The 121,249-nt window shown below is 44.9% G+C and overlaps 1 protein-coding gene across 1 annotated transcript; it reads right to left on the reverse strand.

Moving 5' to 3' along the window:
• Positions 1-4,236: 4,236 nt before the first annotated feature.
• On the reverse strand, positions 4,237-63,838 carry plekhh1 (pleckstrin homology domain containing, family H (with MyTH4 domain) member 1). The gene is given in 32 exon segments (XM_041848152.2): positions 4,237-6,317; positions 9,466-9,612; positions 10,936-11,019; positions 13,189-13,318; positions 13,533-13,726; positions 13,803-13,944; positions 14,117-14,214; positions 14,732-14,887; positions 15,061-15,238; positions 15,377-15,474; positions 15,699-15,875; positions 17,321-17,433; positions 17,809-17,920; positions 18,586-18,765; positions 20,558-20,638; positions 21,600-21,761; positions 26,974-27,060; positions 27,204-27,314; positions 27,430-27,569; positions 28,936-29,083; positions 29,204-29,295; positions 29,490-29,568; positions 30,479-30,694; positions 30,854-30,988; positions 36,939-36,968; positions 36,971-37,542; positions 37,923-38,004; positions 38,727-38,810; positions 39,040-39,189; positions 39,526-39,588; positions 53,464-53,684; positions 63,503-63,838. Coding segments are annotated over 31 exon segments (4,404 nt in total). The 5' UTR covers positions 53,617-53,684; positions 63,503-63,838; the 3' UTR covers positions 4,237-6,107.
• Positions 63,839-121,249: the final 57,411 nt, after the last annotated feature.

Genomic DNA, 121,249 nt, shown 5'->3' on the forward strand with positions numbered 1-121,249 from the left:
CAAAATGACTCCAACATCCAAAAGTGGATAATGAAACAATATTTATACTTCAAAGAATGTGGGAAATGGTCAGTGGGGACTTAAAGAACAATCATGTCAAATTCGTTACTATGTTGTGATGTCATTAAAGATGGTGGAACAACATAACTGTATCTCTGGGGGTGTACACTTCACAGTTATGAGGTTTGCATCTAATTGTTGTATAAAACGAATTATTAAGTATAATAATACTTTTGTGAAGATAACAATGTGATTTTAGCATTCTAGATGAGATGATTGTTTTCCATATTGACTTGTTCTCAGTCAGTGGCCACGCCCAGATGAGCACAAACATGATGAAACGCCCCCTTTTCTACTTTTGTATAAAACCCCTCGTGACGAAATTCACATAAGACCCACCGAAGTACAGCGCGAGCTGACTATGGCAAAATGGTTTAAAACTACAACTCCATTACCAAAGGAAAAGACCAAGCAGACTACGGTATAACTACGATATTGCAAATGGTTGAATTTCTACCAGACCAGGAAACGTGAAGCTGAAGCTACACGGCTTAAAATGGTGAGACCAGAAAGACCAGAAAACGTGAGACGTTAGTCCATGCGTTTGAAATGGTGAGAAACTTTGAAACTCTCAATCTCTACACAAGAAGAAGAAACTCACTAGACTGTAGCATTACCAGTCTGCAGCTGGCATGTATAGTCGTCTAGAGAACTTTCACTAAAGACAAGAGTTGGGAAGGACAATCCCTCTCAGACAACCGTTGGTACATCTGAAGTATCTATTCTAACAGATCAATTCTACAAACTACAGGGTACGCTGAAGTAGCCATTCTAACCACCACTACGACCAGAAACTCTACCAAGGACATTGGGATCTCCGGTGGGCAACCCAGTCCTACATCATCAACTCAACTATCGAGGACAGCTACACGTAAATACATGTTGCATTTCCAATCCGAATGAGCGGTTATTAGGGTTCTAAGCATTTGTATTTCCGTAAGCGTAGTTTCCAAAGTAACAACGAAAGTTTGAATCTCTGTCGCTCCCTTCCACTCTGACCCCTCCTTCTAACCAAGCATTCATGCTATTGTTAGTCCAGTCCACTAGGGACCTGTTTCCATTGTATTACGTTAGTAATCAATAACCTATGTGTGTGTGTGTGTGTGTTTGTATTCTGTGTTATTATTTAGTTAGTTAGTAAATAAATAATTATGCCAATTTGTGCATCGCTGATTCATCAATAAGGTTAGGGTTCTTGCAGGTTCAAGGATTATGCGACGTTCAGAATGAGACTGATAAGAGGTAATTATTTAATAAGTGACTGTTATCGATATATAACATATATCTTCTAAGAGTTTAATTCGGGAGATGGTAACTCGTTAAACAACTTCTTCCGTGGTGCCCCAAATTCCTAATGAGTTAATTGTTACATGATTAATTTAATTGAGTGACAATTAAACATAGTTAGTTGATTCGATAAATAACAGTCGCCCTATTAATGAAAGTAACGTCATGACACCCCCGTACCTTGTCACAACACAACTGATTGGCTCAAACGCATTAAGAAGGACAATGCAAATAGACTATTTTTGTTTTTTGTTTTTTTCATACCCCCCGTGGGAATCAAACCCACAACCCTGGCGTTGCAAACGCCATGCTCTACCAACTGAGCTACATCCCTGCCGGCCATTCCCTCCCCTACCCTGGACCAATTGTGCGCCGCCCCATGGGTCTCCCGGTCACGGCCGGCTACGACAGAGCCTGGATTCGAACCAGGATCTCTTAGACCACTGCGCCACTCGGGAGAGTTTATGTTGAGCAGGTCGAGAGCCTCAAGTTCCTCAGTGTCCAAATCACCAAGGACCTATCATGGTCCAAACACACCAACACAGTCGTGAATAGGACACGACAATGCCTCTTCCCCCTCAGGAGGCTGAAAAGATTTGGCATGGGTCCTCAGATCCTTCAAAAGTTCTACAGCTGCACCATTGAGAGCATCTTGACTGGCTGCATCACCGCTTGATATGGCAACTGCTCGGCATCCGACCGCAAGGCGCTGCAGAGGGTAGTGTGTACGGCCCAATAGATCACTGGGGCCGAACTCCCTGCCATCTAGGACCTCTATACCAGGCAGTGTCAGAGGAAGACCCTAAATATTGTCAGACTCCAGCCACCCTAGTCATAGACTGTTCTCTCTGCTACCGCACGGCAAGCGGTACCGGAGCGCCAAGTCTAGGTCCAAAAGGCTTCTTAACAGCTTCTACCACCAAGCCATAAGACTCCTGAACAGCTAATCATGACTACCCAGACTATTTGGTTTTTACAAATAACCATTCAAATAAAAGTACTTGTTTTAGGCTGTGTATTAAATACACATGTATTTGAACCCAGGTCTGCCACCGTCACAAGGCTCATCGTCACAGACCATATGTAGGCCTACTATATTTCTGTAGGCTTGTTCTAGTCCTCTCTCTCAACATCCAAGATTTCTGCTACAAAATAAGCTTACACTTGTTGACCTACTGAATTTACTCAAAATTACCAAAGAGCTGTTAAACAGATACAGTGCCTTCAGAGAGTATTCATACTCCTTCACTTTTTCCAAATGTCGTTGTGTTACAGCCTGAATTCAAAATGGGTTACATTGTTTTTTTCTCTCTCACCCATCTACACACGATACTCCAAAATGACAAAGTGAAAACGTGTTTGTAGAAATGTTTACAAATTGATTGAAAATTAAATACAGAAATATCTCATTTATATAAGGATTCACACCCATGAGTCAATACTTTGTAGAATCACCTTTGGCAGTGATTACAGCTGTTAGTCTTTCTGGGTAAGTCTCTAAGAGCTTTCCACATCTGGATTGTGCAACATTTTATCATTATTCTTTTCAAAATTATTCAAGCTCTGTCAAATTGGTTGTTGATCGTTGCTAGACAACCATTTTCAGGTCTTGCCACAGATTTTCAAATAGATTTAAGTCAAAACTGTTACTCGGCCACTCAGGAACATTCACTGTCTTCTTAGTAAGCAATTCCAGTGTAGATTTGGCCTTGTGTTTTAAGTTATTGTCCTGCTGAAAGGTGAATTCATCCCCAAGTGTCTACTGAAGCTGGTTTTCCTCTAGGATTTTGCCTGTGCTCAGCTCTATTCTGTTTGTTTTTTTTTCCTGAAAAACTCTCCAGTCCTTAACGATTACAAAAATACCCATAACATGATGTGGTCCTCTATAGCTCAGCTGGTAGAGCATGGCGATTGTAACGTCAAGGTAGTGGGTTCGATCCCCGGGACCACACATACACAAAAATGTATGCACGCATGACTGTAAGTCGCTTTGGATAAAAGCGTCTGCTAAATGGCATATTATTATTATGATCCAGCCACCACTATGCTTGAAGATATTTAAGGAAACAGGAAAAGTCGGGGCATATGATTAAAACATTCTACAAAGGTTACATTTGGCGCGTCTCTTTGCCTAGTCATCCAATTAGGCTTGCGTCTCCAAATTGAATCCTTGCAAGTTATAAGGCCATACAATAACAATTCTACATAATGGCACAGCATTTTATACTTCACTGTGGGAAACTGGCATGAATAAGTGTACCTTGCGTGTACCTTGCTGGCACTGGCATTTCCCCCATGCTTAGGTTCAAGGTCAGAAACGCATAGAGAAAAAAGGGAATAAAAAGGGAAAAAGTTCAATTTACACATGCTAAAATAGAGATCAACACATAAGCAATGTTAAGGAATGGCCAAACCTCCAACAAGTTATGCTTCCATTCTCTTCAACAGAGAGCAAAAACAAAGAAAAACGATTCTCTTTATCGTAAGTTAGCAGTGTCCAGTAATTGGTATTTTTGTTCATATTAGAGTAACTACAAAAACATGAGGTTTTGAGAAATCATTAAATATAGAGATAAGGATTTATAGCAATGCTGTTGGCAGGAAAACATCATTACCACTTTGACCTATTTGGATGAAGCAAGTCAGAGCAACTACCATCCTAGCTACCAAGCCCCACCTACATCAACATATGCACAATGCATAGCCTACGGTACATCACACTGGCACATTTGCCAATGTATGGCGATAGTTTGTGTGTAAGAAACTAGATAAGAACAAGGATATCTAACATATTTTCCAATTAGGCTATAAATGTATGATTATTTTCACATTGAGATAGAATAATGTGGCTCAATGTCCCTTGAATTGAAAATGTATCACACAAAACAGTTGTGTAGATTGTAGTTTATTTGATTTTAAACACAGAATTTCATAACAGCTAAGCACATTGTCTATAATCTGTTTCATTGACCTAACATCCCTAATTCACAAATCATACAGCATTCATACAGTGTAAAACTGTCAAGTTAAATTATTCAGCTACTTTAGACAAACAAAGTCATTGTCAGTTTCAAATATTTCAGTTGAAAACCTAAAAGTTCTGCCAAACATAATTTACAGCATACAAAAAAGCCACAAAATGCTGGAAATAAAATATATATATATATATATTTTAAATGACTAAGACAGTGGTTTGATCCAAAACAATTCAAGTCACTAATAACATTTGAATCTCTAATCGTACCAGTACACTCTTACGTGGCTGGACCTCTCCATGTAATTCGTCCTACCTGGCTGAGTTCCCATTACCTTCCATTGTATTATATAGTCGTATTGTTCTTTAGTCGTAGCGTTCTTAGTTTAAATTTGTGTTGCTGTTCCTGTCCATTAGTGTTCTGTATTTTGTCATGTTCTATGTTTTGTGTGGACTCCAGGAAGAATAGCTGCTGCTTCTTCAGTAGGAACATGTCACCCAATGAGTTTATACATCTGACAGACACATCACACATTGTATTCCATCTCTATTTCTATTCTTCACTATAATCTTTCAAAAATATTGATACTCTGTACTTCACAATAAAAGTATGTGGTCAAAATGGTTATAAAAACATTGCTTGGTCACAATGGTACCATCATCACTTGTATTATACGTTATAGAGCTTTGATGGTTCCTCCTCAGGCCCTGGCCTGGTGTTTTCTATAAAAGTCAGACATTTTGTGCAATTGTTTGATGAAAGAATCAAGTACAATTTGATGTCTCAAATGTTATAATTATTTTGTACTGGTTTAATGTTAAATAACATCAGTCCAATTCATATTAGGTACCAAAGAGACAGAAGAAATCAACAGTATTTTCCTCTTTTTTTAAACAAGATTTTTTCCTTTAATGAAAAGACAGTGGATGCATTGCAAAGGGCACCCTATTCCCTATGTAGTGCACTATAAATGGAATAGGGTGCTATTTGGCATACACTGTCTGGAACAGAAATGGGTGAGGGGTGTGGGAGAGTTGAGGCTTAAATGAGGAGGGAGAAGCTGCCAGCTACTAAGGTTATTTCTCATTGTATATATAATGGCCAGACTACCAAGGTCAAGAAGTTGTGTGTGTGTGTTGGTCCTTTATGCTGATCCCACACTGTAAAGCTCATTTTTCAAGGCTCAATTGTTTTTCAAATAGTCCCCAAACATGAGCATATTTTTCTAAATTAAGCAGAGATGAACACTCTTTTGTTACAGGAATAAATACAACAATGTAATGATTAAAACACAAACATTTGAAGAGCGACATCTTCATATGAACCACAAATTATATCCTCTCCCATTTCTTCCGCAAATTATTATCACTTTTATCTATTATCTCTTCCACAAATGATTATCTCCCATTCATCATGGTAAAAAAAAAAAAAAATCAGCAGAAATTAAATGTCATGTGTATATACAACAAAATCCACTCCAGGCCAGAGGGAATGAGGGTAAAATAAAACAATGGCCATTTTCAGTTGTAACGTAAATGGAGCAAAATGTCTTCTGTACCACAACCCACAATACCCAGTAGTTTCTCAGTCCTGGATCATGTTCAGTAGGGTACACTGTCGCAAAACCTTTTGAAATGTAAAACTAAAATTAGCATTTCTTATTTGACTAGTCCAGGTATAGATCCTCCTTGTTTCAGTCAGTTTTCTTCCATTTATTGGCTAATGAACATGACCCTGTTGTTCCAAAGATGCACTGGAACAGGGGGTTGATTGTTGTTGCTGTATTCAAAGTAGAGTGGGTCCTTTGGTTGTGTAGGTCATGGAGGGAAAATGTCTGCTATCCACGTCCCACATCTTCCCGGCCTCAGCCCCAGCCCCACGGGGCCCCAGAGGGGAGCAGGGTCCTGGGGACTGGTGCTGGGCCGCAGGGGGGCCAGGGTGGCTGGGGGTCCAGTAGTTAATATAGCTGGCCATTAACAGAGTCAACTCCAGGATCTGGGAGAGGAGAAGAGGGAGAGAGGACAGGAGGAGGAGACCGTGCAGGGGAGAGGAGAAGACAGAGTAAGGAGGCGGAAAATTGTTTAACCATTTTAAATGATTGAATTTCATTTGATCCAAGGGAGCTGGATGCACATATGCTCACATTTAGAAGTTCAGTTTAAAGCCAATGAGAAAACCATAGAAATGACTTGATATTGAGCCACCTGTCATGAATACAGCAGGACCTTATTAGCACGTCCCAGTAGTAATGCTTAGGCCAGGCATCAATCCAACACAGATTAATGAAAGGCGGCTCAAGACAAAATCACCTTTTAAAGTCAATTTCAGTGCACTGGTAATTTATCTGCGTTTCTGTGAATCGCTCCCTTTGGCTCCTCTGAGAATCAACCTGCTTTCTAAATCAGCCCAAGGCAGTGGAGGGTAACCTTGCTATTATATAATGTAATAAGAGATTAGATCCAAAGCGACTTAAGGTACAGTGATGTGATCCCTGTGGGAATTGAACCGTTGAACCTGGTCGCTGCTAGTGGACCGTTTTCTGAGCCACACAGAACTGACAGGTGGACAGCACAACATAGCAGTAGCTCACCTCCTATTTTTCACGCTGGCTTTCTGCACAGTAAGATCCTATTGACTGACTGAAAGTTGGCAGAGCTGTTGTGGTCCATGATGATAATTATCCACTAACCGTTTTCACTGACCACTTGCACTTGGCCAGAGGTAAAGCCAAACCTACTGTAAGTCTTACCTACAGAAATACCTATAGAGCGGTTACCAGATAATTGGAAGTTAATTTCTCTACCATAAGCCGCCTCCAACGTTGTTTTTGAGAATTTGGCAGTATGTCCAACCGGCCTCACAACTGCAGACCACGTGTATGGTGTCGTGTGAGCGAGCGGTTTTCTGATGTCAACGTTGTGAACAGAGTGCCCCATGGTGGCCGTGGGGTTATGCTATGGGCAGGCATAAGCTATTGACAATGAACACAATTGCCTTTTATTCGATGTCAATTTGAATGCACAGAGATACCATGACGAGATCCTGAGGCCTGTTATAGTGCCATTCATCCGTCGCCATCACCTCATGTTTCAGTATGATAATGCACGGCCCCATGTCGCAAGGATCTGCACACAATTCCTGGAAGCTGAACATGTCCCTGTATCAGTAGAGGTGCGTGGGTAAAATCACTGGAGAAGCCAAGCCAGAAAAAAAAGCCATATTACAACCTATGTGTTGTGATAATTGCGTTGTTTGCTCTATAACCTGTTAGTTCATATGCCTTGACACCGTGATATATAGGCCTAAAGGCCGAGACAATAAGAAGACACAGTGGCAGAATAAATTCAACCACACCTTTGTTTCATCACAAAACCGGAGAGCAACCTCTGTCCGGTGAAGTACACAAAGCATATTGCATGTAACAAACAGTTACATGACCTACTGCATGGTCAAGCAAGTTAATCTTTCCGACATTTCGGACCACTAAACAACTATTGATTTAGAACCATGGAGAGTTACCACAAGTCGCAAAGAAAACAGGAGCTGCCTCCACTATTCCAGCACCATTTCAACATCATCAAATCACCTACGCTTAGTCTAATACAGTGACAACTAAAAGATACCAAAAACAATTTAGTCCAATCAACGTAAGCTAAATATGATGTGACTGTCCATCTTTCTGATTTCTGTGTGCGCGTGTGAGCATGTGCATTCGTGCAAGTAGAAAAAACATGTTGACTCACCCTACTTGAAGAGATACGCCAATGCCATTCTCCTATTTTTCATGTTGACGAAACAGTCTCTATCACTCTGTCATACAGTACACGCTTTTATTTTTTGTTGTCTTAGGCTACCTGGCTAAAATGTTTGCTCGCTAGCCAAACTTCCTTTCATGGGCAACATTAGCTAGTTAACATTAGCCTTCTACATCTAGCTAGCTACATATTGAACTTCCATCCTCTCAGGCCAGTGGCACAATGTATGAATTTATGATTGGATCAGAATTACCGTTATAATCATTGGCCAGTATGGAGAATTAAGTAAAAGCACAAGTCCAAATACCTATCTCCATCTATGGCTAATTTAGGAAAGGAACAATTTTAGCTAGCTGGCTAGCTAGCCACGAGATGCAACAGTTCAAGTTGTTTCTGTCAATTACGTATGCGCTCGATGCGATTTGATAGGAGTTACGCCAAATCCAAACTGGCTTGCCTTGACACCTTTCTTTGGTGTGCCAGGACCATTCACAGTTGAGCTTACTCAGTTTAGCTCAACGCTGATTGGCCAAATGCTCACTGGCTTCACTTGCATTCAGTGCTACGAGTGGCAACAATGTCATCCTCTTTTGGACCAGACAGCATAATAATAATAATAATAATATGCCATTTAGCAGACGCTTTTATCCAAAGTGACTTACAGTCATGCACTAGATAGATGGCCTACACATACAGAAACAGAGGGGCGCTGGTTCGCTCGCTTGGATGCTTTCTCCGGTGAGATACATTCAGACTCTTGAGAATTTAAGGAAAATTATGAAACACAGAGAGATGAAAGATAAATTATTATAATATTTATTTTGGGTGGTAAATTTTTTCAGGAAGCCTGGCTTCCCTTGGCATCAATGAATACACGCCACTGCCCAGTTCTTCCATAGCCTGCATACTTACCAGAAATGTCACCCATTGAGCATGTTTGGGATGCTCTGGATCGACAGCATGTTCTAGTTCCCACCAATATCCATAACGTTGCACAGCCATTGAAGAGGAGTGGGACAACATTCCACAGGCCACAATCAACAGCCCGATCAACTCTATGTGAAGGAGATCTGTCGCGCTGCATGAGGCAAAAGTTGGTCACACCAGATACTGACTGGTTTTCTGATTCACGCCCCTACCTTTTCTTAAGGTATCTGTGACCAACAGATGCATATCTGTATTCCCAGTCATGTGAAATCCATAGATTAGGGCCTAATGCATTTATTTCAATTGACTGATTTCCTTATATGAACTGTTACTCACTAAAAATCTTTGAAATTGTTGCATGTTGCTTTTATATTTTTGATCAGTATAGAATGAAATAGAAAATATTCTATTTTTATGGCCTTCCCTTGGGTTAAGACATACTGAAGACTAGGTAACTTTACCTTGGGTTTAGCCATAGCGAAGACCAGTTTCTCCACACTCTTCTTCCCTCCACCCTGCTCTTTGGTCTGGCTCACTACCACCATCAGGTCGTCACGGCAACCGCCAAAGGTGATCACTGATTGGTAGGAGTACATGACCAGAAGGTGCTGTAAAGGAATGGATTATTTATTTCATTTGTTTAAATATGTATGTGAATAGGAAAACACATTTGACCCCTTTTACACTAACTTTGATGGCTTTAATCTTATATTTTCACTTTTGGTTTGTTCGGTTCAGTAGTGTAAAAAGCCCTTAAAGGAAAATACTACTCAAAAATGATCTTTTGGTATTTGTTTAATTAGTCCACTGTTGATACAGTCCCAAAATGATGATGCAAAACACATCATACTGTGACACTTACTGTATTTTGAAAGTTGATTGCTGACATGCAAAACATTTTGGGACTGTATCAACAGTGGACTAATTAAACAAATACCAAAATATAGTTTTTGAGTGGAATTGTCCTTTAAGTTATCTGTCTCTTCTCTCTTCCTGGTACAGGCCTGAGGATTCTTTTTTTGGGAATTGGTTTCTTGTTATTGTTTTCTCAAGAGACAAATTGAGCATGAACCATTGAAGCAGCATGACATCATTTCTATTGCTTTATTGTGAATTTTCCTTATTTTTTCCTTAAGAACTAGTAAATGTATTGGAGCATGAAAGGACACCAAACCAGAAATTACATAGAGGAATAAGGGTAAGATAATTATAGTGTTTTAAGTTTAACATTTGTTTATATCTCAGTCAGCATTTTGATCTCTTGGTAGACCCATATCTGGTGTCATATACTATTTGAAATCTTTCAAATACTTTGTCCTTTTTCTCCAGATGGGTGGGATTTGGTTTTATTAACCCAGGCAAGGTCAATCAAGCCCAGCTTAAGTATTTCAAATGATTTCAAATAGTATTTGAATTGAACCCAGGTCTGGTAAAATTGTAGGCCAGCAGTTTCTGTTTCCCTGTGGGGATCTGGTGTTTCAAACGCTGCAGTAGAAAATCATTCCAGACCAGTAGATCAACAAGCCTCCGCCACTGTGGCCTGGCAACAGCCAGACTGGTAAAGACAGAAGAGAAACCCCAAACCTTAAGTGCTCTGAATCTAAGCTAAGATTGTGCCCGTTTAAAAAAGGAATTACAGCGAATACCAATTCTGAGAGGTTGTTGTCTTTAAAAAAATGTGTAATGTAGGTAATTTATGATGGAAATATGATGTAATTTTCTGTTCAAGAGCTTTCTTCTGATGGTGGTCCTCTGACCACTGGCTATAGGTACTGAATCACTGAAACACGCCCACCTTGTGGCCACTTTTAGTACCAGTAATACCACACGGTTAGATTTTGACCTGCATGCATACTTTTAATATTCACTTATACCATGGTAAATGAGCTAAGGGAGCAGACATATAAACATGTAGATAAACACACACTTACCATGGTATAGTCAAGCACACACAGTCCATCCTCATTGACGGCTAGCCAAACCGGGGACTGCTCCACAGACGAGGGAGGTATAGGCTGCAGACAGAGACGGAGAGGAGAGACACAGATGGTATACAGAGACAGTAGATCAAGTTTCACGTTTTTTACGTCCCGTGCACAAGTACAGTGAAATGCCTTTCTTGCAAGCTCCAAACGCAACAATGCAGTAATCATTATCAATGTAGTGCTAAAAATAACATAAGGTGGAACAAAAACACACGAGAAATAAAAATAACACGAGAAATTAAGAAACTACACTACATTACCAAAAGTATGTGGACACCTGCTCGTCGAACATCTCATTCCAAAATCATGGGCAATAAAATTGAGTTGCTCCCACCCTTTGCTGCTATAACAGCCTCCACTCTTCTGGGAAGGCTTTCCACTAGATGTTAGACCATTGCTGCAGGGACTTGCTTCCATTCAGCCACAAGAGCATTCGTGAGGTCGGGCACTGGTGTTGGGCCATTAGGCCTGGCTCACAGTCGGCGTTCCAAATCCAAAAGTTGGAAGCACAGAATCGTCTAGAATGTCATTGTATGCTGTAGCGTTAAGATTTCCCTTCACTGGAACTAAGGGGCCTAGCCCAAACCATGAAAAACAGCCCCAGACCATTATTCCTCCTCCACCAAACTTTACAGTTGGCACTATGCATTGGAGCAGGTAGCGTTCTCCTGGCATCCTCCAAACCCAGATTCGACTGCCAGATGGTGAAGCCTGATTCATCACTCCAGAGAACGCGTTTCCACTGCTCCAGAGTCCAGTGGCGGCAAGCTATACACCACTTCAGCCGACGCTTGGCATTGCGCATGGTGATCTCAGGTTTGTGTGCGGCTGCTCAGTTTCGCATTTCATGAGGCTCCCGATGAACAGTTGTTGTGCTGACGTTGCTTCCAGAGGCAGTATGGAACTCGGTAGTGAGTGTTGCAACGGAGGACAGACGATTTTTAAGCGCTACGCGCTTCAGCAGTCAGCGGTCCCATTCTGTGAGCTTGTGTGGCCTACCACTTTGCGGCTGAGCAGTTGTTGCTCCTAGACGTTTCCACTTCACAATAACAGCACTTACAGTAGACCGGGGCAGCTCTAGCAGGGCTGAAATTTAACTAACTGACTTGTTGGAAAGGTGGCATCCTATGACGATGCCATGATGAAAGTCACGGAGCTCTTCATCAAGACCATTCTACTGCCAATCTTTGTCTATGGAGATTGCATGGTTGTGTGCTCGTTTTTATATACCTGTCAGCAACGGGTGTGGCTGAAATAGCCGAATCCACTAATTTGAAGGGGTGTCCACATACCTTTGTATATATAGTGTATATACAGGGTCAGTTCCAATACCATATTTACAATGTGCAGGGATCCTGGAGTGATAGAGGTAGATACTAGAGGTAGAGGTTTAATACTAATTGTAATTGTAATTATTTTGCACTATAGCCTATTTATTGCCTTACCTCCATAATTTGCTACATTTGCGCACACTGTATTTTTTGACTTTATGTTTTTTTACCCCATATGTAACTCTGTGTTGTTGTTTTTATCGCACTGCTATGCTTTATCTTGGCCAGGTCGCAGTTGTAAATGAGAACTTGTTCTCAACTGGCTTACCTGGTTAAATAAAGGTTAAATAAAAATAAATAAATAAATACAATACTGTATGTATAGGGGTAAGGTGACTAGGCATCAGGATATATGATAAACAGAGTCACAGCAGCATAAATTATGATTGTATGTGAGTGTGTGTGCATGTGTGTAGAGTCAGTATAAATGTGTGTGCATGTTATGTGTGTGTTGGAGTGTCCGTGTGCATGAGTGTGTAGAGTCCTGTGAGTGTGCATAGAGAAGGGTCAACTCAGATAGTCTGTGTAGCCATTCTGTTAGCTATTTAGCAGATTTATGGCTTGGGAATAGAAGCTGTTCAGGAGCCTGTTGGTGTCAGACTTGATACACCGGTACCGCTACATGTATATCCGTGCTACTCAAGGTTTCAATAGGAATGGGGTACTTGTCTGGGTAAATACTGAAATACTAGGCCTTCCAAAAAGAGGAAAGAGGACAGCAACATCTATTTGATTATAGAGACCTTCCAAGTCACTGGAGACACCGAACACAGATTCAGCAAAAGCTGGAAACATACAGTACAGTACAGATACAATAGACATTCAGGAAAGCGGTAAAGGTTGTTTAGTCTACTTGCATCCTACTTACCTTAGTACTGAAGAGCTTGGCACCGAACAACGGCCACTTCCTAGCGACGGTCAGGTAGATTCTGACACACTCTGAGGCACTGCAGCCACGCAGGACTGACCACTTAGTGGCCAGATGCTCTGATAGGTCTCTGAGGGGAGTTGAAGAAGAGAATTAGTCTGTCTGTCTGTCTGTCTGTATCGGCATCTTTATCTGGGTATAATGTGTGCACGTGGCCAGTATTGCCCGAGTTGACCCATGCTGCAGTCCTGTTAATAGCGTTTGGGGTAGAAGCCTGTGTCTTACATTATCTGTGTGTGAGGGTAATGCATTACCTGAGCTGGTTGTGCGTGTGGGTGTGTTACCTGAATTGGTCCATGGTGCAGTCCTGTTTGTAGCGTTTGGGGTAGAAGCGCTCCAGGGCCTGTATGAGGATCTGTTGAGTTTTGGGCTGAGGAGCGCTGTAACTAGGGGAGATCTGTTGGGCTTTAGGCTGAGGAGAGGAGCTACTGCTGGGGGAGGAGGAGTGGGCCGGACGGTCCAGGTCACCATGCTCTACCTGGGGAGGGACAAACCTGTAGCATGATGTACTTCAGTACCCATAATGCCCCTCTCCTTACCAAAGCACTACCAACCTGAGCCATGAGAGCAGCCACTTCCAGAGCCAACTCCTTGTTGACAGGGAAGTGTCCCTGGTGGACCTCGTCATTCACCTGGTAGGCCAGCAGGAGGCGCTCACGGTCTGTCTCCCCTTTAGCCTGGGCCCGGAAACACAACCTACACAAAAGACATCACAATGGTCAATGCATGATGTGTGTGGTGCTGAGCGATACTTTATTAGTTTTTTCTATTTGAAAAAATGTCCGTTGGTCTGCACCTCGTCATCCATTTTGGATGTCTTCAGCTCAACAATGAGCACATCAAGGAACTAAAACAAGGTAAAGCCTACCTGCTCTTGTATGTCAGACGGACGATGCGTGTCCCCTCATATTTCCCAGGATGCAGTTCTTTCAGGGCCTGTTCCCACTTGGAGATGACATCACAGATCTGTTGGCAGAGGTGAGAGTTAAAAGATCAATGAGTTAATTGTCTTCTACTTTGGAGCCAGGAGTTTTCCTGACCATGCGACCTGACCAGGCAGACCCATAGAGATAGATACAGGACTCATTATGGATAAAACTCGTTTTAACATGGACATTGCCGTTGAGGGTTTCCACCATTTTAAAGTAGTCAGGTGGGTGGGGATTCCTATGAGTTGGGCACAATCAACCAATGAAGACAATTGACTACTTTACAATGGAGATATCCTCGATGGCGCTGCCCATGCTGTCACAGATGCTATAATGGCGCAGTTAAAAAGATGCGTCCTCTATCTATCTCTATGGGCAGACCCTGGTCTCTTGAACATTATTCCCTGTTCCCTGCTGTGATTCCAGTCTACCCCTCTGTTTACTGCCTTATACTTAGTTGCAGGCACTAAAAGGTTAGATTGTGTGGTATTGGAACAATTGCCGCAATGCATGTGCAGGTGTATAATAATAAGAGTATGTTGGTCCACACTGACCTTGACGCTGGGCTGTAGGCAGTGCTCCAGGTCTTTCCCTGAGGGGTCATCAGTGAAGAGGGCAAAGCCAGACAGGTGTGGTTTCCTCATGCCCACCCTCTGGTTCAGGGTGCTCAGGAACTCGTCTACTGTAGTGGAACCATCAAAGCCTACAACCTAGAGGACGGGACAGGACAGGAGAGTGTCACTTATTCAATGATTGGGTGTAACAGAAAGTGTGTTTATTCATAGTCCATTTCCCATTGGTCTGCACTCTCCATCTTCCTGACTTGGTAGGCGTTTGATTGTTAGTGTGCGATTTGGTTGCGTGTCTGTGTTTAGTGTGTTACCTCGTAGGTGTTGTTCATGAAGTGGACAGGGATGCTGAAGGGTAGTGAATGGTGGTAGGGATTCCTCAGTAGGATGGACATGATCTCCATACGTGACGGTTTGGCCTCTCGCTCCCCGTTCTGTAGGGTACGCTCCACAGACCTCTGACAGTACACTGCATACTTCCCCACCTCACTCCTACAAACACACAGATACACACACACACAGGATCATCAACAATGATCATACTATTCTGTAGTTGGATTATCTTTCACCGTGGGTTATCATTAATCGATTGGTGTGTGTGTGTGTGTGTTCGTGCATCCGTGTTTATACCTGGGGTCTGCATGACGCTGCAGATACTGTCTCAGGTACCACAGGAAGTGTTGCTGAGGCAGAAAGAGAGCCACACACACAGACAACAGCTGCCAGCACTGAGGAGAGGAGAACACACTATTTCACTACAACTCATACAACACTTGAGAGTAAAGCAACCAAGAATAACAGGTAACAAGTGACAGGAATATCTGCTGACCGGAACCAAACTGTGCTAACTCTGATATTGTTCTTATCAGATGGTGCTTTTCGACACATAGTGGATGTGTAACCAGGCCAGCCGTGCTGAGTAGTGGGAAATGGGTACCAGTCTCTAATGTACCTGAGTGAGGGAGTAGTTGTGTGGCGTGCGTCGGTTGGTCTGCTTGATCAACTGACAGTACATCTCGTTCTGGAGCTCTGGGTGCGTCAGGCAAACCTGCAATGCATTCTGGGCCAGGGATGTGTGGTAGTCGATGGAGGGAGACTCCACCAGCACGTTGATGAACAGCTGACAGGACTGAAGAAAGGAAGGGTAAAAGAGGGATAAAGAAGGTTTTACTTGCAGTGATCATGATACATGTATGTGTTGAGAAACAATATAGTTTAAAAAAAGATATATGTCATTTAGCAGACGCTCTTATCCAGAGCGACTTACAGTTAGTGAGTGCATACATTTTTTCATACTGGTCCCCCATGGGAATCGAACCCACAACCCTGGCATTGCAAGCGCCATGCTCTACCAACTGAGCTACACGTGACCATAATCAATGTGTTTAAGGGGATCAGTTTAAGCAAGGGGTAGAATCGGTAGACTTGAGCACATAATGAGTCGGTATTTGGGATGTATTTTATGAAGGTTGATTTGTAGATCAGTGGCTCTGTGAAGTCAGACTGCAATATCAATCTAAAACACATGCAATGATACGTTGTGTAATACCACCTTTCTACCAGCAGGTAGAGGCAAATACATACTGTTGTGAGACCACCCAACTCAGGCAGAAAAATTGTAATGAAACATGCAGCAACATGAAGGTGTTTCCTACTTGGAGCCTGATTACAATTCTAGTGAAACCAAGTCAGGATGTAGCCGTCAAACAAGCCGGCCATGTCATGGCTGGAGGGCAACAAGAGAATGTTCACAGTCAGGATCAAGGCACTGTATAAATGAATACTGTGAAAACGATCCCATGAAAGAGCTTTTCACTAACCCAGTCGTGTCAGATCAGGGACTATACTTCAAAGACGGGGGGGGACAGAAGAGAAGGGTGAATGTTCAAAGTATTTGAACAGGAACAGATACTTTAAAGGGTTGTGCATGAGCTCAATTAATCCATTCCTCTATATATGTAACACCAATCAGACAAAGCAACCCAAAATGTGGGGCCGAGGGAAAGCTCAGTGAAGCATAGAGAGAAGGGGAGGGGTGAGGCGGACTGGGAGGCCGAGTTGAAAAGAGAGGAACAGGATACATCAAGATCAAGGTCCATCCTCTTCCAGATCCACTTCATTACCCCCATCCCTGTCCCACTCCCTTCTCCCACTACTTCCTACATTCACTGGGCTGTCTGTCTGTCACACTCCCATCTCCTACTATTACATCTACCTCTCAACAAGCACAAGGACAAGAAGAATGGTTAGCTTCAATCAGATGAGATAATCACCCCCATTACATATTTTCCATACTTCTAATGAGCTAGAGACCCCTACCGTGAGGCTTTGATCTGTGAGCGGCGGTAGGGTAGAGGGGCATGGAGTGGATCCAAGAGAAGAGAAGGGGGATGCCTCTAACAGACAGACAGAAGGGCTGGGGGCCTCAGTCAGAGCAGTAGACATGAATGCAGCCAGGAGAGGAGGAAGAGAGAGGGATTTGAAGAAATACAAAGGAAGAGAAAGTAAAGGGACTAAAAGAAAGGAAGTTCAAGCAAAGGAGAGGATGAGAGAGGGAGAGATGAAGGGACCAACCTTGAAGAGTTTGAGGGCTTCAGTCTGCAGAGCTTCAGAGGGTAGAGTGGTTAGAGGGGAGCGCAGGCCCTCTTTACAGAAACATAGAGCCTCACTCCTCCACAACGCTGAGTCTGAAAGAGAACACAAACACACACACACACACACACACACACACACACACACACATTTTTGGGTTACAAACTCAAGTGGTGCAACAGCTGACCAGGAACAGCCCTGCTAGAGCCCAGTCATAAACACTGTCTGCAGATTGAAGACTGGATCAAGAGGTTTCAGTCAGTCCTCCTGGTTGAAAATAACATTAAAGAGCTCCTGACTAAATCTGGATCCTTGGCATCTGATACAGATCTTTTAAGGTATTCCTAGTCAACTGTTGTTAGTCAGTAGCCTTCTCATGTGTTATATTTGCATTTTATGATGTCAGACATACAGGCTTATTGATTGGATGACTGACTGATTGATTGATTTGGTGACTGTAGATGTCTTACCTGGGTCTCCCTCTACGTCCAGTAGGTTCCCGACCAACTGCTCGTACTCTGTGCCCACCTTGAACCTGGCACTGCTACCCGCCGCCACCACCAGGTGATACAGCCAGGTGTCCTGGACAAGAACAAATGGGAAATAATGGAGATAGGTTTAGTTTTTGTCATTTAGCAGACGCTCTTATCCAGAGCGACTTACAGGAGCAATTAGGGTTAAGTGCCTTGCTCAAGGGCACATCGACAGATTTTTCACCTAGTCGGCTCGGGGATTAAAACCAGCGACCTTTCGGTTACTGGCACAACACTCTTAACCACTAAGCTACCTGCCGCCCATTTTGGTAAGTGCCAAAATGTGGCTGTGTATTATATTTAAACAATAAGGCCAGAGGGGGAGTGGTATATGGCCAAATATTTTCTTACTTTAAAAGAAAAATGCTGCATTGTTGGTTAAGGGCATGTAAGCATTTCACGGTAAGGTCTACACTGTTGTATTCAGCGCATGTGAGAAATACAATTTGATTTGATTTGTCTGTGGATAGCAATTTACATTTGAGTATTGTGTTTCCTGTTTACAAATATTGTTAGTTGTACTGTACTTCTTTACATAATACTGGCACTTATCTATCTCCATAGGAAGAGGTCATAGGTAAGATTTAGGCAATTAGGTTTAAGGTTAGGGTTAGGGTTAGTGTGGAGTTATAAGTACTGTACCTTCTCTTGCTTGGTGCCTATGAGCATGTAGGTGAGGGGGTGTATGGGTAATGTAGTTTTAGAGTGCTTTACCTTCTCTTGCTTGGTGCCTATGAGCAGGTAGGTGGGGCTCTGCTCTCTGGGGTGGACCACTAGGGTACAATGGGACGACAAGAAGCCACGCCCACTGGCCTCGTAGTCCTCGTCCGAGTCACATGACCTGTCCACCTCCTCCACCGCCGCCTCGCGCATCTGCAGCTGGCCTAGGGGGAGCTGAGACGTGAAACACACACACACCAACACACACACACACATTTAGGGAATATATTCACATATGATATAGAGCAGAGCCAACCAAACTGGGGCGACGTCTGATTTGGCCTGCCACGACCACTAGAGGGCCCCTAACCAAAAAATGTATACATTTGGTAGTGCATCAGCAGTGTTCCTCATGTTATGTCAGTCACTGACAGTCAATCAATTAATCCATGTCAGCTAACATTTTATAGATTACTAGGTAAGTTAGTCTAGCCAGCTATCAAAGCCTTGTAGTAATCATGTCCAAATTATTAAATGATTGACCCGGGCACCCAAGGCACGTGCCAAGGGGCCCTGACCTCCAGAGGGCCCCCATTGATTTTGTTAGTCACTCTCACTCAGATATCATTTGAACGTAGCATAAATCATGGCAAAATGTGTAGAAATGCAGGGAATTAGCATTAAAACTGAGAGAGAGAAAAAAACTCCATCCCATGACGAAATATGTGGAATTGCAGGACATTAAAGGTGCTACATGTAACAGTCTTGCTTCCGTCCCTCTCCTCGCCCCTACCTGGGCTTGAACCAGGGACCCTCTGCACACATCGACAACAGTCACCCTCGAAGCACCGTTACCCGTCGCTCCACAAAAGCCGCGGCCCTTGCAGAGCAAGGGAAACAACTATTTCAAAGTCTCAGAGCGAGTGACGTCACCGATTGAAATGCCACTAGCGCGCACCGCTAACTAGCTAGCCATTTCACACCGGTTACATACACATAGGATTGTTTTGAATGTTTGCATTATAATTTCAAAATGGGAAAGCTGTTCTGACTTTGTGGCTGTATTATCTAGTGGAAATCTCTGTCATTTCCTGGTTGCTAAAATTCTAAGCTGTTCGCTCAATTTCAGTTTATGTGAAAATACAAGCACTGAATAATGCAGGGAATCAGTGTACCATCTAAATGGCTGTGAAATATATTTTCAACAACAAAAAATATGTTTTTTTTTCAGCTGTTTGAAGCAGGTGGACCAAAACCGCTTCAAACAGCTGTAAAAACAAATTTTTTTGTTTTTGGAAATATATTTCACAGTGATTTAGATGGTACAATGATTCCCTGCACTATTCAGTGTTTGTTTTCTCACAAACTGAAATTGAGCGAACAGCTTAGAATTTTAGCAACCAGGAAATGACAGAGCGATTTTCACTAGATAACACAGCCACAGAGTCAGAACAGCTTTCCCATTTTGACAACAGATGCCGCTCCCACGGGAGAAATCAATAGGCGAATCACAACACTGGCGAGTAAGTAATACTGTGAAACATTATCATTACACTATTATTGACAGATATATTATGGACATTTTCTGAAATTACATTTTCTGAAATCCTGTGTAACACCTTTAACTTTAAAGCTACAGTTGTTTTTCAAGTTATTAGCTTTATGAACATAGAAACTTGATTGGAGTTTCTATGCTATAATTGTAACAATTTTAATACATCTTTAATACTGGTAATCAGAATGTGTTGTTAGGTGTCAAAATATATGGTTACGATTTGATTAATGTTTGAAGTGTAATTTTATGATTACATTTTAAAAAGCTATTGATTGAAGACCCTAAAAAGCTATTGCTTACCTTTTATTTTTGTAACTAAATATTTAGAAAATATGTATAAATATTTTGCTTCCCTTTATTGTTCGGCCCGCGGCCCACCAAGCCCAAAAGTTTGAGCACCCCTGATATAGAGACTGGCAACAATGGAGGACACATGAAGGTAAGTTTAGGAGGAGAAAAGGAAGGGAGTACCTTGTCATCCTGGTTCCTGTAGTAATAAAACACCTTGCTGACCAGAGAGCACCACACCAGCTTAGAGTGGCCATGCTTCACCTAGAGGAGAGAGAAAGAAAGAGAGAAAGAGAGTGAGAGAGAGATGAGAATGTGTAAGGGTAATACATTCAACACCACTGACTGTATAGTATTTTTCTCATTTGAACACCAGGTGGCACTAGAGAGTGGGTGTGTGCGTGGACTTCTGGCTACACGTCATCATGACTCATAATCCCAGCTGTACATCTCTTCATCAGGGTCAAAGGCCAAATATGCAGCGAGCGAGATAGTGAACCAACAGTACATCACTACAGAGCTCTGAGGTGTATAACGTCATAGTGTAGAGATCAAAGCCTCTGTAAAGGAAGAGTAGGGAGAGGGTTCATCTGTCAGTCAGCCGTAACACACACCCCTCTGATGTTAGAAGGTCACCTAGCCCCCTGTATTAACCATAGACAGATACACCTCAGTGGAGAGAGACAGGAGAGAGCCAGAGGGGGATGGAGTGAAAGGGGGGCTATCACTCAAACATTCCATCATCCCCTGACCAGCAAGGGATCCTGACCATAGCCGTGTCCCAATGGGAATTAGCTTTCCAGGAATCTGCCTGAAGTGAATGCCTTCCGGCAAACTGTGAATTACAATCGAAAAAATTGTTAGTTAAAACTTTCCTGACTGTGTCCTAATATGAAACATATTGTTGATATAATAGGTCTCTCTATATTGGGTGAGAATAGCTGTATTGTTCTGTATTGCCTTTGAAACAAGGGTTGTCCTTCCATTAAAACGGTAAATTAAAAGCTTCCATGAAAACTCTCTGTGTGTTTGAGAGGATCGCCTGAGCAAGTCCAGAATCTGTGATCTACAAATCATCCTGCTTACATCCCAATGAACCACTCATTATGTGATCAAGATAAGCAATTCTGTACCTCGCCTTGCTCAAGCCAATCCCCTTAAACGTGCTGTCTGTTTCTCATCTCTTAGGCCCCGGCTACAGCACAGTGAAGCATTGACCCCTGACCTTAGTGAGCCAGCCCCTCACGGTGGGTTTGGCTGCGGTGGTCTCCATGGCGACAGGGCTGCTGGCCTGGACCTTGAGGATGTTCTGTAGAACTCTGATCCACTCCTCTAAGATGTTGGGAGAGTCAGCCGTCAGGTAGAACGTCTTCTTCTCCGTTATCAACTGATTAGAACAGGAGAATGAGAAAATATGAGAGAAATGCATTAACGAGTGTGAAAGCATGCCTGTGAAAGTGTGCCTGTGAAAGTGTGCCTGTGCAGGCAGGTAGGTAGGCACAGACACATACACGTAAGCAAGCACACACACACACAGGCACACAAATCAAATTTTACATTTGACATTTTAGTCATTTAGCAGACGCTCTTATCCAGAGCGACTTACAGTTAGTGAGTGCATACATTTTCATATTTTCAAATCAAATGTTATTTGTCACATGCTTCATAAACAACAGGTGTGGACTAACAGTGAAATGCATGTTTTTAACTTACGGGCCCTTCCCAGCAATGCAGAGAGAAAGAAAATAGAGAAATAATAAAAAGTAAAACCCGTAATAATAAATACACTATATATATGGGGTACCAGTACCGAGTCGATGTGCAGGGGTACGAGGTAATTGAGGTAAATATGTACATATAACTAGGAATAAAGTGACAGATAGTAAACAGTAGCAGCAGCATATGTGATGAGTCAAAGTTAGTGCAAAAAGGGTCAGTGCAGATAGTCCGGGTAGCTATTTGGTTAACTACACTGCTCAAAAAAATAAAGGGAACACTTAAACAACACAATGTCACTCCAAGTCAATCACACTTCTGTGAAATCAAACTGTCCACTTAGGAAGCAACACTGATTGACAATACATTTCACATGCTGTTGTGCAAATGGAATAGACAACAGGTGGAAATTATAGGCAATTAGCAAGACACCCCCAATAAAGGACTGGTTTTGCAGGTGGTGACCACAGACCACTTCTCAGTTCTTATGCTTCCTGGCTGATGTTTTGGTCACTTTTGAATGCTGGCGGTGCTTTCACTCTAGTGGTAGCATGAGACGGAATCTACAACCCACACAAGTGGCTCAGGTAGTGCAGCTCATCCAGGATGGCACATCAATGCGAGCTGTGGCAAGAAGGTTTGCTGTGTCTGTCAGCATAGTGTCCAGAGCATGGAGGCACTACCAGGAGACAGGCCAGTACATCAGGAGACGTGGAGGAGGCCGTAGGAGGGCAACAACCCAGCAGCAGGACTGCTACCTCCGCCTTTGTGCAAGGAGGAGCAGGAGGAGCACTGCCAGAGCCCTGCAAAATGACCTCCAGCAGGCCACAAATGTGCATGTGTCTGCTCAAACGGTCAGAAACAGACTCCATGAGGGTGGTATGAGGGCCCGACGTCCACAGGTGGGGGGTTGTGCTTACAGCCCAACACCGTGCAGGACGTTTGGCATTTGCCAGAGAACACCAAGATTGGCAAATTCGCCACTGGCGCCCTGTGCTCTTCACAGATGAAAGCTGGTTCACACTGAGCACATGTGACAGACGTGACAGGGTCTGGAGACGCCGTGGAGAACGTTCTGCTGCCTGCAACATCCTCCAGCATGACCGGTTTGGCGGTGGGTCAGTCATGGTGTGGGGTGGCATTTCTTTGGGGGGCCGCACAGCCCTCCATGTGCTCGCCAGAGGTAGCCTGACTGCCATTAGGTACCGAGATGAGATCCTCAGACCCCTTGTGAGACCATATGCTGGTGCGGTTGGCCCTGGGTTCCTCCTAATGCAAGACAATGCTAGACCTCATGTGGCTGGAGTGTGTCAGCAGATCCTGCAAGAGGAAGGCATTGATGCTATGGACTGGCCCACCCGTTCCCCCAGACCTGAATCCAATTGAGCACATCTGGGACATCATGTCTCGCTCCATCCACCAACGCCACGTTGCACCACAGACTGTCCAGGAGTTGGCGGATGCTTTAGTCCAGGTCTGGGAGGAGATCCCTCAGGAGACCATCCGCCACCTCATCAGGAGCATGCCCAGGCGTTGTAGGGAGGTCATACAGGCACGTGGAGGCCACACACACTACTGAGCCTCATTTTGACTTGTTTTAAGGACATTACATCAAAGTTGGATCAGCCTGTAGTGTGGTTTTCCACTTTAATTTTGAGGGTGACTCCAAATCCAGACCTCCATGGGTTGATACATTTGATTTCCATTGATCATTTTTGTGTGATTTTGTTGTCAGCACATTCAACTATGTAAAGAAAAAAGTATTTAATAAGATTATTTCATTCATTCAGATCTAGGATGTGTTATTTTAGTGTTCCCTTTATTTTTTTGAGCAGTGTATTTAACTAAACATTTTGCATTCTTATGGCTTGGGAGTAGAATCTGTTTAGGGTCCTGTTCGTTCCAGAATTGGTGCATCGGTACTGCTTTCCAAGAGAACAGTATATGACTTGGGTGGCTGGAGTCTTTGACCATTTTTAGGGCCTTCCTCTGACACCGCCTGTTATAGAGGTCCTGGATGGCAGGGAGCTTGGCCCCAGTGATGTACTGGGCTGTCCGCACTACCCTCTGTAGCGCCTTGAGGTCGGATGCCAAGCAGTTGCCATACCAAGCGGTGATGAAGCCAGTCAAGATGCTCTCAATGGTGCAGCTGTATAACTTTTTGAGGATCTGAGGGCCCATGCCAAATATTTTCACCCTCCTGAGGGGGAAGAGGCATTGTCGTGCCCTCTTCACAACTGTGTTGGTGTGTTTGGACCATGATAGATCCTTAGTGATGTGGACACCAAGGAACTTGAAGCTCTCAACCCACTCCACTACAGCCCTGTCGATGTGAATGGGGGCGTGCTCGGCCCTCCATTTCCTGTAGTCCACGATCAGCTCATTTGTCTTGCTAAGGGAGAGGTTGTTTCCCTGGCACCACATTGCCAGATCTCTCACCTCCTCCCTATAGGCTGTCTCATTGTAGTTTGTGATCAGGCCTACTACCGTTGTGTCATCTGCAAACTTAATGATGGTGTTGGAGTTGTGCACGGCCACGCAGTCATGGGTGAACAGGGAGTACAGGAGGGGACTAAGCACGCACACCTGAGGGGCCCCCATGTTGAGAGTCAGCGTGGCGGATGGGAAAGGGCAGTATGGAGAGCAATAGAGATTGCATCATCTGTGGATCTGAATTGGAGTGGGTCCAGGGTGTCTAGGATGATGATGTTGATGTGATCCATGATCAGCCTTTCAAAGCATTTCATGGCTGCAGATGTGAGTGCTCCGCAGCGATAGTCATTTAGACAGGTTAACTTGGCATTCTTGGGCACAGGGACTATGATGGTCTGCTTGAAATATGTAGGTATTACAGACTTGGTCAGGGAGAGGTTGAAAATGTGTGTGAAGACACTTGCCAGCTGGTCAGTGCATGCTCTGAGAATGCATCCTTATCCGGCCTTGTGAATGTTAACCTGTTTAAAGGTCTTAATCACATCGGCTGTGGAGAGCGTGATCATACAATCGTCCGGAACAGTTGGTGCTGTCACGCATGATTCATTGTTGCTTGCCTCAAAGCGAACATGGAAGACATTGCGCTCGTCTGGTAGGCTCGCGTCACTGGACAGCTCGCGGCTGGGATTTCCTTTGTAATCTGTGATAGTTTGCGAGCCCTGCCACATCCGACGAGCGTCAGCGCCGGTGTAGTAGGATTCGATCTTAGTCCTTTATTGACACTCTGCCTTTGATGGTTCGTCGGAAGGCATAGTGGGATATCTTAAAAGCGTCCGGGTTAGTGTACGGCTCCTTGAAAGCGGCAGCTCTAGCTTTTAGCTCAGTGCAGATGTTGCCTGTAATCCATGGCTTCTGGTTGGGATATGTACTGTACATATGGTCACTGTGGGGATGACATCATTGATGCACTTATTAATGAAGCCGGTGACTGATGTGGTAAACTCCTCATTTCCATCGAATGAGTCCCGGAACACATTCCAGTCTGTGCTAGCGAAACAGTCCTGTAGCTTAGCATCCGCTTCATCGAACCACTCCGTATTGAATGCGTGACTGGTACTTCCTGTTTGAGATTTGCTTGTAAGCCGGAATCAGGAGGATAGAGTTATGGTCAGATTTGCCAAATGGAGGGCGAGGGAGAGCTTTGTATGCCTCTCTGTGTGTGGAGTAAAGGTGATCTAGAGTTTTTTCACCTCTAATTGCACAGGTGACATGCTGGTAGAAATTAGGTAAGACGGATTTCAGTTTTCCTGCATTAAAATCACCGGCCACTAGGAGCTCCGCCTCTGGATGAGGATTTTCTTGTTTGTTTATGGCCCTATACAGCTTGTTGAGTGCGGTCTTAGAGCCAGCATCAGTTTGTGGTGGTAAATAGACAGCTATGAAAAATATTGGTAAATACTATGGTCTACAGTTTATCATGAGGTATTTTAACTCAGGTGAGCAGAACCTTGAGACTTCCTTAATATTAGAGATTGGGCACCAGCTGTTGTTAACAAAGGGACCCACACCACCCCCTTTGAGCTTACCCAACGCTGCCATTCTGTCCTGCCGATGCATAGTAAAAAACAGCTAGAATATTATCCATGTCCTTGTTCAGCTAAGTTTCCGAGAAACATAGGATATTACAGTTCTTCAGGTCCCGTTGATAGGATAGTCTCGAACGGAGCTCGTCCAGTTTATTCTCCAGTGATTGTACATTTGCCAATAGAACAGATGGTAGAGGGGGTTTATTTACTCTCCGTAGTTTCATCAGTGTGCCCACACATCGGCCTCTATATCACCATCTCTTTCTCTTCCGAGTGTCGGGGATTAGGGCTTGTTCCGTGGTGAGCAGTATGTCCTGCGCCACTGACTCATTGAAGTAGAAATCTTCAGACAAATCTAGGTTAATGATCGCTGTTCTGATGTCCAGAAGCTCTTTTCGGTCATTGGAAATGACGGCGAAAACATTATGTACAAAAACAAGTTAACATCAGTGCAAGAAAACACACAACCTAGCAGAATTGGTCAGGAGCTCGTAAAACGGCCGCTATACATTCCAGCACCATTTTCACACGGATGCACGCCCCGCACACACGCATGCACACACACACACATGCACGCACACACACACAGACCCACAGACACACACACATACACACACACACACACTCTAAGTGGTCAGCGATACAGTAGCATCACCAGGTCAGTAAAGATAAGGATCAGCTTTAGAACACAACATTTCATTCCCTGCAAGGCTATAGCTGATGATGTTAAGCCCGTCTGCGTGCTGCACTTTCTCTTTGACCCAGTTTGGTACTGGTGGTAGGTTAGGGTGTGTGCGTGTGTACAGGTATTCTAGGGAAGCAGAACCAAATGTTGGTTTTCAGTCCCTCTTCACTATCACTCACCTGGAAGGTCTGTGCTCCTTCTCCACGGGCGATCCTGCAGGAAGAGTTCAGCTCCATCTGACCCTGAGGCTTCCGTATAACGTCGCTCTGAAAGACCATGACAAAGACCATAGGAGTTGGCAATACAGCTCAAACAGATCTGGGACCAAGCTAGAGCAATCTTGTAGAACTAATTCTGTCAGAAAAACAGATGGTGATAAAGCAGATAGTGATGACGTGTGGAGACTCACAGGAGACTTGTAGTAGAGTATCTCTCCGTTCCTCAGGATGAACCAGCGTCTCTTCCAGGCCTTCACCTGACTGCCCATCTTCAGCAGGTACCCTGACTTCTCCAGCATCTCCTGTATGGGGACATATAGTATTGTTGTATTGTATCGTTCTGTTCGTGCGGTATGGTATGGTATCATTTTGTTTAATTTTGCACTGTATCGTATCGTACTGTAAATGGTCACTCACAGGCTCTCGCAGGCTCTCACAGGAGTATGATGATGTTCTCTGGACTTTGTGTTCCGGCTCAGAGTAGTCAGAGTCCAGGGAGTAGGCATCAGGTGGGATGGCGTAGTCACTCTCAGAGCTGATGGATGACATGGACACACCTGGAAAGGTCAAAGGTCAGAGGTCAACAAACTGACAGACAGGTGACTCAGGTGACGGACAGCTGATGGACTTATTGTCAAACACTAGACCAGTGTCTCTCAACTGGTCCTCCAGATGTCGCTGTATGGTCCCTTAGATGGTTAGCTAGCCTGGCACTCATTTAGTTAGTTCTCAAGTACTAGTTTACATGTAAGCAGGCCTCCATAGAGAAGAACCACAGCTTGTTGGTCCCTGGTACAGTACAAAAAAGTTCAGAAACACTGATGTAGACCCTGTAACTACACTATATAGACAAAAGATTGTGGACAACCCTTCAAATTAGGGGATTCGGCTATTTCAGCCACACCTGTTGCTGACAGGTGTTTAAAACCGAGCAGACAGCCATGCAATCTCCATAGACAAACATTGGCAGTAAAATGGCTTTACTGAAGCTAAAGTCAACTGTAAGTGCTGTTATTGTGAAGTGGAAACGTCTAGGAGCAACAACAGCTCAGCCGCGAAGTGGTAGGCCACACAAGCTCACAGAATGGGACCGCCGAGTGCTGAAGTGCGTAGCCCGTAAAAATCGTCTGTCCTCGGTTGCAACACTCACTACCAAGTTCCAAACTGCCTCTGAAAGCAACGTCAGCACAAGAACTGTTAGTCGGGAGCTTCATGAAATGGGTTTCCATGGCCGAGCAGCTGCACACAAGCCTAAGATCACCATGCGCAATGCCAAGCGTCGGCTGGAGTGATGTAAAGCTCGCCGCCATTGGACTCTGGAGCAGTGGAAACACATTCTCTGGAGTGATGAATCACGCTTCACCATCTGGCAGTCCGACGGATGAATCTGGATTTGGCGGATGGCAGGAGAGCACTACCTTCCCCAACGCATAGTGCCAACTGTAAAGTTTGGTGGAGGAGGAATAATGGACTGGGGCTGTTTTTCATGGTTCAGACTAGGCCCCTTAGTTCCAGTGAAGGGAAATCTTTAATGCTACAGCATACAATTACATTCTCGACGATCCTGTGCTTCCAACTTTGTGGTAACAGTTTGGGGAAGGCCCTTTCCTGTTTCAGCAAGTCTCCGCAGTAATGTTCCAACATCTAGTGGAAAGCTTTCCCAGAGGAGTGGAGGCTGTTATAGCAGCAAAGGGGGGACCAACTCCATATTAATGCCCATGATTTTGGAATGAGATGTTTGATGAGCCGGTGTCCACATACTTTTGGTCATGTAGTGTATGTTCCTTCTTGTGTCAGGGACCAACAACCTATAGTTATTCCTCGTTGGAAGACCGCTTACATGAAAGTAAGCACCGGAGAACAGACTAAATCAGTGTCAGCTAACTATATGAGGGATAGCAACGCTGAGGTAGCAATGCTCACCCCTCTTGACGGCGCGGGGGCTCCCAGGGGTGCTTCCCTTCCTGTCTGTGCCCAGGGTGGAGGTCCTGAGGCTGGCCAGAGAGCCACTGTCATCCTCCGAACCAGAGTCATCATCAGGCAGGGGCACACTGCTGATCTGAGTGGCTTTCTGCAGACACACACAGGAGAGACTTTTAGATATTCCTCAGCACATACCACAGTCCATAGGGAGTTGATATGTTATTGTCAGTTTGTCACAGTTCGAGCTACTGTAGAGTATGGTACTTACCCCTTTCAGTGTGGTATACACGGGTACACTGATGTTCTTGTAAATCAGGTGAGTGAATGGTCCTGCGGTGGGGTAGTGCGGTAAGCTGGACCCTGCAGAAAACAGGGTTTCTGTCCTTACACATCTCTTTAAAGAGCTCATAAAAGCTTCCCAGATCGCTCCTGCACAGGTGTTACTTAGCCCCCTCAGGTGATAGGATGTTACATCAAAAGGAGCACTGACAGATCCCATACTGTAACCCAAACAGGCACAGAGAGTCTTTTCCAACATCAGCAGGGTAACTCACCTCGCCCAAGACCTCTGGCTCCTGCGGTCGCCTCTGATACTCTCATCCCTGACTTGGCTACAGCATAGATACGGCTCTCCTGTAGAGCACATAGATCAATGTGCAAGCATGAGTGTGTTTGTGTTTTACAGATGCAGTGAAATATATTGGCACTTTACAATGGAGTACTAATTGAGCTCTCTCTCTCTCTCTTTATAAAATGGGTTGAATGACTATTTTTACCCTGAAACTTACCACAGGTGAGATAGATTACTGAAAGAATTATGAAAATGTAAGTCACTCCGGATAAGAGTGTCTGCTAAATGACTAAAATGTAAACATGTTAAATATATATTACATATTACTAGTTACATTTAACAAAAGTAACACATTACTTTACAATATTACTTTGTGTGGAAAGTAACGTGTTATGTTATTATTATATTACTTTGCATTACTTTCATGAAAAAAAGATACGCTACTTTCTAACTCAGGTTTGATCACTAGAGTCTCCTTTCATCTGTGGCGCTGCTTTTCTGTGCTAGTCTACAAGTGCTGCGCTATATTTATGGGCTGCTTAATTAGCCAAATATACTGTAAGCCAAACATCTGTACAGATTTCCTATCTTTTCATTCAAAATCTTTCTCTCGAGCTGCTAGTTCTGGTTATAGACCACACACTTGCCACACAGACACGATCCATGGCAAAGATCAGAGGTGCGTCCTCTATACATTTATATGGACAGCAGCTGTCATTACATTTCTCCGAACAGCCTTTCTCCGCTCGCTCGAGAACTAAATGAGGAAACAAGTCGAGATCGGATCATGGAAACACGCGCCCGGTATAGATATTATTCTAAAAGTAACACACGCGTTGTTTGACAAAGTAACTGTAATAATATGACAAAATTTGAAAAAGTAGCACGTTACTTTACTCTGTTACTCATAAAAGTAATCTGATTACGTAACACGTAACTTTTGTAACGCGTTACCCTCAACACTGGTCTTACCCAGGAGGGAAAGCGGTGCAGAGGAGGGGTGGGGGGTTTCAGGACATCCGGGTCCAGCAGTTCCAGCTCCTCAGCCAACCCAATAAACAACACTTGTTCCTGGGGAGGACCTTCTACCCCGGCCCCCTCTACCACCCCCTCCATACTGTCAGGCAGCCCATCATCTATATCTGTCTCCTCCAGGACATGACTGCAGGTGGAAGGGGACACATAGCTCTACAGGGTGCAGAAGAACAAATACTTCAATTGCAACTACATCAAGTGAGTGAGGTCAGGTCCCCTTTTTTTATTGTTACGTGACAGACTGTTGACTTCATGCACCCTCTCACTGTTTTTGTACAACAGGATAGAGTTGAGCATGCTCCCTCCCTTTACCTGGATGCTGGAGGCAATCATGGTGTTTATGGGGACATTGAGGTGGTGCAGCCGGTCCAGACCTCCAGGCTGGGGCTGGCTGTAGTGTTTCTTCACCAGCTGGATGCTGTCGCGGGGGGTCAGGGGCGTCCGCACCTGTTAGTTCACAAATAAAGATGACATGATTGATTGAAATTTGATTGATTGATTGATGTGGTTCAAGTTCAACGAAGTTTATTAACTGATTACATCCCAGAGTGGCCATCACAAATAGGCACAGTCAAACAGAGCAGGGATTCTTGAAGGTTGGGACAATCCTTTCTTTTTATAGTAAAAAAAAAGATTTTGTTACATCATTTGAGCTTAGAAATTACATTTAGGGCAATTCTATAAGGGGAAAGATTTGTTTTTAGAATTTTCCAAAATATTTTCAAAATGTTTCATTTCCATGTTGGCTCTATGCCTGGAAATGCCCTTGTCCGAAGCAAAGGATCCCAACTCAGCAAAAAAGTGTTTAAAGTTCTAAAAACTGGCATTAATGAATATGAACTGAAAAAAAGGTCTTATGTAGTTTCTTGCAATAGCCCTTTCTAACTTTAAATAATATTTTTCTCAAAAACGTGATTCCAAAAAAAATTGTCAGGAGATTTGATCAACTCCTTCAGATTTGTCTAAAATCCTACATTAATCAGGAATGAGCAGGGTTAGCTACACCATAAGGACCAATTGTTCATGTCCTCAATACATGTCGTGCAACAAGATCACTCATGGTCTGTAAAGATCTCTACTTTTGATAGATTCATACTAAAAATATTGTCAACTCCAGCTCCCTGATAGATTAAGATAAAATGAGAATTTTGGTTCAAATATGTTTCTTTTAATTAGGTTTTAGTCATAAAGCAACTGAGGAAAATCTAAATTGATACTTTGTATACCACTTGAATGAAGAAGAAAAATGAAATTTTTGTTGACTCTGTAAAATATAAACTGTGTCAGGTTTTTGTCTAACCTCAACTGTCAGATTGCGGAAAGATCAGATAGAATGGTTATGTTTTACTGGCGATTTTAAAATGAATAATTTTCTATATTTTACAAATGCTTATATTGAGTATTTGTTGTCAACTCCGTCATTGACTTGTCAACACCCTCACTGATGGCTAACCCCCATAAGATATTTTGTATCACTATTCTGCAACATATGCTTAAACTATTGAAGTATTTGCTTTGCAAGATCTAAGGCAGGGGTGTCAAACTCATTTTAGCTCAGGGGCCACATGGAGGAAAATCTATTCCCAAGTGGGCCGGACCGGAAAAATCATGGTATATATAACTTAAAAACAACAACTTCAGATTGTTTTCTTTGTTTTAATACGATCAACATACAACATAAAGCTGGAGCCTGAGGACAGTGTGTCCAAAATAGTACAAGCACAACATCACTATTAATCATAAAACACCTCAAGTTATTTGAAAGTTCTGAGGACAAAGAACACACAAACACACAATGCCTCAGTGATTCACAGAAGTATATCACAGATCACAGAACTATATCAGGGTGTCATTTCTCAGGCAGAAATGTAGATAAGAATAATGAAATCCTGTTCCCCAAACAAGTGCAAGAACCACAGAATCAAGAATAGGTTAAATATACAAATAAAATAAAATCAATTAAAAACAATAGCACATCAACATAAAAACATATAAACATAAATCTGAAAGCGTTGCTCAAACTCCCGTAACAGTCCAGTTATTTTATCTTTGAACCGCTTCATGTCTGCCACATGTTGGGTCGCGCACACATTTTTCAGACAGGGGAAGTGAGCTGCATCACCACCGGCAAGTTGCGTCTCCCACAATGACAGCTTCAACTTGAAAGAACGTATGCTGTTATAATACTGCGTGACAACTTTGTTGCGCCCTTCCAGCTGTTTGTTCAAGTTATTCAGGTGCTCTGTAACATCCACCATAAATGCAAGGTCCAGCATCCATTCTGCGGAATGACATTCTAACACTGGTTTGCCCTTTTCTTCCATGAACTGTTCAATTTCTTCTCGTAAATCAAAGAAACGCCTCAGCACAGCACCTCGGCTTAACCATCTTACCTCAGTATGGTATGGCAGGCCATAGATGTGGTCTTTCTCTCTGAGAAGGCTGTCAAACTGACGGTGATTCAGGCTTCTGGATCGGATGAAATTAACAGTTTGGATGACCACCTTCATGACGTTATCCATCTTTAATGACTTGCAACACAAAGCCTCCTGGTGCAAAATACAGTGAAAAGTCAAAAAATCACGTCCTCCATTTGCAGATTGCACTTTCTCTCTGAACTTTGTCACAACGCCTGCTTTTTTCCTGATCATTGAGGGCGCACCATCTGTAGCCAGGCTGACAGCGCGGGACCAGTCCACTCCGACCCTGTCCAGCGCGCCGACGAGTGCGGTAAAAATATCAGCTGCTGTCGTTGTATCTGTCATCGGCACCAACTCCACGAACTCCTCGGTGACGGTCAATGTGTCATCAACTCCGCGGATGAAAAAATGGCCAGTTGTGCAACATCTGTAATGTCCGTGCTTTCATCAATTGCAACCGAAAACGCAATAAATGAAAACGCAACCGAAAACGCTTCAACTGGCTGTCCAAATCCACTGAAAGATCGGAAATCCTGTCTGCAACTGTGTTTCTTGTCAGGCTGATATTTGCAAAAGCCTGCCGCTTTTCAGGGCACACAATCTCCGCTGCCTTCATCATGCATGTTTTTACAAATTCACCCTCACTAAATGGTTTTGAAGCCACTGCGATTTCATTAGCAATGAGGTAGCTAGCTTTCACGGCAGCGTCACTGATGTCTCGGCTGTGAGTAAACACAGACTGCTGTTTCTTCAGACCCGCCAACAGTTCATTCACCTTCTCTCATCTCCGCTGTCCTTGAAAGTTGTCATATTTGTCGGCATGAAGACTCACATAGTGGCGACGAAGGTTATATTCTTTCAGCACTGCAACATGCTCTGAACACACCAAACATACAGCTTTCCCATTCAATTCCGTGATTAAATAGGATGACCATTTTTCTTGGAACACTCTGCACTCTGCGTCCACTTTTCTCTTTTTTGACAGAGACATATTGGGGCAATGAGGGTGCCAAAGCACATAATGTTAAAAGTAGAAGCCATAATAAATATTGCGGGCAAAACAAAGTAGCTCATTGGCTGCACGTGCTTGACCTACTTGCTCTGCCCCGGAATAAACAGTTTGCTTGCTTAACACAATTGCTATTGCGCCATCCAGTGGACGCAATTGGAACAGCAGTTTATTTTATTGAAAAATTGCAGCGCATTTTTATACTAAAAAAAAAAATCAAAGATTAAACCTTTTTTTTAATCATCCCGCGGGCCGGACGTTAACACCCCTATCTAAGGGCTAATGTTTGTTTCCCCCCCATCTTTTTATACAACGGGTGGGTCTAATCCTGAATGCTGATTGGTTAAAACTGCATTCCAGCTGGTGTCTATTTCACAAGTTACCACCGGCTAAATCTATGGCGTTGAAATGCCTATTTACTCTGTTCCATCTGACTGCGCAATCCACTGTCTCATCAACCCTGCCAGGAAATGTATAAACTTGATCTCCACTATAAAAAGTATCTAGACATTATCTCCCATTTCTTTTAGAATAGCATTTGGTTTTCAACAGCAGAGATTTGTATAAATCAGACAACTAAAGCCCAACTAATTCCTCGTAAAAACAGATGAGAACGGTCTAAGGTATGTTGTTCATAGCCTGTTTGTGTTATTTCTAAGTTGCACTCGTAATTAGGCTACTGGAAAACAATATTATAACAACGCATTCTCTCTCTCAGATACGCCACTCTCACATATAACGAGGCTACAAAGAATCACCTGGACCCAAGGGAGAGGGGCAGGGAGTTGAAGAGGGATTCATGTTCGAGCATCCAGGGAACCCACTATGCCCGGTGGCATCACTGGAGAAATATCTATCGAATAGCCCGGAGAACGCCCTTGCATTTTATCTCCACCCAAGGAGAGGAGAGTGTATCTGGGACTCGATCTTGTACACGTCAGAGTCGATGGGCGTGAAATATCTGGCAGCACTTCTACCCAAGATCTGCAGGGCAGCGGGAACAACTACATACACACATCACAGCATCAGGACCACGACAGTCCAGAAACTGGCCAATGCTGGTTTAGAAGCTAGGGAGATTATGTCAGTGAGTGGTCATCGGTGCGTAGGTTCGCTCCATAGCTACTGGCGTCCCTCACTGACAGACAGAAAACGCTGGAGCAACATTCTGGCCGAAAACAAAGAGAACACTGCAGCACCATCAACACCCAAAAGGCTGAAGCAAGGCAGCAGAAGTAGTAGCACTGACTCCTCATCCAAGGGAATGTACAGATAAATGTGACATACAATAAGTAGCTTTAGCTATGTCAGCTGTGGTGGATAACAAAGATAATGTATGGTTTCATTTATTAAAATCAGCTCAAATGAATGTCATGGATTGTCTTTCTTTTGTCTGAACAGTGTCCTGACAAGAGAGCACATTTTCTCTGCCAGGCAAAGTCGCGCATCATAAACTGATTGTTATGGATGTATCCAAATAAATGTCACTAGAAAACTGCTTAAACAAATGCAAATGCTGCTACTTTGCTGGCTGTTATTCTGGCTGAACTTTTTGACGTAACTGTAAATTAGCCGTAGTTGGCTAGCTAGCAAGCAAGAACGTTGCCAGCCAGTATGGCAATGGAACATTTAGAACAAACGACTGGATCGCGTCTATATTTACAGAACAAAAAGACTGAACGACTGGGTAGCGTCCATAGATACAGAACAAAAAGAACGAACGACTGGGTCGCGTCTCTAGCAACCCTAGATTTGTGTCGGGACTATATCTTGTGGAAGGATGAAATAGTACGAATAAATTAATCAAAATAACGTTTTTAATGGAAAATATGTCAATCATTATTTGAATATGTTGGTAACCAGTTGTATAAAAGTGATAATGCCCTCGAAGCCGGTGTTTGTTGGATATATTGGTATACATATAACAAACCGGCTTCTCAGGCATTATCACTTTAAAAATGTTGATTCAAGTTCTGAATCTAGAAAAACATACCAAAATGCTAACGAAATTAGCCCTGGAGCGTTATACACTGAGTGTTCAAAACATTAGGAACACCTTCTTAATATCGAGTTGCACCCCCTTTTGCCCTCAGAACAGCCTCAATTTGTCGGGGCATGGACTTTACAAGGTGTCGAAAGCATTCCACAGGGATGCTGCCCCATGTTGACTCCAATGCTTCCCACAGTTGTATCAAGTTGGCTGGATGTCCTTTGGGTGGAGGACCATTCCTGATACACACAGAAAACTGTAGAGCGTGAAAAACCCAGCAGCGTTGCAGTTCTTGACACACTCAAACCGGTGTGCCTGGCACCTATTACCATATCCCATTTGTCTTGCCCATTCACCCTCTGAATGGCACACATACACAATCCATGTCTCAATTGTCTCAAGGCTTAAAAATCCTTCTTTAACCCGTCTGCTCCCCTTTATCTACACTGATTGAAGTGGATTTAACAAGTAACATCAATAAGGGATCGTAGCTTTCACCTGGATTCACCTGGCCAGTCTATGTCATGGAAAGAGCAGGTGTTCCTAATGTTTTGGAAACTCAGTGCATAGTGCTATTAAACAAAACAAAAATAAGTTTAGGGATTTGTATTACATATTAAGTTAGACTTATTTGTATTACATATCATGTTAGAATTAAACAATTAAGGCCTTTAAATACTTGTTGGACAATAAATGTAAAAATGAAATGCCTTTTATGGTGTCTGACGGAGAATTAGGAGGTTGTTCCTTTACATGGTGTGATAGCTAATACTTTGGTCTATCAAAATATATACAGTATTTCAAATGTTGCTAATATTAAGAAACATTTGTGGGGAAAAAGTACAGATTGTCCCGTTTTCCAAGAGTCCCTGAGATACAAGAAATGTACGACACAGGTGCACAAATACAAGCAAGGGAAATAGCACCGTAATGATAGGTGATTAGGGCCACTACTTAGGAATGTAGAATTTAACACACCTTGGGTAGGGTCATGCTGGTCCCAGTTTGGGAGGGTAGGGTCAGGGTCTGGGCGGTGGTCTGAAGGGGTGGGAGTTAGATGGAGAACGGCAGAGGAGAGGGCTTTTAGGGGTGGAGGTGGGGGAAGGGGTGTCAGGGGTACTGGGACCTCCGTGGGTTGTTTCATAGGTGGAGGAAGAGGAGGAGGAGGAAGAGGAGGAGGAGCGGAGACGTTGGGAGCGGAACTTGCTGCTGAGCTCATCCGAGGAGTGGTCTCTGGGAGTAGCGCCACCTAGTGGTTGGTCCTGACCTCCAGTGGTTGGAACAGGACTACCAGGTCCAGCCCCAGTCTCCCTGCCCCTGCTGCCCAGAGAGGGAGTATTTGACAGGGTTACTGTCACAGTGCTGTGGCCTGTTGTGTCTCCTCTGTCCCCTCTGTCACCGCTCCGCTTACAGGGCTGCTCTGCCCTGTCCCCTGGACCTGTCTGTCTTCCCCAGCCTGTCTCCTCCTGGGCAGGCGGGGTCCCAGGACAGCTTGGGGGGTATATGGGGCTGCAGGGTACCTGGTGGGTGTCTGTGGAAGGAGAGGTGGTTGGTCCAGGAGATGAAGGGTTCTCCAGGATAGCTATTGAACAAGAGGGAAAAAGATAGTCAATCTAGAGATACAGCTGCAGCTTTTGGCAATATCACAACATGTACTGTAGAACATAGGCCCACAGCAGGTTACCACTAAGGTGACTAGGCCCTGATACTATCAAAGTAACATAGGGTGTGCTCCAGGGCTCTGTGCTGGGCCCCCTTCTCTTCATAATCTACATACTCCCACTCGGACAGATCCTTCTAGTTATTGCGGTGACAACAGCTTACTAGCAGGTGGCTAGCATCGAAGGCCTCTGGGTGAGGGTGTTTGTCTGTTAAAACAGTGTGGTACTCTCAGAGAGTATTCTGAGTAGATTAACTAAAATTCCCAGGAGTTTTGTACAGTTGTAGTGGAAGGAGGATCACCTTGGAGTTTGTCCTGCAGCATCATAATCTGTTCTGCCTGCTTCAGGTTGGACATCTTCAGCTGCTGGTTCTCAATCTCCATCTGAAAAACAGTACAGAAAGAAGACAACAATAAGTAGAAGTTTTGAGTTAATTGTTCTCATTGTCTTTATCAACTGATCATGAGCTATGTTTGTGTTTCAGTTTAAATAATGCAATCTTTGACCTGGCTGGTCTCTATAGGATATATATGTATTGTACACGATGCCAGTATTGTGATACTACGATACCAGATTTTCCTTGGCAAAAAGAGAAAACACAAAGCAGACTAAACTCTATGGTCCTTTAAAAACCTACTTTATGTAAAATATTGTGTGATATACAGATGTAGGATCTTAATTTGATTACCCTGTTGCAGTACATTTAAAATGTGTAGTGTATTTGAGGTTTAAAAATACTTCTGAAGTTTGTAATTTCCACTTTGAAATTTCATACTTGATTTTCCCTTACGAAAAATGTATCAACCCCAACAAAAATGTATATTAATTATAATCCACATAATCATTCACATTTCCTGTTGCTGGAGGATTATTTTCCTGCTGTAGCAAACTGGCTCAAATAAATGTCCTACATCTGTAGCTTGCAAAATAAACAAATGTGACACTGAGTGACAACATAAGGCAGTTTTTTCCAACATTAGAACTGTTTTCTTCAGGAAATGAAGTCCAATTCATGTTGTTTCCTTTGTTTCCTTGCTTCATAGTATTGTGATACATACTAGTATCGTGACAATCCTACTGCATACTGTATTTGAACTTAGCTTACCTCTCGTAGCTTAAATGTAACCCAGTCTTTGATTTTAGCAGCCTTCTCCTCAATGATCTTAGCCTCCTGGGCTCTGACTAAGATCTATAGGCCAAGAAAACAGGGTTTAGGGTTAGTCAGGGGTTCATCATAACCCACATATTATGAACATAAATTGACATTTATATTCCTTATCTATAGTTGCTTCCCAAATGGCACCATATTCCCTATATAGTGCACTGCTTTTGACCAGGGGCCATAGAGCTCTGGTCAAAAGTAGTGCACTATTTAAGGGATAGGAAACCATTTGTGACTCACACTATAACTTCCATACCTGTTTTTCCAGCCGCACCTCTAATCTCTTTATCACAGCATCTTTCTCCTGCACCTGATTGGTCAGCTCCTGGTACCTTCTGTACAACGAGTTCTCTGATTCGCTGGGTTGTATATTTGCAGATTTCAGCTTCTCTTCCATGACATGGACCTGTAATAGATCATTAACTACAGTATGATTACATGCTCATAGACTCACAAGATAGATGGGAATAAATGGGCTCTTTCTCTGACTATCAGTAGAGGAGGAGACAAAAGCTGAGCCTCGATGGTTATCCAGAGCATAGTGCAGAACTTAAAGGAATGAGAGGGAGACAAAGACAGAGACAGAAAGTGAAAGAGAGAGAATGTTCTGAACATCTCTTTTGACTTTTGTAGTGGAGATGAGCCTGACTGTGGGCACACTGTGCTGCAGCTACTTGAGGCGACTGAAGCTTTTCCAGTAGTTTGAAGTAGCTGAAGCTGTGGTTTCAAAACTCTGCTGTACCTGTTTCTCAGCGCTCTCAGCCCGTTGGTCAGACTCTGTAACCCTCTGCTCCAGCTCCTGCATCTAGGGGACAAAAGGGTTGCCATGGTTACTCCTTCCTATGGTTCAGCTGTGTCAGTACGGGGTTAAGGGGGGTCACGGGAAAATCCTGTGTGTGCGTGTTTGTGTTTGAGAGGTAATTCTGAGCCTCCCCCATCACAATTGCTAGCTCTAGTACTTACACAAACTCAGCAACTCAACTCAGCGACGCTGCCATGCACAGGTTCAGGCAAGACACATCTTGTAATGTAGGCTAGCACACACACACACACACACTCTGTTAACTCTATAGACCACAAACACACACACGTTGGGGGGTAGGGGAGAGAGGGGAGAGAGGGGAGAGGGGGTAGAGGAGGGAGGAACCTTGGTTTGACAACCTTGTGAGAGCCATTCCTCGAAATCCATTCAACTCAGACATTCCTCTTCACAGCATGTAATCATACTGAACAATAAGACCTTGGACATTATCAGACAAGGTCGTCAGAGGGTTTTCAGGAAAAAACCCTGAACCTAACTTGATCCTATAGTGGAGGGGGGGTCAGACATTGCCCTATACTGAGCTCATCAGAGGGGGCTACGGAGTGTGTGTGTCTGTTTGTTTTTGGTTTTACTATCCTTGTGGGGACCAGAAGTCCTCAAAAGGATCATAAAACAAGGTAAAGGTGGGGACATTTTGCCAGTCCCCACAAGGAAAAAGGCTATTTTAGGCTTAGGAGTGAGGTTTAGGGTTACAATTAGGGTTAGGAGTTAGGGGTTAGGTTTAGGGTTTGGAGTTAGGTTAAGGGTTAGGGTTAGGTTTAATGATAGGGGTTAGGGAAAATAGGATTTTGAATAGGAATCAATTGTTTGGTCCCCACAAGGATAGAGTGCGTGTGTGTGTGTATGTGTGTGTGTGCGCGCATGCGTGCGTGTGTGCATGTGTGTGTGTGACGGGAGGGTCAGAGGAATTATCTGTGGTGAGATCAGATGTTTTTACATTTCTAGAGGACTAGTCCTTCAGCACTGGGGCATGACAAGGTAAACCTAGACCAGAGCGATAGAGCTACACGTCAGTTAAAGCTTAGCTGTGTACACCTCGCAAAGACTGCCTCAACCTCTCTGACATTAATACCATAATAAGGATAAGTTTAGCCCATATAGGTACACTACCGTTCAAAAGTTTGGGGTCACTTAGAAATGTCCTTGTTTTCCATGAAAACATACATGAAATGAGTTTGAATAGGAAATATAGCAAAATGAATAGGAAATGTAGTAATTGACAAGGTTAGAAATAATTATTTTTAATTGAAATAATAATTGTGTCCTTCAAACTTTGCTTTCGTCAAAGAATCCTCCATTTGCAGCAATTACAGCCTTGCAGACCTTTGGCATTCTAGTTGTCAATTTGTTGAGGTAATCTGAAGAGATTTCACCCCATGCTTCCTGAAGCACCTCCCACAAATTGGATTGGCTTGATGGGCACTTCTTACGTACCATACCGTCAAGCTGCTCCCACAACAGCTCCATAGGGTTGAGATCCGGTGACTGTGCTGGCCACTGCATTATAGACAGAATACCATCTGACTGCTTCTTCCCAACATAGTTCTTGCATAGTTTGGAGCTGTGCTTTGGGTCATTGTCCTGTTGTAGGAGGTAATTGGCTCCAATCAAGCGCTGTCCACAGGGTATGGCATGGCGTTGCAAAATGGAGTGATAGCCTTCCTTCTTCAAGATCACTTTCACCCTGTACAAATCTCCCACTTTACCACCACCAAAGCCCCCCCAGACCATCACATTGCCTCCACCATGCTTGACAGATGGCATCAAGCACTCCTCCAGCATCTTTTCATTTGGTCTGCGTCTCACAAATGTTCTTCTTTGTGATCCGAACACCTCAAACTACGATTTGTCTGTCAATAACACTTTTTTCCAATCTTCATCTGTCCAGTGTCTGTGTTATTTTGTACATCTTAATCTTTTATTTTTATTGGCCAGTCTGAGATATGGCTTTTTCTTTGCAACTCTGCCTAGAAGGTCAGCATCCCGGAGTCGCCTCTTCACTGTTGACGTTGAGACTGGTGTTTTGCGGGTACTATTTAATGAAGCTGCCAGTAGAGGACCTGTGAGGCGTCTGTTTCTCAAACTAGACACTAATGTATTTGTCCTCTTGCTCAGTTGTGCACCGGGCTTATAGGGGTCTGGTCAAAAGTAGTGCACTATATAGGGAATATGATGCCATTTAGGACACAGGCTCAGTCACACTGACTAAATCTAGGGGAGAAGGGGGAAACAGCGGGATGGAGTGGGCGTAGGGTGTTAGTGGTTAGTGGTGGAGTGACTCCTCACCTCAAGGTCAAAAACCTTTCGAATGAGTCCAAAGAAAGGCACTAGTGAGAGAGGAGCCAGAGAAGCAATCGAGTCTTCACCACACATTAACCAGTAGTAAAAAGCATATGGTTAGTTATAGTCATAAGTCTCTCAGCAAGATTTAAGCAGGCCAAGATGACAACGAGGGGCCATCGGTGGTACTTATAAAATGGAATGAACATTAAAGTAGCTGACACATCCAAGTAAAGCTTACTACAAACTCTACGGAGACGCAAGATTCTTAGTGTAGCGCAGTGTTGCAATGTAGTTTTTTGTCACAAAAGGGGCGGCTTCTTGTATATACACTCAGGCATTCAACATACATGTTCAAAATCCCACTCCACCCATGCGAACACACGTAGATCAGCGGAGTGGAGCTTGTAGTAACCTTTAGAAAATAAAGGAGGTCAGAGACGATTAGAGGTCAAAGTTGAAAGAGCTGGAGTTGGAATCAACCTGAGTCATGGGATTGAGACGTGAGCTGTAAGAGTTCTTCGAAGGCTGACACAGTACTGTGTGTGCATGTGTGTGTGTGCCTGTGTATGTGTGTGTGTGTGTGTGTCTGCAGGGCTATCAACAGGTGTTCAACAGGTGAGCGCCCCCAGCCGCTGACCAGGCATGAGACAACTATGCCAAGTATCCAACAACTGTTGTTCACTGTGACTGACTTCAGAATCATCTTACTGCTGCATTTAATACGCTCTCATATTTCACAGAGTAACTCAACCAAGTTACTTGTAAGAGCATAGAATCTAAGATGAATCTATCTATTTAATTTTTATTTAAATGCTCAGTATTTTTTGTGTGGAAGTTAAAATGGCCTAGATTTCCTTTTCAAAATGGAGTCTTGTGTTTAGAAAGTTGAGTTGAGAGGAGTAGTAATGCTGTAAGGCTGGGGGGTGGGTAGAGTGATGGTATGGTACTCCTCTCCTCTCTTAACAGTGAGACACGCAGTGTTAACACACTGGTGGTTTGTTGTAACCGAGTATTGGTGCTAAACCGTGTTATTGGAGGCTGGCATGCTAGTTGGCTATGGCGTCATAGGATTCGGTGCCCTGAACGGTTTTCACAGAAGAATACTGTACCAAGTTAGCTAGCTGAATTAACTAAGTTAGAGTCTATTCCTAGAAAACATTGAACCGCTGTAGTTTACAACAATTATAATTTCTAAAGTGGAAGTTGGGAGAGTGTTTCAGTGAAACGTAAGTGAGGGAGGCCCCGCTCTCTCGCTTTCCCAGATGTTTAGTTCATTTCATTCAGATCTCCTTTGCATTATTGCAGCCTTTTTCTGTAGCCTGTCAACTATGTGTCTGTCTATCCCTGTTCTCTCCTCTCTGCACAGGCCATACAAACGCTTCACACCACGTGGCTGTTGCCACTCTAATCTGGTGGTCCCTGCGCGCACGACTCACGTGGAGTTCCAGGTCTCTGGGAGCCTCTGGAACTGCCATTCTGCGTCCAACAAGGCAGAGTTCATCTCAGCCTATGGCGCTGATGGAAACATGGATTACCACAGAAAACACTGCTACTCCTACTGCTCTTTCCTCGTCTAACCATGTGTTCTCGCATACCCCGAGAGCATCTGGTCAGCGCGGCGGTGGAACAGGAATCCTCATCTCTCCCAAGTGGACATTCTCTCTTTTTCCCCTGACCCATCTCCTCATTTGAATTCCATGCTGTCACAGTCACTAGCCCATTCAAGCTTAACATCCTTGTCATTTATCGTTCCCTTGGAGAGTTCATCAATGAGCTTGACACCTTCCTTTCCTGAGGATGGCTCACCCCTTACAGTTCTGGGTGATTTTAACCTCCCTACGTCTGACTTTGACTCATTTCTCTCTGCCTCCTTCTTTCCACTCCTTTCCTCTTTTGACCTCACCCTCTCACCGTCCCCACCTACTCACAAGGCAGGCAATACGCTTGACCTCATCTTTACTAAATGCTGTTCTTCTACTAATCTCACTGCAACTCCCCTCCAAGTCTCCGACCACTACTTTGTATCCTTTTGTCTCTCGCTCTCCTCCAACACTACTCACTCTGCCTCTACTCAGATGGTAATGTGCCGTCGCAACCTTCGCTCTCTCTCTCCCGCTACTCTCTCCTCTTCCATCCTATCATCTCTTCCCTCTGCTAAATCCTTCTCCCTCCGATCTCCTGATTCTGCCTCCTCAACCCTCCTCTCCTCCCTTTCTGCATCTTTTGACTCTCTATGTCCCCTATCCTCCCGGCCGGCTCGGTCCTCTCCTCCTGCTCCGTGACTTGACGACTCATTGCGAGCTCACAGAAGAGGGCTCCGGGCAGCCGAGTGGAAATGGAGGAAAACTAGACTCCCTGCGGACCTGTCATCTTTTCACTCCCTCCTCTCTACATTCTCTTCCTCTGTTTCCGCTGCCAAAGCCACTTTCTACCACTCTAAATTTCAAGCCTCTGCCTCTAACCCTAGGAAGCTCTTTGCCACCTTCTCCTCCCTGCTGAATCCTCCTCCTCCTCCCCCTCCCTCCTCCCTCTCTGTGGATGACTTCGTCAACCATTTTGAAAAGAAGGTTGACGACATCCGATCCTCATTTATTAAGTCAAATGACACCGCTGGTCCTGCTCACACTGCCCTACCCTATGCTTTGACTTCTTTCTCCCCTCTCTCTCCAGATGAAATCTTGCGACTTGTGACGGCCGGCCACCCAACAACCTGCCCGCTTAACCCTATCCCCTCCCCTCCTCTCTTCTCCAGACCATTTCCGGAGACCTTCTCCCTTACCTCACCTCGCTCATCAACTCATCCTTGACCGCTGGCCTTGACACTCGATCCCTCCGATGTCAACAACTACAGACCAGTATCCCTTCTTTCTTTTCTCTCCAAAACTCTTGAGCATGCCGTCTCTAGCCAACTCTCCTCCTATCTCTCTCAGAATTACCTTCTTTATCCAAACCAGTTAGGTTTCAAGACTGGTCATTCAACTGAGACTGCTCTTCTCTGTGTCACGGAGGCTCTCCGCACTGCTAAAGCTAACTCTCTCTCCTCTGCTCTTATCCTTCTAGACCTATCTGCTGCCTTTGATACTGTGAACCATCAGATCCTCCTCTCCACCCTCTCCGAGTTGGGCATCTCCGGCGCTGCTCACTCTTGGATTGCTTCCTACCTGACCGGTCGCTCCTACCAGGTGGCGTGGCGAGAATCTGTCTCTGCACCACGTGCTCTCACCACTGGTGTCCCCCAGGGCTCAGTTCTAGGCCCTCTCCTATTCTCTCTATACACCAAGTCACTTGGCTCTGTCATATCCTCACATGGTCTCTCCTATCATTGCTACGCAGACGACACACAATTAATTTTCTCCTTTCCCCCTTCTGATAACCAGGTGGCGAATCACATCTCTGCATGTCTGGCAGACATATCAGTGTGGATGTCGGGTTCACCACCTCAATCTGAATCTCGGCAAGACAGAGCTGCTCTTCCTCCCGGGGAAGGACTGCCCGCTCCATGATCTCGCCATCACGGTTGACAACTCCATTGTGTCATCCTCCCAGAGTGCAAAGAACCTTGGCGTGACTCTGGACAACACCCTGTCGTTCTCCACTAACATCAAAGCGGTGACCCGATCCTGCAGGTTCATGCTCTACAACATTCGCAGAGTACGACCCTACCTTACACAGAAAGCGGCACAGGTCCTAATCCAGGCACTTGTCATCTCCCGTCTGGATTACTGCAACTCGCTGTTGGCTGGGCTCCCTGCCTGTGCCATTAAACCCCTACAACTTATCCAGAACGGTGCAGCCCGTCTGGTGTTCGACCTTCCCAAGTTCTCTCATGTCACCCCGCTCCTCCGCACACTCCACTGGCTTCCAGTTGAGGCTTGCATCTACTACAAGACCACGGAGCTGTGAGGGGAACGGCACCTCCTTACCTTCAGGCTCTGATCAGACCCTACACCCAAACGAGGGCACTGCGTTCATCAACCTCTGGCCTGCTAGCTCCCCTACCTCTACGGAAGCTCTCCCCCCCATAAAAAACAAATATTATATTATCATAAGTTGAATACACCAATTTGCAAGTTGCTCTGGATAAGAGCGTCTGCTAAATGATATAAATGTAAAATGTAAATGAATCCAGAGGGGCTGATAGTATCCAGGGAGGGAGATGGACAGAGAGATAGTGACAGACAGGATAACAGACTCTGTCATAGTAGCTCCGTCATAGACAACAGGGCAGTTAACATACTCCTGCTACAACTATCTTAAGAATCTGGACATGAGTAAACACATGGAGAAACTAGGCTACTTTCGTAACCCCGATTCTCTGAGAAGATGAGTGAGATGTCTCACAATGGGATTTGCTGATAGGAGGATCACTCCAGGAAGAACCAATCACACAGCGTCTGTCGGAGACAGAGGTCGAGTGGCGAATGAGGTGAGCCTCTCCCCCTTATAAGGCGCCACTCGCCCCACCCTATGGCATGTCTCTCTTCCTTGCTGAGACATCTCACTCCTTCTCAGAGAACCGGGGTTACGAAAGTAACCTTGAGTTCTCTTTCAAATACTCCTTTCGATGTCTCACAATGGGATATGAGACATACTTTCCAAAACTCAGGTAGTCCCAACAATATCACGCCTCAGAGCAGTGGTGTAGTGGAGGGTATTCGCAGGTATACGCCGCATACTCACATATTTTTCAATGGGCATTGTGTATACTCACTTCTTAATCCCCATGATGCGTATCAAAGTAGTGTAGTGGATGTATATGCCGTACCAATTAATAAGGCTGATGGAACAGATCAGAATGTTTTGCTTAAAATGTTGATGAACTATTATTTCTTCACATTTTAGGTGCAGTGACGTGCACACGGCGGTAGGCCTACGCACAAATGTTCCAAATTGCAATTTGTGGGAAAACACAGTTCTAAAATACGCACCGCACATGCAAGCGGTTTCATGGACAGAGATGGAAATATCCATTAGAAATTTAGAAAGAGGGGAGATCTAAAGATGCAGGTTGCTAATATGACTAGGATAATGCCTTTGGCTGCTAGACAATGAAAGAAAGTTGAAAGAAAACCAATAGTACAGGAGAACGCAAATGAGGAAGTCTGTAAAATAATTGCCTCCATGTTTCTATGGTGGGACTTTGAAGCAACGTAAGACATGCCTCATAATATGAAGTAAAACATCCAGGTTTCAAACAATGAAGTAACAGGAAAAATATAGCGATGCTAATGATAGAGGGAAAGGCCAATTTGTTGTTTTTCTATTACAGTGTGCCTTTGAGAGCAAAAACCTGACAATTTCTCCTGAACTCAGTTGACAGCCTCATTTATGTATTTCAATAGTAGGCCTACTCTTAGCCTCCTGCACAGTACAGCTTGGGTTGGCCTGGCTGTGAATTACCTAAATGGGATTTATAATTTTAGGTAATTCAGAGTGTAAGTGACTGTTTCTCAAAACACTTTCACACAGGGCGCCTTTCCTTCGCTGGGCGGGCCGTTTGGGATTTTGTTTGCAAAATTTGAGTATACCCACTTCTCCAGGCACCACTACACCACTGCCTCAGAGGCTCTGTCACTGAGGACAGTATGCACCAATGAAGGTGCAGTGACATCCAGTTGGTAAAAACTCATAAATGTGTGAGAGGTGGGCCAACATGCCGCATCGCAAATCTCTTGCAAAGAGATGCATTTGAACAGTGCCCAAGAGGTAGCCATACCTCTGGTGGAATGAGCCCTCAGGCCATCCGGGGTCTGTAAACTATTGCTATTATAAGGCAATTATAATAGCCTCCACTATCCAATGGGATAGCCATTGACGAGAGAGTCAACGGCTATCCTCTCTCCCTGCTGCGGAGCCTTGGCTCGTATAAGCGGAGATCGGGTTGCCAGGTTTGCGGGACAGGTGATGGCAAGGCAAGCCTTGACACGGTAGCTGACCTGGGGCTTTGAGTCTCTTGGACCGGAGAAACTTGTAGGTGGGGCTGGTTACATAAGTAAGCACAAAAATGATATGTGAACTATGCAAGAGAACAAAGTTAGTGGTGTGCTAGCTGAGGTAGGCCGTGTGAGCGTTTCACCTAGCCTAGGTTAGCAGTGGTACAGCCAGCCTTGCCACGTTAGCTAGTCTGTTTTAGGCTCATTGACCAGATCACGTCATGGTGGGACTGGATCAGTTAGTATGCACACCTAGCAATTTCTAGACGGTGGTTAGTTAGTTAGCAAAAATAATTGCTAACCAGGTTAGGTGTGCCAGTCAATGCTTAGCAATGAGGCTTTGGTGTTAGTTAGCTAGTGTTCACCCAGTGGGCTAATAACCTAGCTAGCACTACATTAGCTGAAGACAATTGTGTGAATAGCGTTGCTTCTTCAGTCTCTTTTTACCCCCTTTTTCATGATATCCAATTGGTAGTTATAGTCTTGTCCCATCGCTGCAACTCCTGTGCGGACTTGGGAGAGGCATGCGTCCTCCAAAACACGACCCTGCCAAGTCGCACTGCTTCTTGACACACTGCTCGATTAACCCGGAAGCCAGCCACACTAATGTGTTGGAGGAAATACCGTACAACTGGCGATCGTGTCAGCATGCATGCGCCCGGCCCGCCACAGGAGTCACAAGGACATACCGGCCGGCCAAACCCTCCCCTAACCCGGACGACGCTGGGCCAATTGTTGCCGCCTCATGGGTCTCCCATTCGCGGGATCAAACCCGGGTCTGTAGTGACGCCTCAAGCACTGCGATGCAGTGCCTTAGACCTCTGCGCCACTCGGGAGGCCTTCTTCAGTCTTTTTTGACCATAGCACTGTGAGGTGTAACCGGTCAGTTTAGTCAACTAAATGAGTGAACGTAGATATGATAAACGAGAAAGAAAGCTGGTAATTCCACCGTAGGTGGAAGAGCCAGTAGCAGCTGGCTTTCCAGCATTGTCGAGCCCCCAGTGAGGGGGTTCGAGTGCCTGACCTGGTTTGCCCTTAGGCGGGGTAGCAGTGGCCATAATTCATTGAACCGGACAGTCAGGTTGGGCCGCGGTCAAACCACTGTTACCCTTCCTGCATCCCTAAATCGTTGCGTTGTTCGACTTCGGGCTGATATTATCCCATGAACGTAATGCAGTGAGGCTAAACCAGTCGGTCAAGTTAACACAAACGAGTGAACATAGGTTGAACTAAACGAGAGTAAGGAGCTAGCTAAAAACCTAGCTAGTTAGCACAATGAGCTTTCTTTGTCTCTCAATGAACAAAGCGTCTCTCTTGACAGTCGAGCTGTGAAGCTAGGTCAGTCAGTCTAGTCAACACGTCACGAGGGAAAGTGGGTTGAACTAAACAAGAGAGGAGAGCTAGCAATTCTACTGTCTGGCCAGGTAGAAAAGCTAGTTTGGTGGTTTAGCTGGCCTTACGGCAATGGTTGCTACAACATTTTACCATAAACAATGTGCTACTTTTTATAAACTGGGCATTTTGATCGGCAGCGCCACCTAGTGGGCCATTCTTTGGAATCCTCCAATCAGAGAACCGATATTGGTCATGTGATCAGTCTGCCATTCAAAAAAATATTTTAGAAAACATGGCAGCCGTTTTTGAGCTGAAGTGTGAGAAAATCAACTCCTGTTTTGATGTGAAATGTTGGCCATTCAAGTCTCAAATGTTTCCTCATTACAATATTTGATAATGATGCATTAATATATACTGTACATATAATGTGTTCAGTTTGTCATGTTTAACTGAAGAAAATATCCATGCTGGGGTGCATGCTGTCGATTAGCATGCTAACCGAAACTCATGCTAAGTCATTTACATTTACATTGTGACAAACCGGCAAATTCGCTAGCTATCTAGCCATGTAGATTTTACATGTGTTTTTTTGTTTTAGATCGTTTTTTGTATGTTTAAAGGTACTACACATAGGATTTTCTTGTTGAATTTTTGCATTCGAATTTCTGAAATGTTTCATAATATACTGTATCTGCAGTAATAGTGAAATGATAGTGTTTCACAGTATTACTTCACCGCCAGTGTTGTGATTGGCTGGGATATTCGCCTATTGAGTTCTCCCACCAGAGCGGCATCTGTCAAAATGGGAAAGCTGTTCTGACTTTGTGGCTTTGTTATCTAGTGTAAATCGCTCTGTCCTTTTCTGGTTGCAATAATTCTACACTGTTTGCTCAATTTCAGTTTATGTGAGAAAACAAGCACTGATTAGTGTAGGGAATCATTGTAACATCTAAATCGCTGTGAAATATAGTTTCAATAACATAAAATATCGTTTTTTTACAGCTGTTTAAAGCTGGTGGACTAAAACCAAAAGTAAAAGGCTCAAGCACCCTTCTGTAGGAATTCCTGCATGAACCCCTCTTTATACTTCTATTGGTCCATTTTTAAGCTAGGACTCCAGTACACAGGCGGGCGGTGGGGGCGCTCCAGTACAGTAGGTGCCGGTAATGCATCATAGTGTTGGATGCCAACCGCATCCGCTGATGCAGGAATGCCCACATGCAGGAAGGCCCCGAATTGCGGGCCGCAATCAAACACTATTGAGGAAGAGAGCGAGAATAACCAGAGGTGAGGCGACTGGCAGGGAGGGACTCACCGCATTTGCCACTCAACCTGTCTGTCTCTGACAGAAGTTGTGTGATTGGTTCCTCCTGTAGTGATCCGCCTATCAGGGAATCCCATTGTGAGACATCGAAACAAGTATTTGAAAGAGGGCCTGGATATGCGGCTAGCAGTAACACACATCTAAGAATATTCCCTTGAATGTATACCTGCATTCTACACCTTTTTGCAGACCCTCAGAAAGCTGCTGCTGGTCTGCAGGTTAGCCATACCTGCAGGTTCTACTATATTGTCTTAATACCTGAGAGCGAGAGAGAGCGAGAGAGAGAGAGAGGGAGAGAGAGAGAGATAGAGAGAGAGAGAGAGAGAGACACACACAGAGAGAGAGAGAGAGAGAGAGAGAGAGAGAGAGAGAGAGAGAGAGAGAGAGAGAGAGAGAGAGAGAGAGAGAGAGAGAGAGAGAGAGAGAGAGAGAGAGAGAGAGAGAGAGAGAGAGAGAGAGAGAGAGAGAGAGCAGGCTGTTCTCCGCCAAACGCCAACCTCCATCTACCTCAGTGTTTCAGCTGCGACTGACTATAATCATTAACCCTTAGTGATATGGCTGTTAATGGTTAGTGAGAGCAGTTGTTACTGTTGATGGTTTAGTGAAAAGTTGGCTCAATCATTAAGTGGACATGCAGAGGTCAGAAGAGGGGTGGGAGAGAGAGAGAACGAGAGAGAGAGAGTCCTTTCTTTCTAATCTTCCAGTCCAACAGCTTATTTAAGGTTTCTTCCCAAAGTCCAGTGAGACCTAATTTGGTTAGAGAAAAGAGCTTCCAGTCTCGCTTGCACTATGGTTTTAGGCTCCACACGTTTGGTTCCAGTATTATAAAATAAACAAACTAACCCAACAAATCATGTTTATATGTGCAGTGCACTCAAAGCCAGTAGCCTTTTGCCTTCTATAGACTTCCTCTCTGTACTTTGTTTTTTTTTGTACATTGACCTGCATCACATGATAGAGCACATCTCCACTTCTTATAGCCATTAGGAAGAAATTCATGTAATTATGAGTCCAGTTACTATAGCCAACCCATCACTAATAGAAAAACAGCTCTTCTATAAAGAGCAAGCAAGGCTGGGCTGGTGGGTGGAGGTCTGCGTTGTTGCTGAGTGTGTTCTCTCTGGGGAGGGGGAGGGTGTTGAGTGCTAGTCGGCCATATTATTGCTGTTTGGAAAGATTGCTTCACGCCCCTGCCCCACACACACACGCACATGCACATGCACGCACGCAAACACACGTAAACACACACACACACACACACAGAGAGAGAGAAGATAGAGGGCTGATTGGTTGACAAGAGACAGAAAATAACACCCTACAGAGGCCACTGGGCAACAGAGAGACTTTCTGGTCTTATCATTAATCCTAAATTTGCCCTGTAAACATCCGGGAGAATGATCTACAACAGCAGGAGGATAAGGGATGAAACTTAGAATGACAGTCCCCCTTACTAAAACAATGCAAATATATTTGGTTTTATTTGGAGTAGTGGAGCTATAAGTCTGCACATGGAAAACTCCCTTACAGCTAGCAAGAAGCAGTCCCATAACAAAATGGCTTTCAAATGGTTGAGGTTGACATAGGGTTGCTTAATAACAATAAATTATCTCTGCCTTTTTTGTTGCGTGCTCTTACTATTTCTTGCCTTGAATTAGTCCTTGTGGAAGTTTTTCTTGATGTTGTTTTCTTGGTCCTTTTGTTACTCTGAACATTATTAGAATGGTTTGAAACAAGCATGACATTCTGATGATGTCAAAGGAAAATTTAAAAATGTTTGTTTCATGTTACAATTACAAACTCTAAGAACTATCCCTCGTAAATGTTGCTATACTGTTTCTGGAATTATGTTATAAGGAACTTTTCTCAGAACACTTACTGTAGATGAACTGGACAAATCTAGCTTAGAGAAAGCCTATTTCCATCCATCCACACACATACACACACACACACCACAGGAGGTTGGTGGCATCTTAATTGGGGAGGACAGGCTCGTGGTAATGGCTGGAGCGGCGTAAGTGGAATGTTATCAAATACATCAAACCATGTGTTTGATGCCATTGCATTCGCTCCGTTCCAGCCGTTATTATGAGCCGTCCTCCTCGCAGCAGCCTCCCTGATACCCCCACACACATAGAGCACAAACCACACACACACATACAGCACAAACCACACACACACACACACACCTGCATTTTTACTCAGGCACTCATTCACATGAGTCAGTAGTTTCCTTGCTTTCATGCAGGGCTGTTTGGAACAGACAAGGAACAGACAGTTAACCGTTTGTTGCAACACAGAGGTTAATGCAGCATGACAGAGACTAGGTGGACAACAGAAGGAGAGCGAGAGGGATAGAAGGGGGGAGACTTTAGGTGTTCATTCACAGTTAGTCTTTTGTGTCAGTGTGGCAACTGGCCAAGGAGGAATACCCAAAGAAAATCATGTTCTTAAACCAGCCTACTGTTCTACTAGATCAGCACAGAGAATTGTCATCATAGCGTATCCAGTTCCCACACTGTGTGTGTCTGTTGGCTGTATAATGGTGAACAAACTGTAGTACAGTTCATTCATGAACATCAAATCAATGTCAGGTCAAAACACGCACTGGCAAGGCTGCTCCGTGGGTGGAAAACGTAATCCTGTACTTTATGTTATGTGATGATAAAATAATGTCGATTTCGGTACTACTGTTCTTTCTTTTCCGTTAGACCAGTGTTTCTTTATCCTGGTCTTGGGGACCCAAATACAGTTAAGTGCACATTTTGTTTTTGCCCTAGCACTACACACCTGATTCTACTAATTAAAGGTTTGATGATGCGTTGATTAGTAGAATCAAGTGTGTAGTGCTAGGGCAAAAACAAAATGTTCACCTATTTCGGTCCCCAGGACCAGAATAAAGAAACATTGCCTTAGACAGTACAATGTAGCAATGGCACATCATGGTGGTTGTACTACATTACCCATGATGCCCCTCTTTCTCACCTTCTCAGCCAGCAGCTCTCGGATCTTCCCCGCCTGCAGACGGAACCTGAGCAGCTGCATCTCCAAGGCAACGCAACGCTTCTGCCAATCCACGCTGCCCGCTACTCCTACAGAGCCTGCTCCCGCCCCGCCACTCTCCAAGACATCCGCCATCTTGACCGCACCGCTGACCGACAGACGGACAGACCTCGCAGACTGGTAACCGACCGATTGAACCGGACCTGCCAAACAACACACAGTGATTAACACACACACACACTACCCTGGTCAGCTCAATACACAACATTACAAATGCATATTAAACAGACACAGCACATTTCACAAAACACTACATCACTCACACAAAGAGATATCAAGCGTCAGGCCACAGGAATGGATCAGCAGACTGCTACAGATGTAGGATCTTAATTTGAGCCAGTTTTCTACAGCAGAAAAATAATCCTGCAGGACCAGTGTTGGGGGTACATCCAGGTCACCCGTGATGCAAGTCAGTATTCGACGTCCATCCATGTCTGAGGACATTGGGAGATGACGTGGAAACCGGCCACTAGGGGCAAATGTGAGCGCTGTTACTTTCAAGCTGGTTTGGTTTTGCTAGGATTTTGTGGACAGGGATGGTGAATGTGTGTGTAAGCATCTGCTTCTGGTGCCAAAGGTTGCATGTTCAAATCCAGCGATTAAAAAGTTTTACAAATATTTAGGTTTTAAGCCTATCCCAAACCTTAACCCTTATCTTAACCATTCGGAGTTAATGCCTAAACTTAAACTTAAACACTTCGGAATTTGACGTTTGGAACAACTTCAAAATGTTATGTTTGAGAAACATGGATGAACATCTAATTCTGACATGAGCCTGTGAGAGTTTGTTGGGGGGTAACGATTTACAAAAGTAACGCCAGTGCTTAATTTGAGCCAGATCCTGCTGGAACATGATCCGGCACCTCTCCGTTTTTGACTGTTTTGTTCCGGAACCTATTTGCCAGGATCTGGTACCTCTCGTGGCATCAACCTTTTTTTCACTGAGAGGTGAAAATTTGAATAAAAGCAATCAGAGTTCATTAGAGTTCCCTCCTCTCCTCTAATGCCCCCTAAACAAACATATTGTGAAAATGTAGATTTTCAGCCTGTGCCTGATATTCTAAGAATTGATTTGTGTTGGGCACCCCGGGTTTATGTTTTGCGCAACATTGTAGCCTAGAGACCAAAGCGTGGCTGTTGCTGTGGTGAGAGAGGGAAGCGTGCCTGTAGCCTATCTCTCACAGAACTAGAATGAGATTAGCTTTCTATGATCTCTCTCCCTCTCTCTGGTCTGATAGACATGAGCCTGCAACTATCATCTCTCCAGTGTTGCAATTCATAATTTATTTCCTTATAGAATCATAGCCGCGGGAAGGGTGCTGCAGCACTCCTGATTAATTGAAATACATTTGCCAAAGGTACAGTATTACTGTTGTCTGTTCAGAAAGAAATGTAATAATTCAGAATACTACACCAGAAGTAGGCCTATAATTTTGCCGCAGAGGATAACGTTTTTATTTTGATTGCCTAGCTGTGGATTGTGTGTAGCCCAGTCACAAGGCATAGTCTACAGTTCAGAATGTGCGGCAAATCTGTCAATGAACAGCATGCAGCCAAAACAGGCATCAACAATATTTCAAATACAATCGTGGGAAAACAGGTTGGAAAGCAAATGGCTGCTGCTGAAAAGAGAACAATCTAAACTGTCTGTGGAGGCTACCAAAATATCCTATCAACTTCCAAGTAGGCATATTGAGCGAACATTGTTTTACAAGAGAGAGATAGGCTTTTGGCACGAGCGCATCGCCATCTCTTGTGCGTGAGCTGCGCATCATTGGGTGAGTTAGTAAGTAGTCTGTTTTTGGTAGAGCGTGTGCGGCTCGCCTTGCTCCTTCCCTCAAACAAACAGATTTTTTTCATGAAAGTAACGCGAAGTAATGTAACTAGTAATATAACACATTACTTTCCACACAAAGTAATATTGTAATGTAATGTGTTAACTAGAAATATGTAATACATTACTTTCCAAGTAACTAATCACATCACTGAATAGGACATTATTTGTAGGGCTTGATAAATTATTTGTTAGAGTAAATCAAGTCTGACATTTTAAAGTGGAAATTACAAACGTTAGAAGCCTTTTTAAACCTTGAATACAATACAAGCTTGCATTTTCTTCTGTACAGGAAAATTCCTGCAACAACAGGATGATCAAATTAAGATACAGCATCTGTATAATAGGTGTCACTTTTTCCACGTTTTTTGCTAAGCAAAATCATGTGAAACCCCTCTGTAGATCTTAGGAAAATAGTGTTTCACCTCAAAACTCATCCTCACTTCACTTCCTGTGACTCAGTGGGGCAATGTGAGAAAAGCAAACACTCACCGCTCAGCGATGACTTCATGATGACAGTTAAATAAAAGCTTCCTCTTTGAACCTCAAACTGTGTTTTGCTCTACACACAGCAGGCCAGGCCATGCTTTTTAACTAAATTACCTAATACCTCCTAACCCAGTCCCTGTGCTCCACCAAGATCTCCATAGCTTTAGTTAATGTGCTGCCAAGGCCTAGTGTAGCCTGGCCATGCAATGCCTATATCCCACCCCAGCCCCCAGCCCCCAACCCCCAACCCAGCTGTCCCCAACCCAGCCAGGCCAGGCAATACCTTCTTAATTACAGGGCAGGAGTGAAATGGGATCCAGGCCGGTACAATAGTGTCTTTCTGCATGACAGTCCCATCACGGATGTGGAGGCTGGAGGGGGGCTGTTTGTGTGCCAGCTATCCTAGCTAGGCAAATAAAGAAAGGGGAAAATAATGTGTGAGAGTGAGTGAATGGGCAGAACTCTGAATGTGGGAAACTGGGGCGCTGAAGTTATTTTTACCTGAGAGAGAGGGATCAGAGATTGAGAGAGTATGTGTAATGGCGCCGGAGAGAATGGCGGCCGTTTTACGGCTCCTGACCAATTGTGCTATTTTGTGTATTATTTTGCATTTTTTTTGTACATGATGTTTCCGCCATCATTTCCTATGAGCAAAAAGAGGTTCTGGACATCAGAACAGCTATCACTAACCTCCATTTGGACAAGGACTTCTACTTCAATGAGTCGGAGGCGAAAGACATATTGATTATCGCGGACCAGGCCCAAATCCCCGACACTCGAAGAAAGAGGAGACAGCGCGGGATACCTGACGAGACTATGTCAGAGAGTGGATAAATCATGATAAGCTGTAGACCACACTATTTACCAAGAGAGGGACATCTACATTTACGTAATTTAGCAGACACTCTTATCCAGAGCAACTTACAGTAGTGAGTGCATACATTTTCATACTGGTCCCCCGTGGGAATCGAACCCACAACCCTGGCATTGCAAGCGCCATGCTCTACAAACTGAGCTACAGTACATGGGAGTTTTCATCTATAATTTTCGTAGCTGTCTATTTAACACCACAAACCGATGCTGGCACTAAGGTCGCACTCAACGAGCTGTATAGGGCCATCAGCAAACAAGAAAATGCACATCCAGAGGCTGCGCTCTTAGTGGCTGATGACTTTAATGCAGGAAAACTGACATCCGTTTTACCTAATTTCTACAAGCATGTCACCTGTGCAACTAGAGGTGAAAAAACTCTAGATCACCTTTACTCAGGCTAGACCAGACCAGGCTTATAAGAAATCCTGCTACACCAAAGTAACCTGTCTAAATAACTATTGCCCCGTACCACTCACATCTGTAGCTATGAAATGCTTTGAAAGGCTGGTCATGGCTCACATAATCACCATCATCCCAGACACCCTGGACCCACTCGAATTCGCATACTGCCCCAAAAGATCCACAGATGACACAATCTCTAATGCACTCCAAACTGCCCTTTCCCACCTGGACAATAGGAACACCTACATGAGAATGCTGTTCATTGACTACAGCTCAGTGTTCAACACCATTGTGCCCTCCAAGCTCATCACTAAGCTAAGGACCCTGGGATTAAACACCTCCCTCTGCAACTGGATCCTGGACTTCCTGATGGGTTGCCCCCAGGTGGTGAGGGTAGGCAACAACACATCCGCCAAGCTGACCCTCAACACAGGGGCCCCTCAGGGGTGCATGTTTAGTCCCCTCCTGTACTACCTGTTCACCCACCACTGCGTGGCCGCGCACGACTACAACACTATCATTAAGTTTGCAGACGACACGACGGTGGTAGGCCTGATCACCGTCGACGATGAGACCGCCTACAGTGTGGTGCCAGGACAACAACCTCTCCCTGAGTGTCAGCAAGACAAAGGAGCTGATCGTGGACTACAGGAAATGGAGGGCCGAGCACGCCCCCATCCACATCGACAGGGCTGTTGTGGAACAGGTCGAGAGCTTCAAGTTCCTTGGTGTCCACATCACTAAGGAACTATCATGGTCCACACACATCAACACAGTCATGAAGAGGACACGACAACGCCTGTTCCCCCTCAGGAGGCTGAAAGGATTCGGCATGGGTCCTCAGATCCTCAAAAGGTTCTGAAGCTGCACCATTGAGAGCATCTTGACTGGCTGCATCACCACTTGGTATGGCAACTGTTTTGCATCCGACTGCAAGGTGCTACAGAGGGTAGTGCTTACGGCCCAGTATATCACTGGGGCCGAGCTCCCTGCCATCCAGGACCTCTATACCAGGTGGTGTCAGAGGAAGGCCCTAATAATAATAATAGACTGTTCTCTCTGCTACAGCACAGCAAGCGGTACCGATGCACCAAGTCTGGAACCAACAGGACCCTGAATAGCTTCTACCCCCAAGCTATAAGAGTGCTAAATAGTTAATTAAACAGTTTACCAATAGCTACCCGGAATATCTGCATTGATCCTTTTTTGACTCATCTTTTTTGACTCATCACATACGCTGCCGTTACTGTTAATTATCTCTCCTGTTGCCTGGTCATTTTATCCCTACCTATATGTACATAGCTACCTCAATTACCTCATACTCCTGCACATTGAGTCAGTATTGGGTCCCCGTGTACAGTATATAGCCAAGTTATCGTTACTCATTGTGTATTTATTCCTTGTGTTATTTTTCTTTTTTACTATTTCTCTATTTTTTCTCTCTGCATTGTTGGGAAGGGCCCATAAGTAAGCATTTCACTGTTAATTTACCCTGTTGTTTACAAAGCATGTGACAAATAAAATGTGATTTGATTTGACTAGTTGTCATTTTTCTCTGACTAGACAGATACTCTCACACATTTATTCATAAAGGCTCAAGCTTGAATTCAATGGGGGAAAAGTTGATCATAGTAATGATAACAAAGTGTTTAATGTATAACTCATCCATAACAATTGTTATAGTGGTGTCTAAAGACAGACAAACAGACAGACACTCAGACAGACTGAGACAGACAGACGGACAGACAAGAAGCCAGCCAGTCAGCCAACCTGCCAGCCAGACAAACAGATGGCAGCTGAAACTCAGCCATGTCTCTCTGTACTCTCTGCAATTAGCCTGCTCATAAGTGTAGGGTTAGCACCGGCTAGCAGGCTAATTACAGAAGCCATACATCCAGAGGTTCCTCTGGCCCACCACAAGACCCAGACCCTGGCCGAGTGCTGGATGTATCTCTCTGGAGGTTTAGGAGAACCAGCCAGGCAGAGGGAAACACAGTGTGTAAGGGAGGAGAGGTCAGCCCAAAGCAGGCAGCCATGCTAGACCCTGCCAGCCTAGCATAGAGCAGGCCTGCTACGGTAGGCCCAGCTAGCTACGGCCAAACCAGGCCAACCCTGGTATGGTAGGCCCTGCTAGTCCATTCAGGCTAGACCAGACCAGGCCAAAGCAGCCCAGCTATGGTAAGCCCAGGCCCCCTCCACCAGTAAGCTAGCTAAGACAGCTGGGTGCAAACAAACCATTTGCTGGTTAAACACTTTCAGCACAACCATGCTAATTCTCCCTGGAACAATTCCTTTAGTTCCTTTAGCACTTGCATGCTTGTTTAACATAGGGGGGAGAGGGTGGGCCAGAGTTTGTCCCCTCCCCTCTCCTGTCCTCTGGCTGCAGGGAGCCTGGGCTGGGGCCTTCCCTTCCTGGGCCTTCTTCCCTGGGCCTTCCCTCCCTGGCCTTTCCCTCCCTTGGCCTTCCGTCCCTGGGCCTTCCCTCCCTGGGCCTTCCATCCCTGGGTCTTCCCTCCTTGGACCTTCCCTCCCTGGACCTTCCCTCCATGGTCCTTCCCTCCCTGGGCGTTCCCTCTGTGGACCTTCCCTCCCTGGACCTTCCCTCCCGGGCCTTCCCTCCCTGGACCTTCCCTCCCTGGGCGTTCCCTCCCTGGACCTTCCCTCCCTGGGCCTTCCCTCCCTGGACCTTCCCTTCCTGGGCATTCCCTACCTGGACCTTCCCTCCCTGGACCTTCCCCTCCTGGGTGTTCCCTATTTGGACCTTCCCTCCCTGGACTTTCCCTCCCTGGACCTTCCCTCCCTGGGCCTTCCCTCCCTGGACCTTCCCTTCCTGGGCGTTCCCTCCCTGGACCTTCCCTCCCTGGACCTTCCCTCCCTGGTCCCTCTCTAGGCCTTCTGTGGGTCTTCCTTTCTCTGCTCCCTTCTTCTCCAGCTGGGAGACCTTGGGACACTCTGGGCCAGAGAAAACACTAGTTGTCTGGGGAATACTGGGTGGAAACCCTGCTGCAAGCAGCTCGTTGGATCGAAGATATACATTTAATCTACATATGAGCTACACTGACTCAGTAACTCTGAAAACTTCTGGCTCCAGGACAACGGCTATTGACTGAAATGTTGTAGGTCTCTAGTGCATAGAGAAGTCTTTAGTTGATCATATACTCAACCACTACCTCTTCAATCAGCAACCATTTCAAACACACACTCCCCAGCCAGCCGTAACTCTTCAACACTGGTGAGTGCATACACCCACACCCACACCCACACCCTCTCTCTCTCTCTCTCTCGCACTCTCTCTCACTATCACACACACGCAAACACACACACGCACAGTGCTGAGCATGCAGCTGGGGTGATGGAAGAGATTAGGTGATTGGACCAATGATGGGATGATATCATCCCAGTAGACATTTCAAATCCCCACTGGCTTCTAACCAGAATGACTCAGATCAGGGAGGACCATGTGTCTAAATCTGTGTGTGTGTGTGTGTGTAATAGAGAAAAAGAGACAGAGAAAACACAGGGATAGAGTTGTGTTTATAGATGTGGAGTGGTCAGGGACAGGTTACATTACATAGATATACCCAGTATGGTCTTCCTGTCTGGTTCACGTAGCTATCTAGGACAGAGCCCACCTCTCCCATCCACCCCCCGACACATTAATACATTTATGTCATTTAGCAGACGCTCTTATCCAGAGCGACTTACAGTTAGTGAGTGCATACATTTTTCATAGAGGCCCCCCGTGGGAATCAAACACACAACCCTGGCACACATACACTCGTGTTTTAAACTATGACTCAATGTTTTGGTCTCAGTGCCTCACTTTACAACCAAAGTAGCTACAGTATTCTGTTTAGATTAGCAAGCAGAGAGGAAAGATGACACATACGCATGCATGTGCTCACACATACACACACACACACACCTTTTATGGGGTTTTCTTACTTAGTTTTTGAGTGTGTTCTTAAAGAGGAGGTTTAAAAACCAGCCTTTTACTCTAGACGTCTACAGAGAAGTATGCAACTTTACGGTTAAGTGAATATGGTACACCTTAAATGCTAATGAATCACAGACTATACTGTTTTACAATAACTGTACAATAAGTGTAATTACTGTGTCTCATGCTAGTAGGTATGCAGCTATAGCGCACTTACCACTTGTATCACAACAATGATAAGTACTGTATATAACTACCTTTACATACATACCTGGTGCAACAAAATTACATAGGTTATTCATTTTTATTAAGCCTGGAGTAACTAACACCTTTGTCATGCCAAAAGCTGTCCAAACCCCTACTTTAGTGGTTTTATAAATACAGTTTTATACACATTATGCAGCTCAAGGGTCTGTAACAGCTGTGCATTCAAAGACTGGCATGTGCAGGGTCTCCTAAGAGCCAGTGTAGGACCCCCCTATCTTCCTATCCTATCTCCTCTTCTCGTCCCCTCTTCTCTCCTCCTCTCGTCCCCTCTCCCTCTCTCCCCCTCTCTACTCCTCCTCTCCTTTTCTCTCCTCTCTTCTCCTACCCTCTCCTCCTTTCCACCTCTCCTGTCCTCCTTCTCTCTCCTCCCCTCCTCTCCTCTCCACCTCTCTCCTCCTCTCCTCTCCACCTCTCCTCCTTCTCTCCTCTCCACCTCTCTCCTCCTTCTCTCTCCTCCCCTCCTCTCTTCTCCACCTCTCTCCTCCTCTCCTCTCCTCTCCTCCTCCCCTCTCCTCCTTCTCTCTTCTACCCTCTCCACCTCTCATCTCCTCCCCTCCTTTCTCCTATCCTCTTCACCTCTTCTCTCCTCCTTCCCTCCTCCATTCCACTCCTCCTTCCCTCTCCACTCCACCTCTCATCCCCTCCCCTCCTTTCTCCTCTCCTCCCCCTCTCTTCTCCTCCTCTACTTTCCTCCTTCTCTCTCCTCTCATTCCTTTTCCTCTCCTCTCCTCCCCTCTCCTCGCTACCTTTCCTCTTGTCCTTCTCTCCTCTCCACCCCCTCCTCTCCAACTCCCCTGTCCTACTCCTCTACGCTCCTCTCCTTTCCACCTCTCTCCTCCTCTACTCCCCTCTCCTCTCTCCTCGTCCCCTCTCCTCTTCTCCTCCCTACCTCTATAGGAAGTTGAGTGTGCAGGCAGGGTAGTCTAATGACAGGCTGTCTGTAAACTGACCATACTCATTATCAGTCTCTGCCATAAGTACAGACCAGGGCATTGCTGTCCCATAGCTACATATATATACACACACACATACACACACACACACACACACACACACACAATCCTGTCTCCACTCAACAATACATGACTAACTACAGGAGAGAAGGGAGCAGGACTGTGCTGTGGGGAAAACGTAAATTGCAGTAGTGTAAATATAATCCCCAGCTCGGCCATACAGTAGAGTAGAGGCATATAGCAGCACATGCCATGACACAGGTCCTCTATCAAAAGCTCAACATGGGTAACTAAATGTTGAGTCTGAATTTACCTAATAAGTGCAAATCTGCCATATTTTGGATTCTGTCTGGGTGGGCTGTAGCCTACATATTTAGAGTTCAGCATGCATATTCAGAACCAGCTTAGAAAGAAAAAGAGGTCAGATATCAAATACCATCATGGTTAATACCCATGTCATAAATAAGACTCTATGATTTACAACTCAGATCAAATAGATGCTACAGTACTGTATATACAACATGATCCAATTCTGCTGGTTGCAAAAGCTGAATTGCCAACGCTCAACAGAATGCATTTAGTGTAGAAGTGGCAGTACAGGACAGATAGGTAGGCCACTGTCCCTGGTGCCCTTAGATAACACCTGGACTGTTTATGTATACATGTTTAATTAGTATGACCATTATTATGGATGTGAATGTGATACAGCCAGACAGTTGGCTAGCTGGCGAGAGATACACACCAAAACACTCCACAACACAAACACACACACACAAACGGCAAAGGTTTGTCTGTTTATCTCGTTGACGTCATCCAATCCAAATGCCATTTCTGTTCCAGCTGCCAGTTTGCAACACAATTGCATAAATATATATTCTGTATATCTTCTTCTGGCATGCAAAGAGGATGAGGTCAAAGTTGCATTGCTGGTGTAATATTGTCCAAGAATGGTCACAAGCAACGCACAAGTGTGCCACACACACACACACAGGACTAGAAACCACCATGAAAACGTCTATAGCAAATTAGCAATGCTCAAACCTAAACGAATAGTAGACTACAGTAGAGCAGAATCGTAATAACTACTGTATGTCCCTGTCAGAGCATAAATCAAAGCAGATGAGTAGTATGCTACAATCGGAAATAGAAAAAAACTTACGCGTTCCTGCTTCTAGCGGAACTCTTTCTAATACCAGTACCTCTCACCTTGTGACTTTGTAGTCTTGCAGTCAGTCGGCTCTCTCGCTCTCTCTCTCTCTCTTTCTTTCTTCACGTAGCCTAGTAAACTCGCCCCGGTAAATCACATCACGCTATTTACATTCACTTTCTGACTGTATTCCTAGCCTAGTATTCCTCTTCTTTCAACGTTCCATGCTGTAGTATCGTCGGGTATAATCCCGGTTGTCCGTGTCTCTCATGCACGTAGAGAGACTGAGAGAGTTCAGGGGACTGTGCCACCGTGCCATGGATCCCGATTCTCCAGTCCCTAAATTCATCCCTTATTCATTTAAAGGGCCAAATGCAGGATCCGATTTCGCAGGGAGTCAAGCCCACTTGTGTCGGGAACTATGGTAGGAACTGCACAGGATATTGGGTCAGAGCTCAACTTTGATTTTATTTGAGAATGGATTGTGTTCTAAGTGGTAGATTATTGCTATAGTATAAACAGAATATGAGAATAAACTAGTAGTAACCTGCATTATTTCACAAATCAGTAGACTGTATTGTTTTGTTTATACTTGTTTAAAAAATAAATAAAGTATGTCCTTTGTGAGTGTCCAATATAGCCTCATGTCTTATTTCTCTATTGTCCAGTTCTAACCCTAATTCTGTTTTATCACCCAACATTTTACTAGAAATAAACGTTTTTTATACTGTGGTGTGAGAGTTAGCTATTAAAGAATCATTAGCCAGGCTGTAAACGTTTTGTGAGGGGATAATTAGGCCGGTTTTAGACTGGGGCTTCTACCTACTAAACACTACTACATTCCACCTCAGCATCAGATACACACAGTAGCCTACTATACTTGTCCTAGCTTCAGTAGATCTACCTGGCTTAAATGGTTTAGGTCTGCTTTGAGATATTCAGTGGTTTATTAACAAATGCAGTCCCATCAGCAGAGCAATGTTGAATAGGTTTAATTCCATAAAGATACATAAGCTGTCTTCAGTGAGTAAAGCAATGGTAGCCCGGTCCCAGATCTGTTTGTGCTGTCTTGTCATCATTGTCATGTTTGGACACAACATAGGAGTTGGCTATACAGCACAAACATCTCGTACAAGCCCATGACAATGACATTAGGAGTTGGCTATACAGCACAAGCAGATCTGGACCAGGCTAGAGCAATCTCGAACATTTTATTGTGTCTGAGCGTTTACATTGTTGCATTACGTGTTTAACAGTGTTGCTTCCGTCCCTCTCTTTGCTCCAACCTGGGCTTGAACCTACCCTCTAAACACCTCAACAACTGCCTCCCACGAAGCATCGCTACCTATCGCTCCACAAAAGCCGCGGCCCTTGCAGAGCAAGGGAAACAACTACTTCAAGGTCTCAGAGCGCGTGACATCACCGATTGAAACACTACTAACGCGCACCGCTAACTAGCTAGCCATTTCACACCGGTTACACGTGTGGGATATACCCAAATAAAGAATTCACAATTTTGGTGCCGGAAGTGGAATGTACAAATGCCTAAAGCTGCGCTATTATAAAAGACCAGTTAAAAACAGGATGACACACACAAACTGGAAAATGTTTACATTCAGTTTTTATGGGCTTATGATCTACAGTAAAGAGCATGGAGAGATGAGGTCACTAGCAGCCGCACACACACACTTGTCCGGTCTGTGTGGAGCAGACACGGAGACTGCCTTATTTACTTTGAAGAAGTAATAGCGATTTTGTCAGACAGCATAGGCAGCAGCTCTATAGAGATGAGATGATGACTTGGAATGAAATAATAAAGCAATCTAATAAAACAAATGTAATATACACAACAACTGAAATATTTGATTAAAGTAATGTGGATGAATGATGGTTAATAAGTGATAAGCAGTAATGGGCAGTCACTACCATCATGGGACTTTTATTAATTGTTTTATTCTGTGTTGTTACAGCATTCAACCCACATAATGCATAGTGCAATTAATGGCAAAAAAAAAAATCTCAACCGACATCCAACCGACCTCAAAAAGCACTAATTGCTCAGCACTAAACACGCGCACACACACACACACCCACACACACACACACGGTCAAAGCAGTTGGTGTAAAGAAATGGAACATTACATTACATGTAGTACACTAAAACACACAAACACACTTCTGTAACACAGATTCACTGAGTATACCAAACATTAGGAACACCTTCCTAATATTGAGTTACACCCCCTTTTGCCCTCATAACAGCCTCAATTCGTCGGGGCATGGACTCTACAAGGTGTCGAAAGTGTTCCACAGGGATGCTGGCCCATGTTGACTCCAATGCTTCCCACAGTTGTGTCAAGTTGGCTGGATGTCCTTTGGGAGGTGGACTATTCTTGATACACGGGAAACTGTTGAGTGTGAAAAACCTAGCAGCGTTGAAGTTCTTGCCACAAACCGGTGGCACCTGGCACCTACTACTATACAATGTTCAAAGAGACTTAAATATTTTGTCTTGCCCATTCACCCTCTGAATGGCACACATACACAATCCATGTCTCATTTGTCTAAAGGGTTAAAAATCCTTCTTTAACCTGTCTCCTCCCCTTCATCTGCACTGATATAAGTGGATTTAACAATTGACATCAATAAGGGATCATATATTTCAGCCTCTCTCTCTCTCTCTCTCTCTCTCTCTCTCTCTCTGCCCATTGTTGGTATAGTAGCTCAGCTGCTGCCCATTTACAGCAGTGGAACTGGTTTAGCACTGGCTTGTGTCTGTCTGTTGGGGTTGGAGAGGAAATGGGAAAGTTCAGAGCACTATCTAGGGCCCTGGTTGGAAAGGATAGTGTCTGGATGGCAGGCCTGGTCTGAGCTGCTCCAGTGCTCCCAGTCACAACAATGTCTGCCTGTCAGGTCTACAGGGTTTACATCAGGGATCATCAACTAGATTCAGCCGCGGGCTGATTTTATTATTGAGCGAATGGTCAGGGTGCTGGAACATCATTTGAACACATTACCAAAAGTATATCTCATTCCTTAATTTATGGGCATTAATATGGAGTTGGTCCCCCCTTTGTTGCTATAACAGCCTCCACTCTTCTGGGAAGGCTTTCCACTAGATGTTGTAATATTGCTGCGGGGACTTGCTTCCATTCAGCCACAAGAGCATTGAGGATTGGCACTGATGTTGGGCGATTAGGCCTGGCTCACAGTCAGTGTTCCAATTCATCCCAAAGGTGTTCGATGGGAAAGGGCCTTCCCCAAACTTGCCACAAATAATCATCTAGAATGTAATTGTATGCTGTAGCATTAACATTTCCCTTCAATGAAAAACCATGAAAAACAGCCCAAGACCATTATTCCTCCTCCACCAAACTTTACAGTTGGCACTATGCATTCGGGCATGTAGCATTCTCCTGGCATCCGTCAAACTCAGATTCGTCCGTCGGACTGCCAGATTGTGAAGCGTGATTCATCACTCCAGAGAACGCGTTTCCACTTCTCCAGAGTCCAATGCAGCAAGCTTTACACCACTCCAGCCGATGCTTGGCATTGCGCATGGTGATTTTAGGCTTGTGTGCAGCTGCTCGGCCATTGAAACACATTTCATGAAGCTCCCGACGAACAGTTCTTGTGCAGACATTATTTCCAGAGGCAGTTTGGAACTCGGTAGTGAGTGTTGCAACCGAGGACAGACGATTGTTATGCGCTACGCACTTCAGCACTTGGCGGTCCCGTTCTGTGAGCTTGTGTGGTCTACCATTTCACGGCTGAGCCGTTGTTGCTCCTAGACGTTTCCACTTCACAATAACAGCACTTACAGTTGACCGGGGCAGCTCTAGCAGGGCAGAAATGTGACGAACTGACTTGTTGGAAATGTGGCATCCTATGACGGTGCCATGTTGAAAGTCACTGAGCTCTTCAGTACGGGCCATTCTACTGCCAATGTTTGTCTATGGAGAATCCACTAATTTGAAGGGGTGTCCACCTACTTTTGGCCATGCGGTGTATAATATTTTACTAGAACATAATCATTTCAAACCTTGCTTACATTTGTATAAGCTCACATTTATATCTCTAATAGAATCACCTGTGGGCCAAATCCGCCAGTTGGGGAACCCCGGTTTACATGGTCTGCTCTCTCTGCTCTTGAGTTGCCAGTGCTTTAAAGGCGTCAGCATTCTTCCCAGACTAAAACGTTTGGAAGAGTTTGTGGATATATTATAATTACATTTTGTGACGTTTTTGTTTGTTTTGGACTTCGGAATCCGGCTGTTCGGGCACACAACATTTTTTCTGGAGGCAAGCCGAAGTCGGTAGCCTAAGTCTACACCCCTATAATGAATACTCAGGGAGAAAAAAGGTGTAGATTGACGCGCAGAGTGCGGCAGGTGTTTATTTAGCCTTCGCAGAAGGCAGGAATTGTGGTCACAGGCAGGCAATGGTCATACACAAGTAGGCAAACAGGCAGGAGAATCAAAAACTAGGACTGAAGGCTATAAATGGTTCTCACAAACGAGCTAGGAAAAGGCTTAGTAAAGTCAAAACGAACAATACCTCACAAGGCACAAACAGAATGAACTGAACTAAATAAGGAGCTGATGAGACCAGGTGAGTAACTAACACAGGTGAAATCAATTAACAAAACTGATAGACAGGGCTACATTCAAGAACACAAAGAAACAGGGCTACGTTCAAGAACACAAGGATGACTAAGAATAATAAATACAGAACCTTACAGAACCCCCCCCCCCCTTCTTCTGGCCCATAACCTTCCCAGTCCACTAGATAGTGGATGCGACCTCTCAGGCATTTGGAATCAAGGAATGGCATAGGCAGGTTCCCCTCCGACGTCCAACGGAGGGGGCGCACTGCGGGTTGAGACTGGAGGATGAAGAGGACTGTAGGTGACCGGTTTTAACAGAGACACATGGAAGGACGAGGAGATTTTATACTGACGGGGTAACTGGAGGCGGTACGTGACAGGGTTGATGCGATGGGTTATCTTGAAGGGACCAATGAAGTGAGGACAGAAGTTTTTGCAGGGGAGGCAGAGCCGGATGTCTCTGGTAGAGAGCCACACACGCTGTCCGGGGTGAAAGAGTGGCGTAGGTCGGCGGCGTCTGTCGGCAAATAGTTTCTGGGTATTAGAGGCTGCCTGCAGATGCCGGTGAGCGGTGTCCCATACCCGCTCACTATGCCGAAACCAGTCGTCGACAGCTGGGACAGTACCAGGCTCCGCCTCCCAGGGAATCATGGGGGGTTGGTAACCAAGTACACACTGAAACGTAGTATGGCGGAGGGATGAATGCATGAGTGAGTTCTGAGCGTATTCGGCCCTGGCCATATACAGTTGTATGGAGAGGCAGAACATTGTTGGCGGAGGTACTTCCCTATTTCTTGGTTCAGGCATTCCGTCTGCCCGTTGGTCTGGGGATGGTACCCAGAGGAGAGGCTGAGGGTAACCCCCAGTCGGTCACAGAAGGCTCGCCACACCCGGGAGACAAACTGGGGCTCGCGGTCAGAGATTATGTCCTCCGGAATCCCATACAGACGGAACACCTGCTGGAACATACACTCAGCCAATTCCATGGTGTTAGGTAAATGAGGAAGAGGAACCAGACGACACATTTTTGAAAAACGGTCTACTATGACAAGGATAGTGCTGTTACCAGAGGATTCAGGAAGGTCTGTGATGAAGTCAACAGCTATGTGGGACCAGGGTCTGTGAGGGATTGGCAACAGTTGAAGCTTACCGGAAGGGAGATGACGAGGGCTTTTGGTTTGGGCACAGACTGGACAGGAGAGTACGTAATCCCTTACGTCGGATGCCAGTGAGGACCACCAGAATTTACGGGCTAGAAGTTCGGTGGTTCTTGTAATGCCCGGATGTCCTGACCCAAAGGACGTGTGACACCATTGCATCAGTTGGGGTCTAACAGCTGCTGGTACGTAACTCTTCCCAGCTGGTGTCTCAGGAGGAGCAGGGTCTCAGGTTAGGGGTTCTTGTATGGCAGAGTGAACCTCCCACTGTTCTGTTCCCATAATGCAAGAGGAAGGAAGAATGGGTGTCGGAAGGTCAAACTGGCGGGAGAGAGCATCAGCTTTTACGTTTTTCTTTCCAGGGATGTAAGTAACATGAAGCGTGTGAAGAAGAGAGCCCAGCGGGCTTGTCTGGAGTTTAACCTCTTGGCCCCTCTGATATATTCCAGATTACGATGATCTGTTAATACGAGAAAGGGATGTTGTGCGCACTCCAACCAGTGGCGCCACTCCTCGAGGGCCAGCTTGATGGCGAGGAGTTCTCTGTTCCCCACATTGTAATTCCTCTCAGTGTCGGATAACTTCCTGGAGAAGAAGGCACAGGGATGTGATTTTGGAGGTGTTCCCACCCGCTGAGAGAGTATGGCTCCTACTCCTACTTCGGAGGCATCCACCTCCAGGGTGAAAGGAAGGGTCAGATCAGGTTGGCGAAGGACAGGAGCTGAGGTGAAGAGGCTTTTCAAGTTGTTGAAGCAGTCAGGGCGGTATCAGTCCATTGAAGGGTCCGGTTCTTTTGGCTGGTAAGGGCAGTGAGGGGAGTGGCAGTAGAACTGAAGTTCCGAATGAACCGGCGATAGAAGTTGGAGAACCCAATGAAATGTTGGAGTTCCTTAACGGTGGTGGGTTTGGGCCAGTTACTGACGGCGGTGACTTTGTTCTCATCCATGCTGACCCCTGCAGGTGTCAGTACGAAACCGAGGAAGTTTACCGAGGTTACATGGAAGGTGCTCTTTTCAGTCTTCACATAAATGTTATTGTCAAGGAGCCGTTGAAGAACCTTTTGTACATGCTGTATGTGTTCCTTCAGGGAGTGGGAGTAAATCAGGATGTCATCAATGTAGACGATGGGAAAGCGGTTGATCATATCCTGGAAAACCTCGTTCATAAAGGATTGCAAGATGGCGGGGGCGTTAGTAAGGCCGTGGGGCATGACCAGGTATTTATAGTGCCCTCGTGCGGCCGTCTTCCATTCGTCACCCTCACGTATACGGACAAGGTTATATGCACTTCGCAGGTCGAGTTTTGTATAGATGTTGGCGCGGCCCACTTGTTCAAGGGTCGCTGGGATCAGAGGAAGAGGGAAACGGTTCTTGACCGTGACGTCATTCAGGGAACGGTAATCAATACATGGGCGGAGACCACCGTCCTTTTTACCAACGAAGAAGAAGCTGGATGCAGCCGGGGAAGAAGAAGGACGAATTAAACCGTTTGAGTGCTTCATCAATGTACACTACCGGTCAAAAGTTTTAGAACACCTACTCATTCAAGGGTTTTTCTTTATTTGGACTATTTTCTACATTGTAAAATAATAGTGAAGACATCACAACTATGAAATAATACATATGGAATCATGTAGTATCCAAAAAAGTGTTAAACAAATCAAAATATATTTAACATTTGAGATTCTTCAAATAGCCACCCTTTTCCTTGATGACAGCTTTGCGCACGCTTGGCATTCTCTCAACCAGTTTCACCTGGAATGCTTTTCCAACAGTCTTGAAGGAGTTCCCACATATGCGGAGCACTTGTTAGCTGCTTTTCCATCACTCTGCAGTCCGACTCATCCCAAACCATCTCAATTTGGTTGAGGTCGGGGGATTGTGGAGGCCAGGTCATCTGATACAGCACTCCATCACTCTCCTTGTTGGTCAAATAGACCTTACACAGCCTTTAGGTGTGTTGGGTCATTGTCCTGTTGAAAAACATATGATAGTCCCACTAAGCGCAAACCAGATGGGATGGCGTATCGCTGCAGAAGGCTGTGGTAGCCATGCTGGTTAAGTGTGCCTTAAATTCTAAATAAATCACAGACAGTGTCACCAGCAAAGTACCCCCACACCATAACACCTCCTCCTCCATGCTTTACGGTGGGAAATACACATGAGGAGATAATCCGTTCACCCACACCGCGTCTCACAATGACGCGGCAGTTGGAACCAAAAATCTCCAATTTGGACTCCAGACCAAAGGACACATTTCCACCGTCTAATGTCCATTGCTCGTGTTTCTTGGCCCAAGCAATTCTCTTCTTATTATTGGTGTCCTTTAGTAGTGGTTTCTTTGCAGCAATTCGACCATGAAGGCCTGATTAACACAGTATCCTCTGAACAATTGATGTTGAGATGTGTCTGTTACTTGAAATCTGTGAAGCATTTATTTTGGCTGCAATTTCTGAGGATCGGTGATGAGGTGGTCGATGGAGATCGACATACGAATGTATTGATTTAAATCCTGAAGGTCACCTCTACACGCTAGCTCAGCCTGAAGTTCCCTGTTGAGCCCTCTTCAGTAGACGGTAAGTAAAGCAGCCTCACTCCATCCACTCCCTGCAGCCATGGTGCGGAACTCGAGGGCATACTCGGCAGCTGAATTGCGTCCTTGTTGAAGTTCTATGAGGAGGTCTCCTATAGGACGACCGGAAGGAGAGTGATCGAATACCTCTTTGAAGAGGGTGAATCCATTCCGTTTTTTGGTGAGGTATTCTGTAATGAATACTCAGGGAGAAAAAAGGTGTAGATTGACGCGCAGAGCACTGCAGGTGTTTATTTCGCCTTTGCAGAAGGCAGGAATAATGGTCACAGGCAGGCAATGGTCATACACAGGTAGGCAAACAGGCAGGAGAATCAAAAACTAGGACTGAAGGCTATAACTGGTTCTCACAAACAAGCTAGGAAAAGGCTTAGTAGAGTCAAAACGAACAATACCTCACAAGGCACAATCAAAATGAACTGAACTAAATAAGGAGCTGATGAGACCAGGTGAGTAACTAACACAGGTGAAATCAATGAACAAAAATGAAAGACAGGGCTACGTTCAAGAACACAAGGATGACTAAGAAAAATAAATACAGAACCTTACAACCCCTTCGTCGGTGATTGGTCAACAGTAGGGATTCTTCAATAAAGTCTTTGTTGTCATTCAACGAGAGACGACTCGTTTTCATGGACATTTTTTCATTGAGAAATACTGCACTAAACATCTTAGTAAGATGTAAAATTGCGCAACTAAGATCTCCTCGGCAAAAACGTCAAAATTAATGACAGTTTTCTTGAGATATCTCAGATGATTTCTGACTTTTTTGAGGAAGGGTATACTGGTTATGGCATCTCAAAATGGACAAACAATATTATTCCCACTTTTTTCTCATTTTTCAAGTGAAGGTCTTTAAGGGAGTATGCATGCACACTCGTTCGGTTCACCTAACCGACTTCGGCTAGCCGCCAGCCGAACTGAAGCATGCTGACACCTTTAGAAGGAGACAGACAGGACAGGGCAGGACAGGACAGCCAAGACCACTTCACCAGCACCTCCTCACTGGGCACAGACGTCATTTCAACGTCTAGGTTTGATTGAGTTGTCAACTAACGTGAATTCAATGTGAAATCAACCAACATTTGTACAATTTCATTAGATTTAGGTTCAAAGTTGGGTGGAAAAAAAGACAAAGATTTCAGAAATTCCTTTAGGTTGATGTGACTTTTTGCTAATCCAATTAGTGTTCCACGCTGATTCAACGTCATCACATAGATATCTGTTGTTGTTGAAATTACATGAAAACAAAGAACTGATGTTGGCACAACATGGAGGGAAAGTTGGAGCATAACTAATGAAATTACAGTTAACGAAAATGTACACTTGATCCAGTATAAACTAATGTATAACAAAATTCACAAATTCTACAGCACAATGGCAGAGTCAACTCTTAAGTGTAAAACTAATACTGACTCAATAATCCATGCTTTCTGGGAATGCTATAAAGTCTGGAAGTTGTGGGCGGAGCTAGAAAGTTGGCTGTCAGAAGTATTACAATGTAAACTTACTTTTAATCTGTCTGTCTGCATATTTCAAGACATGTCACATGGGGGTGTAGTGAGATACCCAATGGGTTGGACGATTCTTTTCTTCACTCATCTTTAAAAAACACATACTAAATACGTGGAAATCAATCAATCCTCCATCATTAACACAATGGAAAAATCTAATTTATTATGATTTCTAATTGAAATATTCAAAGTGTGTGGGCTACGGAGAGAAACAAAATGGTGCAGTTTGAGGCCATGTGGCGGAAAGTGATGCGGGCGCTGGAGATGTGGGTGTGTGCTAGTGGGTCTGGGCAGGTGTGATATAGTTGATGTTTGTATGATGTTGTTGTTTGTGTGTGTATGTTTTGTATTGTTAATTAAATATCAAATAAAATCTTACCCCAAAAAAAGAAACGACGTGAAAACAGCGTTGATTCAACCAGTTTGTTCCCAGTGGGTCATCTGTGGACTGTACTAAACCAGGACTGAAGAAAGACCTGTAAACCCTTCATACTACTGAGCAGAGCCAGTAGTATCACCCAGCTCGGCACCCATTACAGACAGAGCCCACTGATAGTTGATCTGAATGGCATGGTTTAATGTTGAGGTAATTTCATTGGTCATCAACGCCAGTGACCTGGATTGAAGGAAGATAGTGATTGGCCACTACACGGTGCAATATTGGAGCCTCTAACCTTGCCACAGCTTTTTATTGTACAACCTCGGCTCATCCATGTCTCCATTTCACATGTTGACTAGTTGTTTGAAGACTGGAGCGCTTTTCTTAGTTAGGCCAACAAATAGGTCTGTTTTTCCCTCCTCTGATGTCCTGTGAGCCATGTTACTGCCATTTGGCCAGGCAGAGGGAACTACAGACAGAAAGGAGTGGAACAACTTGATGGAAACTCACTATAAAAATAAAATCAACGAAATCCCATTTTTACAGCAGCAACGTGAGAGAGGACGGCACACAGCTAAAGGAGAGAAGAACAGGAGAAAGAGAGTGAGAGAGAGAAGCACTGGAAGAGAAGAGCTTCATTTGACTAAGAAAGAGACAACAGGCAGTGTTCATGAATTATGTAATTTTTCAGTGGACCAGAGTAATGCGTTGAGTAAAATACAATGACATTATTTGCTTATTTGCATATTCAAACATGTTTACCTTTTGGAAGACCTCGACATCTCTGTTGCTTTGTGTTATGTATTTTGTGTTGTTGTTGGTGACTGTGATGGGTTGAAAATGTAAAATAAAATGTTTGAAAGAAAGGGAAAAAATAGGTTTTCTTTTTTCTTTCTTACTTTAAGACAAGGTCATCATCTCTCCTTCTTCTGCTCTGTCATTCCCCTCCTCTTCTCCCTCCTCCTTTCCTAGTAACTCTGTGTGTGGTCTGTTTGGCTGTGGTGCTGGAGCTGACAAAGCAGACACATGCGGGTGAAGGCTAGTTAGCGCTACTATGATGGATGGCAGCGCAATGGAAACAGGAAAAAACCTACCCTCCTCCTACACTCTTACACTCTTAATCACAATATGTATCATTTATTATAATATTATAATCATATACACTACCGGTCAAAAGTTTTAGAACACCTACTCATTCAAGGGTTTTTCTTTATTTTGACTATTTTCTACACTGTCAAATAATAGTGAAGACATCAAAACTATCAAATAACACATATGGAATCATGTAGTAACCAAAAAAGTGTAAAACAAATCAAAATATATTTAACATTTGAGATTCTTCAAATAGCCACCCTTTTACTTGATGACAGCTTTGCACACTCTTGGCATTCTCTCAACCAGCTTCATGAGGTAGTCACCTGGAATGCATTTCAATTAACAGGTGTGCCTTCTTAAAAGTTAATTTGTGGAATTTCTTTCCATCGTAATGCGTTTGAGCCAATCAGTTGTGTTGTGACAAGGTACAGGGGGGGTATACAGCAGATAGCCCTATTTGGTAAAAGACCAAGTCCATATTATGGCAAGAACAGCTCAAATAAGCAAAGAGAAACGACAGTCCATCATTACTTTAAGACATGAAGGTCAGTCAATACGGTACATTTCAAGAACTTTGAAAGTTTCTTCAAGTGCAGTCGCAAAAACCCTCAAGCACTATGATGAAACTGGCTCTCACGAGGACCACCGCAGGAATGGAAGACCCAGAGTTACCTCTGCTGTAGAGGATAAGTTCATTAGAGTTACCATCCTCAGAAATTGCAGCCAAAACAAATGCTTCACAGATTTCAAGTAACAGACACATCTCAACATCAACTGTTCAGAGGAGACTGTGTGAATCAGGCCTTCATGGTCGAATTGCTGCAAAGAAACCACTACTAAAGGACACCAATAATAAGAAGAGAATTGCTTGGGCCAAGAAACACGAGCAATGGACATTAGACGGTGGAAATTTGTCCTTTGGTCTGCTGTCCAAATTTGAGATTTTTTGTTCCATCCGCAGTGTGGGTGAATGGATGATCTCCGCATGTGTATTTCCCACCGTAAAGCATGGAGGAGGAGGTGTTATGGTGTGGGGGTGCTTTGCTCGTGACACTGTCTGTGATTTATTTAGAATTCAAGGCACACTTAATCAGCATGGCTACCACAGCATTCTGCAGCAATACGCCATCCCATCTGGTTTGCGCTTAGTGGGACTATCATGTGTTTTTCAACAGGACAATGACCCCCAACACACCTACAGGCTGTGTAAGGGCTATTTTACCAAGAAGGAGAGTGATGGAGTGCTGTATCAGATGACCTGGCCTCCACAATCCCCCGACCTCAACCAAATTGAGATGGTTTGTGATGAGTCGGACTGCAGAGTGACGGAAAAGCAGCTAACAAGTGCTCCGCATATGTGGGGACTCCTTCAAGACTGTTGGAAAAGCATTCCAGGTGAAGCTGGTTGAGAGAATGCCAAGAGTGTGCAAAGCTGTCATCAAGGCAAAGGGTGGCTATTTGAAGAATCTCAAATGTTAAATATATTTTGATTTGTTTAACACATTTTGGTTACTACATGATTCCACGTGTGTTATTTCATCGTTTTGATGTCTTCACTATTATTTTACAATGTAGAAAATAGTCAAAATAAAGAAAAACCCTTGAATGAGTAGGTGTTCTAAAACTTCTGACCGGTAGTGTAAATTCAATATTCACATCCCATGATTCAATATTGCCCATTTGTAACAGGGCTTTTAGTGAGTGGTTTAGTTGGCTGTGTTCACATTTTCAACATACTAATCTTTCCAACAGCCTGAAAAATTCACTCTGGTCTGGTGAGTATGAGTGAGATGTAGGCCAGCACATTGTGGCAGTGGCTTTGGATGCAGACTGTGTGTGTGTGTGTGTGTATGCGTGTGTGTGTACTGTGTGTGTGTGTGTGTGTTTATGGGCGTGTATGGCAGTGGCTTTGGATGCAGACTGTGTGTGTGTGCGCGTATGCGTGTGTGTGTGTACTGTGTGTGTGTGTGTGTGTGTTTGTGAGCATGTATGACAGTGGCTTTGGAGGCATACCATGTGAGTGTGGCTAGACAGTGATCTTTAAATCACTGGGCTCTAGGATTGATGGCTGTTTATCTACTGTAGGTCACACAAAAACTCATTTCAGGAGAGGCTTCATTTTAAATTGTGTGATGTGCGGACGTGTGCATACATGCATGTGTGTTTGTTTGTGTAAGTACAGTAATATGCGTCTCCTCACGGTTTTCTTGATAATTACAGTATAAAGATCTAAACTACAATGCACGCTCTCATCTTGTGGATTCTCTATGTGACGAGGACTAACCAGAAAAACCCTATGCAGCCAACTTGTTTACACTCTGTTGGTCTGTGCTAGCCTCAGTGTATGTGTGTGTGTGTGTGTGTGTGTGTGTGTGTGTGTGTGTGTGTGTGTGTGTGTGTGTGTGTGTGTGTGTGTGTGTGTGTGTGTGTGTGTGTGTGTGTGTGTGTGTGTGTGTGTGTGTGTGTGTGTGTGTGTGTGCGTGGACCTCAACCATCCACAGCTGATCCAGGGACCACTAGCCATAATTATTGACTAGTGTTTTCCATCCTGCCTGGATCTGTGAAACTAGCCACGTTCACAGCACACTGTCATAAAGCCATGCACTAACAGACACTGGGGCTGTTGCAGTAGTAGGCTACTATAGCAACACTTGCGTAGGCCTCAGTTAGTAGAAGTGTGGCAATGCCACTAGCAATGCCAAGGTCATGGGTTCATTTCTCTCAGCGATCACATACACATGCTAAAATGTATGCGCTTACTGTACTTTAAGTTGCATTATAATTATAGATGCACATTCTAAAAGGAAGGAAGCTCATCCTAAATATTGTTGGGTGTTCTTCTTATTCTTCCTCTGGTGCACCAAACCAAATAATGGTGTTGTTTGCTGACTGTCAAACAGAGTGAAGGAGCTGAGTGAAAACATCCGCTTGCACACATCGGATCGCAGGCATCGGGAGAGCTCAATCACTCATGGTGTTTCCCACAGACAAGACAGACTGTGTGTGTAAATCAAGCAGAGCAGCGGTACTGTGGACAGATGAGATCTGTCTATACACAACTGTTTACTTTGGGAAATACCACAGGGAAATCAACTGGAAGAAGATAATAGAAGAGAGGAAGGGAGAGAAAGAGAGAGATGGGAGGAGAGAGAATGGAGGAGACGGGGAAGTGAGAGTGCAGGGTAGAAAGGGAAAGAGAGAAGGAGGGAGAGGGTGTGGGGATAGAGAATGAGACTGTAGTGTGTGTGTGCCTATCTGTGTGACGATAGAGGTGTAAAGCCCACACAGACATTCACATCCTCTCCCAACAGGGAGAGGGGAGAAGACAAGGGAGGTACAGAGAGGAGGAGTGTTGAACACACACCAAACTGTCTTTTGTTGTTGTCAGAGGGAGGGAGGCCCACCACAGGTTCTTCATGTGACTTCTCTACTTCCATGGGACAGGGAACCGGAGAGCCAGGTCCAGCTTGTAAAAAATAACACCCCCTCACTTCCTCCCCTCTACTCCTTTGTGAGTCATCAGGTGTCACTTTCATATCCCTGGGCCTGCTTATTCTGAGGTGAAAAGGAGATGAGAGGAGAGCACTGATACCAGGGGTGATGTCATAGACAGACAGTCAATCACCTTGACAGTGTTCCGTTAAGACAGAGATCAAGCTTGCAGGCAGAGAGACAGAGAAAGCCGGGGGGGAGGAGGAAAAAGAGAAAGAAGAGAGAAGAAGGGAGGAAGAACGAGAAATGGGAGGGAAGGAAAAGAGACAGAGGGGGACATATTAGGAGAGAGAGAAACAAGAGAGGAGAAAAGAGAGAAAGAGGAGGTTGGGAGAAGGAAAGAGAGAAGGGGGGGCTGAGCTGGATTTCATGGAGCGAGCTGAAAAACAGAGGGCCGTGGCTTGTAGGGTTGTGAGGCTGGAGGGGGGCAGAGTGATGACTATACCAGACACAGACAGAGGACAGGGAGTAGAAAACAGCAAAGGAGAGAGGAGGGAAAACCAGCTGTACAGTACAGAGTTTTATAGACAAAAACAAACCCATACCACTCAATCCATGGTGCATGCGAGCGCGTGCCTGCGTGTATGTGTGTGTGTATGGACACACTCTCTGGCCTTCCTCAGTCGCTGGCTTGTTTATGTAATGAATGGGTGTTTCCCTCTGTAGTGATCTAACCAAGGTTAAACCCTAGCACTGTGCTAAACCACAGGAGAAAACACACTTCTGCCCTGGTATTTAGACTCTACTGTGAGATTCTACAGTGGGATTTTACTGTTAGTTTCTACTGTGAAATTCTACTGTTATATTCAATTGTCACAGTTGGTATTTTCCTGTGTCTACTGTGCACACGTTGTGTGTATTTGGCAATACTGGCTTGAGCTCCTTGAGGTCCTCGCTTGAGACTCAAGCCTTTCTTCACACCTTTCTTGTGTTAATGGAAATCTGGAGATTTGTGCAAAAATGTGAGTTATGCATTAGTATCTCAAGTTCCTATTGGTCTTTATGAGCATGTATCTGGGGTAGGGCAGGGGTGTAGGGTTTCTGCTTTCAGCAACAACAAATAAACATAACCATCCCTCCATCCAATTGAATTGATAACAATAATACTAGACCATAGATTGTGCTGTCACTTCACAGTTTTAGAAGCATATTAGGTCACCCTTTATTAGGATAGTCCGGATTTTCCATCTGTAGATGCTCTACAGACGGTCATACTATCAACGGACTATCTGTCGATAAGCAACTGCTTGCTAAGGTTACGGTTAGGGTTAGGTTTAGAATAAGGGTTAGGGCAAGGGTTAAGTTTAGGGTTAGGGTGAGGGTTAAGCTTAGGGTTAGGGTTAGTAGATAGTTAGTTGAAATGTTACTGAGAGTCTGTAGAGCGTCTACAAATGGACTATCCAAATAAAGTGTTACCGCATACTGCCCCCTGCTGTTGACTGATTAAACTGAAAGAAATGTACCACAAGGGTCCACCAAAATAGAAAAACATTTTTTTGAGAAAAGTGGAGGAACCCCTACATAATAATAATATATATATATTTTTAAACTCTACCTGTAAAGTGTTGGTCCCATGTTTCATGAGCTGAAATAAAAGATACCAGAAACTTTCGAAACGCACAAAAAGCTTACTTTGCTCAAATTTGTGTCCAAATTTGTTTACATCCCTGTTAGTGAGCATGTCTCCTTTCCAAAGATAATCCATCCACCTGAATTAATGGGGGACCTTATGTTTCATTTGACTGCATGGCTTAAGATGTCCTCTTATCACTGTCATCCAGGTACTTCTCTGTCTGATGGACATTACATCAGTAAAACATTTAGTCATTTTCTTGTCATCTAATGTTTCTAAAGTTGCACTTTTGCTGGCTAGAGATCATTTTAATTGTGTGGTGGGGTTGTATGTATGTTACATTTGGTGTAGTTTTTTTTATGAGTTCTTAAGAATCTAAGCCGTTGGCAGTGGGGGATTCCAAGCTGACAAATGGAATTGTTTTAAGATGGTCATACCATGGATCATTTAGCTATTTGATTTTGAATTTTAGGACCCTTTAGGTATATAAAATGTAATACAAATATTTGATAAAATATTGAATTTGGCCTTTACGACTATAGCCCATAGAAACTCATTGAATAACACATTCATAAATGGAAAAAAAGACAGTCAAAAAATACACATATTTAACCACTTTTCTGGGGTAGGCACTACCTCCATACTTCCATTAATTATTTTAACCGGTACCGGTTACCTTCAGACGAGTCCAGTCATGTTTGTTAGAGTCTCATATTTTCATAGAGTGGTCATACTAGTTTCTAGGCCAAACCGTTTGGACGGTACAGACGTTTCATGAGAAGACCAATTTTCCGGATGTCTCATGGTCTGACAAACACCGCTGTAGCTCGGCCACCTTCCACCGCAGATGTGGAAGGCTGCCATAGGTGGATGTGGTGGATTGAACTGATGGATTTTGATGGGGATTTTTTAATTATGTTACTTAAATTGACGCAGCGGTGCGTCAATAGACTCTAGGGGGTTAAATAAAAGTATCAGGCCTGTCTTACTCCTGAAAATCCTACAGTGAAATAACTGACTTTACACATTTACAGCAGCTGTTGGCACATAATGTGTTGAGCAGCTTTCAAACAGTTCCTTTAATAACCAAACATTCTGGTTCAACGTTTTTGGAGGCAGCTATAACAATAGAGTCAATAACACCACGTCTATAACAGTTACACATGTCTTTGAGATTTTCAACCCCCCTCCCCTCCTTCCTGATTTTTCAGAATGAACCCTTGCTTTATTTGACCAAACACACTCCAACAGCAGATGCTTGAAGAATCTAGACCACACTGACACTGACATTGATGCTTTCTCTTTTGTTTCTCCTTAATCTACTCCTTCACCAGTTCTTCCACAAGCTCAAACAAATGCGAGAGATCCCCATCTTCAGTCCCCCCTATCTCTCCAAACAAACTTGAGACACAGCGAGAAAGAGAGCCAGAAGTGCCTGTCTATAAGAAGTTAGTGAGAGAATCTTTGAAAGGACCGTTAGACAGTTAACACAACGTCCTCTTCAAGTGCGAGCCTCAAACTCGCTTGAAAAGGATATGAAAATGCCCCAGGGAGGTCGATACAGGGGTCATGACCTCCCCCCGAGAGGGGTGGAAAGGTCATGACCCCTGTATCGACCTCCCTGGGGCATTTTCATATCCTTAAAAGAAAGGGAAGAAACAAAGAACTCTCTCTCTCCATCCCCCCTTCCCCCCCTCCACCGCCAACTCTCATTGAGTAACGGTCACTTTGATGAAAGACGGATTCCAGCTCGCTCCCTCCTTAGGGTTAGTAGATAGATGCTCTGAGTTACCGCGGTAAGGGGCATGTGGGTGCCCCAAACCCAGAGGAGTGGAGACCGAGGTGAACAGATTACACATACACACACACTAATGGAGACACACACACACATCCAATCCAAAACATCCTCCAAGCACAGCTGCCCAACCAACGGAAGGGTGTGTTTGTGAATACGCGCGGACACGTGCATGTGTGTGTGGATTCAAATGGGCCATGGCAGAACCCGAGTGAGAGGAGAGAGGACTGGGACCATACCGCTGATCACCAGACTCCTGCCTCCCCATAATAAGTCATTGAGATCAGGAGGTATATAGATAGAGAGGTCAGGGATGTACAGTATAGGGATCAGGAGGGTGCATCCTCCACACACTAGTGTGGGCTACTGAGAACTAGAATGGGTTTTGCATGGGAAGGAGCAGGCCAGCAGAGTGCGATAATTCCATTAAGATTTGATTACCATTCCCCTTTCCCCCGAACTTTAGAATTGTGAATGAATAGGGAAATAAAACGGAATGTTATTTTGAACTGCATGTACTGATCCAGACCTCCTGATTCGCAATTACAGCCCTGACCTATACAGTCACAGGTCCAAACACAGTCCACCACCCAGCATAGCATAGGCTACTCCTATTAACTCTTCCTTACAGTCAAGTCGAGTTTATATAAAGTGCATTTCACATTGGTTTCAAGACTCTTTATAACCTTATATTATACTGTATATACTATACAAAAAGAGTGCTTTGACTGAGGGCATATTACTTTTTGTGCTTTGGGTCACGGTCATCCTCTGTTTGTCAGTGCTAAACCAGACAGAGGGAGAACTGCAATTGGTTTCCCTCGATTCCTCGCGTCATCTCCTCTGACTTCTCCTCTCCTCCTTTTGAAAAAGGTCGAGGAGACGGGGGAAAGAGAGGGGACGTGGAAAAAATGCGCTGGTATGAAATGAGGCTTCTCCACTCGCGCGCATCAGGCAAATTACGTTTACACTAGGAATCACAAAATGCATGTGTAAAGTGGTATTTGTTTTTTGCTCGTTGTTCTAGACATTTTATAGCAGTGGGGTATCGTTTTTGAATGTGTGCATGTTTTTCTTCTCCAAGAAAACAACAGCTGACACAACTCAACAAGGGGTGTGTGGCGGATTTCAAAACTCTTCCACCGTAGGATATTTCTACGCCGGAGGAGGCAATCGAGGAGAGGAGCAAACTTGAATTGACACTCTCCTACATATGACAGCCACTTATCGGTTTCTGGGTCACGGAGAAGAGGAGGCCGAAGGAGTCGAGGAAGTTAGAAGTTTAGAAGTAAGGTTGTAGTACTGGCTCTATCCAGCAGGGAACACTGGTGCTCTGTCTCTCTCTCCCAGGGGGTTGACAAGGGAAGCGTCTCTAGATTCAGGTCTCTCCATTCTAGGCAGATAGAGGTTGTAACGCAGTTATCAGTGCTCTCTTGGCCAGTAGATTCTCTTGGCATGTGTTAAACACCTCTGCTCACAGGAGCACTCCCTCCCTCCCTCCCTGTCTTTTCTCCTCTCACTGAATGAAATAGTGAACAGGCTCAGATTGTAATTACAGTAATGAATGATTCTACTCTATCTTTCTGCCCGTGTGATGTGTTTTCACTCCTCCGCACCTAGTTGCGCTAGATGTCAAATCAAATTGCATTTGTCACATGCTTCGTAAACAACAAGTGTAGACTAACAGTGAAATGCTTACTTACGGGCCCTTCCCAACAACACAACGAGAAAAATAATCAAAAAATAATAACACGAGGAATAAATACACAATGGGTAACGATATCTTGGCTATATACACAGAGTACCAGTACTGAGTCGATGTGCAGGGGTACGAGGTAATTGACGTAGGTATGTAAATATAGGTAGGTGGTAAAGTGACTAGGTAACAGGACAGACAATAAAAAAAAGTAGCAGCAGCATATGTGATGAGTCAAAAGAGTTATCGTTCGGTCAATGCAGATAGTTAGCTATTTGGTTAACTATTTAGCAGTCTTATGGCTTGGGGGTAGAAGCTGTTCGGGTCCTTTTGGTTCCAGACTTGGTGCATTGGTACTGCTTGCCATGTGGTGGCAGAGAGAACAGTCTTTGACTTGGGTGACAATTTTTAGGTGTGTGTGTGTATGTGTGTGTGTGTGTGTGTGTGTGTGTGTGAAGATTACTTTATGATTGATATGTTGGGGCACATAAAAATACCTCTGAGGCATACACGTGTGTCTGGAATGTGTGTGTGTACAGTATCATAGATCTACAGCAAAGTCTAACAACTCAGCCTCTCTCCCGCTCTCTCTCTCTCTCTCTCTCTCTCTCTCTCTCTCTCTCTCTCTCTCTCTCTCTCTCTCTCTCTCTCTCTCTCTCTCTCTCTCTCTCTCTCTCCATCCCCCCCTCTCTCCCTCTCCCTACCCCCTCTCTCTCTCTTCATACCCCCCCTCTCTATCTGTCTCACTCACCCTCTCTCTCCCTACCCCCCTTTTCTCTCTCTCTCTCTCTCTCTCTCTCTCTCTCTCTCTCTCTCTCTCTCTCTCTCTCTCTCTCTCTCTCTCTCTCTCTCTCTCTCTCTCTCTCTCTCTCTCTCTCTCTCCCCCTCCCTCTCTCTCTCCCTCTCCCCTACCCCCTCTCTCTCTCTCCATACCCCCCTCTCTATCTGTCTCACTCACCCTCTCTCTCCCTACCCCCCTTTTCTCTCTCTCTCTCTCTCTCTCTCTCTCTCTCTCTCTCTCTCTCTCTCTCTCTCTCTCTCTCTCTCTCTCTCTCTCTCTCTCTCACTCTCTCTCTCTCTCTCTCTCTCTCTCTCTCTCCCTACCCCCTTTCTCTCTCTCTCTCTCTCTCTCTCTCTCTCTCTCTCTCTCTCTCTCTCTCTCTCTCTCTCTCTCTCTCTCTCTCTCTCTCTCTCTCTCTCTCTCTCTCTCTCTCTCTCTCTCTCTCTCTCTCACACACACACACAAATAGCTAAATAAACATTTACAGCCCAGTCTAATAACATACCAGCCCTCCTTTTCTTTTCCCCCCACTTCTCTCTGTTGTGGGTCAGAGATGTCCTCCCCCCTCCTCCTCCTCCTCCTCCTCCTCCTCCTCCTCCTCCTACTTCTACTCCAGGGGTGTTGAACAGTACCTGTCAGTTGAAGGGGGTCAGGACACACACACACACACATACACACGCCCCTGAACTTTGGGGGTCAGGAGCTGAGGGCCTTCCTGCCTCCACAACCTCTCCCCCCCCACAGAATCCCCAACAATAACAGAGAAGGATGGAGTGAAGGAGAGATGATATGAAACCCAATGAGGCTGACCTCCAACTCTACACTACAGTTCACTGAGAGTTGAGTGAGAGATTAGCTTTCCCTTAGAGGCAGAGCTTGGTCTGTGTGACGGTTAGCGTAGCTGTAGCATGAGCCTGCATATTACTACTATACACCATTACAGCAAGTCAAAGAGAGGGAGAAGGAGAGAGATGAATAGAAAAAGAGAGGTTAGAGAGAAACGTAAATGCTGTTCAAATCAGCTATTAATGTGTTTAGAATGCAAAAATATATAACCACAAAATATGCCCTAAAATATCTCATATTTCTCCTAATGTAAAACTACTAACAGACCGAAGAGGAAGTTGAGTGGAGATCACTACACTGTGGGTATCCCACATTGGCATGGCAGATCCAGTTTGTGTGTAGGAGTAAGCTATGAGTGGAGATTGCCACTGGGAAACTGACATGGTAGATTGACTTTAGCGTAGGAGTAGGCTAGAACAGTATGTGAGGGACTGTACTGTACATTCTGAGTGAACAGTCAGTATAACTCAGGGGGAAATAATCAGAGAACCAGAGGCCCATACCACACACTCCCCTACACAGGGGTTGGTCTGTGGCACCAGGCCTCTATTAGCCCACCTCATTGTGAGAAGGACCAGAATCAGGTTTTTAAATGATGTTTAAATGAAACACCCGTGGTAATGGAAGGAGTGTTTCTGGTTAAAACACAGACCTGGTGAACACTCAGCTCAGCCCAGGAAGGGAATGAGAGTGTTTTAGGCCTTGAGTGCAGGCTATAGCCAGCAGGCTTCCCTGTATCCACTCACGTTCAGAGTCCCCTCCCCCCCCCCCACCACCACCTCCTTTGCCCCACATCTCCCTGCCTCCCCCTCGTTCCCCACCCCCCATCTCATCACCATTACGTCCAGATCCCCCTCCCACTCCTCCCCAGACACTGCCCCCCCCACTCCCCCATCCCATCCCCACTCCCCAACCTCCCCAGCTCCTCGGCGGCCCAGGGAGAGGGGAAAGAGAGAAAGAGGCGTTTAAATCTGACCTCCTTCGGGAGAGCAACAGGCTCCGGAGAAAATAAATCTGCCTCAGTTCATGGTGAGTTCAGCCAAGCTACAGCACTGAGCTAAGCTGAGCTGAGTGAGCTCTCTCTCAAATCTCTCCTTTCTCTCCATTCTCTCTCTTTCTCTCCCTCTCTTCCTCTCTCTGTCTGTCTGTCTCTCTCTCTCTCTCTCTCTTTCTCTTCTCTCACCACTCCAGAATAAGCATGCCCAGAGTGATGTCATTGTTTTGATAAGGTCCTTATGGTAGAGAAGGGACAGTCACACTGCGCTGTGTCTTGTCTGGTTTGGATATAGACAGAGGACAGCTTGGTTAGTATGATGTCAGCTACCCGTCTCCCCACTCAAGTCCTCAAGCACAGGTACAGCATGACGCTGCTGTACAGACTGGCTGAGTCAAGGGGCCCATCCCAAATGGCACCTTGTTCCCTATATAGTCCACTACTTTTGACCAGAGCCCTATGGTCCTGTTCAAAAGTAGCGCACTATATAGGGAACAAGGTGCCATTTGGGATGGACCCCTTGACTCAGCCAGTCTGTACAGCAGCGTCATGCTGTACCTGTGCTTGTGGACTTGAGTGGGGAGACGGGTAGCTGACATCATACTAACCACTGTTAATGAGATCAACCACAATGAAACTTATTGAAACAGATGATAAAACAACATAGAGAGTCTATTTGACTCATTGACTGACTCAAGTCCTAATGTCACCATGATACAGTCTGTAATGGAGGAGAAAGTAGTGGTGTGGACAAGGTTTTAGTCAAATTAACTTATTGTTAAGTTGCTCTGGATAAGAGTGTCTGCTAAATGACTAATTTATGTCAAATGTGATGTAATGTAAAATGTGTTTACTCTAGAGTATACCAGTGTTGATACTGTATTGACACTGCTAAGCCCTCTCTGCTATTGGCCCTTTGTTTATCAGACAGAGATGAAGTGATAGCGTAAGGGATGAAAAGGAGAGATAGAGACAGAGTTTACGGCGGAGGCCTGGGGAGTGAAGACATGATGAGGACTTCCAGACCACTGTAATAGAGATAGATGTGTGGACACTGTAGACTGCTGGGACAAACAGTACTGTCGTCCATCATGACCCTGTCACCTTTGACTTATGACACACACACGCACACACATGCCCTGACCTATGACAGCATAGACCAGCGCCAGCTGAGAAAGAGATCTGGCCAGAGAATGTGTTTCTCTGCACGTCTCTGAACTGTGTTTCAATGTGTGTGTGTGTGTGTGTGTGTGTGTGTGTGTGTGTGTATGTGTGTATATGTGAGTTTATAAGAGCTTTCTTCTCCAGAGAACGCTCTGCTATTACAAAACCCTCTAAATAATCACACTTAGTTCCTTCCAACACATTCTCAGTTTCACTATCCCACTGGAAATAGTGTTGCAGCACAATGAACTCAATAAACACAATTTGGTGAGAAGCTCTTTCTGTAAAACCCCAGAAAAAGCCTTGTATTGTATTCCCCAGTCTTCTGTTTCAGGGTGACATTGGTGAAATGACTCCTACGTCTGTGATTATACCATAGAAATCGAAAATATAATCTATTTATCTAGTCATTCTATTTCTATAATTGATGCATACTCACTATTAAACACATCTGAACACTGGCCCCATAACACTATCATCCTTATTTGTGCATTGTAGACTGAGACTCCACAATCAAACACTAGAAGCTACCCTTCCTAAGGTGTGTGTGTGTGTGTGTGTGTATATGTGTTTGTGTGTTAGCTGCCTTTCCTAAAGCCTACAGTACTTAATCCCTCAGCAACCAGTGGGAGGAGGACTAGAGTTTATACAGGCCGTGGTAGGAGTGTTAGATTACACTAAGTCTGTAATTATATGGTCGCTTGTCAGATAAACACATACAAACGTACACACACACGCACACACCCACGCACCCACTCGCGCACACACACACACACACACACACACACACACACACACACACACACACACACACACACACACACACACACACACACACACACACACACACACACACACACACACACACACACACACACACACACACACACACACACACACACACACACAGCCCCATACCTCCACCTCAGCCCAGTTTACTCACCAGGATAAACCCCAGTCATCCTAATAATCAGCTCATTAGGAATAGATCAATAGGCCTGATGACAAGTCTCTAAGCCAGAGGACTCAGTCCTGACAGGCCTGAACCAAGGCCTGAACAAAATGCCCTTCTTAAACCTCACAGCAAATAGCCCTGGGGTAAAGGGTCAGCAGAGCTTAGGGTTGGTTGACCCTGGTGGGTGGGGTGGCTGAGGTGTCCGTCTGGGCCTGAGAGGGGGGTATGAGAAGGGGGCTTTGAGTCTCTGGGAGTCCCTGGTCAGAGTCCCCCACCCCCGGCTGCTGGTAGGCCAGCTGAACAAACAGAGCAGGTCTGAACAAGGTTGGGCTTCAGAGCTTCAGTCAGACCATGGAACGACCCAGCCCTGCTTGTAGACCTATAGGCTAGACCCAGCACAGGACAGCATGGGGACAGTGGGTTACTTTCTCCTCCAGGGACACTGCAGAGGCTAGAGCTGACCCACAAAGCTGACCCATCCCCCCCTGTAGTCTCTCTCTCTCTTTTCCTCAAAACAAGAGGCCTGTCTGTCTCTGCTCTATGACTCCATTTAACTCTCTTCTTATTCTTTAACGTTACCCTCCTCATCTTCCTTCTCTCCCTTTTTGATCTTCTCCTCCTCTCTCTTCTATTCCACAGTGTCTCCACTGTTCCTACTGATTCCACTGGGTTCAATCCAATATCTTTTGTGTCTCACTCTTATGTTGAACACCGTCTTTCATGGCCCGTTGTTAATCATCCCTTCCCCCTCCTCTTCCTCCTCTTACCGAGAATAACTGTAAACAACCAAATAAACATTCACAGTTCACAGTTAGTCTTGAGACAACTCGGGGAATATTAATACAAGTGAATGGAGGTTTGACAGTTACAACAGACAAAGGAAGTCATGTGTTCTTGTTCTTCTGTGGCTCGTCATTGATCTACCAAGCAGGTCAATCACTGTGTGATCTGGCATTGTGTTTGCTCCACTTCTTGCAAAACAGGGGCACTGGTACAACACACATTCGCACACATGCGCACACACACGCACACACGCAAGAAACACACACAGACACACACATACAGGGAGCCTTGTTCTAGGCAGTGGGGGGCATGTGCTCCGTTAATGAGTGGTAGAGATGAAAGGTTTGGTCCCCTCACATTTAAGCGAACTGAACCAGTGGTGCCGTTGTTAGACGTTGTTAGATGGTTGACCTCTCCTCTCTCTCACTGGGCACATTGTGTGTGTGTGTGTGTGTGTGTGTTTGTTTGTGTGTGTGTCTGTGTCTGTGTGTGTGTGTGTGTGTGGCCGTTGTTATATGGCTGACCTCTCCTCCTCTCACAAAGCACATTGTCCCTCGACATATCCCCTCTGACAACCTGTCAATCACCACCCTGTCAACCAATCACTAACCTGTATGGTTTGCCGAGAGGGAAAGCCACGCCCCTGGGGCTTTGACATCTTTACTTCTCTGTGTTCCCCATAATAAACCAAGCTAAGAAATGACATGGATTGTGTTGGTATAAGAGAGGTATCAATCACTGTGGTTTTGATAGTGCATTACTGGTGTATTACACCACATTACTGGTCATTGCTTGAGATCACTATGAAGCCTAGTCACAGGAGTAGACTGAGGCCCTCAGGAGACTGAAAAGATTTGGCATGGGTCCCCAGATCCTCAAAAAGTTATACAGCTGCACCATCGAGAGCATCCTGACCGGTTGCATCACCGCCTGGTATGGCAACTGCTCGGCATCCGACCGTAAGGCGCTACAGAGGGTAATGCGTACAGCCCAGTACATCACTGGGGCCAAGCTTCCTGCCATCCAGGACCTCTATACTAGGCGGTGTAAGTGGAAGGCCCAAAAAATGGTCAAAGACTCCAGTTACCCAAGTCACAGACTGTTCTCTCTGCTAACGCACGGCAAGCAGTACCGGATTGCCAAGTCTAGATCCAAAAGGCTCCTTAACAGCTTCTACCCCCAAGCCATAAGACTGCTGAACAATTAATCAAATGGCCACCCGGACTATTTACATTGGATGGCCGCCGGGCTCCTGACCAATTGTGCTATTTTGTGTCTTTTTTTGCGCTGATCCTAACTCTTTTTGTACATAATGTTTCGCCCATTGTTTCGTATGACCGAAAATAGCTTATTTTATTTCAACTAATCGGAGACGAAGTACATAATGCTCATCCCAGACCAGGCCCAAGTCACTCGGAGGAGGCGGAGGCAGCACTACAGAGGTCGACGTGCAGGATATTTAATGAGACCGCGACGGCGAGTGGATAAGTCGCCATTACCCTCCGTTCTATTGGCGAACGTGCAATCACTGGAAAATAAACTGGATGAGCTCTGTTTGAGACTATCCTATCAACGTGATACAAATAACTTTAATATCCTCTGTTTCACCGAGTCGTGGCTGAACAAGGACATGGAAAATATAAATCTAGCAGTTTTTTCTATACATTGGCAGGACAGAACAGCTGCGCCCGGTAAGCTGAGGGGAGTGTCTCTTTGTGTCTCCTGGTCAACAGTTGGTGCGCAATCTCCAATATTAAGGGTCTACTCTCCTGAGTTAGAATACCTCATGATAAGCTGTAGACCACACTATTTACCAAGATAATTTTCATCTATATTTTTCGTAGCTGTCTATTTACCACCACAAACTGCTGGCACTAAGTCCACATTCAAGGAGCTGTATAAGGCCATAAGCAAACAAGAAAATGCTCACCCAGACGCTCACACACTGGCGCCGACGAAGATGGCGGCCTCGCGACTAGCTCTTAGGAAACTTTGCAGTATTTTGTTTTTTTTATGTATTATTTTTTACATTATTAGCTCAGAAAGTGTTTTGCATCATTACATACAGCCGGGAAAAACTATTGGATATCAGAGCGACGGTAACTCACCAGCATTACGACCAGGAATACGACTTTCCCGAAGCAGATCCTTTGTTTGCTCTCCCCAGGGCAACTGAACTGATTCCAGCGGCTGACCCAAAACATCGCCGGCGGAGGAGAGGCACTTGGAGCGGCCTGCTGGTTCGATTTAGGAGGCGCGCATACCACCCACCGCTTCCAAGTATCCTACTCGCTAATGTTCAATTTTTGGTTAACAAAGTCGACGAACTACGGGCAAGGATTTCTTTCCAGAGAGACATCAAGGCCTGTAACATACTCTGTTTCATGGAAACATGGCTCTCTTGGGATATTCTGTCGAAATCGGTCCAGCCAGATGGGTTCTCAGTTCATCGCGCAGACAGGAACAGAAGGGAGGAGGTGTGTGTTTCATGATTAACGACTCATGGTGTAATTGTAGTAACATACAGGAACTCGAGTCCTTCTGTTCACCCGACCTAGAATATCTCACAATCAAATGCTGACCGTATTATCTCCCAAGATAATTTTCTTCAGTTATAGTCACGGCCGTGTATATCCCCCCTCAAGCCGATACCACGACGGCCCTCAAAGAACTTCACTGGACTTTATGCAAACTGGAAACCATATATCCTGAGGCTGCATTTATTGTAGCCGGGGATTTTAACAAAGCAAATTTGAAGACTAGGCTGCCGAAGTTCTATCAACATATCGACTGTTGTACTCGCGCTGCTAAAATCCTTGACCATTGCTATTCAAACTGCTGGGATGGTTATAAGGCCCTCCCCCGCCCTCCTTTCGGCAAATCTGACCACGACTCTATTTTGCTTCTCCCTTCCTATAGGCAGAAACTCAAACAGGAAGTACCCGTGCTAAGGACTATTCAACGCTGGTCTGACCAATCGGAATCCACGCTTCAAGATTGTTTTGATCACGCGGACTGGGATATGTTCCGGGTAGCTTCCAAAAATAATTTAGACGAATACACTGAAACAGTGACTGAGTTTATGAGGAAGTGTATAGGTGATGTTGTGCCCACTGTGACTATTAAAACCTACCCTAACCAGAAACCGTGGATAGACGGCAGCATTCGCGCAAATCTAAAAGCGCGAACCACCGCATTCAACCATGGCAAGGTGACTGGGAATATGGCAGAATACAAAACAGTGTAGCTACTCACTCTGCAAGGCAATTAAACTGGCAAAACATCAGTATAGAGACAAAGTGGAGTCGCAATTCAACGGCTCAGACACGAGACGTATGTGGCAGGGTCTACAGACAATCACGGACTACAAAAAGAAAACCAGCCACATCGCCGACACCGACGTCTCGCTTCCAAACAAGCTAAACAACTTCTTCGCCCGCTTTGAGGATAACACAGTGCCACTGACGAGGCCCACTACCAAGGACTGTGGCCTCTCCTTCTCCATGGCCGACGTGATTAAGACATTTAAGCATGTTAACCTCCGCAAGGCTGCCGGCCCAGACGGTATCTCTAGCCGCGTCCTCAGAGCATGCGCAGACCAGCTGGCTGGTGTGTTTATAGACATATTCAATCTCTCCCTTTCCCAGTAAGCTGTTCCCACATGCTTCAAGATAGCCACCATTGTTCCTGTACCCAAGAAAGCGAAGGTAACGGAACTGAATGACTATCGTCCTGTAGCACTCCCCTCTGTCATCATGAAGTGCTTTGAGAGACTAGTCAAGGATCATATCACCTCTACCTTACCTGTCACCCTAGACCCACTTCAATTTGCTTACCGCCTCAATAGATCCACAGACGATGCAATCGCCATCACACTGCACACTGCCCTATCCCATCTGGACAAGAGGAATACCTATGTAAGAATGCTGTTCATTGACTATAGCTCAGCATTCAACACCATAGTACCCTCCAAGCTCAACATTAAGCTCAAGGCCCTGGGTCTGAACCCTGCCCTGTGCAACTGGGTCCTGGACTTCCTGACGGGCCGCTCCCAGGTGGTGAATGTAGGAAACAACATCTCCACTTCGCTGATCCTCAACACTGGGGCCCCACAAGGGTGCGTGCTCAGCCCCCTCCTGTACTCCCTGTTCACCCATGACTGCGTGGCCAAGCACGCCTCCAACTCAATCATCAAGTTTGCAGACGACACAACAGTAGTAGGCTTGATTACCAACAATGACGAGACCGCCTACAGGGAGGAGGTGAGGGCTCTGGGAGTGTGGTGCCAGGAAAATAACCTCTCACTCAACATCAACAAAACAAAGGAGATGATCGTGGACTTCAGGAAATCCATATCTATCCATATCAACGGGACCGCAGTGGAGAAGGTGGAAAGCTTCAAGTTCCTTGGCGTACACATCACTGACAAACTGAAATGGTCCAGCCACGCAGACAGTGTGGTGAAGAAGGTGCAACAGAGCCTCTTCAACCTCAGGAGGCTGAAGAAATTCGGCTTAGCACCTAAAACCCTCACAAACTTTTACAGATGCACAATTGAGAGCATCCTGTCGGGCTGTATCACCGCTTGGTACTGCAACTGCACCGCCCACAACCGCAGGGCTCTCCAGAGGGTGGTGCGGTCTGCCGAACGCATTACCGGGGGCAAATTACCCACCCTCCAAGACACATACAACCCCCGATGTCACAGGAAGGCCAAAAAGATCATCAAGGACATCAACCACCCGAGCCACTGCCTGTTCACCCCGCTATCATCCAGAAGGTGAGTTCAGTACAGGTGCATCAAAGCTGGGACCGAGAGAATGAAAAACAGCTTCTATCTCAAGGCCATCAGACTGTTAAATAGCCATCACTAGCACATTAGAGGCTGCTGCTGTCTATTGAAATCACTGGCCACTTTAAGAAATGGAACACTAGTCACTTTAATAATGTTTACATATCTTGCATTACTCATCTCATATGTGTATACTGCATTCTATTCTATACTATTCTACTGTATCTTAGTCCATGCTGATCTGTCATTGCTTGTCCATATATGTATATATTCTTAAATCCCATTCCTTACTAGTTTTGTATGTATTGGGTATATGTCGTGAAATTGTTAGATATTACTGCACTGTCGGAGCTAGAAGCACAAGCATTTCGCTACACCCGCTATAACATCTGCTAAACACGTGTATGTGACAAATACAATTTGATTTGATTTGATTTGCTCCTAGTGGCCAGGGATTTTAATGCAGGGAAACTGAAATCCTGTGCAACTAGAGGAGAAAAAAAGTCTACTCTACACATAGAAACACATACAAAGCTCTCCCTCGCCCCCCATTTGGCAAATCTGACCATAACTCCATCCTCAAAAATTCCGGCTTACAAGCAAAAACTCAAACAGGAAGTAGAAGTGATGCGCTAAATATGGAAGTGGTCCGATGAAGCGGACGCTAAGCTACAGGACTGTTTCACTAGCACAGATTTAAATATGTTCCGGGATTCATCCGATGACATTGAGGAGTTTACTACATCAGTCACAGGCTTCATTGATAAGTGCATCAATGACGTAGTACCCACAGTGACTGTACCTACATATCCTAACCAGAAGCAATTACAGGCAACATCTACACTGAGCTAAAGGCTAGAGCTGCCGCTTTCAAGGACGCTTATAAGAAATCTGGCTACGCCCTCCGATGAACCATCAAACAGGCAAAGCTTCAATACAGGACAAAGATCGAATCCTACTACACCGGCTCTGACGCTCGTCGGATGTGGCAGGGTTTGCAAACTATCACGGATTACAAAGGGAAACCCAGCCGCGAGATTCCCAGTGATGCGAGGCTAGCAGACGAGCTAAATGCCTTCTATGCTCGCTTCGAGGCAAGCAACACTGAACCATGCATTAGAGCACCAGCTGTTCCGGACGACTGTGTGATCACACTCTCCATAGCCGATGTGTGTAAGACCTTTCAACAGGTTAACATTCGCATACTCAGAGCATGCAGTGACTAGCTAGCAAGTGTCTTCACTGACATTTTCAACCTCTCAAGCAGACCACCATAGTCCCCATGCCCAAGAACGCCAAGGTAACCCGTCTAAATGACTTTCGCCCGTAGCACTCACATCTGTAGCTATGAAATGCTTTGAAAGGCAGGTCATGGCTCACATCAACACTATCATCCCAGACACCCTGGACCCAATTCACATACCGCCCCAACAGATACACAGATGATGCAATCTCTATTGCACTCCACACTGCCCTTTCCCACCTTGACAAAAGGAACAATGCTGTTCATTGACTACAGCTCAGTGTTCAACTCCAGAGTGCCCTCCAAGCTCATCACTAAGCTAAGGACCCTGGGATTAAACACCTCCCTCTGCAACTGGTTCCTGGACTTCCTGACGGGCCGCCCCCAGGTGGTGAGGGTAGGCAACAACACATCTGCCACACTGACCCTCAACACAGGGTCCCCTCAGGGGTGCGTGCTTAGCCCCCTCCTGTACTCCCTGTTCACCCACAACTGCCTGGCAGTACACGACTCCAACACCATCATTAGGTTTGCTGATGACACGATGGTGGTAGGCCTGATCACAGACAACGATGAGACAGCCTACAGGGAGGTGGTCAGAGACCTGGCAGTGTGGTGCCAGGACAACAACCTCTCCCTCAACGTCAGCAAGACAAAGGATTTGATCGTGGACTACAGGAAACGGAGGGCCGAGCACGCCCCCATTCACATCGACAGGGGAGACGGTCGAGAGCTTCAAGTTCCTCGGTGTCCACATCACATCTGTTATGGTCCAAACACACCAACACAGTTGTGAAGAGGTCACGACAATGCCTCTTCCCCCTCAGGAGGCTGAAAATATTTGGCATGGGCCCTCAGATCCTCAAAAAGTTATACAGCTGCACCATTGAGAGCATCTTGACTGGCTGCATCACCGCTTGGTATGGCAACTACTCGGCATCTGACCACAAGGCACTACAGAGGGTAATGCATACAGCCCAGTACATCACAGGGGCCGAGCTCCCTGTCATCCAGGACCTCTATACCAGGCGGTTGTCAGGCGTCAGTGTGTAGCAGTAGGACGGAGTCAGGCGCAGGACACAGAGCTAGTAGACAACGTACTTTACTCGTAAATAACAAATGAACATAAACTCCACGCAGGGAGAAAAATCCCGCTCACCAGTCGATAACACCAAACATAGAACAAACACGCACACAACACAGTGAGAGCCAGAGGGTTAAATAGGGAACAAATCATAGACATAATGGGAACCAGGTGTGTACAACGAAGACAAAACAAGTAGAACACAGAAACATAGATCGGTAGCAGCTAGTACTCCGGTGACGACGAACGCTGAAGCCTGCCCGAGCAAGGAGGAGGAGCAGCCTCGGCTGAATCCGTGACAGTACCCCCCCCTCGACGCGCGGCCCCAGCCGAGTCAGATGACGACGGTGGAAATCCCTCAACATGGAGGGATCGAGGATGTCCAGCAACGTTCCTCCGGACCGTACCCCTCCCACTCCACGAGATACTACAGGCCCCCCACCCGACGCCTCGATTCCAGGATGAAACGGACCGAGTACGCCGGTGCCCCCTCGATGTCCAGTGGGGGCGGAGGAACCTCCCGTACCTCAGACTCCTGGAGTGGACCAGCGACCACCGGCCTGAGGAGAAACACATGGAATGAGGGGTTAATACGATACTCAGGAGGAAGCTGTAACCTATAACAAACCTCGTTCAATCTCCTCAGGACTTTAAATTTCGCTCACATCTATGGTACCTGTTGTTAAATAATTATACATATATTCCTAATTTCCTCTTTCTTCAAGTGCTGGATTTTCACCCACAGCGGCCAATCACCATTCATTCTGATCTTAACTTCAACCCTCCAATGTCCATAGATTAACCCATCTTTCCTAATATAATGCCATTTTGCTATTTCCTTTTACAATACATCCCTCCATTTACTATGATGTCTTATGAGGGTCCTGAACCTCCCTATTGTAACATTTCTACTGATATTGTGCTAAATATACCCAAGAGTATAATTGGTATTTCCCATTGACTGATCGTGGTTTTTCAGATCTCCTAACAATCCCCTAACAATCATCCTTGATGATTTTTTAAATGCATTGTATCCACATGAATCCACATCTCTTTCCCTGTGTGTTGTCTCCAGACATGTTTCCTCTCCAGAGGGCAGTTTATAGGAGTATATCAGGTTTAAAGTCACCCTACTCCTCTCCTCTCTCCCATCTCCAGTCACCTTTACATGTATCAACCCCGAGCTTTCTTTGATCCCTGTCTGTCACAGCACCCACACCCTAAGGGGCTGTGGAGGGGAGGGAGGAGGAGGGTGAAGAGACCCCACTCTGCACCCCAGACATAAACACGGCTGACAAATGGGCCACAGTATCAGGTGTCTCAGAAGAAGATTTATAAGGTAACAAAACAGTGAGACACAGACACAGAAAGTCCTATCTACCCCTAACCCTAAGCCTCTGCTATTAAAACCAGAGAAGCCCTTATATACCATTACAACCATTCAGAAAGAAAACACCACATTTAACCATTTATTGGAAAAGATAACAGTGCATAGTCTTGGCGTTAGGGCTCTTGCTCCTTCAGGGTAGCTCACTGCGAAGTTCGAAGAGTCATATGAAGACGATAATATAACTACAGCAGTGAGCACGATATGCTATATCAAATCCCCTGAACAAAGAAACACAAAGAACCCAGACAGATGAAGGCTGGGGTGCTGGTGGGATATCAGAAATGGCAAGCATAGCGAGTAACAGCTAGTTACAGCAGCATGGCAGCAAGAGACACCAGCTCATGTTAGCGCGTGACATCCGGCATTGAGGAGGCATGTGTAGAACTGGTCAACTTAAATAGACTGCATGTAATCAGAGTGTGAATCCAATTGGTGCAATATCAGCTGATGCAAACCACACTTGGGTTTCCCTTCTGAACTGGCTACGCTTAATTTATCCATAAGATTCCCCCATAGCGGGGTACTCTGGTTTCCTCAGCCTTCTTATCTGTGGAGCACAGATTATAGTGTGTGTGTGTGTGTCTGTGTGTGTGAATCAGATGCTTGTGGCTCACCAGGATTACATGTTGAGTGAGCACACAGCACAGCGCCTTGATTGAAGTCAGACGATGTCAGCAACACATGCACACGCATACACACACACACACACACCGACACACACACTCACACGATTGTATGAAGGAAGTGCCAGAGCCAGAGCTACACATTGAGACAGGAAGTTAGGGGTCAGAGGGAGCTGGGTCAGCTGGGATGAAGCAGGAGTAGCCAATTGTCCATGTCATCCTGTTTCAGTGGGAGCGTCTGGTGAATACACAATAGTCTTCACAGGAAACATCACAAACAGATGGTCGAGGCCTCTTTGTGCACTCTGATGTGTCTCTGGAAAGCTTGAAGTGACCAAATGCTAGAAAAGCACAAGTGGGTCTCTCACTGGGCAAAACGAGAGTAAGATCATGTAGCCAGTGCAGGGACATCACGCACACCAGAAATCTCAGCTATGCCTCCTCTCCGTAAGTTAGAGAATTTTGCATTTTTCAAACACCTGAAACAGCTTTTCCCTGCAATCTAGAGCCATAATCATCATGCTTAATTCTATGTAAAAAAAGAAAATGTCTAAGCATACCTCTACAGCTGTCTGTAGCCTCCTGACTGGTGTTTCTTTTTTTTAAAGAAACTAAATATGCTTCTCTGCATCTCTGCTAAAATCTGGGTAAAGGTTTTATTCAGTACATTTAGTTATTGCTTGCTTTTCTAAAGTCTACCCCAGCAAACCAAAATTGGTTCTGTGAAAGTTCCCAGAACAATCATTAGGTCGCGGCAGATGTTCTCATAACACAAAAACTTTCCAGTCGTTGATGATTACAGAATGGCTGTATAAAACATTGCACCCTAAAATAAAAATTATAGAATCAACCACACAACTGGACAGTTTTTGTGTTTTGGGAACACATCTTTTGTGATGTCCCTACAATGTTTTCACCAGACTGTTCCCACAACCTAATGAAACATTCTGGGAATGCTTGCAACATCAGGTGAATGTTTTATACAAACATTCTATAATCATCACCATGACTGGACAGTTTTATGTTATGTGAACATTTGCCGCGATCTAACGAATGTTCTGGGAACCTTTACAGAACCAATTTTGGTTTGCTGGTAAAACATTACTGGTACATAGGGTGATTACATTACCTGGAAACCTAATGAAAAGTTTGGGAGAATGTTCTGTGGTGGTTGTTACAGATGTTGTGCACATAATTTTAGTGAATGCTAGGAGAACATTCCAAGGATATCTCATTTAATTTGGGGGTAAAATATACATATTTTGGAATGTTATCATCCTAATGTTAGATAAAACCCTAACTAGAACTTAATGGGAATCTTAGCTAATGTTCTAATGTTTACTGGGTACCAACTAAAACAAGCTAGTTACTCTAACTTGATTGATAGCCTGAAATGGCTTCTTGGTAGTTAGTTATGAGGTTGGGAGATTGGGAACCTATCTGGGCTAGCTAAAGCCAACTTCATAAAATTGCTAAGTGGCTAGTATTATTACATGTGCCCCTGTACCCCCTATGGGCATGATGCCTCTGAGCCAGTGTGTGTACAGTGGATGTGTGTGTTTCTGTACATTCTTGTATGCTCTTCCCATTATGGGACCAATATTGTTCATTCAGCAGCTTTAACATTCTCTGAACTCCTTCCTTTCTGTACTCTGTCCATTCTCTGCCCTCCTCCCTCTCTAAAGTCTATCCAGTTACTAGCACAACAACCCTCAATGCCAGCGCATCGGTAAATACTCACCAGCTGGGCACAATATAAAGAAAATACAAAGCAGAAAGTAGAAAGGAAAGAAAGAGATGGGGGAAAAGAAGGAGAAGAAAAGAAAGGATTAGTACGCTGGTGGAATACAACTTCTCCAAAGCTGGGTACGGTACTGGCAGAGGGCCAAGAGGGAGAGACAATACACTGCACTGCAGGTCCAGGTCTCTTTACAGACTCACTCGAGCTGTCTATTCTAAAGCTCTTTACAGAGAAGGCGGGTAGTGGGGCATTGGGGTGGTAGGGTATTGGGGCAACAGAATTATCATTCCTGTCCAAGCCAGGGCCCAGTGTGTGTGGTTCATGTACTATAGACATGTCAGCCTGCTCTGCTCTATTGTGGCTGCATGGGGCTACAGTACATGGGGACATACCCCCTCCAATATTCACAACACCTCAATGGGGTTGACGTAACAGCAATAGGGGACGGGTGGACATACCCCCTCCCATATTCACCACATCAAACAGTAACAGTAAGAGTAACAAAGCCCTGATCAGAAGAGCTATAGTTGTCCTTGTCCCAAATACTGAAGCTCCCAACATCCTTGTCCCCCAACCTCCTCCCACCTGAATCGTCCTCACCACTAGCCATAACCATGCTACCACTGTGTAACAAAGAATACATTTGGGGTAGAGAAAAATGTGTCTCGTCATCACTCTCTCTCTCCCTCCCTCACTATTTTTCTCCAATTCATTATAGTTTCATTCATTTTGTCCTGTTTTTCATTTCCTTTCTTCTCCTCCTCTCCTCTCATTCTCTCCGCCGTGGTGAGTGGAAGGCTCAAACTGAAAAACAGAAACAAGGAAAAAGACGAGAAGAAGGGAGGATGAGGAGGAGGGGAAGGGGGAGGAGTGCACCCTTTGGAGATCAAAGGCTCTGTCCCATTGTGAGGCAGTACAATGGAAGCTGTAGCTATAGCAGGGAGTGGGCTGGGGGAGATGAGGGGGGTGTCTGACCCCCCTGCTGGCCAACTGACAGCCCAGTGGGGGGTGATTAATTGGGGGAATGAGGGAGGGTGGGGGTGTGCACACTACAGTAGAGTACAGTTGTCCGAACAAAACTCTCTCAGACCCCCTGTTCAGTGGAGACTCAGAGCAATATGGGGACACTGACTGTATACAGTTGAAGTCGGAAGTTTACATACACTTAGGTTGGAGTCATTAAAACTTATTTTTCAACCACTCCACAAATTTCTTGTTAACAAACTTTTGTTTTGGCAAGTCGGTTAGGACATCTACATTGTGCATGACAGACAGTGGGGAAAAAAAGTATTTAGTCAGCCACCAATTGTGCAAGTTCTCCCACTTAAAAAGATGAGAGAGGCCTGTAATTTTCATCATAGGTACATGTCAACTATGACAGACAAATTGAGAAGAAAGAAATCCAGAAAATCACATTGTAGGATTTTTAATGAATTTATTTGCAAATTATGGTGGAAAATAAGTATTTGGTCACCTACAAACAAGCAAGATTTCTGGCTCTCACAGACCTGTAACTTCTTCTTTAAGAGGCTCCTCTGTCCTACACTCGTTACCTGTATTAATGGCACCTGTTTGAACTTGTTATCAGTATAAAAGACACCTGTCCACAACCTCAAACAGTCACACTCCAAACTCCACTATAGCCAAGACCAAAGAGCTGTCAAAGGACACAAGAAACAAAATTGTAGACCTGCACCAGGCTGGGAAGACTGAATCTGCAATAGGTAAGCAGCTTGGTTTGAAGAAATCAACTGTGGGAGCAATTATTAGGAAATGGAAGACATACAAGACCACTGATAATCTCCCTCGATCTGGGGCTCCACGCAAGATCTCACCCCGTGGGGTCAAAATGATCACAAGAACGGTGAGCAAAAATCCCAGAACCACACAGGGGGACCTAGTGAATGACCTGCAGAGAGCTGGGACCAAAGTAACACAGCCTACCATCAGTAACACACTACGCCGCCAGGGACTCAAATCCTGCAGTGCCAGACGTGTCCCCCTGCTTAAGCCAGTACATGTCCAGGCCCGTCTGAAGTTTGCTAGAGTGCATTTGGATGATCCAGAAGAGGATTGGGAGAATGTCATATGGTCAGATGAAACCAAAATATAACTTTTTGGTAAAAACTCAACTCGTCGTGTTTGGAGGACAAAGAATGCTGAGTTGCATCCAAAGAACACCATACCTACTGTGAAGCATGGGGGTGGAAACATCATGCTTTGAGGCTGTTTCTCTGCAAAGGGACCAGGACGACTGATCTGTGTAAAGGAAAGAATTAATGGGGCCATGTATCGTGAGATTTTGAGTGAAAACCTCCTTCCATCAGCAAGGGCATTGAAGATGAAACGTGGCTGGGTCTTTCAGCATGACAATGATCCCAAACATACCGCCCGGGCAATGAAGGAGTGGCTTCGTAAGAAGCATTTCAAGGTCCTGGAGTGGCCTAGCCAGTCTCCAGATCTCAACCCCATAGAAAATCTTTGGAGGGAGTTGAAAGTCCTTGTTGCCCAGCGACAGCCCTAAAACATCACTGCTCTAGAGGAGATCTGCATGGAGGAATGGGCCAAAATACCAGCAACAGTGTGTGAAAACCTAGTGAAGACTTACAGAAAACGTTTGACCTGTGTCATTGCCAACAAAGGGTATATAACAAAGTATTGAGAAACTTTTGTTATTGACCAAATACTTATTTTCCACCATAATTTGCAAATAAATTCATTAAAAATCCTACAATGTGATTTTCTGGAAAAAAAATTCTCATTTTGTCTGTCATAGTTGACGTGTACCTATGATGAAAATTACAGGCCTCTCTCATCTTTTTAAGTGGGAGAACTTGCACAATTGGTGGCTGACTAAATACTTTTTTTCCCCACTGTAAGTAATTTTTCCAACAATTGTTTACAGACAAATTATTTCACTTATAATTCACAGTATCACAATTCCAGTGGGTCAGAAGTTTACATACACTAAGTTGACTGTGCCTTTAAACAGCTTGGAAAATTCCAGAAAATTATGTCATGGCTTTAGAAGCTTCTGATAGGCTAATTGACATCATTTGAGTCAATTGGAGGTGTACCTGTGGATGTATTTCAAGGCCTACCTTCAAACTCAGTGCCTCTTTGCTTGACATCATGGGAAAATCAAAAGAAATCAGCCAAATTGTAGACCTCCACAAGTCTGGTTCATCCTTGGGAGCAATTTCCAAATGCCTGAAGGTATCACGTTCATCTGTACAAACAATAGTACGCAAGTATAAACACCATGGGACCACGCAGCCGTCATACCGCTCAGGAAGGAGACGCGTTCTGTCTCCTAGAGATGAACGTACTTTGGTGCGACAAGTGCAAATCAATCCCAGAACAACAGCAATGGACTCTGTGTAGATGCTGGAGGAAACAGGTACAAAAGTATCTATATCCTAAGTAAAACGAGTCCTATATCGACATAACCTGAAAGGCCGCTCAGCAAAAAAGAAGCCACTGCTCCAAAACCACCATAAAAAAGCCAGACTACGGTTTGCAACTGCACATGGCGACAAAGATCGTACTTTTTGGAGAAATGTCCTCTGGTCTGATGAAACAAAAATAGAACTGTTTGGCCATAATGACCATCGTTATGTTTGGAGGAAAAAGGGGGAAGGCTTGCAAGCCCAAGAACACCATCCCAACCGTGAAGCACGGGGGTGGCAGCATCATGCTGTGGGGGTGCTTTGCTGCAGGAGGGACTGGTGCACTTCACAAAATAGATGGCATCATGAGGAAGGAAAATTATGTGGATATATTGAAGCAACATCTCAAGACATCAGTCAGGAAGTTAAAGTTGGTCGCAAATGGGTCTTCCAAATGGACAATGACCCCAAGCATACTTCCAAAGTTGTGCCAAAATTGCTTAAGGACAACAAAGTCAAGGTATTGGAGTGGCCATCACAAAGCCCTGACCTCAATCCTATAGAAAATGTGTGGGCAGAATTGAAAAAGTGTGTGCGAGCAAGGAGGCCTACAAACCTGACTCAGTTACACCAGCTCTGTCAGGAGGAATGGGCCAAAATTCACCCAACTTATTGTAGGAAGCTTGTGGAAGGCTACCCGAAACGTTTGACCAAAGTTAAACAATTTAAAGGCAATGCTACCAAATACTAATTGAGTGTATGTAAACTTCTGACCCACTGGGAATGTGATGAAAGAAATAAAAGCTGAAATAAATCACTCTCTACTATTATTCTGAAATTTCACATTCTTAAAATAAAGTGGTGATCCTAACTGACCTAAAACAGGGATTTTTTACTAGGATTAAATGTCAGGAATTGTGAAAAACTGAGTTTAAATGTATTTGGCTAAGGTGTATGTAAACTTCCGACTTCAACTGTAGGTCTCATTTAGGTTTAGGCCTACGTGATTCCATAATGAAATGATCGACTCTCATACTTAACTCTTTCTTTCCATTTATGGACATACAGTGCATTCAGACCCCTTGACTTTTTCCACATTTTGTTACATTACAGCCTTATTCTAAAATGGATTCAATTGTTGTTTTCCCCTCATCAATCTACACACAATAACCCATAATGACAAAGCAAAAATAGTTTTTTAGAATTGTTTCCAGATTTATTACAAATAAAAACGGAAATGTCACATTTACTTAAGTATTCAGACACTTTACTCAGTACTTTGTCGATTACAGTCTCAAGTCTTCTTGGGTATGACGCTACAAGCTTGGCACACCTGTATTTGGGGAGTTTCACCAATTCTTCTCTGCAGATCCTCTCAAGGTTGGATGGGGAGCGTCGCTGCACAGCTATTTTCAGGTCTCTCCAGAGATGTTCGATCGGGTTCAGGTCCTGGCTCTGGCTGGGCCACTCCAGGACATTCAGAGACTTGTCCCGAAGCCACTCTTGCGTTGTCTTGGCTGTGTGCTTAGTGTCATTGTCCTGTTGGAAGGTGAACCTTCGTCCCAGTCTGAGGTCCTGAGCAGGTTTTCATCAAGGATCTCTCTGTACTTTGCTCCGTTCATCTTTCCCTCGATCCTGACTAGTCTCCCAGTCCCTGCCGCTGAAAAACATCCCGACAGCATGATGCTGCCATCACCATGCTTCACCGTAGGGATGGTGCCAGGTTGTCTCCAGACGTGACGCTTGGCATTCAGGCCAAAGACTTCAATCTCGGTTTCATCAGACCAGAGAATCTTGTTTCTCATGGTCTGAGAGTCCTTTAGGTGCCTTTTGGCAAACTCTAAGCGGGCTGTCATTTGTCTTTTACTGAGGAGTGGCTTCATCTGGCCACTCTACCATAAAGTTCTGATTGGAGAGTGCTGCAGAGATGGTTGTCCTTCTGGAAGGTTCTCCCATCTCCACAGAGGGACTCTTGAGCTCTGTCAGAGGGACCATCGGGTTCCTGGTCACCTCCTTGACCAAGGCTCTTCTCCCCCGATTGCTCAGTTTGGGCAGGCGGCCAGCTCTAGGAAGAGTCTTGGTGGTTCCAAACTTGGTCGTTCCAATACTTATGTGGTTCCAATACTTATGTAAATAAGGTAGTTCTGTTTTTTATTTTTAATAAATGTGCAAAAATGTCAAAAAATCAGTTTTCACTTTGTCATTATGGGGTATTGTGTGTAGATTGATGAGAATTTTTATTTATTTAATCAATTTTAGAATAAGGCTGTAACGTAACAAAATGTGGAAAAAGTGAATGGGTCTGAATACTTTCCGAATGCACTGTATATCTCTTATAGAGGTTGATTGAGCCAAATATTTTTGCACGTGTCATCCCCTCTTTATTTTTTCCTTTCTTCTTTCTATTCTTCTTCTTACTCTTGGGTTGTGGTGATTATTTTGTTTGCCATCCTTTGCGTTAAAGATGTGTCATTCAATATCATCCCTTTCTCACAACAAGCCCTAGAGAGACATTAGCTGGGGCTGGGGCCATCCCCTCATACCTAAGCTGCAGAAAGTGACAGATGGGCCATAATGCTGAAGCTTGCTGCGTACAAACTTTTGATAAAATTCCCTGGAGATTCCCCACTGAAGAAAGAGTTGGCGATTGGGCCATTCCTTTATACTGTAGAATGAAGTTGACCTGCAGGCCATGATCCAGATTCAAGAAAGTGAAGTTGTTTCTCACTTTTACATTCTTCCTCTCTTCTACTTTTTCTCCACACCTCTGTCCTCGCTTCCTCCCCCTCTCACCGTCTCCCCCTCTCCTCTCTCCCTGTCTCCCTTTCTTCCCTATCCTCCTAAGCCAGAGGGGCCTACCTTGTGGGGCTGATAGGCGATGTAGAGTGGAGAGTAGTGGACAAGCACTTTCATGGCTGAGTTGGGAGCCATTAACCCCCATACAGTTTCTTTCTCACAGGGTGATATGGGCTAATGGGCTCGCTCTCTCTCTCTCTCTCTCTCTCTCTCTCTCTCTCTCTCTCTCTCTCTCTCTCTCTCTCTCTCTCTCTCTCTCTCTCTCTCTCTCTCTCTCTCTCTCTCTCTCTCTCTCTCTCTCTCTCTCTCTCTCTCTCTCTCTCTCTCTCTCTCTCTCTCTCTCTCTCTCTCTCTCTCTCTCTCTCTCTCTCTCTCTCTCTCTCTCTCTCTCTCTCTCTCTCTCTCTCTCTCTCTCTCTCTTCCTCTCCACCATTAATCTCCTGTGACAGATTCACTGTTTACTAAATCCACCTAGGATCCTGGGGGATGACTGCCCGGCGCCACTCTGTTCCATTAACCTTTGACCTCAATCCTAACGCAGAGCAGCGCTACAGGTACCGGAGCCAGAAACAAGCGAGACGTGGTGGACCCTGGCTGACACAGAGAGTTGGACAAAGTCCACCTGGACCACTGACAGTCCTCACCTACTAAACCTGGCAGAGACTGGTATTTTGGACATCACTCCATCTCAACTCCGTGCTGACTCCATATCAATGGGTTTAATATCAAAGGTTAACTGTAAGAAGTATGAGTATGGTATTGCAGTGGCACACAGTCAACAGTAGCTGGCAGCATATGCTGTAGCAATTGTAGATATTTGTGATCCCTACTGTATATTGACAAAGTAGGGGAGAGGAAACCCACTGGGCACACAAAGTAAATTCAACTTGGATAATTTAGTAATATTTGGTTGAGACGTTGATCAATGAGATTACAACCTATATTCACCCACTCAAAAAGACAGCCAAAAGTTAGTTCAATTCCCAATGTGTTATCACTATGCTTTCAACCATTTGAAAGCAAAACCAAATTCCAATGAAAAAACTATGTCAGATTTTGGGTTTAGTTGTCACCCAAATGTCTATCATTGCACTTTCAACCATTTAAAACCACAGCAAAATTCTAATGGGAATACAATGTCAGATATTTTGTTTATTTATACAACAGATGAATATGTTATCACTGTGCTTCATCTGATAGCAGAACCAAATGACCTGGATTGCAGTTGAGATTACATTAAAAGCACATGGTGCAAGTGATCAATGCCGTTCGAGATTCTGCAGCAATTCTAAAGCTCTCCACAGACCTGCGATGACCTGTGCATGCTATCTTGAACATGCACACTTTATATGATTACATAAGAAGAAATGCATAGTTACAGTAACAAACTGGAATTAAAGCTAGACTTAGTCAGTGGCAGAGATGGAACTATCCAAGCAGAAGATACATCCCCTTCAAATGTTGATATTTGGTTGCGTTGACAACCAAACAAAATTAAATATGACAAAATATCATTAGATTTGAAATCAACCGGAGCTTGAACCCCTAGGCCTATTGTATTGTCTATTTTTTGTTTAATTCTGGGTGGAATTGAAACAATAGCTGTTGATGACTTTGAAAATGCTGTAGAGGCTTAAATAGCATCGTTAATGATGATGGTCACATTTTATTTGCGCTGTTAAACCTTCCCTTTGTAATGACTTCTATAGCAACAGTGAATCTATTTAGTTTTTAAGTCAAGATCTCTCAATAGTTTCTCATGATAGCACATTGGTAATTGTCAGTGACAAATACAGTATCATAGCTAAGCAGGACTGGGATTGGTTAAAACCCTGGATGGGAGACCAAAGTGTAGCCGTAGATAAATACATTCTCCAGTAGGAGGTGCTGCCCAGCCTATAGTTTTTATTTCTGATAGTGGATATAAGGTTTAAGATCTGACCTTGTTTTAAAGGTACAAATTCAACATATTTTATACAAGGTTTGTCTATGTTGAAATTTGGTTACCGTGATGACATAATCATGTGGTTGAAATTTCACCCTCAAAACAACAGGGTCTCTGTTGCTGTTGATGACTTTTTTCAAATCCAATGTATTTCCACGTAGATCCCACGTCACAATACGTTGACAAATTACGTTAGAGCAATGTTGATTCAACCAGTTTGTGCCCAGTGGGAAATGTATTTCCTAGAGCAGCAGCTTCACACAGATAGATCCGGTAAACTTTTCCACAGCTTTCTTCTCTCCTTTACAACATAAAAATACCTAATCTCACTGGTTCAGTGAGCAGGCAGGTCGCTCAAGATCCACTGCGAAATTCAACGTCCGTCCAGGTAACTCTTTTAGTCAACCATGTTGGCTCCGACAGTCGCGTGTTCAATCCCAGTCTAGGCTATCATAAAAAAATAATAATGTTTTACCCTATCCAAAACCTTGACCCTTAACGATTTGGAATGAATGCCTAAACTTAACCTTCAAAATGTGATGTTTATGGACAGTCTTCAGAGACTCATCTAAATGGTTGTCTTGGTTTTATATAATCTTCTCAGTGTTTATAAAGTGGTTTTATATGGGTTCATGGTAGTACAGTGCACCTTCAGCCAGGGGCGCAACTTTGGTTTTAGAAGTGGGGGTGACATAATTTATTCATGTTTTTCTCCAGTCGGATAAACACTCCAAACAGCCTACCCGACCACTCGGAGGCGTCCGCATGGTCCTAAAGCAAACCGTTGCCTAGTTTTGTATCACATTCCAATGATAAAACTGGGGGAGACAAAAATGCAATTTCAGAATATCCCCCCCATCCCCAGTGAAAGATGTGCCTTCAGCCCATCTTAACCCTCTATGACACCACACAGTCTGTGTATTCTTATTCTGTACAGTACAGCAGAGACCTCCGTAATGGGCCTATAAAATAATACTTCATCAATCCATGTCTCAATTGTCTCAAGGCTTAAAAAATCATTCTTTAACCTGTCTCCTCCCCCTCATCTACACTGATTGAAGTGGATTTAACAGGTGACATCAACAAGGACAGTGGTAGAAAAAGTACCCAATTGTTTTGCTTAAGTAAAAGTAAAAATACTTCAATAGAAAATGACTCAAGCAAAAGTGAAAGTCACCCAGTAAAATACTACTTGAGTAAAAGTCTAAAGGTATTTTATTTTAAATATACTTAAGTATCAAAATTAAATGTAATTGCTAAAATATACTTAAGTATCAAAAGTAAAAGTACAAATATAAATAATTTCAAATTCCTTATATTAAGCAAACGAGACGGCACCAGTTTCTTGTTTTTTATTTATTTATGGCAGCCAGGGGCACACTCCAACACATACTTTACAAACTAAGCATGTGTGTTTAATGAGTCAGACAGAGCAGAGGTAGTAGGGATGACCAGTGATGTTCTCTTGATACTGTAAGTGTGTAAATTTGACAATTTTCTTGTCCTGCTAAGCATTCAAAATGTAATGAGTACTTTTGGGTGTCATCGAAAATGTATGGAGTAAAAAGTACATTATTTTCTTTATGAATGTTGTGGAGTAAAAGTGAAAGTTGTCAAAAACACAAATAGTAAAGTTCCTCAAAAAATTACTTAAGTAGTATTTGAAAGTATTTTTACTTAAGTACTTTACACCACTGAATAAGGAATCATAGCTTTCACCTGGATTCACCTGGTCAGTCTATGTCATGGAAAGAGCAGGTGTTCCTAATGTTTAGTTCACTCAGTGTAGAAGACACTAGTTCATGTCCTTATAGTGTTTGTGTGGGGCAGGACTTGACAGTTTAGCTAGGTCTATGAGTGTGCACTCAGCCTTACAGTGTGCACGTAGATCTGCTCAATCATGGGGAGTGACAAAAGAGCTTGTCCCTCATTCAGCAGCACACAGACCTCCTCTTCCCCTCCTCCCTCCCCCTCCTCGCCTCCTCCTTTCCTTTCACACACACACACACACTGTCATCACCATCAATCCTGCCCTGGATAAACACAAGGTTTATGGTAGATAGACAGGACAGTGTGTGTGTGTGTGTGTGTGTGTGTGTGTGTGTGTGTGTGTGTGTGTGTGTGTGTGTGTGTGTGTGTGTGTGTGTGTGTGTGTGTGTGTGTGTGTGTGTGTGTGTGTGTGTGTGTGTCCAGCACACACACTCATGCAAACACACACATAACACCCTCCTTTTAGTCAACCATGTTGGAGTTTTCTGAAGATTTTCAGGAAAGCAGTGGTGGAGGAGGATGTAAATTATATCCGTTGCCAAAAATAGAAATATTTACTTCACAAGAGGACGCAAGTAGTGCCCTGCAGTTGACCCAGTCTTCGCTCTATTTAGATCTGCTTCACCACAAGACCAGAGTGCTGTGCTCATCAAAAGGACAACACAAAAGAGAACTGTCTTCTCCAATACATCTCCTCCATGAACTAACCTTCGACAACCATCAGTCTCTAACATAGCCAGCCACACTAGCTATCAGAGTAACCAACATCCATGTAGGCCACCAAACCACACCTGTACTATTCCCAACATATTCCAAACACCACACCAACCAACCACACGTCCAAAGGAGCTCAATAGATCTCCTCACATTTTCGATACTGGCTTTATAAGAGGCTGTTAACCTCTACGGGATTGGTGTCCCGTTTACGGGACGGTTGCGCTAATGTGATTAGCATGACTGTTGTAAGTAACAGCAAACTTTCCAGGACATAGACATGTCTTATATGGGCAGAAATATTAACTTCTTGTTAATCTAACTGCACTGTCCAATTTACAGTAGCTATTACAGTGAAAAAATACCATGCTATTGTTTGAGGAGAGTGCACAACAACAAAAAACTTATCACACAACTGGGTTGATACATTCACCTCTGAAGGTAAATAATATACTTACATACAGTAATCTTGCTCTGATTTGTCATCCTAAGGGTCCCAGAGATAAAATGTAGCAAAGTTATGTTTGATAAAATCCATTTTTATATTCAAATGTAGGAACTGGGTTCTACAGTGTGAACCCCTGCTGTCTCTGGCTCCACACCCACCACGCCCGGCCATCTAGATGTGTGAAAGTTAGTGTATAAGCTAATGATCCATCATGTATGACATTCCTGGGAGTGTGTAAACTTACATTTTGTATTACCATATCATTTTTGTATGTTCTCTATAGTTATGTACTTGAAAATGTATCAATTGACCAATTCGGCACATTTGGGCAGACATGATACAAAATAGTCTAGTATTGCAATGCTTCACTGGATCAATCTGAAACTTTGCACACACACACACACTGCTGCCATCTAGTGGCCAAAATGTAAATTGCGCCTAAACTGCAATATTATATTGTGGCCTTTCTCTTGCATTTCAACAAAAAATTAATAAAAATAACGCATGTTTTTTTGTTTGTATTATCTTTTACCAGATCTAATGTGTTATATTCTCCTATATTAATTTTACATTTCCACAAACTTCAAAGTGTTTCCTTTCAAATGGTATCAAGAATATGCATATCCTTGCTTCAGGTCCTGAGCTACAGGCAGTTAGATTTGGGTATGTCATTTTAGGCGAAAATTTAAAAAGGGTCCGATCCTTAAGAGGTTAACATGAACAATATGTACATTCAAAAAGCTGGACACGCATGCACTCACAGACACACACACACACCCTCCCCCTGTATCCCCCCAGCCAGCCGCTTTCCACAAATCATATACAAATGTTTATGGCTTTTTCCACAAATTCCATAAATAAAGAGAACCACAGTGAAACAGAGGGGGAAGGGGGTTTAGGAAGGCTGTTGGACACAAGGCAGGGCTCTGTGCCAACTAGTACTCCTTACTCCTTATAATCTACAGTCCCAGGTGTGTGTGTCTGTGTTTGTTTGTGTGTGTGTGTTTTCTACAGTCCTCACTGCTTATGTTTTTCAGTCCCAGGGGTAATGCTGCATAGCCAGCTGGATCACATTGACAGGAGTTGAGTTAGTGAGGAGAGAGTGATGGGGAGGTAAGTGCATGGGCCTTACATGGCCTGGGCTGATTTGCATGCGCACACACACACACACACACACACACACACACACACACACACACACACACACCCACAGACAAACACACACACACACACACAAACACACACACACACACACACACACACACACAAACACACACACACACACACAACACACACACACACACACACACACACACACACACACTGAAGAGGAGGAAAAATGTTTGCAATATATCTAGGCCGAAAATAGGGAAGATACAAACTGTTGCACTGTTGAAAACCTCATTTGGTCTGACTCATTTGCGTTGGGTGAGTTTCTGCTGTTGGCACAAAATAGCATAGAACAGCTTTGTGAAATCCAAGCAGTTTCTCAATCATGTAGGAGTCTTTCACAATCAGGGAGAAATGTGTGTGTTAGGATGAAGCATGGTGTGTGTGGAGAGATGAGTGTGTTAGGATGAGCAGCAAGTTTATTATAGTTTTTTATAGTAGTGTATTTATATACAGTACCAGTCAAAAGTTTGGACACACCTACTCACTCAAGGGGTTTTCTTTATTTTTAGGCAAAGGGTGGCTACTTTGAAGAATCTCAAACATAAAATCTATTTTGATTTGTTAAACAGTTTTTTGGTTACTCCATGATTCCATATGTGTTATTTCATAGTTTTGATGTCTACACTATTATTCTACAATGTAGAAAAGTGGTCCTACCCCACGACATGAAGAGGGCAGCGAGCCTATGCGCGCCCCAGACCTTGCAGGGCCTCCTGGAAGCAGTGGAGACGCACCAGAACACTCAGGCCCTACTGAGGGGGAGCCGGGACGAGTCGGCGACCTGTGCGAGGGGACGGAAGGACAACCCCACCGCGGTGTAACCCCGAACTGACAGTCGGCAGGGCCAAGGGACCGCAAACCCGTGGAGAGACGGCTAGGGAAGGGCCAACCCGCCACCGACGACCCCAGGTAGATGGAGACCAACGGAGGTGTTTTGAGTGTGGCGCCCAGGGACACATTGCCTGGAATTGCCCTGCTCGAGAGGAGTCGATGCCATCAGCTAGCACCAGCAGCCAGGAGGGTCACGCCGTGAACTTTGTCACCTCCTGTTGGGCGCACCATGAATCAACTGCACCCATGGTCCCGGTGAAGGTTGACTGACACGACATGGAAGCGCTATTAGACTCCGGAAGCATGGTTACGCTCGTAACCACGAGCCTGCTGAACCAGGAGACCGAACGGGGTAGGGAGATGTCCATTTCCTGTGTTCACGGTGACACAAAGCGGTATCCCGCCGTATGGACCAACATCGTGACACCACAAGGGAGCTGCCAGATGATGGTGGGTGCAGTACCAGAGCTGCCGGTACCTATCCTAGTGGGACGGGATTGTCCGCTGTTCGCGGCCCTATGGGGGCACGAGTTGAAAAAAAAGATACGATCCGGCCGAAGAGAGCGGGGACGACCCCTCGCCTGTGCGGCCAGGACGCCACTGGTTAACCAACCTGACTCTACGGGTCCGGAGTCGGAGTCGAAGGGGGAGCCGGAACCCGAACCCCCTGGGGAACCACTGGAGGAGGAGCCCAGCCTCCCCCTTCTCGATTTCGAGAGGCCAGTCGAGACCCCCGTTGAGGGCCAACTGAGGGGACAATTCGGGAAGGCCCAGTGGGAGGATCCGAATTTGAAAGCTGCCGCAGCCCAAGTGATAGCGGTGGATGGACAGCTACTTCCGGGGGTGAGTGACTGGCGATACCCCCATTTCCAAATTAAGAATAACCTTTTAGTATCAGGTGTCATGCCAACAGGGGGAACTTCGAGAGGTATTGTTGCTGCCCCGATGGTACAGTGGGGAAAAAAAGTATTTAGTCAGCCAATAATTGTACAAGTTCTCCCACTTAAAAAGATGAGAGAGTCCTGTAATTTTCATCATAGGTACACGTCAACTATGACAGACAAAATGAGAAAAAAAATCCAGAAAATCACATTGTAGGATTGTTAATGAATTTATTTGCAAATTATGGTGGAAAATAAGTATTTGGTCAATAACAAAAGTTTCTCAATACTTTGTTATATACCCTTTGTTGGCAATGACACAGGTCAAACGTTTTCTGTAAGTCTTCACAAGGTTTTCACACACTGTTGCTGGTATTTTGGCCCATTCCTCCATGCAGATCTCCTCTAGAGCAGTGATGTTTTGGGGCTGTCGCTGGGCAACACGGACTTTCAACTCCCCTCCAAAGATTTTCTATGGGGTTGAGATCTGGAGACTGGCTAGGCCACTCCAGGACCTTGAAATGCTTCTTACGAAGCCACTCCTTCGTTGCCCGGGCGGTGTGTTTGGGATCATTGTCATGCTGAAAGACCCAGCCACGTTTCATCTTCAATTCCCTTGCTGATGGAAGGAGGTTTTCACTCAAAATCTCACGATACATGGCCCCATTCATTCTTTCCTTTACACGAATCAGTCGTCCTGGTCCCTTTGCAGAAAAACAGCCCCAAAGCATGATGTTTCCACCCCCATGCTTCACAGTAGGTATGGTGTTCTTTGGATGCAACTCAGCATTCTTTGTCCTCCAAACACGACGAGTTGAGTTTTTACCAAAAAGTTATATTTTGGTTTCATCTGACCATATGACATTCTCCCAATCCTCTTCTGGATCATCCAAATGCACTCTAGCAAACTTCAGACGGGTCTGGACATGTACTGGCTTAAGCAGGGGGACACGTCTGGCACTGCAGGATTTGAGTCCCTGGCGGCGTAGTGTGTTACTGATGGTAGGCTTTGTTACTTTGGTCCCAGCTCTCTGCAGGTCATTCACTAGGTCCCCCCGTGTGGTTCTGGGATTTTTGCTCACCGTTCTTGTGATCATTTTAACCCCACGCGGTGAGATCTTGCGTGGAGCCCCAGATCGAGGGAGATTATCAGTGGTCTTGTATGTCTTCCATTTCCTAATAATTGCTCCCACAGTGGATTTCTTCAAACCAAGCTGCTTACCTATTGCAGATTCAGTCTTCCCAGCCTGGTGCAGGTCTACAATTTTGTTTCTGGTGTCCTTTGACAGCTCTTTGGTCTTGGCCATAGTGGAGTTTGGAGTGTGACTGTTTGAGGTTGTGGACAGGTGTCTTTTATACTGATAACAAGTTCAAACAGGTGCCATTAATACAGGTAACGAGTGGAGGACAGAGGAGCCTGTCACGATCGTTTATAGACTGGACGAACCAAGGCGCAGCGTGATATGCGTACATGTTTATTTATATAGAATAAACACCACAACGACAAAATAACAAATGAAATGAAACGTGAAGTCCAAGGTAACATACAAACAACATACCTTACACGGAACAAGATCCCACAACTAACAGGTGCCAAAAGGCTGCCTAAGTATGGTCCCCAATCAGAGACAACGAGCAACAGCTGCCTCTGATTGGGAACCACACAGGCCAACATAGATCTATACATACTAGATCCAAACAATGACAATCAACATAGCACAACACGACACAGAAAATACACACCCTGACTCAACAAATAAACGTCCTCAGAGTCAGGGCGTGACAGTGCCTCTTAAAGAAGAAGTTACAGGTCTGTGAGAGCCAGAAATCTTGCTTGTTTGTAGGTGACCAAATACCTATTTTCCACCATAATTTGCAAATAAATTCATAAAAAATCCTACAATGTGATTTTCTGGATTCTTTTCTCCTAAATTTGTCTGTCATAGTTGACGTGTACCTATGATGAAAATTACAGGCCTCTCTCATATTTTTAAGTGGGAGAACTTGCACAATTGGTGGCTGACTAAATACTTTTTCCCCCCACTGTACATAGGAACCGTTCTTCAGCTGGCCCACACCCACCTGTTGGGGGCGCACCTGGGAATGGAGAAGATCTGGGAACGGGTCACCGCCCAGTTCCACTGGGCCGGGATGAGGAGGGCCGCGGAAGACTGCTGTCGCAGCTGCCCGGAGTGTCAACACACTGCCCCAAAAGCACACTTCCGAAACCCTCTGGTCCCCCTGTCGATCATCGAGGTGCCCTTTGAACGCATCACCATGGACATAGTGGGACCCCTGGTAAAGACTGCACGAGGACACAGGTACATCTTGGTAATAGGAGACTATGCCACCCGGTATCCCGAGGCCATTCCCCTACAGGCGGCGGTATCCAAGGGAATCGCCCGGGAGCTGTTCCACCTCTTTAGCCAGGTGGGCATCCCGAACGAGATCCTGACAGACCAAGGTACAGAGTTTATGTCCCGCCTCATGAAAGAGTTGTGTGCCCTCATGCAGATCAAGCAGATCCGGACCTCCGTTTTTCACCCGCAGACGGATGGGCTCGTCGAGCGCTTTAACAAAATGCTCAAACAGATGCTGCGGAAGGTCATCGAGCAGGACGGGAAGAACTGGGACCAGCTGCTATCCCACCTAATGTTCTCAATCCGAGAAGTACCCCAATCCTCCACTGGGTTTTCCTCGTTTGAACTCCTCTACGGGAGGAGGCCACGTGGCCGACTGGACCTCGCCAAGGAGGTGTGGGAAGCCCAACCGACCCCCTTACGCAGCGTGGTAGAACACGTGGAGACGATGCGGGAGTGGATGACAGCCATATGGCCAGTCGTGAGGGAACATATGGAGAAGGCCCAATGCGCCTAAGCCCAGGTCTACAATCGGGGAGCCCAGCCCCGAGAATTCCAGGTGGGAGACAGGGTGTTGGTGTTGATCCCCACGGCCGAAAGTAAGTTCCTGGCAACATGGCACGGACCATACGAGGTGGTCGAGAAACTGGGATCTGTCAACTAACGCGTACGGCAACCGGGGAGACGGAAACCACAACAGATTTACCACGTGAACCTGTTGAAGAAGTGGCACGAGAGGACAGCCTTGGCCGTGTTATGGTCGGGACCCAGGACGCCAACGGTACCAGTGGTGGCCCCCGAGCAGTGAGGACCTCAACCCGGCCCAGAAGCAAGAGCTCCGGGAGCTTGTCGATCGGAACACAGCGGTGTTCTCTGAGAAGCCAGGCCGCACAACCTTCATTGAACACCACATCCGTACCCGGCCCGGGAAACGGTAAGAAAGAGGCCGTATCGAATTCCGGAGGCCCGACGGAAGGCCGTGAAACAGGAAGTGGAGGCTATGCTGAAGATGGGGGTCGTTGAAGAGTCCCACAGTGCATGGTGCAGCCCCATCGTGTTGGTGCCCAAACCGGATGGTAGCCTCCGCTTCTATAATGATTTCCGGGGTGTGAACGACATAAGCGTATTCAACGCCTACCCCATGCTGAGGGTGGACGAGCTAATCGACCGATTGGGAAAGGCCCAGTACATCAGCACCCTTGACTTGACCAAAGGATATTGGCAGGTACCATTGGCAGCCTCCTCCCGGGAGAAGACGGCGTTCTCGACACCAGAGGGTCTGTACCAGTACCGGGTGCTCCCGTTCTCCACAGAGCCCCGTCCACATTCCAGCGACTGATGAACAGAGTGCTTCGACCCCACCAGCAGTACGCAGCGGCCTATCTGGATGATATCATCATCCACAGCCAAGGTTGGGAGGAGCACCTGACGCGCCTCCAGGCAGTGCTGGATGCGCTCAGACAAGCCGGGTTGACCGCAAACCCCAAGAAATGCAAGCTAGCGTTCGAGGAGGTGGAGTACCTGGGGTATTTGATCGGACGGGGGAACGTCAAGCCCCAGGAGAGGAAGGTTCACGCGGTACGTGACTGGCCCGTTCCACGCACCAAGACACAGGTCAAGTCCTTCCTGGGACTGGCAGGATACTATAGCCGGTTTATCCCCAACTTTGCGGCTATAGCTTCCCCCCTCACCGATCTAACCAGGGCCCGCCTCCTGAAAACAGTGAAATGGACGGACGAGACAGAAGCGGCGTTTAGCCGTCTGAAGGAAGCGCTGTGGTCCCATCCGATTCTCGTAACGCCCAATTTCCAGGTGCCGATGGTGGTCCAGACGGATGCATGTGATACGGGACTAGAGGCCGTTCTGTCCCAGATACACGATGGGGAGGAACACCCCATCATGTACATCAGCCGAAAGCTGATACCGAGAGAAAAAAAAAACTCAATTGTTGAGAAAGAGTGTCTGGCGGTGAAGTGGGCGCTAGACACTCTCAAGTATTACCTGTTAGGTACCCACACAAACGATCGGGTCACCAGATGGTTCTTGTCCCTTCAACGCTTCTCTTTTTCTGTTGTGCACAGTTCAGGGGCGAAGCATGGAAACACGGATGCCCTATCGAGAAGGGAGACAGACGTTGCACTGATGACCGTCCCCTCCCCGACAGAGCTAAGGGGGGGAGGAGGGGGGGTGGCGTACAGCAGGTCAGCCACCAGGGGGAGACTCGTCGAGGCCTGGTAGCAGATGGAGTATACATCACGAGGCGGTGGCTCCATCTGCTGGACATGCCAGGTCTCGACGGGCTCCCCGGACAGGACTAATTGGGGCTGATTGGGAGCTGGTGAGTAATTAAGGGCGGATTGCTCACCAGCTGTGCAAGGCCCATAAAGCTGCCAGAAGGGCAGCACATGGGAGAGGACTGGGGGAAGTAAGGTAACTTCCGTGTAGTTGGAGACGGTATCCTGGAGAGGGTCTCATGGGGGAGACCTAACCTTTTCTTTTGATTATTTTATTAATAAACACCCTTGAAACCGAGCTAATCATACCCTGTCCGTGTCTGATGTGTGTAAACGTCTTGACCCAGCCCCCTGATCTGCCACAGTACACACATAATATTATATTATGATTTTAGTTTGTGAGTGTGTGATATGGGGGTTAAATACATGTTTATTTCAACATTATAAAGAAAACCTTTTATAAACAATGGCAACACTGCTATGTTGATCTGAGCCTTGCTGTTGTAGAACTACGTTAGTGTCCGACTTCCGGCTGTCACAGATGCACCTCCTTCGACTTCACTCCTCGACTTTTGTCTACAGTCGGTTGCTTTAGCCTTACCACTAAAACGCAGCCAATTTCTGAGGTGCTGCTTGTGGCAACATCATGCCGCTGAGTCTACCTTTAAATTATAAAGGTAATCTCAATGTGACCCGCCAGATTCTATTATTTTTTTTTGCCCCCTCCCAAAAACAATTTGGGAACAAAATTCATGATGCTTTTTATTTGATTGTAGTTTGTTTTAGAGTCAAAGATAATAGTTTCAGTATACTTTTAGTTTTTCAAACGGGTTTGCTAATTACTTTATTTTAGTTTACTGAATAGTTTTTTCCTCATTAGTTTTAGTTTTAGTTTCAGTTTTACTTTACTATAATAACATTGATGAGCAGTGTGTGTGTGGAGAGATGAGTGTGTTAGGATGAGCAGGGTGTGTGTGGAGTTAAGGTAACAGAAACCAGAGGTATTTTCTGTGGCTTGAAAGATGATAGATTTTTAACTAAGAGGAGAATATGGAGAAAGAATCCTGAAAAAGGCCTATCAAAAATCCTGAAAAAGGCCTATCAAAAGTCCTGAAAAAGGCCTATCAAAAGTCCTGCACCACCCGTATCAGCCCTAGCCTGGATCAGACAGAGACAGAGAGGTCTGTAACCACAGTATTATGAGGTTGTCATTAACACTGACTCACACTGATCACATCCTTGACCACATCTGCCTTGTGTTGTTCTGTTATGTGCTGTCAGTGAAGCAATGCAGAGGATGAGTCTTATATGGGAGGATGGGAAAGTGTTCTTCCATCCATCCATCCATCCACAATCACATAACTCCTGTGACTGTCTGTTTAGTCTGTTTACATGACATGGCACAAATAGAACAAGCCATTGAACTTCTCCTCTAGTGGCTTAACATGGTGTAGGCCAGGGTACAATCAGGTCAGAGCTAGCCAACACTTGTCACTGTGCTTATTGTCTCACAGTCTGTCAGCACACCTTTTCAGCAGAGAGCAGAGAGAGAAAGAGGGTGGGGGGAGAGAACGAGAGCGGCGGCGGCGGGGGGGGTTGGAGAACAGGGAGCTTGGGAGAAGAAAAAGAGAGCGAGAGAGAGAAAGAGCAAGGGACATGGTCTAGTGAGAGAACATATTGAAATGGTGAAATCCAATTACACTTAGCCAGCCTCACATCAAAAGCCCCATTAAGTCACGACACAGCTTTTACCCAAAGCATTACACAAACATAATTCATCCATAACGCTTCAAACACATGCCACAACATCACAGAACAACTGCACCGCACGCAGACGCACAACAGCATGACCAGGCCCAGCCAAGAACACGAGGATTACAACACAATGTAGCAGAATCACACAAGGTTATGCAACCATACCATAAGAACTGATTCGGACAATATACAGACACTGGACAAGTGGACATGTTTCGGAACGTCTCCGGTGTATGTCAGTGTTTTCATAGAGTGAGAGAGAGAGAGCTTTCTAAATAAGAGAAATATCCCTAAAAAAGGTTGAAGTCTCGTAGGAAGTAGAAGGATTTATATAAACCATCTCCAATAACAAAACAAGATTTACATTTTACATTTCATATATAGGAATAGAATTCCCTGTTGCATCGTCTTTTCATACAAAAGGACTTACGTTCCTGGAGTGAAATTGAACAGATCAGTCGTGATGTAGAGTCCCTTTTGGATATTGAATCTGAATGTGTGTATGCACGCATGACTGTAAGTCGCTTTGGATAAAAGCGTCTGCTAAATGGCATATTATTATTATTATTATTAATGTCAATACAATTAGTGAAACGCCTCCATTTCTCCTGGCTCTTCTGAGGAGTGTGTGTAGATTTCTGCTGGTTCACCTGGTCCAAATTGCTTCACACAGCTGGCCTGTATTGTGTTAAGGCTGGTAGGGTGCCATGCACAGGGCAATAGCTCATCTGGGCAGTGAACTTAAGACCCCCTGTGAATGTTATACTACTTCAACCCTGGTCACGGTCCTGAGGCCATGGTCATGGTTCTGAGCATATGGGGTCATGGTTCCGAAGATATGGTCGTGTTTCTGGTCATGGTTATGAGACTATGGTCATGGTTCTAGGATTATGGTCATGGTCCATGCTATGGTCAAGCACCTTTTCCTACAGACCCTGAGTCTGGATGTCTCAAACCATTATAACGGACTCAGGTGTTGCGAAGGACATACTTCCTATAACTGTGTGTACAATTAGAAAACAGAAACATTACGTGTGTGTGTGTGTATGTGTGTGTGTGGATATAGGGTGTGGAAAAACACCCACATTCATATTTTGGGAATAGAAAAACATCTGAATCAACTAAACCAGGACACGTGGTATTGAGCTACCATATAATTCATTGAGACTTACCTTGGATTGGATGGACAGAGTGCTGTGGCTTATGGTCAGTCAGACA

Source organism: Coregonus clupeaformis, chromosome 25 (genome assembly GCF_020615455.1).
Source record: "Coregonus clupeaformis isolate EN_2021a chromosome 25, ASM2061545v1, whole genome shotgun sequence".
Taxonomy (NCBI): Eukaryota; Metazoa; Chordata; class Actinopteri; order Salmoniformes; family Salmonidae; genus Coregonus; species Coregonus clupeaformis.